A 144,179-nucleotide genomic window follows, 5' to 3' on the forward strand; every position below is an offset into this window, starting at 1 on the left:
ATTTGCAAAATTGAGCAGAGTTTTAAGATGTTTCTAGAATCCTGTGTAGTTCTTCCTTTGTTGTTTGTTTGTTTGTTTTACTGATTTTTTTTATTCAAATATTGACAAGATTGTTAAAGTCAAAAATTTACAAGGCTGAATTATACTAAATGGGGTTTATTGTATTTGTTAGGTACACTACTGATGCATTATTTTTCAAGTGAAGAAAAAATAATGGAAATTATCACAGAGACACAAATGAACGTCTTTATATTAAGCCTTCTGATCTTTTCCAATTTATCTCTAGATGAAATCTGAGTTTGTGTAAGAAACTTCAAAATAGTGTTAATGACACAAATAAGGTATCTTCAAACATTAAGTGCCTGAGCAGCAGCAAAAAACAAAAATTCAGATTGTTCTCCCTTTACTAATCTCTGGATACCAGAGTAGCCTAGGTGTGCTGTTCCTATATAAAATAATGCATATTTTAAAGCAAGGGACAAACCCCACGATATTCCCCACCTCTCAGGCAGTAAATGGTATGCAGGAATTTCTTTTCATTCACTAATGTTTTTAAAGTTCTTTTCAGAGTAGAGTAATTCTATGTAAGAGCTAAAGCAAGAATATTCAATGCTAATAAAAACCAGCATTTTCAATGCTAAAAAAAAAAAAAAAATCATAGGGGATTTTATGGCAATTTACTAAATATGGTACTTGACTCCTGTACCAAAAGTAATTTAGGTATAGTTATTGGCTGGATAGAAGTATTCAGCAATATGATTTTAGAGGGACTGAGTTGAAACCTCAGGAACAGAAGTATATGTGCACTGGGTAAGACATAAGGTCCTTTTATCCCAGTAATCTGATACTGAATTACCATAGAACCAAATGACAGTAGCATTAAAAAAAAAAGCCCATCCTCAGAAACTAAAATACAGAATCTTCCTGTGATCTGGCTTTTTTAGAGAGAAGTTATAACTTTCTGCTAAATGATAACATTGGACATACTGAAGAGGGGTCACAAAACAGTTTTACAGAGGTTTAGACCAAACTGTCTCACTTTTAAAGGAGTTTTGTAGACTGTGGGTTAGGCCTTCAGGTAGTATTAGTCAAGCACATTAGTTAACTAAATTTAATTATACAGGCTTTTCTGAAGGCAGAACTGGCCTGGTTTTCTCTCTACATGTTACCTGCTGAGTGTTTAATGGTTCAGCTTGTCAAACAACCAGCCTGGATTTGAATGGAAAAATTCAGTCTCATTTGGATTCACGTCCTAAGCTTTTGCAACATTATAACCTGATAAAAACCCCCAACCAAACATACAAAAAAACACAACAAAACCATAGAAAAGAGTAAGGCAGAACTGCCTTTTTCTTAGTGTTACTAATTTTTCCTGATGCTTGCTAAAAAGATCAGAAACTATTCCCCTGTTTTGAAAGAAAATAGATATTCAAGATTGTGAAAATGTGAAAGCTTTATCACTGTGTTAGTTTTGTACCTTTTTGCTGGGATAGCAATCCAAACTGCACAGGCTCTACAGCTCCTTTTTCTGAACCAGTAGCTAAAAATTGACAGGCCATAACTACTGAGGAAGCAAATGGCACACACTTGATTCTGAAGATTTCTGCTAGTAATAGTTCTTACCTCGGAGAAGGGGAGTTGTGAGTTTTCCCAGCACAGCTGCAGAGAATTGCAAATTCTCTGAAACAAATTTGAAGCTGGTGCAAGCAGAACAGACACTCTGTTTGAATGACTGGTGGAAAAGACATTTGGATATCCCCTGAAAGTGTTACTTCTTTGAAAATACCTAGAATGCTCACTCAAAGCAGCGTTAGGTAAATGTATGTATTGGTGCGTGTCATTGTGGAACTGACATTTTAAAGACAGGTCATAAGTTCTGAGAGACTGCTAGAAATCATGTAACTGATCCCAGGTAAATTGATTGTGTGAATTTTCAAGGAGATTTTTTCATAGAAAATACTGTTTCAAAAAAAAAAAAAAAAAATCAAATCAAACACATTGGAAAAGCATTAGTGTCCAAATTAATAACGAATGACAGTGATAATATAAAAATCAGTGAATACTGATTAGTAGAAAGATCACATATTTTCAATTATAATTATCTGAATTTAGGAGTGGAATATGAGAATTTTTTTCTTGTCAGTTTTGAAGATTCTGACTATCAGATTCTGACTGATTAGGTGCTTGGGTTTGTAATGTTATGGGCCAAGTTCAATGAGACCTGGACAGAATCAGCGTGTTCTCACACCATCGCTTGTAGAACAGTCAGTATCTCAAGGGACTACTTGGCACTCACACAATCCAGTCCTATGTTCATCAGTGAGTAATGGATCCTTCCTTTTTATGCTTCTGGCTTCTTTTTTGTAGTTTGTATCACGGCTTTTAACATTATTTGAATCTGGACAGTAGGGGAAGAAGTGGCAGAGATTCATTGTCTGTCAACAGATAATTCATCAATCTAAAATGAAAGCCTCAAATGTGTGAATGTTCACCTTTGCTTTACAGTGTATGACAGAAAAAAATAGTTTTTTAATTACAGTAGCTAGAGTGGGCTTTGAGATAGAGGTTCTATAAATCCACTGTAGGCCTGCAAGTTAAAGAATTGCATCTTTTACCTTTGTATTCTTGATACTGTACTCTTGATACTGCCCTTTTTCATGTTTGGGTTACTCATTTAATCAGCATTTTCTCTCTCTCAGGCTATTCTGATTGAGATGCCTTAGGAAAGAATCCAGCCAGTGTTTTCCTTGTGTGCTCCAGATGTTTGCAATAGCATACTACTGAAGTGAGTGCCAGCAGCAAAGGGATATTCCTCCACAGGAAATACTTTGCATCTGACACCAACAAATAGCTCCTTAGGGAAAAAAAAAAAAAAAAAAAAAGGACCAATTTGTTAGCTAGCAGCTAACCAGTAAACAAAAGAGTAATGTTGGTAAAATTAGATTAAGTATGCAACTTCCAGTAACTGAGTTTGGAAAACAAGCACAAGGAATTACTAATATAAACTATTGCTTTAGGTTTACTATAAAAATATTTAGCCACCAATCTCCTTTCAGCCTCACAATCATGCTTTTCAATTTTGAAGAGGAAATAAATAAACTTCTCTTTTTCAAGCACTTACGCAGAGTGTATTGGGCAGAGGAAATAAATGAATAAATTTGTCTCATATTATTTCTGTACTTTAAAAACATTTTGATGGATGTTTTCAAGAGAGATGCAAAAGGATGGTATAGTCATGTTTTTCCTTCCCTGACTCATTTCCTATTTATTTTTTATCATATACATTATTCTATTGATTTATACTTACAGCCATTTTGTTAATTCTTTCCATCAAAAAGTGGACATGGAATTTTTATTTTGAGAGCAAATACATTTCTAAATCTTTCAATGGTGTGTATGCATATTTTATTCTTTTCCATACATTAAAATAATAGATTATTTTCTTTTCATACATGAAAATATTTTTTTTTATTTTACTTGCCTATCCAGTGCATCATTACTAAGTCAAAGCATTGCACACACAATTATTTACACAATGTTAGATGCCATTGTATAATATAATTGGACAAACCTCACATAACTTGGACAAAGTTCATATTATCACATCATGTCTAGGCATTTGTATTTTGACTAATTTGGTTTTATCATCCTGTCTTACTAAATTCATAGGCTCTTGAAATTTACACTGAAAACTGACTCTGTTGAATATAAAGAAGTCACAGGTATAACTAATACTCATATATTTTAGTAAGATGCTCCATTTCTTTCTCTAGGTACTGAGGGGCTAGTTTGCAGAAAAGCTTCACCAATATGTAAATCCTTATGAGAAATATGTGTGGATTGTGTACTTGAATCAAAGCAATTACGAATTCATACTATACATGTATAGTATTTTGCTATATGATTTTAAATCAGTATCAAGAAGAAAAAGGTAGAGGAAGTAAGACAAGAACTGAGTGCATAAGGTCACCTTGCCTTAACCCTGACTTTCATTATGTTTGCTAATTACCATTTGGAAACAACCAACTTAATTCACAAGTATGTAGTTTATTTTGTGAGTTCCTGAGTTTTCTTTCTTTTCACTTTTTAAATAAGTGAAATAACACAATGTCTCTTAATATATGTATACCACACTTCACAAAGCACTTTTAATTTTTCTCTTTAACTGAAGAGTCTTTCAGTAGCTCTCCAAAGGAACTACAGCTCTACAGTTTGGAGTGTAAGCAGCCGGTGTGACTTCCTTAGCACAACTGTTAAAGAATTGTTTAGGAATTCAGAAAACAACACTGTATTCAGTTAAACATGGGAACATTTTGGAAAGAGATTAGTATAGAAAAGTTAAAATATGAAAACCTGTGTTTAATAAGTACCTGGAACAGAAGTTAGTGGCATTGTACTATAGCTTAACCCATTGTTTTAATTTAACTTATGATTAATTTTGAAGATTGAAATGAGTATTTAATTTAGTAAGTGTCCAATATGCAAACCTGCAGCAATTCAATTAAGCTTTCCTCCACAATTTCATTTGGGATGAAAAACACAGGTTCACCGGTTTAGTGCTTCCCTATCTTGTATGTGGTATATTTCCTTTAGGGATAAATTCAAAAAAGGGAGGGAAAATAAGGTTATATTTAACCATTCCCAGAATTAGTTAGTTCAGCTAGGTATTTTTAAAATCTTGATTTTGCTTGGAAAGTTTGAAAATCTTTAAAAACAATCAGAACATTCAGATTAAAAATGTTTTATTTGTCCCAGAAGACTTTGTTCTACTTTTACCTTTGATAAGTAGCCCAAATGCCAAACAAAATGCTTTCAACAGGCAACAGGAAATTAATTTTTGCGGAAAGTGGGACGTAGTTTTACACATACAATTTGTAAAAGTGCTCATTTGGTTTCTATTCTTATGCAAGAATATATATGAAAGTCTTATGGTAACGGTATCAGCCCCTCCCCAGTAGGTAAGCATTTGGGGCTTTTTAAAAAATATTATTTTATTTTTAATAAGGGAGAAGTGAGTAAATGTAAAAGTAATTACATTCCTGTATTTCTGACGTGACTGGTCTGGGTGATTCTCATGAAAAATTATTTCTGTGATTCATGTACATTTTACGATCATTCAATGACTTCCTGCACAGTTTCTAACTTTCTTCGTGACTCCACACATATAATAAATAGTATAAATAAAACAGCATGATAAAATCACTGTGATCTGTGTGTGTTTGTGTGTTCAGTTCATTCTGTTTGTAACACTGGGCTGAATAAAGGACATTTTTTCCAAAAGGAAAAGTGCCATCTACTGAATCACCAAAACAAAATTTTGCAGCATCTTTATAGAGATTTTCCTGAGACGTGTCCTTTCCAATTACTGATCAGGCCAAGCCTTAGTCAACTTACTTGTGATCTCTAATGAGATCACAGCTGGCAGTGGTATGGTTGAGCACCGCATTACTTCACTTAGTATTTATTTAGTGTGTGTTACATTTTTGTTTGGGTGCTTTTTTTCTGGATTACAAGGTGTTACTGGAAGATCAGTGAACTGCACTTTGAAGACATTTAAGCTTTTACTTCCAAAATAACTTTATCCCCCAGGATTTCTGGGGAGACTTCTTGTGCATCTTCTGCATCTTCTTAGTCTACAGAAGTCAGACTTCCAGTAACGAGTTACTCTTCTTTTCCCTGATTAGCCACTTTGGGTTTAGTGAAGGTACAGATGGAAAGGCTTCAAAAAGAATAAACCGACAAAACACTAATAAATAACATTTACTTGTAGATACAGAAGCAAAAGAAATAGAACAACTAGTAGATAACTTTGCTACATGCTGTGGGACACTACGTATTAGTTAACTGAGACATGGTATAGTAAGGTATAGCTCATTTTTTAAAGGCATAACATTGCATTAAAGACCAAGAAGACAATGAACTTTACTCAGGACTCAGAAGAGCTGTCATTTTTTTTCAGGGATAAGCAGTAGATACTTGGTTGAATACAAAATATCAGCCACTAAGTAATCCTGCACAGACCTTAGAAGAATGTCACTATAGAAGTGGAGGGATTGGTGAAGTGGACACTAATTTACATTTTCAAAAGTTTGGGAAGTCTCCAAATGTAGTTGCAGGATTAAGGAAATAGGATAACCACAGGATCATGTGCAATCTTCCTATGACTTCAAACTAACTGATGAGGTAAAACAGGAATCAGTTTTCCCATCTTAAAGTATGTAAGAGATGCCACGGCTTCATACAGTAAGAAAGTAAGCAATTGTGTTGGAAAATTTGTCTAATGATGACTGCTCAGTTAGGCTAGACAGTATTTATAGAGGGTCTGTAGCAAATCTGGTAGTAATTTTGTGACCATGTTGATGATTTCTACAGAAATGTTTTAGAAACCATCCCTTACCTATTTAAGCTATGTTATGTATAGGTATGTACAGTATACTGTTACACAGTATTCTTAAATGGTGTCAGAAAATAGACCTTTTTTTCTCTAGTTATAAACTGGATATGTACTGGCTGCTGCATAGACAATTTCACTGATAGTTCTTCATAAATTATTTCTTTTTTTTTTTTTGTGTGTTCATACAATGCCTTTGAGGAACACATTAATTAAAACTTACTCAACAACTTGTGGGTTGCTTTCTTCCTAATTTAGTGGTGACTGCAGTTTGGAAATTCAGACTGTATTACTTAGCTAGCTCCAAAAATCATATGATCTTGTTGCTCATACAGAAACAGTTAAGCAAAAATAACCAGCAGGAATGATTTAAAAGTCAGTGTTGGAAGAACTGTTGCTTTGGTGAGCTGAAAAAAGTCTACCATGAGACTTGAAGGAAGTCAAGAGGAAAGACATGGGCTCTTCTTGAACATGCCCTCCTTGAAACTGTTTATAAAAATATGAAATTGGGAGACACTTGGGGGGAAAAAATACAATATATGCCCACTAACAAATTATTTCAGCCAAATACCACACCATTGTTTGGTGTTTGGCTGACTATGCAAATGGTAATACGTTGGTAACATATTACCATTTTATAGTGGTAAAATGTGCAAAGATAATTACACTTAACCCAAGACAGTAAGAGGTGCTGTCAGCCCTTGTCTATTCATATCCCAGTTCCACACCTTTACCAGAGAGAAACTCTCTGTCACCAAGTGAGATATTTACCATGTGCAGACACACCACTCTGGGAAATGTTCTGCTTTTCTCCTCCTGTTTTAGCTAGGTTAAAGCATCTCAGGCTGCCAAAACTCTCGGAAGCATTTAAAGCGTCAAAAGCCAATTGCAACCATGCCGGGTGATCCTCGAGGCAAGGCTTGGCTGCATGCCCTCTTGCACTTCATAGCTACTGGGAGGTAGCTTGAAGAATTCCTGAACTTGCCACCTTTTTGCAGTAAGATGAAAAAACACCGAGGTGAATGATATCCAGCAATCTCTTCCTTTTGGCCCACAGACTGATCTGTGAATAATGCTAGGGCAAGCGTGTGTTCAAAATGCAGCACAGGCCTCTGCCTCAGGGAGCCAAGTAGCAAAATAGCTCGTAAAAGCTGTTCTGGATCACGTGCATTTTTATTCCTATCAGATCAAATGCACAACTTGAATAGGGTCTACTGATCACTAAGTGTTTACAGGGCAATCTGCAGGCGTGGGCAAAGACGTGCAAGTGCCTTTTCCCAATTCGGTGGTATTTACAAAACACCTTCCTATAGAGTCCTTTGAGCAGGAAAGTCCAGAGAGCAGGGCGCTCCCCAAGAGCAGCCAGAAGGGTTACTTCACAAGTGCAGAGGTTTGTTTGTTTGTTTGTTTTGGTGTGGGGTTTTTATTTATTTATTTATTTATTTATTACCAGAAACAGGCACTGTTGTCTCCTTTGGCAGGAATTTTGCAATGCGCCAGCCAGTGAAACCGATTCCCTTTTGGGGGACTGTTCTGACGGGAGAGCTGGTGCAATAGCCCGCCTTGCCCGGGGACTCCCAGGCGTGCTCCGGGACGAATGCGGCGCTGTGCCCCCGCCCTGCGGGCTGTCTTGAGGGACGAGGGGAGCAGAGCACCTCTTCAAGGAGGAGCCCCCGTGACTCCCGGTCCCCTGGCAGCGCGGCAGGGCGATGCTGCAGGCGGTGAGGTGCCCGTCGCTCCTCCCTCGGCCCCTCTTCCCAGCCAGAGCCGGAGCCGGGGCCCGGGCCCGAGCGGGCGGTGGCGCAGGCGGGGCGAGGCGCAGGCGCGGCGCACGGAGGGCTGCAGCCGGGCCCCCGCGCCGCTCCCGGGAGCTGATGGCAGCAGCACAGCGCGGCCGCCCGGCGGAGCGCGGCGCGGCTCAGCGCGCCCGGCGCGGGATGCGCGGGCGGGCAGGCGGCGGCGGCGGCGGCGGCGACAGCAGCAGCAGCAGCAGCAGCAGCAGCGGCTGCAGTAGCTCCAGGAGCCGGAGGGACGAGGCCGGGCGGCCGGCGGCCGCCGCGCTCGCCTGACCTTCGTGCCCCCCTGGCCGCACCGGACTGCCCCGAAGGATGTCCGCCCAGTCCAAGGGGACCGCATCCTCCTCCTCGTCGCCGTCCGAGGGGCCGCCGGCATCCTCCAAAACCAAGGTGAAGGAGCAGATCAAGATCATCGTGGAGGATTTGGAATTAGTCCTGGGGGACCTGAAAGACGTGGCCAAGGAACTTAAAGAGGTGAGAAGCGGAGGGCTGCTCGAGCGGACCCCGGTCTGCCCCATGCAGAGGGAAGCACCCGTCTGCTCGGGCTCCTGTGCTGCGGGGCTCCGCTGGCGCCCCAGGGCTCCTTTCATCACTTCTTCACCGCGGGTGGAGCAACTAGTGTCCAGGCTGGGTATGGAGCCGTGCCCCGGCGCGAGAGGCTGCGCCGTCGGTCCGTAACGGGACGGGGTGGTGGGGCTGGAGCCCCGTGTCCCGGGTGCGGTGCGCTGCGCCTCTGGGGCCGGTCGTGCTCCCGCCTCGGCTACGAGGCGTCTCTTTCCGGGGACTTTCCACCTCGGCGCACTCCTCGGAGTTGTTTTGTTTTTTTTTTTCATATTATCATTTATTTTATTTATTTTTCCCGGGAGGCAGCGGGTACTTCTCCCGCGGGGTCCCCGCTGGGCGAGGAGGGTGTCTGGGGTAGATGCGGGACCCGCAGCCCTGCCCGATCCCGGGCTGCGCCGGCTCAGCATCCCGGCTGTGGGAGAGACGTCAGGAGCGGCCCCATCTCTCTCCGTGGGTTTAACTTTTCGGGTGCGCGGTGCAGCCCTCTGTTCTCCCCCAGGCAGCAGCCCTGCTCGGTTCTGCCGGCCGCTGAGTGCTGGGGGGATCGGATCCCCCGCGCTCACCGTCCCTGCGCGGCACGGCAGTACCGGCTCGGAGAAGCCTCCCTCTGCCTCTTGCAGGCTGCTTCACCGTGAGCTGAGTATCCCGTTCATCTTCCCTATCTAACAAGGTTGTCTTTGCAATCTTCCTTTTCCCTGTGGCGAGTGTCGTCTCCCCGGGTTAATCTGCAGACAGAGTGCGATTACGGCGGGCATGTTCGTAAACAGGGAAACCCTGCAGCTGAAGGAAGGGATTTGGCTGACCTTTTAGAGATTTCCACGTTATGTTGCTTTTGCTACACAACTGGTCGACAGATGGTTGGGTTATGCACCGAAATTCAATTCCAGAATCCCTGTACATTGCTTTATAATCCCGTATTTGACATTTATAACAGGCTGTGGGTTTTTTTTGCTATCAAATATTAGTTTTTTATTTTAACAACATTGTCAACAAGTTTCATTCAACAGACTTTTGCCATCTGGGGCAGTCTGAAATTCACCCAGTGCTTCGTATAATGTCGAAAGATGTATAAACACACAGCTCACTAATCACAGCTGTTGGACTTCTTTCTCACCCACAATTCCACATTTCTCCTTTTTTTAACAACAGCAACAACAACACCAACAAAAAAAAACAAAAAACCAAAAACAAAAAAACCAAAAAACAAACCAAAAAAACCCCAAAAAACAAAAAACAAACAAACAAACAAACAAAAAAAAAAACAAAAAAACCAAAACCAAACCAAACAAAACCCAGAAATCTCTATAATTTTTCTTTTCCTTAACATGCTACTGTCTGTGCTCTGTAATATTTGAGGTATTTTGAAGTGGAAATAAACATTATTTGTAAGGCAGTTTTTTCAACATTTTAAAGACTGGTACAGCAAACTGGGTCCTGTGACTGCAGAAGCACATTTTCAGGACCTGGAGAGGATGTACTGTGATCTGTCCCATGAATGTAAATCATTCACTACAAAGAATCAGGCCTAGCTTTCCAATAGTGAGCAAACAAGATCACTAGGTAGAGGTCATATGCCATCATTTACTGTGTCATGTTTTATCTAAGCAAACTTCTGTGTTCTGATTGACTGCATCTGCAAGAGAGAACTGGATTTATCCCTGCTTGATGGGGAAGTGGCTTGTGTGAAACTGTTCTTCCCAAGTAAAGTGAAACGTAAAAGGGAAGTTGTAGAGAAATGATGCTGTAGCTCTATTAAAGAGGGTGGAAGGATTGCCAAGAGCACCTCTTTTAGAGAAAATGAAAATGTTTTTACAAAAAGAATAGTTAAGTCTTGCTTATAACAGCACACGAGCTTGAGTAATGCTTTTCTCTAAATCTGTCTCACAAAGATGATAGCTGCAATACTCAAACATGGGTTGTATATGCAATCATCTGCTTGCTTGCAATATCATCATTATGTGTTAAGTACACTTTATAAGACATTTATTCTGAAATGTCCAAAGAAGTTTGCCATCTGAGTACCTCCAGTTTTCTACCTTTTGTAGTATTGACTGAATCTGTACAAGACCTCTTAACATTGACATATGCAATGTATAACTTTTAATGTGAAAGTGTGTTAACTGAAGACACTAGAAGCCAGTAATCAGTGTCTTTTATAGGTTGTGTGTAGGTGTTAGAAAGCATTGGCAGATGTTTCATTAAAATGTTTGTGATGTTTCATTAAAAGAATTTGGTCTATAGTCAGTTCTGGTGTATTATAAACAGAAGTACACCTGTGGTTCGTTGTAGTTCCTTATTGTAAGACCAGGAAAAGCAATAAACAAGAGGATGTAAGTTTGCATTTTGTTTTCAGTACAAACTGTGTTCTGGAAATGTTGTGACTACCCTTTTATTTCGGTGTATGTTTGGTGGAGCTCAGCTGTTGTGCTACAAACTCTTCTGTTCCTTCCTTTCTTCTTTTTTTTTTTTTTTTTAATTATGAGTACAGTATTCTGAAAACAACCTTTCATTCTTTTTGTTACTATTAAAAAAGACTTCAATTCTGCTACAGTGGTAGGGCATGAAGGGTCTTTTTTTGTGCAGTTACAGTAATAGCTGTGATATTGAAAATATGGCATTTGTAGAATGCCTTTCTTTTTCTCCTTTTTATGCCTATGCATTTGTGACCCTTAAATGTAAAATATTTAATTAGATTATACTTAATATATTGGGGTGGACTGGATGTCCTCTCCTAGTGTCTTTCAGTCTTCTTTTGTAAAGTTTTATATTCAAAGTACTGTCAAATAGAAAAGTAGTTTCATTCCTTCAAAGTGAACTGTTCTGAGTGGCTGTACAAGACTTGTATATCTTTTTATATTTGGCTTGTTACAATTTACTTATATTAATGTAACCTTCCAATATCTGAAGGGAGGCTATAGGGATGCTGGGGAGGGACTCTTCATTAGGGACTGTAGTGATAGGACAAGGAGTAACAGGTTAAAACTTAACAGGGGAAGTTTAGATTGGATATAAGGAAAAAAATCTTTACTGTAAGGGTGGTGAGGCACTGGAATGGGTTGCCCAGGGAAGTTGTGAATGCTCCATCCTTGGCAGTGTTCAAGGCCAGGTTGGACAGAGCCTTGGGTGACATGGTTTAGTGTGAGGTGTCCCTGACCACGTCAGGGGGTTGGAACTAGACGATCTTAAGGTCCTTTGCAACCCTATTCTATGATTCTGTGATTCTGTTTGCATCTGCTCTTTGGTCCAAAGGTTTTCCTAATTGATGCTTTAATATTTTTTGTATTTAAAAGTGGGGAAGGAAGAAGTGGAGGCAGGAGAAGAGTGCAGTGAGGATGGAGTGTTAAATCCAGATGCAGAAACCATGAAGCTTACAAATTTTCTGTAAAAACACATGATTAAATCATGTGGATTAAAATAAGTACGTGTTAGGAGTTCCTGTGTCTCAGAAGTAGAACATCTGTTTTTTTGTTGGCTTTTTTTTTTGTTCCTTATTTATTGGTCTGGACTCCTTAGGGTAAGCAACCAAAAAAGACTAAGGATAGAGATGGGGGGGTTACCAGGGGACGTGTTATGATGGAATGGTGCCAACTCCAGTGTCTGAACTCCTGTGTGGCTAGTCTTCTCCAGGGTGCAGTTAACTTAGGAGAGACTTGGCCCTTTTTGTCTCATTGCTAAAAAGAAACACTGGGTGGGTGTATACCAACAGCAGGATGTGTTTTTGTGCTGGAAAAGATGGATTTTAAATGGATTAAGTGGCTGTTATTTGATGAGTACTTCAGAGAAAAATCAAAGGGGTGCTAGAAGATTGAGTAACACTGACTATTCCTTTAGTCCAGACTGTTTCAAAATTAAGTTGGTGAAGCTTTAAGCTTTTTTTTTTTTTTTTTTTTTTCTAGAGAATTGGATAAAAGGCTTTTTTTTCTGGCATCTTGTCTATAAAGATGGTTATTATTAAGTCTTGCTTTCAGATGATATTTATCGGTCCAGTACTTAAATAATGTGATGATGAACACTACTGGAAACCAGAAGATGTGTGCTAATTACACTGTTTTGTGTGATGCAAAATGTGTAATATAGCCCTAATTCTCTGATGACTTCAGAAAGGATTATAGTGGGTGTACATGGGCATCTGTGGACAGCAGGGCACAAAGATCGTTTTAAAACTGATACTATCATTTTTAAGACTTACCTGCTTTCACATTTTGTGATAATGTTGCACATTTCTGTAGCCTTGCACTTGTTTACATTAAGGAAATTCTTAACTAAATCATTTGATAAATACTTCTTATAGTAATAAAAATTCGTCATGCAGAACAAATTCCTGGAAGATATGTGTAAAACGTTTGCACAGCTTTTAATTGGCTAAATACACTTCACCATTTATCAAAAGGAAGCAGCTGTGTAGCTATTGACGGTGTTTAGAATGACCCAGAATGGAGGTGCAGGAGAAATAGAAGCCCTCATAGGCATTGCACATGCATCAGTAAATTTCCTTTCTTTCCTAGTCTACCTTCTCTGCTTTAAATACTCCAAAAATGTCTTGCAGACAGAATGACTGAATAATCCTCTCGCATATAACTGATGCATTTATTTTCCATGAAGATGTGATCTATAAAATTTGGGCATGACTTAACAAATTCTGAGTGATGATGGAGCTAGCAGATGCCAACCCCCTCCCCTTAAACACCACAGCAAAGTTTGTTATGGGGTAGATGGCCTGATTCCGTAACCAGGCCACTTATTATTTTAAGTGGAGGGTGGTCATGTATTCCATTGTCTTCCTCTCTATATCAGGCCTTCAGGAGCATATTACATTTTCAACTCCAATTTTTTCTATCTTGTTTTTGTTTTTATATTCAGCTAATGATCTGGATGGCAGAAAAGCACTTCAGGTTCTTCCCTGTTAATCCAGAAACTAGGAAGCTGTAGTTTGCATCCACCAAGACGATAAAAGCAGCAACAATCAACCTGATGTGCAGGCAGTAGTAGAAACACGAATACAAAAAAATGCTTTGAGTTCATATTGGTGCATGAAGACCAGGGGAGACGGTATTACAGTATAGGTATACAATGTACTATATAGAAACCTAAGGGTAGGTAAACCAATAGCGAAACATTTTAATCCATTCCTCATTCTCCTGCTGATCCCTGCCTCTTTTTCTGGGGCTCTCACCACATGTCAAGGGTCTTCTGCTCCTTTTGCTAGGTGGTGGCAATTGAAGAAAGACGTTTTTCAGCAGACATGTTCAAACTGTTAGAAATCCAGTAATTGCAGATGCCCTTCTTATGTATGGATTCTGGATACTGTTCCACATAGAGTCTTGCTTTGGTGGATACACTCTGTATATGCAATCTGGTCAGTGAGATGTGACAGGGACTGAAGCTTTCTTGTGATTTTTATTGCAGTAGATGGGGCTGTAGTCCAGGTCAGGCACCAGGACCAAGGTATTGTATGACTGACTTCATTGCCCATTCCAAAACGTGCTAATCTCTCCAGCAGCAGACTTTTTTCTGATTTCTTATTGCAGTCCTTAGTGACAAATGCAGTCATGAACTGTACCTGGATGTTTATTGTAAGCGCAGAGTATGATTCATTATGTAAGAGAAGCACTGCACAGCAACTTCATTGCGATCTGCCCAGGGGTCCAAACAAAGCCATAAATAGTCATTGCAGGTAACTGAATAATAATTTTCCTTTTATTTCTTGTGGTCTATGAGGCATTTATGCAGTTATACACAACAAAAAAGTGCAAATGTCTTAATATAAAATGTAATGTCAATAAAGCTAATAGAGCTAAAAGGTAACTGTGAACCTTAAAAACCCCTATGTGTTAAGGTTGTCAGGAACAGTTAAACGTTGGTATATGATGAGGTAAGGTTGCTCCACATCTGAGTTGTGACCAAAACTATTAAAAGTTAGTAATTGTATTGTATAACACAATAAAACGGATAACTGGTGTACGTAGACAGCATTGCTTGTTAATATCCAGAGGCTTGACAGAGGGATGCACTCTGTCAATTTATGCTATTTTGTTTTCATAAACACTCATGTCAGCTACTTCATTCCTTTTATGCAATACTAAGCTTCTGATAGTAATGTGTATTGTGCAACCATGAGCTAAATAGAGCATATATAAATTCAGTTTTCAAATATAAACAGAACCACAGTGAAAATACGCATCTTCATGCTACAGTTTGAACTTTACACAATCTGTGCACTACTGACCGTGATATAGAAAATGAAAGTAGTGAGGCATGAACTTCAGTCTGTTGCAGTCAGATTTTTCCATTGACTTCAGCAGGAGCAAAAGTTAAGTGTAAGGGTGACAGAAGTTAGTTTTGGGCTGCTTCATTTTTATTGAAGCTTCAGAATTCAGAAGAATCAGTTGCTGCCATGTGTATATATGAATGTGTCATACAAAACCAATGAGTTGGTTGAGCACCATCATTGAAATTTTGCAGATTTTTGCCAGTTTCCTCTGGAAATGAAACAATGGTTCTGTTCCCATTACTGACATTGGACAAAGTTCTGGAATAGCCTTCCTGCCTCCAGTCAAAAACTTCCGGTCAGATTACTTTTCACAGGCAATCTGTACACAACTCTGTGTACTTCCCCCTCCTCTTGGGGAAAGTGAAACAGAGGTGCAAATGTCTGTGTTTGAAGAGTACCTTCCCATAGTGCCTATTTCACAATACCTTTGGAAAGAGCATCAGTCATCTTCTAGTTTTCATTTCTTTTATAGCTGCAAAATACTGGTGGCTTATCATCTTCTCTTTGTAACTGTTCCATGAAAGGCAGGTGAACTGAATTGTTAGTGACCTCACAGGTAGCTCATTTATACCCTACTCATGTGTTCCTATTTTTTCTTTAGTAGAGGTTATTGCTGTGAGGCAAACAGAGTAAAGAGGCTTATTTTACATAGAGACTGCTGTCCTTGCCCATGTAACCTGTGACTGACACTTAGCCATGCAGGTTAACACTATACTACCCATACATTGATAAGATTGTGTTTTAATCTGCTAGTATTTGGGCTTTTTGTTTAGGTTTGGTGATTTGGTTGTGGTTTTTTTTTTTTTTTTTTTTTTTTTTTTTTTTTTGTGGTTTTTTTGTTTCTTTGTATTTTTATTTTTTTTAATAGATGAAGTGAATGGCAACTAATGTACATTTTTTTCTTGAGATAAAAGTATTCAAGTAGCATTTCACTCAAATTTCCATGTAGGATGCATTTTATCTGTTTTACTGAATCTTTAATATGTTAGCCATGAGTGTATGATAAAAGCTGCAGCGTATACATGTCTCCTGCTCTCACAGTTCATGTTCAGCCCTGGCATCATTGACTGTGGTCATTCTTACTGCAGCAACCTGCAGTGCTGCAAAATGCCCTTTCTTATTGTACGCGGGGGCAGAAGCAAAACAGGGTGTGCTTTCACTGTAGAAGGGCTGAGAAACTCTTCTAGCAGCTGTTTCACTACAGCTGCCCTGTGCCAGGTCGTGTGTGTTGTGTGACTGGGGTGGGAGGGCTTGGTGGTTGGGCCACTAGAATTCTGGTCTGGCTTAAAATTATTGTACTAAAGCTGATGGGAGTAATGAGGAGCAACTGACTCCAAATGAGTAGTGCTGTCAGTTGTTGCTTGTGCAAAAATTGTAGCATGTTCATATGTCTTTAAAGGTTAATGTACTCATGCATTGTCTCATACAGCGTGTGCCACATTGCATTATAAAGTCTGAGAACACTGACGTTGAATCATTTCCAGATTTCATTGTAGATTATTCCTCAGTAATCTGAAAAATACTGCAATTTTAAAACACCTTTTGTTGTGGTTTTTTTGTGTGTGTGGTTGTTTGTTTTGTTTTTTGTTTTTTTGTTTTTTTTTTTTTTTTTTTTTTGTTTTGTTTTGTTTTTGTTTTTTTTTTTTTTTTTAATAAATTTGCAGTAATTATTTTAGTCTTTTACCCATGAAGGTATTATGTTCTTCGTAGAATCACAGAATGGTATGGGTTGGAAGGAACTTTAAAAATCATCTAGTTCCAAACCCCCTGCTGTGGGCAGGGACACCTTCCACTAGACCTGGTTGCTTCTCTTTATTGTAGTGTGTTTACGGTTCTTTCAGTAAGCAGCTTCAAGGAGGAAGCAGAGTAAGACATTCCTTACGTGCATTACAATAATTTCTGTTGTAAGAGAAGAAGATAATTTAATACTTTTGAAAATATTGTGAGAAGTTTATTATTTGCTTAAAGTGACAGTGTCTGCATGGGGCTCCAGGACTTAGGGGAAAAAAAACCCAATCAACCAACCTTAGATTTGGGCTTCTCATTCAACAACAGAAAGTGAGATAAGTCTTAAGGTCCTTCCCAACCCTAACTATTCTATGATTCTGTAACTGCTTAAAGTATTCAAAATTTTGGTATCTAGTAAGATTTCATACTTCACTGGAAACGGCACTGTTCTAAAGCAGGCAGTTTATGTGGTCTGAAAGATGCAGATTTTAAAAACAAACAGAAAACATTAACATTGAACAGTTTGGGCTTGCTTCTTCATTATAATTTATTGGTTTATAACCATGTAATAGTTCCTTTCTGTATAAAATTAATGTGAAAATGTGAAAAAATCAAAGTCAGTATGTTTTTTCTTTACTGCAGCATAACAAACCTGTATAATTTTTTCTTTGCATGCTTTGTAATTGAAACTTTTTTTTTGTTTGTTTTTTTATGATATGCCTTCTGTTTTTTCTTGCCTTTTTGTTAAAAGAAAAACACTTTTTCAGTGTTAGTTCTCTGAATTCTTGTAAGGGCACATGCTAATAAGAGTGTAATTGTCCAGCCAAGTTAACTACTGAAAATTCAGGAGTTATTGGACAAATCATTAGAACAAATTTATTTATTTTTAAATACAGAATCAGACAGACTGAGATTGTAAAAAATGCTTGGAAATTGTCCAACCCATTCAGAAGTCAGATAAAATAGGTTGCGTAGGATATTGTTTTTTAATATCTTCATGGATGGTGACTCCACAACCTAGTCAGACTACCTATTCGAGTGTTGAGTCACCCTTACTATATATTTTATCTTGTGTTTAAGAAGAATTTCCTGTAATTCATTTTGTGCCTATTGTCTGTTGTCTTCTCATTTAGCACCACTAAGACCGCTTTATCTTCTTACCCCTTGCAATTAAGTATTTAGTCACATTATGGTAAGATTCTCGTGAGCCTTCTATTTTCCAGCCTAAACAATAGTGTTCTCTCAATTGCTCCCCATATAACGGATGCTCCAAACCCTTAGTCATCTTCCCAACCTTTTGCTGGACTAGTTCTCTTGTGTTTGTATCTGTCTTGTACTGGGGAGCCGAGAACTGTGCACCATAATCCAGACGTGGTGTCAAAAAATCAGATTTCACTAAACATGCTATGTTACAAACATTAGTTTCCCTCAATAAATATTTCCTAATAATAATATAAAATTTTGAATTATCTGAAATGCTATCTACTTTTTCTTTAAAATTGCAGTAATAAATGGTGTGGACTTCCCACTGCCTTTGATCTGAATTTAGATTTTACTTACTTTCAGATAGAAGAAGAAATAACAGATTTGCAGTAAACTGTCTATATAAATATAAGAGATGCGTACACCAAGCATGTTGAGCTGGTGTTTGTAAGTGAGTGCAGCCACTGAAGCATGCATGTGACATTAGCAGTGGTGGAATGGAAGGAAGGGCTACAGCTCCTTGTGCTTTCACAGGAACTCCTCTTTAACATTTCTCCATGAAACTATGATATATCCTTTTCCCCACCTCTAAATGAAATTGTCCAGGTAAATGAAAATTTGAGTAATGTAATTACTCAAATTAACTTTGTGAACCACTGAGATTAATTTGCCCCTCTGCTCCAACCTCTGCAGATGTCAATTTTCGCTTTGATTTCTCATCTTCTGTTGTATGATATTAGTCCCTCCAATTCTATGAGGCTTTTTATTTTCTTAATCCTTTTCCTCTTTTCCATCATAACAGTTTCTGGTGCTTCTGCATCTTTATCTACCTCACTGTTAGTGGCTGTCAAAACAACATCTGGGTTGTTAAACAGGAGAGTACTTGTCTCTCCATTCTTGAATGTTGAATCAGAAGAGTCAGCGTCATGATTTTAAGACTGGTTTTAAGAATTTTAGGTGGCATTCATCTTAGCAACACAATTGTTCTCTCATGCATCTTTTGCATGCTAATAGGAGATTCTCCTGTGTAGGATCTGGAAGCATTGTTAGTATTTTTTTCTAGCTCAATTTTCAATCTGGTAAGGCAACTGAAACCTGTGTTTTTTGGATTCCAAAGCTATCTGGGTTGTTATTACAAGTAAAAGCTTTTTTTGAAATCCATCATGTTAACATTGTTTTCCATCTTTCCAGTTCAGCATCCAGAATATTTAAGTTTCACTCCATCTTTTCTCAAGATACTACAGTGCTTCTCTCTTAAATAAATGATTTTCAATTCCCTACTAGAGTGTATTTTATTCTCCAGGTGTTTTTACTGATGATTGCACAGACCATTTGAATAAGTTTATGACAGCAGGTAATCACTGCTAGTGCTGCTAAGATTTATCTGTGATAATCAGAGTGGTAGAGACTAGGGTTTTTTGACGTTAATTCCATGTAGTTAATTTTATGGGGTGGTTTAAGGTTCTGTAAACCTGTGGCATTTGGATAAAGAAGTATCTGTGGTCGCAGTGTCTGGTAGTTTGCATCATTTATTTAGACTGGGAAACTATACAAGCATATGTAGCTCTCCTGAACTAATAACTTTTGTTTCTTGAAAGCAAAGATGGTACAGTGAACCTGTAAGACTTACAGAAAACTGGTGTTTGATGAAACTGGACAGTTTATGTTGAAGCAAGAGGATGAGGAGGTTTTGACTATTAGTTTTTGCTGTTTCCTGTTGACAGTTGATTTGCATGTGCTTGCTTTTCAGATGGTGGTTATTTGATCCTGTCTAGTAAAAAAAAAATAAATCATAGAATTTGAATGGTTGGATTGTAAACATTTTAAATCATATGCAAACACTTTGGTTAAATGTTATCATTAGCTGTCTTAAATCTTAGGAAGCAGAGCCTTTGCTGATGTGATACTATGTAACCATCAAGATATTTGGCTAAGCTGAGACTTTAACTAGAGCATATTGTGTACTACTATATTTTTATTGAACATAAAGATGCATGAGACAATATTGCTGGAGAAGAAAACCCCAACCTCAAGCCAATATGATTACACATAGTAATCTTTAAAGTAGGGAGGGATGGATGGATGGATGGATGGATGGATGGATGGATGGATGGATGAGTTACACAACAAAAAGTCATACTACTTCAGGTGCTGAGGATGCTGAACTAGGAAAAAAGTCTACTGCAGAGGAGTGAGAACTTTTTATTTACTACAAAGTTTACATATTCTGTTTCTTCAAATTAAAATGGGAAGAACAAGAAATGAAAAATGGCACATTAAAAATATTTGGATTTGTCTTTGAGGGAGGTTTGAAGGATATAGTGAAACTGAGGACACTATAATAAATAGAGTAGTGGCTTGGATGACTTTCCTTCCCCCCCCCCCAATTTCTCAGGTGATGTATGCTAAATAAACTTGATTGGGTTTTGAGAGAGCTGTGTTGTTTTGTATTAACTGGCTTGTTGTCCTCTTGATATTTGATATGTGTGTGTGAAGTTGGTATCTGATTCATGTGATCATGTTCTTCCTTTCAGGAGAAATTAGGACCCCACTACTTGTATAGACAGTAATATGTATGAATTGCAGTGATGAGATTCCAGCTCTTTTATCCAAGGCTTAGGTTCATTGCATACCAAAGAATTAGAGTCTAAGATTGATTAATGTTAGACATATGTAGGAATTTTGCATTTAATGTTAGGTGACTGATGGAAGTGTCTTTTAAAATATCTAAAAATGTTTTCTAAAATCTTAAAAGCCCTTAAAAGGACTTATAAAATCTTCTGTTCACCACTGAATCTTCTCTGAGTTTTTATTTCAAGATTTTAAGTATTACAGGGAGCATCCTAGTAGAAAATCTGACTGTATCATAATGAATGGCTGTATACTATTTATAAGAGATGAACACTTGGCTAGCCATCATGAATCTCTACTTCAAGATTCTAACAAATTTAAAAGAAGTTACCAAAATATAAGCTTATTAAGTGTATACAACCTTAGCAATAGGGGCTTCCTATATAATACTTCTAGCAGAATATTAATATACTTAGTTATATAACATATACTCAGTTATTTTCCCCATAATTTGGTGGTTGCTGCAAACTCATATTGTGTCGTAGAATATAAATTACTTCTGAGATTGAATGGCTAACACATATTTGTCAACCAAGGGTATGAAAAAAAAAAACCTAAAAGAGAAAGTTAATAAATAACCCATTGGATGAATTCTTTCTTTGGGAAAATGCAAACTACTTTGACTTGATTATTTGTATTATGGAATCAGGTGCATTTAATAATAATATAGTATGAAAATAAAGGATCTATATTTCTGTAGATCTTGTGGATCATTTGCTAAACAGAAGCATGCTTCACATTTAGTTTTCACCTCTTCTGGCAGTGACATGTTGTGGTTTAACAGTAATGTCCTGGTGTTATGTGACAGCTTTTCAAATGTTTTCTGTTTCTTTTATAGCTATCTTTTGGAAGAGTGGTAAGGCTTAGAGGGTATTTGGAATGTTATTGAGCCTTAATTTTCTGAAAATCAAGTCCTGGTTTTAATAACTGCCTGTTTTGTACAGGCAGAGTAGTTCTCCAATGTTCATCTATTATTTCTCAGGATAATTTATTAATCAAGAATGACACATCATTGTTATCACTATGAATTGAAGATATGATATGTCTTCCTTCTGTGTATAATTTCTTGTATATAATGAAACAAAGTTGTCTGTTATGTAAATGGTAATATACTGCAATTAAATCTTGATCAAATGGACTTTGTGATACTTAAATGTCTGTTTTGAACAGATTAAATTGCTTCTTTGGTTTTTGTACAGTAACTTTAGTGTTGCAACACTTCACTACAATCTTTCATTGAAGAGCTTTGTGTTAGACTTTGGGAGTTAGACAGGATGTCAGCATCTTTGTTTCTTCTAACACAGAGCAAGTATGTAGTTTTAAAGTTTTCTTCCAATGAAGGAGGTGTTTCCGGAGTCTTGACATGCTTCCTAGTGCTGACTGCCCTGTAATACAGACATAGGAAGCATAGTACAATATTTTCGTGAATAGAAACATTCACAAATCTAGACCAAAAAAAAAAAAAAAAAAAAAACCAAACAGAAAAACCCCAAAAAACCCACACCTCCACATCAGGCAAACAAATAAACAGTGACAATAAAATTTTGTTAAAATTTTAGTGGTAGTGCAGATTAGGAGGAGGTTTATCACAAGGTTTTTTTCCCTTAGCAATACCTTTACCTTTGATTTCCTTCTGCTTCTGGTTTCTGTATGCCATTTATATGAGACGCAAAATGTATATGATCTTAAGGTCTTTTCCAACCCTAACTATTCTATGATTCTGTGATAAATTAACATACACAGAGCACTGTATTGTTGTGGCTAGACTACTTGCAGATCTTGTCTCCTGTGACAAGACATGAGCTTTACATATTTTTCTCTGTTCATGCATATATGACCTTTAGGGGAACTGGTTACAGATAATACACAAGGCATCCTGCTTTATTTTTTTAAGAAGCGCATCTTGTTTCTAGCTCTGTAGAAGGATTACTCTGAAGGAATGATTTTCTTTAAGGACATCGAAGGGGAACAGATTACTTTCGTGTTTTCTGAACCACATCTGAGGAATAATGAAACTGTTAAAGCTTTGTAGAGACTCACCAGCTAAGTAGAAATATCTGCAGTGTGAGATAGTAGTGTTGTCCTCTGTCATTGCAGTGTGTATGTTATCAGGAAAGAAATCTTCAAAGTGAATGGTCTCTGAAGTGAGAAGACAGACATGTTGCATTACATTCAGCAAGAATTTAACAGTTTCATTTTTAGAAAGGTTCTGTGTTGTTATTCTCCAAAGAATACATTTTGTATGAATGTTGACATAGTGTTATCATCTTGATTTACAGACTGCTGTTGGACCTCGGCTGCTTATCTTTGCTTTATGTAACAAGATTGATAATTTTCACTACAGGTATGAAGGAAATCATAACTATAAAAAGTAGGAATAAGAATTGATTGTGATTCCTTTTTTTAATTCTAGCTAAAACCTCCGGCACTGGAACTGCTGACATAGAATTAAAAGCTTGGAAAAAATGCAAAAAAGAAAGAAAGAAAGAAAAAGGAAAGATGTTGATGGTGGAGGCAGGCAGATGGTGAAAAAATCCTGCTTTGACTGACAATTTTGCCAGTTAGCAAAGGAAGATGTAATTGGAGTAAAGGCATTCCAGCCATAAACTCAGCTTATGGTATCTAAAATGTCATGACTTTTCTGTGTGGTGGTCTATATTCGACTTAGAGTAGGCAACTGAAAAGAGTAAACTATGTCTCTGAATGCAGGACCCTTTTACTAGAGGCAGATCACACATTTCTTTCTGAGTTTAGCTCCATTTAAAATATACTAGTTTCTTCTGTTGTTATTTTCTTCCTACTCTTCCTGTTAGAATAGTATTTTTATCACACTTGATTTACCACCTTGGAATTTTTTAACTTTTTTTTTTTTTTTTTTTTTTTTAACCAACCACAGCGTTTTTGCTGGTGTTCCCATTGAGCTCAGGTAGCTCTTGAATATTTCTTCCTCTACCTGTATGTGTTGGTACGTTACTAAAGAAAATCTCACTCTTTTTATTAATTCTATAGACTCTCCATTTGATAAAACAAAGCTTTTCTATCTCTATTTTGATTGAGTTAATCATCATAGAAATGCGTACTGTACTGTAGGTGAGGTCTAACCATTGCTTTGCACAGTGATGCTTATCTTTTTTGCTACATCCTGAAGTTGCAATTCCATTTTGGTGTCAGATTGGCACCTGACACCTGTGATCACCTTGTACACAGAGTGTCTTTTCCACAGGTCTATGAATTAGTGAACATCCAGTCTGTAGCACAAACCTATTTAGTTTGTCTTCATGGTTATGATCTTGCACATTGCACAATAGGAATTTTATTCCACTTCTAAGTATTTGTGAGGTTTAATTCATCCCCTGAGTATTACTTCCTGTCTGTGTTGGATCAGCAGATTTCCTCAGAGCATTTACATTTCTGACAGGGTAATTAATAAAAATATTGACTGATGTCGGCCAAAGTCTGGTTAAGGAGTTTCATTGCTCTTTCCTCCTGGCCCAAGTCTACTGCTTTTTGCATATCTGGAAAATCAGTTAACTGTAAAGTATTCAGCGATCCACCTGGAGGTGGCTTTTCAAGCAGTATGTATTTAAGTTGTGGAATATCTTGCCACTCTATGATGGTGAACATGAGTTTTCATGTGTTGAAGATGACAGTAGACAAAATTAATGAGAGTGAGCTCTAAATGCATGGAAGAGCCTGGAAGCTAACCAAATGCATAGAGTGAAGCACATATCTCAGGAAAATCCTTGGCCTCAGGTGGTTGTTGCCTGGAAGAGTGCTTAAGGAAACTACTCATTGTGCTCTTCAGCATCTGTTTTTGATCACTGTTGGAGACAAGATGATAGGCTAAATAAAGGTTTGATTTCATCTAATATGACAATTTTTATGTAGCTTGATTAGCATAGTTTAGTCAATTCTTGTTATTGTCTTCATTTCTTTTTCAAAGACACTTCCACACTTAAGGAGTTTCATTTTAGGTTTATCAGCCTGTAGCTGCCATACTTACATTTAAATAGAGATGTAATATAATAATTTTTTTCCATCACCTGGGATCTCATTTAAGTGTCAAGATTAAAAAGTCTTGCTACTGTCCCTGGAGATAACTTTGTCAGCATTTTTAGAGCAGCACAGCTGAGCTTGTCCCATGCTGCTCACCTTGGTGCATTTAGTTTCTGGACTTTCATTTTTGTCTTTGTCCTGAGTTCAGCAGTAGTGGTCATTTTTCTCCTTCATAGTAGCTGGCACAGTGCTGTGTTTTTGACTTTCAGCCTGGGAACAGCGCTTATAACACCGATGTTGTTAGTTGTTGCTAAGTAAAGAACTGTCGTGGTTTAAGCCCAGCTGGTAACTCAGAACCACTCAGCCGCTCGCTCATTCCCCCCATTCTTCCTCACCCCGCTCCTGGAGGGATGTGGGGGAGAATGGAAAGAATGTAACTCCCATGGGTTGAGATAAGAACAGTTCAGTAACTAAGGTATAACACAAATCACTACTGCTACCACCAATAATAATAATAATGATAAGGGAAATAACAAGGGAAGAGAATACAACCACTCACCACCCACCGACACATGCCCAGCCTGACCTGAGCAGCGATCTGGGCCTTCCGGGTAACTGCCCGCAGCTTATATAGTGGGCATGACGTGCTGTGGTATGGAATACCCCTTTGGCTAGTTTGGATCAGGTGTCCTGTCTCTGCTTCCTCCCAGCTTCCCCTCGTCCCTGGCAGAGCATGAGAGACTGAGAAAGTCCTTGGTCACAGTAAACATTACTTAGCAACAACTAAAAACATAGGTGTCATCAGCGTTGTTCGCAGGCTGAAAGTCAAAACCATAGCACTGCACCAGCTACTAACGAGAAAAATGACTGCTACTGTTGAACCTAGGACAGCATCCACCCCTTATTCCATACTATTCACGTCATGCTTAGATCCCACATTTTTCAATATACCATTGCTTTTCTCTCATTCATGTATACATATGCATATATATACATATACATAGATATACATACATATACATATATATACACACATATATACATATACATATATATATGTATATATACACACACACCCACACCAAGAGAGAGATATCATTCCTTAGTCCATGGACCACTCTCTGTAAAGCTGCTGAATTCATCCGATCCATGATGTTGGGCTCCATCTCTTGGAATAGTCTTTCAGAGCAGGAGAGACAGTGTGCAGTGCTGGATTGATGATGCCTGGAGTTTAATTTCCATGGTCCATCTTGCTGGTAGGTAGGCATGACTGATATTCATTATAGGAAGAAAAGACAAGTAGTTCAACCAGCTCTCTTAAAAGCTAATGCAAATTAAAATTTGAGGGCCACCTGTCTTTAAATATACTGGTATCCATATTTCTTTTCTTCAGCAAATTTGAAAAATTTTTCACTACTTAATATCATTTGCAAAGTCTAATTCAGTTTTTTAATTAACTCTTTAATAATATATTCTTCTTTACTGTACAGTCTTATTTTCATGAAGTCTTGGTGGACTGTTTATTTCTGTGTGCTCGTTGAGGTAGTTTCTCACCAAATCACTTCTGGAAGTGGCTTTACCACTTCCTTGGGCAACCTGTTCCAAGGCTTGACTGCCCTTTCAGTAAAGAAATTTTTCTTAATATCCAATATAAGCCTTTCTATGATTGCTCTTTCTACAGGGCCTGAAAGGTCTGCAGTGATATAAGCACTTACTGAAGCAGTGACTAATTGAGGAGGAGGTGTCTGGTTTCATCCTTAGAATACTTGTGTATTACCATTAACGGTAGCATAGCTTTATGTGTTACTGGACACACTTGAGTTAGAAAGTGCAAATGCCAGTGCATACGTAGTTTACTGGACAATGAAGTAGACTCTGTGGGTTTAGTTGGCCCAGCAGGTTCAAAGACTAATAGTTACCCAACATTTTTATGAAACACTGTTTATACCACTCTAATGTTATTAAATTATTTTTTCAATAATCTAAATAAGTTGAGACTGCAAAGAGACGAGCTGAAAAAAGCAAAACAAAAAGTGAAGGAAACTCATGTTGGTCTTCAGAGTCTGAGTAATATCTGTGTGGTCTGTGAAGGAAATCTGAAATGTTAGGAATATTCAGTAGGGATTTTCTCTGAAATGTAATCTTGCTATTTTTTTATTCCCCCTCCCCCTGTAAAAGCTTTCTTTTAGCTCTTAATTTCATGAAGGAGTATGTCTGCTGTGACTGTTCCACAGGTATAGTCTCCTGTTGTTATGTATAGACTTGCAAATGTTTCTGTCTGTTTTGGGACTTTTTTGTTAATATTTTGTTCTTTAAATGCTAGGACATCATAGTATTTTTGTCTTGTGATTGATTAAGGAAGTTTATGTTACGGTTCTGGTTTTTCTCTGCCCATTTTCTCAGAACACTTATTTTCAAAAAGCATATTTCAAAATTTCTTTTCGTTTTCTTCTCTGATATTATATCTTGCAGGAAACGAAGTCTATTTACATCACTTACATCTGTCCTTGTTCTAAGATAAGGTGGTGCTTCTAATTAACTACCATTACGTGTTCTGTCCTGATCTGTCTAAATCATAGAATCATAGAATAGTTAGGGTTGGAAAGGACCTTAAGATTATCTAGTTCCAAATGTATGAAATCCTCTAGTAAAATTGCTCTCTCAGATCCTTCATATCATGACTGTCAATTCTGTTTCTTTGCGTACCAGTGGTATTGCAATGATCTACATGACTCAGCTATCAGTATAGTGCCAAATGGTGGGGATGATCTTTTCACCTTTTTGGTTTGCTTTTTTACTGCCTTAGAGTTCGGTAGAAAGGATGCTAAGGGAATACAAAGTTTGTATTTATTTAAGTGGTCTAGGAAAACTGAATCATATATACTGAAACTAATGTCTAAAGCCAAATCCCTGACTGAAATGAAGCCACTAAAAATGGTAAATTCTAAGGTAGCTTATGCAAAATGCATCAACTGCTAGCTGAAATTAAATAGCTGAATTATGAAGTGTAATAGTGTGTTTATCTGTTAACTGTTTTCAGCAGAAGTGCTATAAAATGTATTTCAAGATCTGTGAAATTTAATCAGTCTATGGAAATATTTTTATTTATGATCTGAATTGCATAATGTTGTTAAATCAACGTTTTGTACTACAGATATATTATTTTCTCTCTTACAATCTAAATTTATATAAACCTTGTATTTTAAATTTCAGTCCTATTCTGTTTCATTGCGGAAAGATAGTGTAAATTATTTTCATTTAAAAATTATTCATGCTTTTGAAGAAACGTTTACCTGTTTTTTTTTTTTTTACTCTGTTTACCATGTTAGTTTGAGTAATAATCACCTTTAAGGATACTGTGACACTCATAGAATATCTTTTATTCCCTAACTATAGATGATCATGGTAATTTTCAAAAGAAAGTGGTTGGTTTTTTTTTTTGTTGATTTTTTTTTAATAAAGAAAAATGGAAGTGGAATTTGCTGTCTCTTCATTATAATATGTACTGTGAAAAAACAGACTGGTTACATTTTTTTACATTGGAATTTTAATTAAGCAAAGCCATCAAGGAAACAGGGTAGATGCTTTTCTAAAATTGTAAATTGAAATCCATAAAAAACTAAGCATATTGCGAAAGGAAATTCTTCCCATACTTGAACTATGTAATACACGCTACTTCATTTCCATGGCACATTTAACTTTCTTGTAGTGTACTTTTTATGTAGTAAAAGGACACAGAAAATGAAGGTATGAATCTTTTAGAATACTCACTTTTTCTATCCCTGGGGCTCCGTATTTTTTTCGCTGTATATTCTGTGTTTTATTTCTTATTATAAAGGCAGAACAGCTTCTGGCATAGTACACCTTTAGGGAAGATGCTGTTTAGCTACTTCTCCAAAATGTTTTTAATTAATTTTAATGAATTGTGTTGCAGCATAAACCTAAAGTCGGTGATGTGTTTCATTTCACATATCTTGAAAGGCTCATCACCACTTGGAGAGACAAAAAAGGGGATTTCTTTTTTTTTTTTTTTTTAATGTTTTCATTATATTTAGAGGTGACAAATCACTAGGTTACATGCAGCTAAAATTATGCTTAAACCATCAGTTGAAACTGAAAAAAGTTGGTATTGGTCTTTTGTTGATTTTTATATAGGTTGTGTTTTTTTAGGTTACGGTTTTTAAGCAAAGCAGAGTTTAGCACAGTTTTGGTTTCAGTGTACTGCTGCTGTCTGTTCTTCACACACAGCCGTACACAGGCACAATCTCTGTCTTGTCTGTTGTTTTTAATGTAGTTTCTTTTGCATCTTCCCATCACCTATGTAGATGATACTGCAGCAGTGTGAAATCTAGTTTGTTCATGGTCAGCTTTCTTGCTCAGCTGCTGCTGTCCTTCTATTGAATATGCATCTGTTCAGATACTAGAAAGACCATCCTGGCTGTTTCAGTAGCTGAATTAGTTTTGAATTCAGGGAACTGGGGATTGTTGTTGCAGCAAACAACAAACGAAGCCCTGGTGCAGGCTTTAAACTTGGGCTGCAGTAAATTCTTTTTGCAAGGCATTTTAGTATCTGAAATGGATTTTATATTTTAAATGAAACCCATTTTATATTTTAAATGAAGCCCTGAAGTTTATTATTTTTTCTTGGTTGACCTAGTTGTAGGTTTTATTACATGTATAGTGCACCCGGAAATACTTCCTGACAAAGGATTTTGAAAATGAAATGCTGTGTAACAGTATAGCCTAAACTCAGCTCCACATCTGTGCACTTGTTTCTCCGCATTTTCCTGACCTCACCAGAGTGTTGTAAAAATAACTGCACTGAAGATTGTAAAATGCCTATATATTATGACAATAGAGGCCATGTAAGTACCTAAGATAGATGGAGAGACAGATAGCATTAGTGCTTTAGAGGGTTCCTTTAGATCACTAACCAGATTAAGTGCCAGTGTTCTCCTGTGCAGCAATGTTAATTGCCAATTTTTGGCAGCTGCACAAGTGCTAATTACTTTTTAATAGAACCAATGGAAGAAAATTTTCCACTAAGCTGTTGTGGATAAGTATTGCAATTTTTTTCTTTCAGGAGTTTGAAAGTTTGCTCTTACAGCATCCCTCAGATCAGTCTTCCAGATAAATGGTAGCATTACAGCATGTGCAAGATTGTAATCTGTAGCTTTATACAGTCCCTGTCTGCTTTTTAAATGATGCCATTTAGAACCTACTCCCTCACTGAACAGAGTTTATACAAATAACATTAACACGTTGCTTTGTCTTGTTCAAATGCATTGTGTTTCTACACAATGTATTACAAAGCAGCCACATCTGTAGGGACTGTCCACTGTACTTACAGCTTTTGAAATGAAGCTTTATGACTGCACTGAATAAATATACAGGAGTGCTGGGATTTACAGCACTAAATTTGCGAGTGTCTGTTTCTAAAGGTTTCCAGGATTTACTCTTTCTATGGCTCATTCTCTCATTATGCATTCATGTTGTGCTCAAAATAAAAAGAAGAAAGTGCTGTGCACAAGGAAAGACAAGATCCATTTAAGATGATAAACTGTAAATCATGTTAAAAGATGAGTGTGTGGCGTCATCTTACGTCACCTTTCTGCCAGAGGTTTATTAGAGTTCATTGGGTTTTAATGTAACTCTCATCTTTTGCAATACTTCATAAACCAACATGTCATGTCTTCTCTGTGGTAATAAGGTAGGCTGAACTCTGATGTTTTTTGGCTGTAAACTCCGCTGTGGTTTCAATATTCCCATTGTTTGTGTTGTAAAAATTCTGGTAGTTTATCAGAAGGTCTTTAAGTCCATAGCCCGTCAAAAAAGCTTTTTCATAGGGCTATGGGCAGGTAGGGACAATATGTCCCAAGCCACCCCCTCCATAGGAATGGATGCAAAGTTCACTCTGGTATGTCTTGATCCTACATGCATTTTGTCCTGCATTTGGCTCTAAAATACCCCTCTGAAAAAAGCTAGTCCTGTTTGAAAGGTGAGAAGGATTTGAAGAAAACTTTTTTGTAGTTCTTGAAGCATTTACTGAAGTAATTATTTAACCACTAATAAAAATACAGAGGGGATCAAATGTTTATATTTGAAGTATTAATCACGTAGAGACCTGGTTTAGTGTTGGATGTGGCAGTGCTGGTTTAATGGTGAGTCTCAACAAACTTAAAGGTCTTTTGCAGTCTAAACAGTTCTATGATTTTGTTCTTAAAGTTTTGTTACATGTAATGACTTCAACCTATACATCTAAAGTTACAAATTACATCATGACATAAAATGGTGATTACAGAGTAAAAAACCTGTTTTTTAATTTAAAAAATATTTCTAAAATTAGCAATTGCTAAACCTGTTTGAAGAAATATTTGCTTAGAGACCCATTAAAAAGATCTTTTCAGTGTTTGTGTGTTTATAAGGGTAATGTCATTATAATGTAGTATATGGTCATTTTCTTTTCTAGAGCTGTTCAGATGATTTGCATTAATTGCTCCCCACTGTTTCTTTCTCTGTTTTTTTATGCTTGTCATTAAAAAAAAAAAAAAAAAAAATCATTCTTCCCCTTTCCAAAATCACCTTTCCAAAATCACCTTTCCAGGCCATCTTTTCCCATTGCCCTTGTGCCTTGGTGATGGAAGTCAGTATTACAGACCTTGCTTACAAGCTTATAGGAAAATCAAAGCAGGTGTTTCAGTAACTGTCAGTTACCTAAATCGAAGTCCAAAAAAGCTGACTATACCTGCATGAGAAGGGCTGAATAGGTGGCACTAAGTCTAAGAAAAGACTAATGGTGGTGCTAGAATTGGCTGGATTTCTGCTAATAGAGAAGCTGCATTTTCCTGGTTTTTATTAGTATAAATTTCTTAGGTATCTGCTTTGTGTTTGGTTTTTGTTTGTTTGTTTGGGTTTTTTGTTTGTTTCTTTTTGTTTGCCTATTTGTTTGTTTCTTAATTATAATTTCAAATACTTGCAGGAGAAAATAATTAAAAAGGTAAAATTGTTTTACAGTCAGATGTCATATTTGATAGTTCAAAATCTGGGTTTCTCTGGTTTTGATGATAAGCAGAAGTTTTCTGAAGAGGTATTTACTTGTGTACTTTGCTTTAAAAGATACTTAATTAGATATAATTTTCCTAATTTTATTTCATTAGGAGCTGAATAAGTTTGTCTCTAGTGACCATTTAACTGCCTGGATGATTTAGATTGTATTCTTACTCTTCTTTTGGCTCTTGCCCAAGACACAGGAATTGTAGTGGCTTTAGAGGTTTCTGAATTTTTTAAATGCCAGTTCAGTTTTAAAGAAATGCTAAAACTACTTAAGTCTGTGCTGTATGGAATATCTTCCCTTTGAAAACAATAATTTGTTCTATAAACCTTAAAATGTTAAGAATGCTATTAATTTTTACTTTTTCCCTGTGGGATTTCTTTCAGACGTAATTGTTATGATAGCAGCAAACCTACTTGGTAGCAAAAGAAATGAGCTTTGGTGATTTGACCTTGCGTACCTCCCAGAACCCCCTGTCAGAGCTGTTCTATCACTCTCCCTCCTCAACAGGATAATTGCGATGAAAGAGCTTGTGGGCTAAATGAGAACAGGCAGATTACTCAGAAGTTAAGGTAATGGGCGAAACAGTCTTGACTTGGGGAAATTAATTTATTTCTAATTAAAAATAATGTAGAATGATGATAAACAAAGGCAAAAGGTGGACCACCTTCCTCTCACCTCTCCCTTCTTCCCAAGCTCATCTTAACTCTTGACTGTTCTGCCTGCTCCCTAAACGTGGTGCAGGGGGATGGGGAGTTGAGGGGTTGCAGACAATTCCTAATGCTTCATCTCTGTTGTTCCTTTCTCCTCATGTTCTTCCCCTGCACTGTTATAGGGTATCTCCCATGGGCTGCCATTCTTCAACAGCATGGGTCCCCATTAATCAAAGGTCTGGTCAGAAAACCTGCTACTGCATGGGCTCCTCTCCATAGGCTGCAGCTCTTTCCAGGACCCTGCTCTGGTGTGTGATCCTCCATGGGCTGCAGGGGATGTCTTCTCCACCATAGACCTCCATGATCTGCATCACAGGCTTCAGGGAAACCTCTGCTCCAAAGCCTGGAGCATCTCCTCCCTTCCTCCTGCACTGACTTTGGTGTCTGCAGGGCTGCTGCTCTTCCAGATTTCTTACTCTTCTCTCCCACAGCTGCTGCACAGGGGTGTTACCCTTTCTTCTCACAGGGGCCCTACCACTTTGGCTGTGGGGCTCAGCTGTGCCCTGTGGTGGATTGGCTGGACCCGGATGCCATGGCTGTGCCTGGTGCAGGGCAGCCTCTGCAGCCCCCGCAGCCCCTGCCAGTCCATGGGCACCTGCACCCAGCAGCAAAGCTTGTTCCAGAAGGTAAACCGAGTGTGCAACAGAAATGAAGTGCGTCTTTGATTAATAGGTGACTTCTTTCAAATAGGAAACCCAGATGCTGAAGGCAAGATGTTGTGCAAAGTCTTTGTCACAGCTCTGAAAATCTGTTTGCATGATTATAATGTATTTTGGGTTGGATTCAAAGCAGTATGGAGGCTGTAGGATTTTTCCTTTGCTTTTGTTTTCCAATGGAAAGCCTCCTAGCTGAGTAGCTAAATAGTGCAAGTTTGATGTGTGATCAGCCTACAAGGCTGATACCTGGCAGGTTCCTTTTTCATGTGATTCAAGACTTTTTCCTGCCACCTTCAATTGTGTTAGTGTTATAGCAAACTTGATCATTCTGCTGTAGTTTTTTTCTTGAAAATTTATATAATGATAAACAATTTGTTGATTAAAGTGCATTAGACATCATAAGTGTTGTCTCTGCTTTCAAGTCCAAGAGGGCATTTGAGTTGAGGTTGCCATAGGTAGGGGGCACATTTGAGTGAATGCTTTGTTGCAGCTTCAGAGGGACATTTCAGATTTCCTTGCAGAAGCAATTTGTGGTTCTGACACTCAGTAAGAGCATTGAATTGTCAGTACATTGTGATGGCATTTACCCTGGGAGCTAAGAGACTTTGTTAGGGTATGAAGCTTACTTTTTACTTCTCTGAAATGTAATCCAGTATCCAGAGATGGAAGATTGTGTTTATTAGTACAAAACTGCTATTTTAACATGTCTGTTAGTAACAAGCTGTTAAAGTGAACCTCCTGAACAATATCTTTGTAGGTTTTATAAAAGAGCTGACAGGTTACAATAAAGGAAAGGGAAGCAATATTAAATTATTCTTGTTGCACTTGTCTCCAAGAATGTGATTTTTAAATTATTTTTGTGACCCAAAGTGAGTTTGCTCGATAACTGACTGAGTCTAAAGACCTCTAGCATCAGCATTGTTAAGGGACAAGTATCTGGGTTAGCAGAGGTGGGGAGAACCTATGGCAAAGTCAGAAATGTACAATGCTGAAATTTTAGAAATAGATAAGAAACGGCAATTACAGAACTTTTGTGTGTGACTCCTGAAGTCCCTTCACGTGAAATATAGTCACAAAATATTTTTATCTTGAACAAATGCATGTTTTTCTGTTCGTTGAATGTGTTTATCTTGTGAGCTGGTAGATGCTACAGGATGTCCTTGGAGGAAGGACAGATCTGAAGTGTAGAAGGATTGTAGGGTGGGATGAGGAGAATAAAGTGGAATGGACTTGGCTTTTTTAAGTTCTGTATGCGAGATATTTTACTGGAGGAAAAAGCAAAACTGAAAACAGCAGCTTAGAGAGTCTGTACACAGCTTTCTAATTTTGCTTCAGGAACAGCCACAGCCTGCTGCCAGGCTTCCTAGGTTTTGTGCAAGTATTTACATTGCTGCTTAGAATAAAATACCTCAGGCTGGAAAAAGAAATAGACTCAGTCAATAGTTGGTAGGGGAAAGAAATCCACAGGTTGCTTCCACAAGTACTTTGTAATTCAGAAGGATTCATATTACTGTTATTTATTGGGACCATATTGTATCAGGTACTGTAGTGGTTTATAGTGTAAGGATAAGACAAAAATCAATGGGTGAGTATTAACTGAAAGCACAGGAAAACAGATTAATCAATATGATTAGTTCAACTATGGCTTTACACATATTCTGTAGGAGGAGATATGGGGAAGATATTAGTTTTATACAGAAATACTCACCCTACCTCTGTGGGGATACTATTGGAGAAGTCTCATTTTAAAATTTAACACTGTGGGTTAATCATGGATACTCTGCTATTGCTGTTTCTGCTGCAAGGCTGTAGAGGATGGGAAAGGTAAAACAAATTATATGATGCTTGGAAAAGTGCTCCAGTAGAAAGGAACCTCTTTCAAAAAAGCTTGTTAGGTTAGTCATTCTTGTAACAACATTCTGGATAGTTCTGGATGAGGCAAGTTTATTTGTCTCAAGGCCTTGGAAAAGGATGTTGCAATAATCTGTACACTTACTGGTGGCTATCCTCTGCCTCAGTAGTCACTGATGGTTTTCATAAGACTTCTACCATTAGAGCATAACAGTGTTTTTCGGCCTGCAATGATTATAAAAACTGTTCAGCTATATGAGTAAGAGGATTGGGCACAAAACATGGATGTTACAGATCATGGAATAACTGCCTTCTTCTACAGCTGCCCTTTCTCCGTCAGTAATCGCTCTGTCTTGAGGAATGGAAGCCTGTATTTGTCAGTGGCAGCTGAACTTGTCTCCAAGAACAAGTGATTACAACACAGCAAGAACTGGATGCTGGAAGTGGTATTGATGACTCACCTGCTCCCAATTAATTATGACCTTCTCTTGTGAAACCAGAAATCTTAGTTGACAGATGACATCACTGCCTCTTTCTTTTTCCCCACTATTTACCCACCACAAGACTATAAACCTCAGAAAGTTGTTGTAAATAGTTTCTCCTATCTCAAAGCCACCCCTGTTCTGTTTTTTGCAAAGCAATGCCGTCCCCTAACATGCCAGCTCACTTTCAGTATTGCTTTGATTTACAAGCCCCCACTGCAATACGTTTTGTGATTTCTGTTCATCTGGTTTTCTTAAAATCTCCAAACCCAGTGCCAAATGCTGGAATTCCTGGCACCCCTTTCATAGTGGTGAATGCCCAGTATTTCAATATTTCTAGCTGTTATAATTGCAATAGTGCATTTGCTGCAAAGGCCTAAAGGGTATAAGAAGCTGTGAGTAAATATATTCAAACGCATCACTGAGAAAAGCTATTTTTTTTTTAATCTATTATTGTGAATTTTGGGGGCCTGACTTCTAGATTGGTTTGGAGTGGTTTTCAGCCATTTATTGAGAGGTAAAGATATCCCATCTGTTAGGGCAACCAGTACATTTTTGCACTGATCTTATCAGTTCCTCTTCTAGTGTAGTGCTGCACTGCAGATTTTATGATCACTGATCTCGGAAGCACGTTTTTGTTTTCTTGTTTGTTTTTGTTTTTTGTGGTGTTTTTTTTTTTTTTTTTTTGTTTTTTTTTTTTTTTTTTTTTTTGTTTTTTGTGTTTTTTTTTTTTTTTTTTTTTTTTTGTTTTTTGTTTTTTTTGAGGAAGGGTAACTGGACAGCTTCTGTGAGGATATTTTTAAAAGTTTCAAAGCAGTGCCATTAGGATGAAGTTATCAGACTGGACCTGATCAGGTGAGGCAAGAGGAGAACATGCAGCTGTGATCATATCATGCATCATGGGAATGAGTATTGCATCACTTAAAGTTTCTGGAAGTGCAAGACCTCTTAATTCTCCTGCTTTCTTCGTTCCCAGGTGTGTGTTAGGTTATATTCAGTATCCATTCCAGGAGGACTGTATTTTACTGATCCTAATTTTATAAAACTCTTTTAACGTATCATTGCTGTCTTGCCTGTATGAAGGCTGTTATTGTTTCATCATAGTTCTCCATGTTTAAAAGTATCCTGTACATTAATTGCATGCTTGATTATTTTGTTGTTATTTTGAGGAGGCCTTCACTAGCAAAGCTGTGAAAGCTCTGTTTTGTGTCTGCGCTGGTTTATTACTTTAGTCAGCCAGTGGGAGAGATATTTTAAAGTTTGCCATGTACAGAACTGTACGTCTTTTGGGTTCACTTCTTTGGGTACACAGATCTGTTGCTCAAATCTATTGCTTTTGCCTTTTGTGTATTGGTTTTGAGGCATCTCCTCTTTATCTGAAGACTTTAAAAAAAAACAAACCAAAACAAAAAAAGCAGACTGAAATGTCCTTCATGAACAAGCATCAGAAATTATGCTCTGCTCCAGTGAATAACCAGAATTAATGTAGGGATTAAATTGGCCATTAATGCTGTAACATTTTTTTCTTCACTAGACCAGGCAGGCCTGATTTTATTCCTATGAAATGTCTTTAAAATTCCTTACTGCTGTAAGTATGGCTTTGAGGGGAAAAGTGTTTTTCAGCATTTCAGTGTATTTGCTGCATGACTGATGCAGCCTGATATGACTTATCACAACATGACTTGTCATCAGAAAACAGCTGAGAAAAGAAAAGCGACTTCCTGGAAGCTAATGCCAAGAAAATCAGTGTTAAGGGCAGAGCAAGAAAAATGCATGCTTTTAAGAATGGTTTCTCTCTCTCCTCTTATTCCCGTTCCACTTGAAGAAAAAAAAAAAAAGGTGGTTAATAGAAATGTGGCAAATACTAAATTTTTAAATAAGGTCCTGTATTTGGAGGTTGTTTTCTAGTGATCAGGTGAAGGGGAAAAAAAGTTTCTATTCTAATGGCTGTTCTTCTCCAACTAATAAACTTTGTGGAATTAAAAAATAAGCAGAAATCACAATTTGTTCTATATAGTCATAATGATAATTTTGTACATATTTAAGCATGTAACTGCATTGAGTTATATTAGTTTACTGAGGTTGTGCTGCTGAACTCTTGTGTGGTGAGATGAGAAGACTGTGATAAAAGCATAGAAAAGTGGTGTCCATAATGAGTTGAATTCTATATTTAACTTGGTAAGAGTGAGTTTATCTGAATGCTAATTTATACCAGAAAGAAATATGGAGCATTTTGAAATTTTTTCAAGGCCTCAGAATGTTCAAGGAGAGAAACTTTAATGCAGTCACAACCCGTAAAATCTATTTTCATGTTTCAAAGCATAGCCTTAGTATTCAATATATTTTTTATTGGCTTTCTGCTGTTAATGTCACAATCAAAAGTGGAGACTATGGTTAAGATTCTAGTACAAGGGACCACTAATGGTAGACTGATATGTAACAGTGTAACTTCAGAGTAAATGATACATTATTATTTTAGCAAGCTACTTTCAGTTCAGGGTGGAAGAGGGAGATGAGGAGGGCCAAAAAAGGAACTTCAAACCTACCGGCATGAAAAATGAAACTGCTGGGAAGAACGCCTAAGGAGATACAGCATCAATTCGGAAACCAACACTATTCTCTGTCTGGCACATGACCTTATTTTGCAGATCACACAGTGTAAATGTATAAAATTTCTCTTCCTTCCATGAGGCAGTGGGCACAGGGAACAAATGAGCAGTTGTTTTGGTCCAGATGACTTCTAGAGTTCCCTTCCAGCCTCAACCCTTCTGACTGTTAACATTTGTTATCATTTGATCTTGAGAGGAGAGAATACTTTAAATGAATTTTTTTTTTTTTTTTGTATTTTTAAAAATTCATGTGCTTAAACTTTACTAGCATTAATTTAAAAAGAAAAAATATTTTTATTACATATCACTCACCAGCATTTTCTAAGTGTATCTTTAACTGTAAAGTGTATAATCATATAATATTTCTTAATTGCCATTCAATTACAGAGGAAGAACAGCAGGAAACTTAAAGACATGGCTTAGCAAGAGATCCTATGTTAGAAATCTTTTTCAGTTCAATTTACTTTCTGTGCTGCATTTTAAATGTGTTATTTGCTAGTTAGGGGAATTAAAAGAAATTGGCTTAATATTATTTTATAATACTTTCTCAGATAATTTAAAGTGAGTAAATATGCTAACAGGCATGTGACTCATTGAAAAAATTAAGTCACCTCTTTCAATGGATGTGATTCTTGTTCTGTAAGCGTATCTTTTGTTAGTGAAAGCTGCCAGCTACCTACCAATTTTTAAGGAGTTCTAGTGTATTAGGCTAATAGTTGCCTTGAAGCTTTAAAATAGAATCAGAGTTATTAAGGAGAAATCTCAGACTTATACTGCAGACGGGTTCTTTGACTTAAATACTGCAAGTGCTGAATGTCAGCTCTAGAAATCTTATTGAATGGTATAAATAAAACGGGATGCACTTGGGCCAATGTTTAGCCAATCTTCTGTAAATGACACGCAAAAGGTACCTAACTCAAATTGAGGTATAAGGTACTATTGAAACTAATTACATACTGTTTTTCAGCTGGTTTTTTTGGCTGTATTACTGCTTGTTTGGTAGTTGGCAGCTCAGAAAGTTCAGGCAGTTACTCTTCACCCTTTATGAACATTCTCCTTTCTGAGCTCTCTATGACTTCTCAGCATGGTTATAGCCAGCTTAATTTCCTTCTGTGAAATAAGCATCAGAAACATGTCAAGCCAGTGACACCTGAAGAAAAATACCTTCAAAAACCCTATTAAAAAACCCCATAAACCTATAAAAATGTGTCACCTAGAAATATTTATTTTTTTTAGGTTTTTTAAGTGTGATTGCTCTTTTTCAAGATTTTATTTTGGCTCTGCAGAACATATGTGTGAAAAATGGATATTTTTCCCCCAAAGGTTTCATCTAGCTGGAGGCAGGGATAGAAAAAGATGGGGGAAATGGAGGAACATGACTAAAATACAAGCACAGCTTTGAAAACAACTTTAGTGGTTTTTCTGGTCCAAGTGTTTTTGCAGAGGTAAGCCTCCCTTTCCTTGTCTGGAATTAATACATGTTATCACATGGTTTCTCAGTTACCCTTCCTCCCATCTTCTGTGTAAGCAGAGAAGAAACATTTGTTCAGGAAGTACTTTTCAGCTTGCTGGTGTGGTTTGACAACTTTAATATTGTAATAAGTAGTGTTTGAAAGCTCAGTTTAGGTACCGTCTGCAAGTATGTAATTTATTTCCAGATAATGTAGATAAATACCCATAAAAATTACCTATCTTACTCATTTAAACTACCATCTTAGGCTTATCACCTCCTTATTTCTCTCCTTGTTTTCTTTCACATCTGCATATCAATTGGGCAATTTGAGAAAGGCAAAATCTCTTGGGAGGGCTTAAGCAATTTCCTGAATACAACTTTTTTTTGGTTTGGTGAATCCACCTCTGGTATGTTGTGGTGGTTGAATCCCATCTGTTGCAAGTTCCTGTAACAAGATAATGGGAACCTCTTGGTAATCACTGAGTTCCCTTTCTCTCCTGTTAAAATACAGTTATTTTTTCTATGCTAAATTTCGTGTAAATACTTTAAAAAGTAAAATTCTGAAAAATGTTCTACTTCCTCATTATTCAAAAAAAAGCTATGTTACTGTAATTGTTGAAAGCATTTATCCTGAGGCAGAGATCCTTATGCAAATGTCTTTAGCACTCCAGGAGCAAGATTTACAAACTAATAACGTACAGGGTGAGCAGAAACATAGAATCATAGAATCAACTAGGTTGGGAAAGACCTTTAAGCTCATCAAGTCCAACCATTACACAGGATTGCCAAGACCACCACTAAACCATGTCACTAAGGGGCTCATCTACACAGTTTTTGAACACTCATCAGGGATTATGACTCCACCAATGCGCTGGGCAGCCTGTTCCGATGTTCTCTCTGTGAAGAAATTTCTCACAGAATGGTTTAGGTTGGAAAGGACCTTCAAGATCATCTGGTTCCAACCCCCCTGCCATGGGCACCTTCCACTAGACCAGGTTGATCAAAGCCCCATCCAGTCTGGCCTTGAACACTTCCAGGGGTGGGGCAGCCACAACTTTTCTGGGTACTTTTTTTAACTTTTCTGGTTCAAGTTCCTCACCACCCTCATCAAAAAGAGCATCATAATATCTAAATCTACCCTCTTTCAGAGTAAAGCTATTCCCCTTTGTCCTATCACTACATGCCCTTGTAAGGAGTCCCTCTCCACATTTCCTGTAGCCTCCTTTAGGTATTGGAAAACTGTTGCGAGGTCTCCGCAGAGCCTTCTGGTTGTAGCCTCCAGGCTGAATAAGCGCAACGCTCTTAGCCTGTCTTCATAGAAGGGGTGCTCCAGCCCTCTAATAATTTCTGTGGCCCTCCTCTGGAGTTGCTCCTGCAGGTCCATGTCTTTTTTGTGCTGAGGACCCCAGAACTGAGCGCAGTACTGCAGGTGGGGTCTCACAAGAGTGGAGTAGAGGGGAATTGCTTCCCTCGGCCTGATGGCCACACTCCTTGATGCAGCCCAGGATATCATATGTTACAGAGTATGTGTGAGCAGGATTGTAGTGAAGAGAAAAATGCTTACATATACATTTCCTTTCAGAAGTATAACTATAGGCAGGTTAGCAGATAGAAACTGAAGGACATATGTTTGTGCTACCCATGTGTGCCTTACTATTTAATCTCTTTGCAGAGTATTGTAGATGTTCAGTGCTTGATTTAGAAGGTTAAAAAGGGGAAAAGGATAGCAGCCATAATTAAAAGGATTTATTTTCTGAACATTTTTTTTTTATTTCTTCGTTTCCTTCCCTTGACCTTGTATCAGGGATGCTGAATACCTTCAACTTCCTGTAAAGTAAAAAGGAGGCATCTCCCAGATATTCAGTATTTTTCAGTGCTAGATAATGTGATTTGCCTTACTTTTTAAAAAAAAAAAAAAATATCATATATGATGGCGGTAGTTTCTGAGATAGAAATGTTAATACTTGTTTTGGAGAAGAAATTATTTATTCTTAGGTTAATAAGCATTTTAGGGCTAGTGTCCTGGCCTATTTGACCAGAGGTATGGAGAAAGAAAAGGTATTTTAATGCCTGCATGCCTGGAGACTGGTTTTGATCTTGGGTGGGTTTTTTTTAAGGTTTGGGAGATTTGAGGTGTCTTTCAGTGAGTTACCATGACGTTGTTGTCATTCTCATGGTATTTTAGCTGAACCTATTTGTTCTTCAAAAATATAACCCCAAACACCACAAAATAAACTTGCTCATCTCACTTCAGAGAATGACTTTTACTTTAGTATAGATTTTAAAAGGTATAAAATTAGAGAACCTAGATAGAATTATAGAATGGTTTGGATTGGAAGGGACCTTCAAGATCATTTAGTTCCAACCCCTTTGCTATGGGCAGGGACACCTTCCACTAGAGCAGGTTATTCAAAGCCCCATCCAGACTGGCCTTGAACACTTCCAGGCATGGGGCAGCCACAGCTTTTCTGGGCAACCTGTTCCAGTATCTCACCACACTCATCAAAAAGAACATCTTAGTATCTAAATCTACCCTCTTGCAGTGTAAAGCCATTCCCCCTTGTGCTGTCACCATTTGTCCTTGTAAAAAGTCCCTCTCCAGATTTCTTATAGGCCCCTTTTAGGTACTTGAAACTGCTCTAAGGTCTTCCTGGAGCCTTCTCTTCTCCAGGCTGAACAAGCCCACCTCTCTCAGCCTGTCTTCACAGGAGAGGTGCTCCAGCCCTCTCATCATTTTCACAGCCCTGCTGTGGATTCACTTCAATAGTCCACATTCTTCTTGTGTTGGGGGCCCCAGAACTGAACATAGAACTGCAGGTGGGGTCTCAGGAGAGCAGAGTAGAGGGGCAGAATCACCTTCTTTGACCTGCTCGTTGTGCTTCTGTTGATGCAGCCCAGCATATGATTGGTTTCTGGTCTGCAGGCACACACTGAAGCCGGCTCATGTTGAGTTCTGAAGTCTGTATAGTCTGCAAGTACAACAGTCTCAATTTGGGGAAAATTAATTTAATTTGTTGCCAGTTAATAATAGAGTGTGATAGTGAGTAATAAAAACAATGCTAAAACCAGCTTGCCCCTGCCCCTTCTTCCCGGGCTCATCTTCAAGCCTGACTCTTCTACCTTCTGCCTGTGAGAGGTGCAGGAGTATGGGGCATAGGCACTGTGTCAGTTCATAACACTCTGCTGCTTCTTCCTCCTCACACTCTTCCCTTGCTCCAGTGTGGTGTCCCTCCCATGGGATACAGTTCTTCATAAACTGTTCAAATGTTGGGTCCTTCCCATGGGCTTCAGTTCTTCATTAACTGCTCCACTGTGGGTCCTTTCCATGGCATGCAGTCATTCTTGGGTGACGTGGTTTAGTGTCCACAGCAGGGGGGCTGGAACTTGATGATCTTAAGGTTCTTTCCAACCCTAACTATTCTATGATTCTGTGATTCAGGAACAGACAGAACAGACATTCCTGTCACAAAAACTGCTTCTGCATGGGCTCTTCGTAGGGTCCCATGTTCCTTCAGGGGACATCCAGCTGCTCTGGTGTGATGTCATTCAAGGGTAGCAGGATGGATATCTGCTTTGGTGTGGTCCTCCATGGGCTGCAGAGGGAAAACTTGTTTCATCCTAGTCATCTTCTTGAGCTGTAGTAGAATCTCTCTGTCACCTGGAGCATCTCCTCCCTTCCTTCATCATCAAACTTGGTGTCTGCAGGGCTGTTTCTCTCACATTTTCTTACCCGTCCCTCCCAGTTGCTGTTGTGCTGATATGTTTTTTACCCCTTCTTAAGTATTTTATCACAGAGGTACTACCAGCTTTGCTGACAGACTCAGCTTTGGCCAACGGCAGGTGTGTCTTGAAACTGGCTGGAACTGGCTGTGTCTAACATGGGAGCAATTTCTGATGTCTTCTCATAGAAGTCGCCCCTGCAGCCAGGTTTTGTTACCAAAACCTTGACATGTAAACCTGATACACTGACAAAATACCTCACAAAAGTAACAAAGCTTACTTTTGGGTAGCAATTCAGTTGTTGAGAGCATACTTCATGCTGTGACTCAGTGAGAAAATAGACATTTCAGTTCGTGGTATGGGACCAAAATTGTACTTTGGAAAATACCACTAACTATTCTATGATTCTGTGATTCTATGATTATACATGCCAGTTAGATTCTAAAACTTTCCTTTGTCATTCTTTGTCTTATTTTAAAAGTTTATTCTAAAAGACTCAGATTAAACAACCCACTCCCTCACCTCCCAATTTCAATTTTCTGTTTTACAAGTGAAATAAATGGAGTGAAATCTGGTTGATTTTAATCATTTGGCAAGGAGGACACTAAGGCTGTAAAAACTGGGAACTTACTAAATCGTTATTTGTAACAGTTTCAATGCTGAGTAATTAACATTTTAATGGAGAAAAACTCTCTTACTGTCAGCATACACGTTAATGCAAATTTAAAACCATGACAATACATGTGAATTCTAATACAGAATAGGCTGTGTGAGAGGCCGATACATTGTCCTTTCACAACTTGTTCATGGAGTGGATCCCCTGTACACTAGTGCATTGTTGTCTGGGTATGCACAAGAAAAGTCTGTGCACTCTTGTAAGTAAAACGGTTGTCTGGTCTATTAGCATAACCAATGATATTTTTCTGTGGCTAACCCCTTTTCATTTTGTACAGAAATGCTAACATGAATAATTTTGAGCCATTTTCAGATTTCAGCTGGATCTAGCAACAACAAGCTATCTTGATGTATAGCAAACCTACAGCTGTCTTAAACAATAAAAAGTTAGTGCAGGTGTAGGTGGGAAAGGTTATACTGAATTTTTAAGGGGAGAAGGTAGGATGTCCAGGGATAAAAGAGGAAACTATTTTGCTGTTTAGAGCACTGCACATTCTAGAGGATGCCATAAAGTTTCATGGAAAGCTTTTTCATGGGAAACCCTGGGACTTGTCTGTGCTGACAGTGTCATTCATTCTGCACCACCCATTTTAAGCAATGCAATATTTCCCCTTCAGTTTTTCTGTATTTCAGAATTGGAATGCAGGAGGAAGAAGGTTAGTATTCAAAATGCAGTTTATTAAAAGATATGTTTAGTAAGTGACAGGACTTCCTTTTAATTCTTTTGTAACCTACACATGCTTATTAGAAGATAAGCGTAAGTAGAATTCACTGTTGAAGCTTCCCTTCCTCAAGCTTTCCTTTGGTTCTTCAGCCAGCATTTGGCTCTAAAATGGATATAGACTTCATAACAGAGATTTAGTTTAATTTATTTATTTATTTATTTATCTGTCTACCTATCTATTTAGTTATTTTTTTTTAATGGGAGTTAAGACCTGTAAATAAGAAGTGCTGTTTCTGTCTTCCGGACAGATAGTGTAGTTTCAGTTTAGTGGTTTGGTAATATAAATAGGCAAACTGAAATGCCATTTGCAAAGTATTTTAAATTGTTTCTGTTCAGGGTTTGTTTGACACCCATAATAGAAGTCCAACTTTGCAGATAAATTCCAGTACTTGCTGCCTTTCTTACTCAGTAGATATATTCGTGAATTAATTTCATTACTGTTTTTTTTTTTTTTACGTTCTATGTCTTTTTTGGCATGCTGCATTCTTTAGAAAAATCTGTAAATAAAAATCTTTTGTTGGAGTATTTGTGTGAAATATGAAGTATTGAGCATTTTTAGTGAAGTATTCAGTCCCATTTGTTTTTTATAAGGCAAGACAGTGGGAAGCTTGGCAGACAAGCATAACATAATTTGCTTTCAAAGATGGGAATACCTCTTGAAGTGAAAAGACCCACTCTGTTGCAAATCTAAAATTGGATTACATATAATATATTCAAAGCTCACAAAATAAATTTTCCCCATGATGAGTGTCATTTTGCTAATATGAACTTTAATTTAAAATCCATTTTGCATGGGCTTTTTTGTTTAGGTTGAAGCTAGGGTTGAATACCTCAGATCTTGGAGTCCTGTTCTCTGTTGGAGTTTTCTGTCTATCTTTATACCTTAGAATAAAAGTGACGGAAGTGACCGAAAAACTTGAACATTCCAATATGTGCAAATTGCTGGATTCTTGACACAGCTTCCACAGCCTTAGCCCAGGAGTATCTTCAAAGCCAGCAGTGAATGAAAGAGCTTACAGAGAGAGAGCAGAGCTTCCTGCCTAAACCAAGCTTTTCTGCAATGAGTCTGCTTCATGTCAAACCTCACGGAAAACTTTTAGTGATACTTGTATTTTATTTTCACCTTGACTTTATTTCAGGTTGTCTCATGAGGGACTAGAGACTCAGAAAGCTGAGCCTCTTATGACATGTTAACTGCGATTCAAGTGCCACAGGAACAAGGTCAAACCAAGTCCAGGCCAAAGCGGGTAATTACGTGATACTGCATCACTTAATGTGTTTTGTGGGCTTGCTTCGGAGCCTTCTGGGAGTTTTCCAAAGCAGCTCTTTGGAATGGATCTTTTTGACACCACTGATTTAAGCAGAGTTTTGCAGTCTTTGGCACAAGATAACTGTGTCTTGCGTTCTCTGTACTACACTAAAGCATAGTTTGCTTAGACTGAAAGCACTCAGCCCACTGAGTTAGGTAGGAGTTGAGAAAATGATGTATCTGGTGGGAGTGCAGCCCAATTCAGGCATGGTTGTATTATGCTTGCTCTGGGCTCGATCTTTGTGGCAAAAGAAAATGAAATACAAACATGCCATGTGGTCAGTTTCACTCCTACCTGTACCACAGACATCTGGTTTTAGACATTTCTTCCACAATATATTTTCTTCTTGTTGATTCATCTTCCTGAGAGTAACTTTGCTGTTTTATAAAGATCTGCATTGCCAACATTATTCCACTTAGCAGTGGTAGAAGACAAATTAAAAAAAGAACAGATCTAGTATTTTGCAGCTTCCTCACTTATCCTTTGTCTTCATCAGATAGTGGTTTTGCTAATGACCTTCTTGTTTATAATCTAATTTCCTTTAACCCTTACATCACTTATCTTAGTTTAAATCTGCATTTAACCACCTGTCTTTCCTCAGATGGCTCACTTTATACCTTTTTGGTATGCTGAAGCAGATATCTGAATGGATTACCCGTGCCACAGCTTGAGCATGAGATTCATTTAGGTACAGAAAGTGGGTCATGTCAGGCTAGTCTAAAAAAATACAGTAATCATTTAGATGACCTGCTTTACCAGTGTTCTGTTTTGACTGTGATTTACTAAAATAATGCTTAAAATAGTTACTACTCAATTTCGCCTTTTCTCTAAATGATACCTTTGCCAAGACAAGTATCAGTTTAGATGAATATTAATATATATCACTCCAGTTTATTAAGGAAGTGAATCAGATATCTTTTCACATCTTAGAGTGATTCTCTTACTTTAATGGCTTGTGTTCAATATGTATATTAAAAGGTGTACGTTCAGCAGAAAGAAGTTCTTGTACACTTGCAGCTATATCTGTTTGTATCTTGGACAGCAGTGGTAGCACACCCAGTAGCATAGCAGTTACACAGCCTAACACAGCAGATAGAGCAATAGCTTGCAGAGCAGACATTCCTCATTTACCAGTAATAGTTCCTAAATTATAGCATTAATTACTTTTCCATATTTCTTCTAAATACAAGAAAGTTTGGATTGTACTTATTACCCCAAAATAATCATAAACCAAGCTTCAGTGAACAGAATTGCCCATGTATGGAATATATAGTTTGTATAATTACTCCTTATATGTAGACATGGTATTGTCTTATAAATCAATTAGTAAAGGTTTACAGGACTTTGTCTCAGAGATGTTATACAAACAAAACAGTGAGGTAAATGATCGGCCTGTGTTAGTAATTGATAAATTTTATATTTGTATAAAGTCATCTACCTGAAATTTATTCAGGTAAAATCTTTATATCATGTCACATGTTTATACGTGCTCACATATGCATAAGGCACTAAATTCTGCCTGAAGTAATTGTGTTTCCATAGCTTGCTAGTTTTCTTGTTTTTGTCAGAAAGAAACTTATGCAAATAATTATATTGAGGCATAAAACTAAGTTGATTGTGCACTACCTAAGCACCTAAAACTCACCAGCAAAAGGGGAGTGAGTATGTTTATGCACCTTATGAGCTGTATATGCAAGGTGTGAGATTCAGAATACTAACACAATAATTACAATGGACAAAAAGGTACTGATACATAACTGTATTAGATTGCATTGCGTGGTTGTAAACTTGGATATATAAAGCTGGATATAAAAGAAGGTATTTGAAACCCAAATATTTTGAGAATTAACAGCACACTAGTGCTAGTTCCCTTATTTTTCTGCTCCACAAAGTGTAATAGAAGTTTTATTTATATTTGATAACAGGGAGTTGTGACCTTTAGAACACTTGAGTTCAAGAAGGATGAAAGCTGGTATTAAAAGTGGAAGATATTTACATGCAGGAAGAAAGGCATACACTTTGAAAACTGATGTTTACATAAAAAAGTGCAAAATGTTACTCTGATGTTTATATGAGAATTAATTAACATCATGCCAGGGGTAATCATAATTAAAACGACTTGTATATTTCCTTTCTAACTGCTGTATTCTGTTCTTTTTAATACTTGATTGCTTTCATCTAGCCAACAGCCTTTCTGAAGATATTTTTGGTGCAATGCTTGGTTAAAATAGATCAGTCTTTTTTGTAGAATACCCTTTAGATTTTTTCTTTTTTTTTTTTTTTTTCCTTTTTTTTTTGTTTGTTTGTTTGTTTTGTTTGTTTTTGTTTGTTTGTTTGGGTTTTTTTTCTCTTTTCCACACCTCTACAAGCGCTTTCTATAAATTATCTCAAGATCAAGTCAATAACATTGTAAGACTTTTTTTTTTTTTTTGTTTTTTTTTTTATTTATTTATTTTTGAAGCATGTTGTCACATACTAGAGGTAACTTGAAGTGTATGGAAGTATATCTCATTTGAATACTAGAGGTAACTTGAAGTGTATGGAAGTATATCTCATTTGAAGAGAGCAGTGGCATACAGTAAGGTCTGTCTTAACTTTTTCACAGTGTTGTATTGCAAAATGGAGTACAGTGCAGAGCTTTCTGAGGCAGTGAAAACTCTAGTTATAAACCTTAGCTGAGTACAACAGGAGAAATCATCAGCCTAGACAAATCTCTTCAGGCTAGACAAATCTCTTCAATGCATAAAATGCATCTGATTTTTTTTTTTTTTTTTTTAATGTAAAATTCTGGGATCATGCTTTCACAGGTGACATACTGTTTTGTACACTGGAATGGTACTCCAGTGCCACAGTGATAAATTTTTATTGAATGGGTAAAATACAAACAGTCTGGGTGTCATGGTAAACAGTGGAGATTCATTATTTGTAATAGACGTTATGTTGTTCTTCCTACTACTCAAGGGATGAAAAGATATCAAGGAAGCTTTCCCTCTTGCCAGCACTGAAACAGGAATCACAAATACATGATAACTGGATTGAGGAAGAAGCTTGGGATGTCCTTTGTGAAAGTAGCTGCTCACAGCAGAGTCAGCTTGATGGTCAGACCTGGTTGCTCAGGGTTTCATCCTGTTGGGGCCTGAGACCCCTCCAGAGGGGGGGTCCAGGCTATTGTGCCCCAATTCCTGCTGGTTGTCTACGTGGGCTACATTGTAAATGCAAAACATAGTCTGGCAACAGTAATGAAAATCCAGTATTTATATTACCAAACCCAGACTATTATTAACTGGACCTAATGCATTAAATGTATTCAACAAAGGCATTTCTTTCTTCCCTGACATCCACTTCTGTGCATGCATCATTTTCTATGGTGGTACTGATGATATAATTACAATACTTACAGGGTCACTGTTTCCTGCAGTAAAAATATCACAGCTTGATCTGAGCATTAACTACGTCTAGCAACAGGAGTTGACAAACTAGGTAGGATTCTCAGATGTGTTAAGAGATGGTTTGAAACTAAAAACTGTGAAAGTAATATGTTAGAAGTTACTCATTCGGGACACCGTGTCCAGTATTAGACTGCTTTTTTAAAAGGAAAAAGGGAAATAACAGGCTTAATAGTAACAAGTAAGATAGCTTAGCATGGCTATTGCATGGTGGACCTTACCGCATATGGAAGTGCCTTTCTGAGCTTACTGTAGTGTGTTGATGTTTTCCTAATAGGGGGAGGCGCCACACTGGACACAGTTTCTGTACATGTTCTAATGAGGGCTGAGTAGAGGTGGGGAAATCCTATCCTTTGATTACTGGCCATCCTTCTCTTCATACATCCCAAGATGTGGTTGGCCTTCACTGTCCACTGGTTCAAACTTGAGGTCCAAGCCATTGCTGAAGAACAGTCTTTCCTAGAGGTGCACTGAAGGTTTACATTTCAGGTGCTCAAAGCACTGGATTTAAGCAATAGGTGACGTACATCCTTTACCAGCACAGCATTATCTCTAGCTGATAAGAAAATTTATCATGATGAAAATCATGTTTCCTAAATAAAACCCCCTTATTCAAGATCATTGTTTCCGTAAGAGTCGCTGAAGTCTGTTGGAGTTTTGAGAGGGTGTCACTAGAAAGTTTCCCCACAGCTTGAGTTATTGAAAGTATCAACAGAAAACAAAGACCTCAGATTTGGCAGTATTACAGCTTTCCAGCTGATAACCTGGGCAGCAGCAGCACCACCTGAGGTAACATTTGTGTGTACCTGACTCCTGACAAACCAGTGCTTCTCTAACAAGAGCTAACCTCCCATGTAGACTAAACTATCATTCACTAGTAATGAAAGGATAGAAGTTGTTGATGCCTTTTGTTGAGATCTCAGATGCTGAGAACTGCATAGCACCTTTTTTATCATGAGAGTATTTATAGCTTATATACCTTTATATAAAAAAAAAAATGCCTTTTCCCTGATGCTGTGAAAATATGAATGAATTGAAGTAGTTCTTGAATTTGGCTTCTCACAGAATTGGTTATCTAGTCAAAGAGCTAGACTTAGAAATAAAAGAACAACAACAAAAAAAACCAAACCTGAGAAGTGGATTGGGGGCATTTTTTGGCTGATGTTAAAAATTTCAGCATTAGTTTTCACTCTAGAAAATGGGAAATAAGTAGTGTGAAATCATTCATTTCTGCAGCCTCTCTTCAATTTTTCCTTTTTGTGATTATTCAAGCTCCTCTGCTTTCCGTAGCTGGGTTTTTTGCTCATTTGCTTGTTTGTTTTTAAAACAGAAACTTGCAATTTCTGCTTTGCATGCTCTGATTTACAGCTGATTAATCAGAAAGGTGTAGTACCAGGGTCAGAGAGCTTAGTGACAAAAAAAAAAAAAGGAGCTGCTTTAACAGGGATCTGTTAGGGAGCCAGGACTGCTGATGGGCCCAGGCCATAGTGTTTGTTTCTTTTTTTTAACTTTCTCTCTGTTGCCAGGTCTCTAAATAAAGTATCTCAGTAAACTATAAAACCTGTAAGCGCCAGTTAAGAAGTTACTATCTCTCTGCTTCAAAAGCTAGCAAGAAAAATATTAAGATAGCCTTTGCTGTCTTTTGTGTTCGTTTGAATCCTTACGATGTTTTGTTTGATGCAGTGCATCTTCTGAATGTTAAGATATGTAGTCAGAATATTAAATACTAATATATTTAAATTGTTGTGGTGTTTATTCTTATGGAAGCTGACTACCTGTTCTCTAGTTCCAGCAAGATAACAATGCTTATTACTTACATTAGATTTTTCTGTGTTCAAAGCTTTGTAGGGTCATTAGACAGATAACAGAACCCTAGTGGAGTTGGATTCAAAGGGTAAATTAAATGCAAGACTTAAAAATAAAAAATTGCAGTGTTGTATTCTAGTAATGACAAATTTTAGTAGTTTAATTTTTTCTCCTGTTAAATAGAGGCTTTACTACTATTTGATTTTGATTTAATTTCCAGAGGTAAAATTGAAATTTTGAATAATTTAACATGGAGAAGATATTTCTAAATTTAGGGCGTGAGAACCACTATCACAAACTACCTTTTGTTCTTTATTTTATTGATACTAAGATCAAAGTGGTGCACTCTTTTGAATTTTACTGCAATACACATTAAAGACACACAAATGCATATTTTGATATAATTTTATATGTAACACAGTCACCTATCTCATCTTGCACTGGCATTCCCAGATAGTGTAGTAAATGTGACATTATTTAAATGCACATTGGTGTGTCTGGTCTGCCAAACTCTGTTATGTGTTTATAAGCTAAGTTCAGCATTTCCATTTTCATATTCTCTTTCAATATTTCCATATTTTTAAACTTAATTATGATGTTTAAATGAAGAAATGTAGTAAAAAAATACCTAAATTTTTTAAACTTTTTTAAAATTCTGTAAGCTGAAGGCCCCTCTTGAGTAATTTTCAGGTAATTTTCATTTTTGTGACTGCTTTAAGTAAAAACAAACAAGCATATTGTATCTTAAAATTATTTAATATACATATTTATAGCAATAGTTTTTCATAGAGTATCTCAGGTTTGAAAGGACCCATAAATATAATTGAGTCCAACACCCTGCTTCTTGCAGGACTGCCTAAAGCTAAGCCACGTGACTAAGAGCATCATCCAGACACTCCTTGAACTCTTGACAGGTTTGGTGCCTTCCCTGATGAAGACCGCCCTGGGGAACCTGTTCCTGTGAAGAACTTTTACCATGTCGAATCTGAACTTCCCCTTATGCAGCTTCATTCCATTTCCTCATGTCCTGTTGCTGATCACCAGAGAGAGGAGATCAGCACTTCCCCCTCATTGATCCCTGTGAGGAAGCTGCTGTGATGGGGTCACCCACAGTACTTCAAGTGGGGCTGCACCAGTGCAGTGGAGAGTGGGACTGTCACCTCCCTTGACCGGCTGACTATGCTGTGCTTGATGCACCCGAGGACATGAGTGGCCCTTTTGGCTTCTGGGCCACGCTGTCGACTTATTTTCAACTTGCTGTCAACCCAGATCCCCAGATCTCTTTCCGTGGGACTGCTTTCCAGCCTCTCATTCCACCATTTGTATGTAAAATCAGGATTACACCATCCCAGGCAGAGAATTAGCACTTGCTAAATTTAATAAGGTTAGTGATTGCTCAGCTCCATAGTCTATCTGTCTCTGTAATGCCTTTCCACTCTCGAGGGAATCCACAGCTCTTACTAGTTTAGTATTGTCAGCGAAGTCATTTAATGCGTATTCAGTTCCTGTGTCCAGATCATTTATGAAAACATCATACATACTGCATATTGTACAAAGCATATTGTCATAAGCATTCAAAAGGCTTGTGCCAAAAGCATAAGCCTTTTGTCTCATACCTCTCCAATAGAAGAAAGCAGGAAATGACATTCAAAAGGTTTAAGAACCTCATTTGTATCTCTCCCTTAATAAAATCTTGAACTTGTCCATGCTTCCTGATAATTTTTTTAAAAAATCTCATTTTACTGGCTTAAAAACGCTTCAAGATGTAAGCTAAACTGTGGACAGAGCAAAATAATATGAATAATTTATACTGTTTGGAGAGTGACAGTGATTACTGTCACTTTTTTTGCAGTATTACCATTGCAGTATTACCATTTATGAGAATGTTTCTTTTACAAAATAGAACATAACAGATATTTTGAGGCCCTGATGCTTTTCCAGTGTTGGTAATCCTGATTAAAACAATATAAATAGGAATCAACACAAGCTGGTGTAGTACATTATACCATTAATCTGTGGTTCAAGGGTCCCTTATATCTTGTGCACATTGGTATGAAGGAACATAGTAGATGAACCATCATGTTAGTGGTCTGCAGATAGATTTTATTTTGTCACTTCCTGCTGAGCATGTATTTTGTGTCCATGGGAGAAAAAAAATTACAGGATGATTGAAAAATTGTTGTCTATACACAAAGCCTCTGTAAGTAACTGAAGAAAACCAAGAGATAAACAATGTTTGGTATTTTGCAACAATTAAATAAGTGTATATCATCTATTAAGAAATGTATTTTATTTTGCAAGAAGTATTTATGCTAAGAGACTAATAAAAATAATTGGCAAATAACTTACTAAGATTATTTCAAACTGTTTCAGTATCTAAGCACAAAAAAATGAGAGGAGGGCTAAGGGAAAGTTCAACTTATGTTAGCATTTGTAAGCCCTGTACTTTAGAGAAGCTAGGTGTTGAAGGCACATGGTTTAAATGTAAACCATACCATTTATTCCTGTAATTAGCAGATTGCACTTTTAAGTTAGGTAATATATAGGCATCTATGGAACATTATAGGAACTGTTTGGAAAAAAAGAATTGTAAGTGCTGCCATTTGTGCTCATCATCTCTTGCAAATACAAAACTCAGAAGATATTTAAAATACTGATTGCACTAAGTAATACTGTAGAAGGTAGTTTTTGTTTTATTTGAAAATGTCAGGCTTGCATTAGCAAGACAATGTTGTAACAATTTAAATCTTAAGATTTGAGTTCCTTGGGCAGTTTAAAATTAAAAAAAAAGCAAAAAAATAGAAAAATTAAAAAAAATTAAACAGATGGATTAATTAAATCTCTGTTTATGGGTGTGCTTTATCACGTGCTTTGGGCAAAGTTTTGTGATCCTTAATAAGGATAAACTTTTCAAAGGAAACTTCATGTCTGAAATCTAAAAAGCATCTGTCACAGACAGCAAAGCCTGAGAAATTTACTAGTATAGTACACACAAAGATTTAGAGAAAATGATAGTGGGAGGTTTTGACTAAACCTCTGTAATATATATTCACTTGTTCTGGGAAAGTAGGAAGCTATTTGATACAAATGATAAGTTGGAGGTAGGCATTTCATTGCTTTATATGCCACCATCTGAAGCCTTAAAATCCAAAACAGTGGTTCGCATGTTTTGTGGGCATCTGCTGATCCTGGGATTGTATGTGACTTTGTAGTACCTGGGCATCTCAGTAGCATCAGGGTCTGAAGAAAGCATCAGTGGATTTTCAGATGTGGTGTAGGCACTGTTATCTATGGCTGGCTGGTTCAGCATGGGTTTTGCTGTGGATCAGCACCTAGATAAGCATCTGATCAATATGTACATATATATCTAAACAGTGTGATTCAGGACTGCTTCTGGGTTTTGAGGTCATGGTGAGCATGTTGGCTGTATTTCAGTTCCATAGCAGAGAGGGAACAAGGTTGATGAGCTTTAAGCCCAGCCAGCAACTTGAGATGTCCTCGCTTAGCCTCCTCATCTGTTGAGATGAGGGAGAGAATCAGAAGTATAAAAGTGAGACAACTCATGGGTCAAGCTAAAGGCAGTTTTTGTAGGCAAATCAAAAGCCATGCACACAATCAAAGTAAAACAAGGAATTCATTCACCACTCCCCATGGGAAGGCAGGTGGTCAGCCATCTCCAGGACAGCATATCTCTATGACGTGCAATGATTACTTGGGAAGACAAAAGCTATCACTCCAAATGTATCCCAGCTTTCTTCTTCCTCAGCTGCTCGTGATACCATATGATGTGGGATATCCCTTGGATCAGTTGGGGTCAGCTGTCCTGGCTGTGTCCTTTCCAAGTTTCTTGTGCACCCCTAGCCCTTGATGATGGGGTGGGTAGAGGCAGAAAAGGCCTTGGCTCTGTGTCAGCACTGCTCAGCAGTAATGAAAACATCCCTGTACCATCAGCATTGTTTCCAGCACAAAGCAAAAACAGAGCCTGTACTTGTCTACAATGAAGAAATTTAATTCTACCCCAGCCTTTAAAAACAGCACAAGGATGCATGCTGGCTTTGAAGTCTGGGGAGCAGTTAACCCTGTGAAGAACACCTATATGCATGGGACAGGCTGCTCTGGCTGTTGAGCATATATGGTGGGGAAGGAAAAAGAATCAACATATTCCAATTCCTTTATGACTATCTGAACTGACAAAATATTGTTACAGTTCCAAAAATTTCTTACGAAAATGCCTATGAGGTGTTATGATGATTTGTGTTGCTGAATACAGTAATAAATTAATACTTAAACTGCTACTCACCTCACCTTCTATTCATAAGAATGTACTTAACAATTTTCTTCTTTTCACAAAAACTTCTGTTGTATGAAATAGGTACCCATATTTTGTTGTGAGAAATAAAGGTAAGGTGAGTGATCTGAAGTTCTCTGAAGCCATTAGGCTGTTCTTGGATTTTTGGAGACCTAGGCAAGACCTTTTTGGAGACCTATTGCAAGTACAGGGTTTACCAAAATTTCATGTCTCAGTTCTGCTTTTAGCTGTCTCCTTCCCATGAAGCAGACAAACTCCTCTGAATGTTGCAAATTCTTCTCTGAATGGCAAATTGGCTCATTGATTTTTTTTCCCCTTATGTGGGGCTCCTAGAAATGAATAGCATAGCAGCAACACATATTTGAGCACAAAAGCTGGGAAATGCATCCCTAGAAAAGAAAAAATCAAATATGCTGTTCAACTCAGAGTCTAGTGAAGTCATAAAAAAGTTGTGTCCTCATAATATACAAGGGATTGGGAAAACATTTCTAAAGGTCAGCAGTACTTTATCTCAACCATTTTTTCCCTGATCAAGAACTTCATTATTTCACCAGAGAGAATTTGTTTCAGATAGGAGAACTGACCCATTGCCTAAGAGAAGATGAAAAGCAGCATAAATTGCTTCAAAAACCTTTTCAGCTTCCATGTGCTTAGCTGATAAAGCCCTAGTATGAACAGATGCTCTAACAGATGTCATCTCAGAAACAAGAAAGTTGATGATTTAGAGGTTTCTTGACTGGTAAGTATCACTGACAGGAGATGTAGAGGGTGTAATGCAATACTATGTTAGCTGATTGCTGTTTCTAACCATGTAGATTGCTCTTTCGGATTGGGCATTGCCAGCAAATAGGCAATGGACATAATTAAAGGGAGGTTAGCAGAAATGAAATGCGTGAACACCAAACACAAACTCATTCATTTCCTGGTCTCAAGAGTCTTGATGTGTGCAGGCTATAAGGCATCTCCAAAACAAAAACAAAATTAGGCCCAGGGCATGGGCTCTGAAATTCATAGCTGCAGCCAGGCATAGAGGTATTGCATTTCTTCCAAAAGCTTGGCATTCTCAGTGTGTATAGGTTGCTGTAGATCCTAATCTTGGCTTGCATATGTGAAGTGGTGAATGCCCTTGTCCTACTAGGCTCTGTTAGTATTATTTGTGATGTAGAGACAACAGGAAAGATGGTCTGCTCTGTTTTGTCTAACAACAGGCCATGGGCTTATGGACACAAAGCACTGCTGTCAAGGAGGAAACGTAGTTTGCGGAAGGCAGGTTTTAAATAGTGGATTTTCCTGCACTTGAGTCTGCAGAGCTGGATTGAAAGCCAATAAGCAACTCTATCCTCATGAAACTTAAGAAGAGGGCGAAATTCATGAAAGTAGGGTTGCCGCTGAAGTTAGGGTTTCACTCCTTTCTACAAAATTGAAGCCTGTCTTAAATATGATCTTTTTCATATAAATATGCTCTTTTTTCTTTTCCTAAAATGAGAAAGTCTGTTTTCTGCTCCGTAAGTTGAATAGATTGCAAGACCTAAAGAGCTCATGTGGTGTAACTGTATCTGCCCTGATGACTCAAGATCCCACACAGCCCTGACCATGGGGTACAAGGCAGTCCTGCTCTATTTTAACTTGTTACTTTCCATTCTGTAAGCTGCTGGATGAGAGGATGGAAAAGGAGCTGTCAACACATAACATTGTAATGGGGTTTTATTTAATAGAGTTTCTGGGGAGTTTGCTGTGATGGGGTAAGGCTGTTGTTTCACTCCACAAACTTTCTGATAATGACAACCAGTTCATCTGCTCTAGGAGATGTGGACAAAGGACTGACAGGTCTTCCTAACTTCAGGGGGGCTGACTGAAAGTCCATGTAAGTGATATGTAAAACAATAATGCTTGAGGGGAAAAATTCTTGTTGAGAAACACCTAAAGGGAACGGAGGTGGTGATTTTTATTTTGGATCTATTAAGGACAAATACACCAGCGGAGTAAGCTGTCACTCTGGTTTACTGAAGAAAAGCCAATTTTCTTTTCAGAGATGGCTAACTTTTTTGGTAGCATTTAGGACTATTTATATCTGAAGGGTGCCTACAAAGATGCTGGAGAGGGACTCTTCATTAAGGAGTGCAGTGATAGGACAAGGAGTAACAGGCTCAAACTTTAACAGAGGAAGTTCAGGTTAGATATAAGTAAGATGTTCTTTACTGTGGAGGTGGTGAGGCACTGGAACAGGTTGCCTGGAGAAGTGGCAAATGCTCCACCCCTGGCAGTGTTCAAGGCCAGGTTGGACAGAGCCTTGTATGACATGGTCTGGTGTGAGGCATTCTTGCCCATGGCAGAGGGGTTGGAACTAGATGATCTTAAGGTCCTTTCCAGTCCTAACCATTCTATGATTCTTTGATTCTATGTAGATGTTCTAAAGCAAAAAAATAAAACCCCTTGATTTCTTTTTGCAAACTTAATTTCCTCATAAAATTTGTAAAATCGTTATTTTAAAATGGTTAAAGCATGAACTCTGGTTTATGAAAAGAACTAAGTGAGAGTTGAGAACCTTTTTTTGTTAGATAAATGAATATTTTTCAGTTGTCAGTGAACAAGTGTAATAGACATTTAAAGAAATGTCATCATGTTGTATGTTTGCACCTTTAACTGATTTCCATGAGTTTAATATAGATTTTTTTTAATTGCTGCTTTCTCAATGCAATTCTGGGGTTTTGTACAAGCACCAAGGGCATTAAAGTAAAACAAATCAATTTATTTAATTCTACCATCCTATTACTTCTGTTCCTAAAAGCCTGCAAAGCAAAGGGTTGTTTGTTTTTTTTTTTTAATACATGTTGTGCAATAAAAAAGTAACATTACACATTTTCTGGTTGAAAATAATTTGGAATTTTAAAAATGATACACCGTTATCACAACCAGACCATGTACTTGCTGTATTTTAAGAACTGTAATTCATTTGGGAGACAACTGGTAGAAATTCAGTTGTGGTAACAAGGGATTCATTGCTAAGGAATCCGAGATAATTTCTTCATGTTTTTCTTCTACAGGTATGGACATAGCTATGTAGAAGATTCAGCATTTTTCAAAAATTAGGGCATTGTATTTTACTAATGATTTATTACTGTTGAACTGAGTTTGGCAATCAGAATGTCTAGTCTGTTTTGTCAGATAGCTAGATACTCAAAGACAGATACAATTCTAAATGTAACTGAAAAGATACAGTAATTTGATCCATTTCAGATCATTTCAGATCTGCTTCAGATCATTCGTATGAAAAATTAATGTTTAAATCATAGTAAATTGCAAGACATTTGTAGAATGGTGATCAGATTTTTCTAAGCAACTTAACTAAATACTGATTGAGGATATGGTAACGTGAAAACTTTAATACGAAACTGGAAAAGCTAATGTGGGAGAAATCTGACAATGTGAGAAAGTTCTTATTCTTTCTGCAGGTATAAAAGACAGTTTTCTTTTAAAATTGTGAACTTCCCTTTCTATATAGCAGAACAGGAGTCCTATATAACAGCGTTGAAAAGATCTTACAAAATTATGGGAGCCCTCACTCATTCAGAATCTCTTCCCCACACAGAAGTCAAGTACAGATAAAACCAATATGTGAGTTGCTGGCTAAACCCAAGCCGATCCTGCATTCCTAACAGAGAATCGGCTGAACTGCAGCTCCATCAGGTGGTCACAGACAGCAAGCATGGGCTTGAGAAGAACTGGGGCAAAATACAGTTCTATGGAGGTGCCAAAACAGAACACCAACAAAGGGCAGTCAGAAATAATCATGACGTGGAGGAGGTGACACTAGTGTAAAACATAAATTGGATTACAAAATTAGAAATAATTTTTCTTAGGCTGCTTTTTTGTATTTTTGTTAGGGCATCCTTTTTAGTTCTGATTTCATCCTCAGAGACGTCACTTTTGCCAGTGAATGGCCGATATTTATTGGTAAATCAAGTCCGTGATGGAAATCCATCACAGATGGAAGGCCATCTGCTTCCTGTATGGAATTTTAACATTATGAAAAGTGAAACAAAGGTTTTGCTGTCATTTGTTTAACACTATTCACAAGGGTGTCTCATGTTTTCCTACCTATTTTCTCTAAGACTCTCCTTTTGGAAACCTTAATTTTCTTTTAAGGTCATTAAAATGGATATTTCTTCTTGCATTTGCTGAAAAGTCTGAATTTAATACAAAACCATATTTAATTCTCCACACCACCCCTTCTTGAAAGCAAGTTAGGAACTTTCACAGAGTGAACAAAAGGAGGAACTTTCTAACCTTTTGTCAACTGCTGGAGTCTGATGATGGACACAATTTGGGGGAAAATTATCTTATCCATGTTTCACAGTCATTTTCAAAAAACTGTGGGTCCTTTGACCGGCTTCCAGTTTGCGTGTTTGGGTGCAGAGTACTTAAGAATATAAACTGAGAGGAATAAATATTAAAGAGAAAGGACAGTATCAGTGTCAAGGTATTTGTGGGTGCTTCATTAAAGCCCTTCTAGTTCTAAAAGTGGAACATCTAGGAGAAAATGCGTATAAGCCTGTGGTGTGACTTTAGCTTTAACAACATAGATGCACATGTTAGCTATGCCAGAATAGTTATCTATACCAGAAGATATATTTACTCTTCCTGCTAGACTAGCTAAAGGAGATTGAAACAGCTGAAGGAAGCTTGGCTGAGAAGGGAAGAAAGCTGGGGAGAAGATCTTGCTTAAGCTTGGAGAGCAGGGATTTGGCTCTTTATTTTTAGCACAGGAGGGAAAACTGCTGTCTGTCACTGCCTCTCTTCAACCTGGTTGAGCAAATTGTCCCTGGTCAGTAAAACCTTAAACAGCTATGGGCATCCTAGTGGTCTATATTGAGTAAGATTTAAAAATAGGGAAATAAAAATATTTCATATTTTGCTCAAATTAACAGCAATAAATTTTATTACAATAAAACTTAGTGGGAAGATATTATTTACAATTTAGGCTTCTGTGTTCATATATAGAAAATGCTTAATATTTGGAAGATGGAAGATGCTTAATATTTGATTTCTACCTTTTAAAAGAAATAATTTCAGATTCTTGATTTGACAAAAGAGGTGGGAAGAGGTTTATGTGCACTAATCTGTGTTTCTCTCTGTATACTTGATGTTGTGATTCACTTTTATTGTTTTTTTTTGTGCTTTTGATTAACCTTTTGATTAACCTGGTTCTGTTCAAGAGCACTGGTATTATCAAAGAGCATTGTTCAAAGAGCATGGTATATCTGATTTTTTCCCTTCCACTTCTTATTTTTTCTGTAGCAAATTGATCGCTTTTCTGTTTGGTTATATGCCCATGTAAACACATTGCACTGTTTGTCATTCTTAAATGAAAATTTAAAGTTGGCATTTTTTTTTTTTTTTTTTACATTTTACTGTCTCTCAGACGTTCTGCCTGTGCATGTGAGCATTCATCTTTGCAGATGTGGTATAGATGCAACTTCAATGAGTAAGGATATAGCCACTAAAGATGTCACAGATGTGGAGACCCACACTAACCATGGATGCTATATGAAGTCTGGAAAAAATTTGTGTTCATCTGACTATTGCTGGTCAGATAAACCTCAGCTTCTATCACATTGTGTGAAGAAGTAGGCCTTGTGTGCGTGCAATGTTGGGATGTCAGTGCTCAGCACTGCTACATAGTATAGATAGGAAGCTGCTGCAGTACTGAAGAAATCACAAACATGAGTGCTTAAGCTCTCTGTGTAGCAATTCAGATTCAGGTACATTTAACTAGGGACTGCAGCGATCAACAGACAGGACAGAGCGGTTGAGCTGGTCAGGAGAAAATGCTTTTGAGCTGAGTGTGTTTTAATCTTGCCTCTGGTTACAGGTTGGATGGCCAACTCCTTCCTAGTGTGAGTGCTTCCTTTCATAAACAGCAGAGGCATCACTTTGTTATAGAAAACATCAGGAAGTGTAGGGAGGTAGTATCTAAAAATAACAGTGATAATTGCTTTCTGCTAGTGGGAGGTTTTATTTCAGAACATAGAGAAAGAAGGAAAGAATGGAAAGTCTGCAGCCAAGGGAAACAGCAGCAGGGTTCAGCCACCGTTTTGTGTTACCTCTCAGTTACTGCAGATATTTTCAGTGCTGACTGCTTATGTTCATACTTGATATAAAATTTCTTAGCACACATATGTGACCAGCCTCTGCCAAGATGTTTGTGCCACTCTTTGTTTTAATCACCAATCTCCCTTTTCATTGAGCTGGAGGCCAGATAGTGGTGGTTGGTAGGGAAGAAACTTGCAGTCCATCAGTTCAAAACCCCCAAATGGTACTGTGGAATAAGGGTAGGTTTATTGAAAATGTTGGGGTGGAGAGTAGGTAGAAAACCAGTAGATCGGGAGGTATATGTTCTGATCTAGTCTGCAGGATTGCAGCACAAATGGTTGAGACTAATCTGCACTAATCCAGTGCTAAGAATAGACAAGACTACAGCTACCTACCTGTCCGTCTACCTAGCCTGTTGCATCTTTTATGCCTGAAAGCATAAAACTGGAGAAAGCTTGAGAATTTTGGCTAAAGTGGTGATATGTGATAGTAATACAAAAGACTCCAGTGAGCAGTGAGTTGCAGGTCTTTGATTTTTAAGGATTATTGAAACAGCAAAGCATTTCTTTTTGTGTTGTTAAAGGGAAGTATCTGTTACTGTGCTGATTGATTATTCTTATACCTTTAAGATGTTGCAGGTTTGCATATTTATCAATATCAATATGTATTTACTGAAAATAGATGTGCTCAAGTTTGTGAGATACGCTTGTTCCAACATTTGTAGCATACACACACATACACACAAAACGTTAAAATGCACAAGTAGCAAGCTGCAAAATCATACTTTTTCATTAAGAAAAAAGGAACTTTTCATTACCCTGATTTTACCAGATTGATTCTTCGCAAGTAATTAAATAATTTATCTTTCCAATCCTGAAATCAGAAGGGAAATTAAGAGATAATCCTTTCCCCTTTCTGTGCTCTAAGGTTGGATCAAAATCATGTCTTTTATGAATTTCTCAAATGATGTACATTACAGAAAATTCCCAGCTGCTGTGGTCTGTTGTTCCACTGCCGTTACCGTTACAAAAGTTTTCTTAATGGAGTCTTTGCTGCTTTTTTTGGCTGATAACTTTTCTCTATTTTTTTGGTGTATAGAGCTCTTGTCCACTCCAGTTTTCTTTGCAGGGACATCTTGCAGCAACTTTTGAAAGCTGTTCTTGAATGTTCTGATGCATTTTTCTATTTTTCAATGTACTTCATAGGCATATGAAAGAGTGGTAGTAAAGAGAGCTCTAGAAAAGAAGAAAGAGAAGTGTGCAGCAGAAAAGTGAAAAGAAGATGGTGAGAGATTACAATTTTATTGGGCTTAGTGACTGAGCATTCAACATAAAGGAATTGGTAGTTTGGGTGACATCTGGATTACTACTGATTGGAAATTGTTATCTGATGCTTTAGTGAAACAGCTTCATGATTTTTGTTTGATCTATTGTGGCTGCATCTGAGAATTGGTTCTATTTTGGTACACATTTGTTCCCCTTTTGGCAATTCTAATGGAGATCACAAAGAATTGCAGATTAAAGGCTGAATTGGCCTCTCTGTAGGTAAGGATTGAAGTACATTGGCAGTGAAATTTCTAGGGCACATCTCTCTGTGTCAAACTTGTATCGGGCAGAAAGAGGATATTGTTTCTGAATCTGTCAGTCATGCTCTTTTCAGAGGTAATGAAATGCAAGAGGCATTCTTCTGAATTGGGTCCTATTCTGACACTCATCCCACTTTTGAAATTTTACTACTGGGCAGAAATGCCATATTTCTTTTCTAAGAAGGAATAACAATTCTTTCCTTCCTCATTGTTATGTTAAAGTACTCTTAGATTTGATGTTCTTAAATCTTTTAACATAACATAGTATGCAGACAGTACACCAGGACGAACCTCCAGTAGATGCTTCATTTTGACACTTCCTAACCCATGCTTGTTTTATTTTTCACTAATTAAAAAAACCCCAACACCTTCTTTAGCAGATTTATATAGCAAAATAATGTGAGCTGGCTCCAGTCTATGAAAAGACTGCAGTCAGCTCACATCAGGACAACCTAATTTTATCATTAAATTTCCATGTGTTTTGCCCATCTTGTTTATGAAAAAAGGTCACAAATGAAGAAAAAACACAAATAAAAAATAGCGTTCCACTTTAAACACAAGTGTTTGAGACAGCATGTAGTTATTGGTTGCATGGGAGTTAGAAAAAATAATCACATAGAAATTTAAAAAACTGTTTTAAATAAGCATGATTTTAGTTTCTAAGTTTAATAGCTTTGACTCTGTTCTGGGAATAATTCTTATTCACTGTAACAATCTCAGAAGTTATATGGGTTTGTTTTTTTATGGATGTCAGTCTTTCCTGGCTTTGAGAATGTAATATGCTGCTAATGTCATTGTGGAGGTTATGTACACAGACAGGCAAGGAAACTGTTCTGTTTTGGAGATGCTGATATGGAATGTGCTTTTCCATCCATTCACTTCTTTTGTTTAAGCAAAATTACAGATGATGCAAGTGCGCAAGTAAAATTAGTTTCTTATCTACAAAATCTTGGATTATCTACTTTCCTTTTCTGAATTTGGGACAGGCATGGAGAGACGTAGCAGCACCTAAAGAATTATTCCCTGTTTCCTGCAGAATTAGCAAGCACCACGTCAGCACTAAGAACAGAAAGATGAGTTTCAGGTGTGGTCTCTGAAGACCACAATTTGAAGAGATTCAGGTGTGAATCTCTGATTTCTGGAAGAAGGATCCCACGATACAGGCTTGCTGTATAGATTAAGCAATTCTGGCATCAGACCCCTTGCTTCTCTATGTGTACAGGAGTGTTGGGCAAAGCACAGGGATTGCATTCTGTGTGAGGCTACTTAGTGGCAGCAATTTGTCTGCTAAACTGTTGTCTGAACTGAGAGTAGTATGACTGGGGCAATGGGTTTTGACACTGTGGGAGCATGCCCACTACACAGCAGCTCATGGCACACCCATACTCGGGGGGATGATCCTGTCCCTTCTGTTTCAAATCAGAGCAAGGCCAAATGAAAAATAGGCTGTGCTTTACAGTTTCAGGCTGTGCAGCACACTTTTCACTGCAAACTCTTTCAACTGTCCTGCTGTGATCCTGTGTATCCTGTGGCCCTCTAAGTAAGCTCTTTCTGCCCATCTGCCCTGCTACACAGCTGGTGCTCTGCCTCATACTGTTTCTGAATGTAGCCAAATGTCTCCTGGAGTGTTTTGGTTTTTGGTTGGGTGTTTGTTTGGTTTTTTTTTCAGTGAAACTTCTAAAGCCCTCTGCAAATACACAACGTAAATCTGCACTTAACTAGTTCAGATAAGGCAAAATGTGAATATTTCCCTGCCTTGAAATTTGCAGCAAGATTCAAAGCGTCTGTGAGGTGTTTTCAGGAAACAATAATTTTTGAGATTAACACAGAAATTGTCTTACCTCTTTAATGTGTATGTCAGGATAAGGTAATCTCAACAAATGGCAGTTTATCACAGTATTGTAGGGAACTATTTTAGTTAGTTTGACTTATGTGTCAGAAATAGTGAATATACAGCAGAGAAGAATCTTTCTCTGATACAGATGGTTTGGAGAATGCAAATACTTGCCGTCAATCTTCTCTTTGGCAGCATGCTTTCAGAGCAATAGTGGGGTGCAAGGGTTATTTTCCCAGCTCTCTCTGGCTTATATTGAGGCTTACCCTATACTTCAGTTTGTAGGGCAGCAGGAGTGAATGGGAAGGATTTTGTAAGGCATTAGGATTGTGTCTGTGTTTCTGACATGGAGAAGCCTTCATCTCTTACTCCTCTTTGGGCTTAAGCCTCTGAAATGAGAGGCTTGCCATGAAGACCAAGAAGAATGAGGAGGCATAACTCAGGGGCTTACAAGGTCAGTGTTAAGTGGGTATTCATGACCTTGATGCATTGTGTGGGAAAAAGTCATGCACAAATTCTGTACAACTGGGTGCATTTGCAGCACCTGTGGCAGTGACATGCTATTTGCATTACCCGGATTTTTCTTTTGGAGAATTTTTCTTTTGGAGACTGGAGGTATCCCAGTCTCCCTCTTCCTTAGCAAATAAAATGTTTATTTTTATGTTCCTTTATTAGTCAAATCCCAAAATGGCATGAGGGGGGAGTGATGAAACTTAGCTGTATTTGTTGCAGTGTTTTCCTAACTAGCTTAGGAGAATGACACATGAGGAAGACACCATGAGTTATTGTATGCTTGTGTCTTTCCTATCCGTTTTACCTGGTACCCTGTCACAGAAGCAAATTAGACTGTTTTGACATGGTTTGTTTTTGACAAGACAGCATTGGGTATTGCTCATCTCCTTGTTGTTTTGTCTGTGTTTACACGTAGTTGATTTGACTGTTTCTTTCAGTAGTTTTTCAGGAATTGAGGGGTTTTCAGTAATTCCTTGGATCATTGTGCTGTACATTCTTACAGATAGATACTATTTTTGTCCCCTCCTAGTCATCTTGGATCAGTTTTGCAAAACAGTTAGTAAAGGGCTATGGCTTTAGGTGCAGGCAGTTCCTTAAATGTTCTTGAATGACTTTTCATCATATAACTGAAAAACCTGTAGTTTAGCTAAGTATACTTCAGACTCTTTAGCTAGACTAAATTGGATTCTTATTAAATTGGATTCTTACTTCTTGGGGTTTTGTTTGTTTGTTTAATTACCTTTATTAAGAATGAAGCATTTTAGCCTTCTCAGGGTCACATATTCCTTTTTTTTTTTTTTTTTTTTTTGCTATTGACTGATAGGTCTTATATATTTTAGTGTTCTCCAGGAGTTATTTTTTCATCATATTTACTGTACACTACATGGCAGTTGTGCATTTTATTTTTTTTTTTATTTTTAACATTTGGCCTGTGTGATCTTACCCATACACTTCTATTCGTATCTTTTCCGTATTTATCTATAATAAATTGATCTGTTGTTCTCATTTTAGCAGGTTTTTTTTGACTTCAGCTGAAGTTGATTTCCTTTGTAGGTAGATTCCTTGTATTGGAATTGTTTAAGACATTAAGAATATTTTTTTCCTTAATCTGTTCTTACCATGGGATGTTGCTTATCAATTATTTGAATTTATAGAATTGTATTTGCTGGAGATTATTGTCTTTATGGTTAACTCCCCCCGAAAAAAGAAAAAAAGAAAAAGAAAAAAAAACAAACACAAAACACCAAATCCCCAACAAACAAACAAAAAAATCTGGGGGAGAAAAACCCAAACAACCAAACAAGCCAAATAAACAACAACAACAAAGAATAAACCAAACCAAACCAACAAAAAAAACCCAAATAAACAAACGAAAAGATCTGGAAGGCCTGTGGAGCTAATTCAGTGTTCAGTCTAACCTACTGCTCTAAGCAGATCTAGTTTCAAAGTTCTGTCAGGTTTCTCAGATGAGGTTATTTCTATTCCTAAGAAGAACATACTCCCGGTTGTGTAAGCTACCATTTGCATTTTGTCCAGCTCCTCCCTTTTATTCAGAGTTAAATCTAACAAAGCAATTCTAGCTTTTATTTTCAGTCTTTTGTATCAAAATGCTCCAGGAAGATGCTGGATATACATTGTGTACTGGCATTTTTTTTTTTCGGAAGATGTTGTTAAGTACTTAGAACCAAGTCATGCAGCCTAGAAGTCTAGATGGGTTTTTTGTAGCTCAAGAGAAGTGTTTTCTGTGATGGCTCTCCTCTTGCTGGGCTGAGTGCAAGTCATTGCTGGACAGCACTCGTTTTCTTTTCTCTCAAGATTTGGGTAGTGTAAGATGATGTCATGTTGCTTTTCTTTCTTGTTTCCTCCTTTCCATTCTTGACCCTTCTGTATCCTTCTGTATCAGTTTCCAAACATGCAAATAATCTCATCTGTTATTGTCTCTCTGCCTAGATTACCCAGGTAAACAAGTTTCTAGCGTGCTATAAAACACTGCCCTGACCATACTGAGAGCTTCAGCCAACTCAGCAGATCAAATATAAATCAACTGCAGTGATCTGGGATTCACTTACTCCTGCTAGGAAGTACAGTTCTTCATTCTTCCCTGTTCCTCAGCTTTTTATTTGCTGCTTCTTGTTTGCTACTAACAGCATGTTCCCAGTTGCAGCCTTACAGAAGGGGAACAAAAATAAAATACATCAGAGTGCAGTGGACAGCTGTATGTTGCTGTATTATTTATTTCCAGTCAAGAAAGATTAAGTTATAATTCCTGAGAGGTGAGACACTGGGGTCAGACTTTTCTCAGCAGAAATAAATTGTGCATTATATATGATTGTCCACCACTTTGGGCAATAGCTACTACTTACTAAGCCGGCTGTTATATCCTTTATTTTGTCACTTCTGTTTATGCTGAATTTTTTTTGGATAAAAAATATCCAAAATATCCGAATGTTTGGATGCTGGTATATTGTGTTAAGGATGAAAACGAAGCAAAACCCAAACCAGAATAAGAAATTACAGGACCTGAAAGTTCCTGCGCCTATAGAGAAAGTTGTGAATGCAACTGCATAATTACATGTATATTCAGCTACACAGATCTGGTGCGTCTTGGCTAATTGAGCTTTTAAAGTAAGGATCCAGTTTGTCGTTAAAATACTCAGTTTATATGTGACTTAAAATGCTTAGTTTATATTCCACCCTTGAGATAAAAATATAAGCATAGAATTAGACTGTAAGTTTTCCAGATGGAAAATAGTTTTCTGTACAGCCAGTATCCTTGTATCCAAATTGATATGTAATGCTTCAGAAGTTATTTTAATAGAAAGTAGAAGCTGGCACCAGCACATTTAGCAGCTTGATGTCGGTGGTGGTACTTGAGTAAGAGCTGTATGATAACCTCTGCTGCAGCAGTTTGCATTCTTAGCCCGTGAACTGTTAGGATCAGACCAAAAAGGCTTACAATTAAACTGAAGAGTTTCTAGGTGCACAGCTAGCTGGTTAAGAGGTCTGGCTTCAGTTTTTCAGCTGCGTGCCTTTACTCTGTCTCTTGTTTGAACCACTAAACTAAAATGGGTTGATGATCTTACAAAAATACATAAATTAGTTTCCAATAAATTAGCTGAAACTGTTGTTTTTCTGAGATGGACTGAAACTTTTTTTTTTTTCTAATTTCAGGAAAAGGGAAAATTCCAAATTTCATTCTGCTCTGAAACCAAGCACTATTATTGAGAAAAAAATTTGCCGATTAATTAATGAGTACTGTTTATCATACAATAAACATGCCTACCTACCTGAAAAATGTTAATGTAATTTCAGATTAATTACTTTCTAAAGACCAGCTAACTAACAAGCTGTGGCTGTACTGATTGCTTTCAGTTCTCAGTTCTTTTAGTGTCATAATTCTATTCATATTCATTTTACTGTCGTAATTCAATTCAGGGTAGTATGACAGAATCTGAAAAGAACTGACCAGAATTGAAAGAAGGCATAATGCTTAATGTAAATTCCCTTAAGAAATTGTGCAAGGCTGAATTAATCTCATGGGCATTTGAAGCAAATTGTACTGGTTTTGTTAGAAATCAAAGCAAGAAGTGTTTCTCCTCAGTGTAAAAAACCAAATTACACAAGTAGTTTCTCCTTAGAATGTTACATATGCTTTCTGTGACCCTCTCAGTCATTCAGGTATTACTGTCTTTAAAGTGGGGGATGTTTCTGTGCATCTGCAGCACACACACTCTTCTGAGTGTTTTTTCAAGTAATATTTCCAGTATAACTGTTAAAATTCTTTTTTGGAAAATACTGTGTCCTAAGTTGATTTTGGAATTATGATTAAGCTGCTTGTTGCATACAAATTAAATAGGTCTTTTTTACAAGATAGTCTGTATCTGTATGAATTAACATAAAACATTATTGTTTATTAGTAATACATTTAAGTTCTCACCCAAGATACATCACTCACGCTTTCTCCAGCCGGCAGAGGAGACTGATAATGTTGACTTGTGTCAGAAGCATGTGTTAGGCAGATGACACAAGGAGAGAGTGACTGCAGTTTCATCGTGTCTGTATCTGGAAAAATACATCTTTTGTTCTCTCTGTGTGTGGCAATGCTTCCAGTGCAGTGAAACATTATAGTTTCTTGCTTTTTCTGTGACCTTATTCTCCAGATGAAGCTGAAGCTCACTGCTGGGGCCAGGCAATGGTTTCTGTTCTGTGAGGCCTCAGAACATAAGACGAAGGTTAGGTGAGCTTGCAAATGCAGGAGGTGCAGCAGGGCACTGGATGGTACTAACCATGTGAGGCTGCCAGAAGCAGTGTCACCATATCAGCACAGAGAGCAGTGCAGGAACAAAACCCACCCAAGTTTTATGTAACTGATTTATTAACCATGGAGATGGTTCACAAAGGGTGAGCTATGTGTTGCCATGGAAACCTTGTTAGCAACTTTAAGCTGAATTGGGTACATCCCTGTGAGCTTCATTTTGAAGCAGTAACTGCAGAGAAGAATACCCTGAAGGGCAGATGATTGGATTTTTCATTTTCCTTAATCTTAAGTGCAGTTTTGTCCAGCTCTTTAATGAACAGTGATAAAAATGTTTAGCTTTAGGTCTCCCTGATGCTGGGGAGCAGCATATTTTGTAACAGTGTTTGTGTCCCCATAAATTCTGGAATTATCCACCATATTTGAGAAGTTGTGGCAGTCCAGTGAAGCTCCTGCTGACCGGAAAAGGGAAAGTATAACCCCCATTTTTAAAAAGGGAAAAAGGGAATACCTGAGGAACTACACACCAGTCAGTCTCAGTCTTGGTGCCTGCCATGATCATGGAGTAGATCCTCCTGGAAACTATGCTAAGGCACGTGTGGTGATTGCTGAGAGCCAACATGGCTTTGCTAATTGCAGATCATGCCTGACAAATTTGGAGGCCTTCTATGATGAGGCCACAGCATTGGTGGATACAGGAAGAGCAGCTGACATTGTCTACATGGGTTTGTGCAAAGCATTTGACGCTGTCCCATCCAACATCCTTGTCTCTAAATTGGAGAGGAATGGATTTGATGTATGAACCGCTCGGTGTATAATGAATTGGATGGATGGCCTCACTCAGATGTCCCAAGTAGAGACCTGAGTGACAAGGGATGTCTGTCACGGGGTGGTATTGGGGCTGGTGCTGTTCAACATCTTTGTCGGTGACATGGATAGTGGGATTGGTGCACCATCAGCAAGTCTGATGATGACACCAAGCTTTCTGGTGTGGAGGAAAGCAATGGCATCTGGAGGAACCTTGAAAGTCTTGAGAGGTGGGCCTGTGCCAACCTCATGAAGTTCAGCTAGGCCAAGTGCAAGCTCCTGCGCATGGGTTGGGGCAATCCCAAGCACAGCTACAGGCGGGATAAAGACTGGATTGAGAGCAGCCCTGAAGAGAAGGACTTGGGGTATTGGGCAGTGAGGATCTCAACATGAGCTGGTAGTGTGCACTTGCAGCCCAGAAACCAACTGTATGCTGGTCTGCATCAAAAGGTCTCTTGAGGCCCCACCTGCAGTTCTGCATTCAGCTCTGGGGCCCCCAACATGAGAAGGATGTGGACCTGCTTGAGCAATTCCAGAGGAGGCTACGAGGATGATCAGAGAGCTGGAGCACCTTTCCTAAGAAGACAGGCTGAGGGAGTTGGGCTTGTTCAGCCTGGAGAAGGCTCCAAAGGAGACCTTATTGCAGCTTTTCAATAATTAAGGGGCCTACAAGAAATCTGGAGAGGGACTTTTTACAGGGGCATGTAGTGACAGGATGAAGGGGAATAGCTTTAATGTGGCAGAGGGTAAATTTAGATTAGGTATGAGTAAGAAATTCTTTACTGTGAGGGTGGTGAAACATTAGAATAGATTGCCTAAAGAAGTTGTGGCTGCCCCATCCCTGGGAGTGTTCAAGGCCAGTCTGGATGGGGCTTTGAGTAACCTGGTCTAGTGGAAGATGCCTCTGCTCACAGCAGAGGGTTTGGAACTAGATGATCTTTAAGGTCTCTTCCAATCCAAATCATTCTATGATTCTGTGAATTTCACATGGACAGGTTGTTTTGCTCTTGGTAACAAGCTGCTGTTGCCTCCTTACCTTTGCATCTCTGTATTGTGATGTGCTTTCCTGTTTGTGTGTGCTCTTCTGCAGCTCTCCTGATGAAGAATAAAGCTTATTGCACTATATTTTAGCCCCTGCCCGGTTTCATATGCCTGATTTCAAGACTGGCAGTGTTCGTCCTGGCTCATGTTCACAGACATGCAGCTGTTCCTAGCTGTAGAAGCCTGCCCAAGAACCTCTTGATTATAGCCTAAGTTGTGCATATGGAAGAAAGTGACCTATTTTGACTCTCCCAGCCTTTGCTTTTTAAAGAGAAAGTTGGTTTAGATTGCCTGTAGCAATATACTTAGTGAAGGTAGGTTTGCTTGCTTTGTATGTAGGTAGGTATTATCTGCGAACTGCTGATTACCTGTTACAGACGTTTTAAATGCATGGATGGAAAACAGTGTTCAAAAGTTACAGCTGCTGCCAGGTTTACATGGTGGGGGAGTGAGGCTCTACTTCAACTGTTAACTGTTTTTCTGTTTCCAAACAGCTTTGGATAGAGCAGTTGCTGGGTGTATGTCCTCAGATAGTCCCTTCATATTATTATTATTTCCATTATCTAGTCTATCAATGGGACTGAATTGTTGGTTGTTCATGAGAATACTCATTTTGTACGGCTGTATAGACTGGCTTGATAGTAGCCATTCTGGATGAGTTCCTTGTTTGTTAGTGACTATGTTTTATACTGTAATAAAATGATAAGTTTGCTACCTTTGCCAGCAAGGATTTGCTCTGTCGTCTTCTAGGTACGTTTTGAATAGGAAAATTTCTCGGTCCCAGTATTGCATAATCTTTTCCTTTTTGAAAGATTACATTTATATTTAGATTGTAACTGCAGGGTCGTTCTTAGCTCGCATAGGGCTTCCTCCCTACTTGTGCAGCTGTCAGATGATTAGTGAAAACCTTTTTGCAAAATACAGTCTGAAACTTGGCATTGACAAGCTAGCATTTAGTATTGTGACTGGCAGCCTCAAAATTAATTTTCAGGCAGGTCCTCTTTTCTTCCCCACACAATGCAACAATTTGGGGAGAGTTTTAGCAAGATTCGCCAAGAGCAGTAGTGTCTTTGCTCAAGTCTTTGCAACTGAGAACCTGAACTGTGATTAAATTTCATGTGGTAACTTACCAGGCTAGCTTTCAGTTTTATTTAAACCCCAACAAATTTACATCTGTCAGAAATGATACAGAGTTCTTCCCAAGTTTGAAGATTTTGGAACCAGATACCAAGAGAATGACTTCACACAAAACTTTTTAAAGTTGTCTTTGCAATTACCCCATTCAAAATCACCAAGACTGAGTCTGCAGGACAATGGGGAAAGTAAACTTTGAGGTCTGCAGCGCACAGCACAATCAACATACATTCTTCTTCACAATACTGTTGAAGTTCTTACAGACACCCTTCTCCTATCTCCCCTTTCTCTTGGTCTTCTGCTGAACTTCTGTCATCAGAAGGTGGGTGGTCCCTATGATGGTTGGCTTCAGTTCTGGATGTGTGGTGATAGTATAAGCAGTCAGCATGCTTGTTGTGCCAGGATGGTGCACATTTCTTTCTCCTCTTTACCAAGGTAAGTATGATGTTATTAGTACATTCTTTCTACCTCAGGAGTCTTCCGCACTTTATATCAGGCTCATATTCATCAGTCTCTAACTTGCTTACAGCCATAGGATCTCCACTATCATCCCATACCCAGTCTTCTATAGTGCCCGTACTCCTCTGCATTTCATCATGTGTCCCCACTTTTGAGGCTGCTCTTGTCGTACTGTTTTTTTTTTTCTGCATATGACATCATTATGACAGAGTTGTAAGTATTTAATTCTATGCTGTCTAACTGCTTGTTACTACTAGCTATGAAAAATTCTGGTTATACCATGTGATTATACAAATGTGATTTAAACTAAAACAAGATATTATGTGTGTAGGCTTTTACACCTAAACCAGCTAAAACAAATCTCTGCACAAATCTAGACATACTCAGACAAAGCCTGACAAGTCCTAAAGCCTTTCAGAATCAGTATGAAATCTACTGCTAGGAATGGTGATACCATAGTCACAAAGCTACAGAGCAACAATACAAACCATACACAATTCATATTTCATATGATGAGTAATTTGCTGTGTAACAGTATTAAAGAGTTCTCAGCAGTCAGAAGATCTTTTAAATTAGTATGAAAACCAACTGTGAAGCAATTGAAAGAGATGATGGAGGTGAGTAATGAGTGAAGGGGTCAAAAATTCTGTCATTTTGCAGTTTGTTACGAAACTTCAAAGACAATAGACAGAGGAGATACACAGCAGCAAAGTTGTGTTTTTATTAAACAGGAAACAACATCCCCCACATATGATATGAAAAGAAGTAGATATAAAAAGATTTAAAAAGCCTTACTCATAACTGGCTTAAGAGCAGGGCACCAAGACAAAAGCAGGGTAAAGAATAGAAAACTAAACACAGAGAGGTTAGAAACACTTGAAGTCAGGACAGCAGAGCATGGGGAGTATATCACTAGCTTTTAAGCTAGCTCTAAGACAATAATCAGAAAAAGCTAGTAGTTATGCAGACAAAATCTTGTAACTGATGACCAGTCCATGTCTGCTAGACCTTAGATATGAGAAAGCTGGGAGTCTTCATGCTACAAAAGCATAGGTGAAGGTTGCATTTACATATTGTTTTGTAACTTCACTTGCATTCTTATAATTCAAGTTTAATATTAGAACTTTGTGGAATTTCTTTGTTTCTACTGCTTCGTCTGAAACCGCAAATGATCCAACTGTGATCATAGCAGGTGTTTTTCTTCAGAGAAAATGGACCCAGGGCAGAAGAGTTTCCTGCTGTGTTGAAAAGTTTAGTGTGATCAGTGTTTCTAGGAGTTTGAAAAGGGTTATGTCCTGCAATAAGTCTCTTATACTGTGTGCAGATTGCACAGAGAAAGCCTTGCAGTTGTAAGCAAACCCTCAAGTATCATACTCATATTAGCCCTACGTTTTCTAATCCTAAGTAGCTCTGTCTTTTTAATACCCTAGAGGGGTTAAAAGTGTTGATGATGGGTTTATGTGTATGTCTTCATTCGTGGTGATTTGCAGCATCTTAATCTTCCTTACAGATTTTATTTGTAATTTTCAACCACAGTCTTTCCACAACTGTGTTAAACCAAAATTAAATTACTAGGTCTCTAGTGGAAGTAATCTTAAGTGTGTCTTGTGCAATTGTAGGCTTAATTTTTTTTTATGTACTGAAATATGTAGATGCTGCTATGACTTTGTGGGAAAGGTGAACCAGAGGCCTGGGAAAGATTAGTGGTAGCGTAGGAATGAGCAGGAAATTCCTGTTGAGTAACTAGAAAATCTTCGATATTTCTTATGGTAAGTTCATTTGGTACAAAATAGCAAAACCACGTTTGTTCCAAGGATCCCTGAGCTTCAGAGTAGATAATGGTTTCACAGGAACAAAAGCAATGTTTCTTAATATACTGTTTACCATTTTGTATATGCATATGTACTCTTGAAATTGTAATGTTCTCAAGCAATAGATTTCATTTGTTTTCTTGATGCTGATTAGAAACTCTCAGGATGTTGCTGTTTTGTTTTGTTTTGTTTTGTTTTTTTGCCTATCCTTCATAATCAGGGTTTCTACATGTGATGAAACCTGAACCTTATTTCACCATTTGCATTATGCAGAATTTGTGATGTTTCCTCCTACTGTATCTCTAGCCCTGAGTTTGGTTTCCTCATTTTTTTTTTCACTGAGAAGACCAGAACTTTCTTTCTCAAACGAATACAGCCACTTAAACATAGCGTCCTCGAGCATATAAGGCTTAGTGTTAAAATTGCCATTCTCCTAAAGCCTTCCAGTGAAACCATGCTTTCAGCGAAAAAGGACATTTCTTGGCTGGGAGGAGCTTTGTTATTGTAGGACAACTTTGTGTTCAATAGTACATTAAGCCTGTATTTACAGTGTATCAGTGGATCAACTAAGAGATGTTATGGGAAAGAGCTTATCACTGTGGCCTGGGGGACTAAGGGAGAGTGACCCATGTGTTTCTTCTTTACCTACAGATAAGAATCAGCTAACCAGACTGCTCTAAAGGAGTCACATTTTAGCCCAAGTATAAACAGGGCAGACATACAAAACAGTTGGTACCACTTAAATATAAAACTCACACCTTTCATATATCTGAAAGAGACTAACCCAGAACCTTCAGTTTTGATGTCTGTATTCCTTAGGTTAGCTGGTGTCTTGTGAATTGACTCTTAGTTTGTCTCCCCATCAGGTTAGACAATTATACTAGAAGACAATTATGAAATACAAATACATGGAATCTTTTATGGGGACACAGAATGTTGAGTATAGGTTTGAAGAATCTATTTCATGAACCAAATTACATTAGTGAAAGGCAGTAATACTGTTCTCCATATTGGTTCTGCTAGTGGAGGGAAGTCTAAAGTCTCTTGACTCCTTCAAGTACCAATGGGATGAATTGTTAAAGTCTTGCAGGTGATTCATTATGAGTTTCTACATTCTGAACTCCATTGTTTTGGCTTTTCAGTGCTTTTGAGACACCAGTATTATGGAGTTTTGCTGTTTAGACTCACGATTTTTTTCAGTAAAAAACCAGAAAACAGACTCAGAACCCAACATATTTGCTTTAAAAGGGTTTATTTTATTTATAAACGCTTTCTGAAAGTATTACTATGAATGCAGTGTTGGAGAACATTTTTTAAAAGAGCAGAATAATACTGAAGCTAACATTTTCTGCATGATTAGATAGATAATGTTGTGGTTTCTGAGATGCTGGCTATAAATATGCAATTTATTTCAATGAAAGCAGACAGTAATTGCATGTAATAGTTCCTTGACTAAGTTCAGGTAATAAAAAACCTTGCTAACCATGCTGTAAGAACAAATACTGCCTCTGAAGGTAAAGACTGATAGCTCTTAGCCTTCCTCAGGAATTCCTATGTGTTCTCTTACCACTTTCTGTCATTGTTAATTATCTAAAGTTTAATATAAATGAGACAACTTGGTTATAAGCTTTGGGAACCATATATTAAATAAAAATTAGCTATTTAAATGCTGTGAGATCTGAGAACATGGGTAACAGTTTTCCTAAAGATGTTTAAATGTAAATGTATTTGTGTACAGGCTGTTTTAAGTGGTAGGATTAACTATAACAGTTTTCCAAATTAGGGATTGCTGGGTTAGAGGCTTAAGAGAATTCAGTGAAAACACCAGATCTGTCAATATTACTGAAATAAATTTTAAGTCTATCCTGTATTGATGATATAAATCTTTTTTCTTGAGTGTCTCAATATCAGTATTTGGAATGACAGAAAATGGTAAATCAGAAGAACCAGAACACGAAGATGCCAAGGCAATCATAAACTTTGTGCCCTGAGATCAGCACCTACTAAGGGAGGCTATGAAAAGCTAAAGTGGGATAATATTCTAGTTTCCATGAAAAGTCAAAATATTTTTGGAAGGGTAATTACTTTGAAAACTCTGTATTTCAGATTTTGACTTATATCAGCTGAAAATGAAGTATGTGCTTTTCAGGACAGAATCAGAGAATGACATTGACATGGGAGAACCTGACCTTTCATGAGGGCCTCTGATTCATAGAGTGTATTTCTAGTGGAAAGCATAAGGGAAGAAGTATATCTCAGCTGAAAACTCAAAATTATGTATGATACCTCACTCACAATCATTTTATATTGCAGTATTTGCTTGAGTTCCACAAGTAAAGGTTCTTATTTTGAATACAGGAATTTGTGTTGCTGACCTGCTGCATCCTGCTTCTTGCTGAAATTACCTAATTTTGTGCTGCATACCATAATCCTATGAGGTTGCATTAATAAAATCTGTCTGAAAACCATATGCTGTTTTTCAAATGAACTTTTTTTTTCTTGGGAACATAAATGGCTAAAGACCTTACAAAATGTGTCTGACAATCAGGAAAAAGAAATTCAGACTAACTTTCAGGGCTTGTATTGAAGCTGATACAGCCAAAGCTATGCATTATTTGAGCAATGAATGCTAATACTTTTTTTTAACCGTAAATACAAAATGTATTAAAGCAAAAGACAGTGAAATGAGAAGTATGCCTTTTATATTTTTTGAAAAATCACAACACTCACAAAATGAAGGAGCTGTCAGTGACTTGCATGATTTCATAGTTGAAATGTACAGAAAATACTTTTCAACTGCCTTTTTTTTTTTTACAATGTTTATTGTTTAAGATTGTAACTAATGAACACTAACTGTTAAAAAATTTTCAACATTCACCACACCTAGCAAACTCTGGTTTCCTGAAATAAAAGATTTATTTTTGTTCTCAAGAACGCTTTTAAGTGTAAAAAGAACAGATGGATATTGTCATGCTGTTAGAAGTGCTTTGTCTATGACAGTACAAAATTGTACTTTGATAATCCAGTAGTAAGTATGAACTTCTCAGACAAAGAATTTTTACTGTAAATTTTAGAACATGAACCAGTGTATCAGCAAGATTTTTTTTTACTCAATACATTATTGATGTGAATTGTTATTCGTTTAGTTTCTGAAAATCTCCAGAATGTACTGAACCTGGATAATCATACTGTTGTAAACACAAACAAACAAAAAACAACCAACATTTTTGAAAAATTAAACATAATCAAATAATAGTACTAAAAATCATGAGCAGAGTACCAGTGTACTGATGTGTCGTTGCTATCCAGGAATTTCTCTTCAAAATCCTTTTGTGGCTCTGCTGCCCTTACAGTAATGCATTGGGTTGTTGTAGCTATGCAGAGAAAGTTCATTCCTTGATTTTGAGTTCTTTGTATAGGGGAACCTCACTGTGCATCTTTGCAAGCCGCAGTATTTCTTAAAACATCACCTTAACTCCATTTGTTGTTACAGCATTGTGATGTGCTCAAAAGTACTGAGCACGTGACAATTAAAGGATTGTTGCATAGTTATATAGCATTTGAATCATATATCCCAAATGCTGGCCAAACATGTTACAAACAATATCTAGTAAAACCATGAGAGCTGCTTGGCATTTGAAATGGTTTTGGATTTTATAATGCATCTAAAGGTCTTCTTTCTGGTTAGCAGCATTCTCAGAAGTCTCTGCTTCCAAAAGCAATTGGAAGCTGTACGAATTCTGCTTTTGCAATCACGTCTGTTGTACTTGAGGAAGGCTAAAGCTGACTACCTCTCTAAATCCCATTGGTTCTCCTGCATTTGGTGTTAACTGTTGTTCTTTGGCGTTTTTTCTTTAACAAATGCTACTTTGATAAATTCTGTTAGGCAGGAGTGCTTGAGGAAGAGTCTTTGTATTTATCACTTCTTTATATACATGATTTATTTTTCTCACAGTCAACCACTGGCATCATTCCCAGTCTCCTCTCTACTCTTATCAAATTATTCCTGGTAATATACATCAGTTGTAACTGTTTTCTCAACTTCATGCTGGGTTCCTATCATAGGCAGCTATCTGAAGGGAAGCTGATTTTTCAACAGCTGCTGAAGCTAGATGTGGTTAGTAGGAGTGCTGCAGTGTGTATCAGACCACACCTGAGCTTCCTCTGTCCGTTTTGGTGTCCAAATACAAGAAAGACTTCAACAAATTCTACAAAGCCCAGAAAACTTTCCAATTTCAGAGTATTGCATGGTGTGTGGAGTGGAAATGTGCTCCTCTGTCCTGCATAGGAGAAGGCTAAGGGCAAATGGGGAGTGCGTTAGTGTCTTCTGCTACCTATTGGGTGGTTTTGACGGAAGAGGAGCCATGGTGTTCTTCAAGATACTTAACTGACGGATCAGGGACAACAGGGAAATTGCAAAAGGAGAAATTCTGATTAAGCGTTAGGGAAAGAAATTTTGCAGCAAAGGTGGAGCGGGGGCCCAGAGAGCAGGGAATACCTAGGTTTTTAAAACCTCATTTATTACAATGGAAAACATCTAAGGAATGTTGTAATCAACCTCAAACAAATGGAAACTTTAAATTAAAATTTAGTTTATTTAGAATTTATTTTTAGTTGGTAAGGATCTTTAACAAAGGAAGTTGGACAAATTCTAGTAAAATTTTGCAGTTCCTATAATAGTAAGGACTAAAACTGCTTATAGGTTCCATGATTCATAGGTCTTTGTCATTTTTTCAGGAGAGGAAGTAGCCTTGGTGAGGCTTTTTATTATAGCCTATTCCTTTTCTCTCTCTCAAAAACAAACAAACAAACAAACAAACAAAAAAAACAAACAAACAAACAAAAAAACCCCAAACAACCAAAAGAACAAAAAACCATTTTTTTTATTAAAGTGGTCTGGTAGCTGAAACAGAATGCAGTTTTTTCTATGGCTGTTGATTTTAAGTTAGGGCTATTAAGATAATAGTCTTTCAGAAAAACATATAATATGAAACCGGTTGAATACTCTCTGATAAGGTCAAAATTAAACCATTGTCCAAGAAAGAGAGTACATCTGAAATATGTTTTTATATTGTCTGCTGATAAGGATATTGGTCATGTGTTAAAAGCTTGCAAATATAGTCCAGGCATGCAGGAGTCCTTATGGTATGAAAATAATATAATTCCAATATTGAAAAAATGTAATCATTTTGAGGAATATGAGTGCAAGCACACAGTTGCAGAAGACACTTTGATCATCTTAAAACGTGAGTCTACAATATACTCTTAGGCTCCTTGAGATTTTTTCTTCTTTAATTCTGAACACATACATGAACTTCCAGTGCACAGGGCTGAGAGATAATTTATGGCCTTCATATTAATGCTTAATTATACTTAAAGGCTACATTACGTTTCTGTGCCAGACCACAGAAGACAAATAAGTAAAATTAAAAAAAGAAACAGGAAGCCTCATGTGTAGTTGCTCTGTCTTGTCATTAAGCTAAATGAAATAGCAGTAATGTTAGAGAAAATCTGGGGGGTTGTTGGGTTCTTTTTTGGTTTGTTTGGGGTTTTTTTGTTTATTTGTTTTGTTTTGTTATTCTTTTATTTTTTTCCTTTGTTCATCAGATGGAAAGGAATGTCAGATTTGTGTCTGTGAGAGAATTTAGACCCCTTCCAGCATTTCTGGAATTGGGTTGATTGTCTCTTGTGTTTTGCATAATCTTGTGGTTTTAAATTTATTTTGTTTAAAACATTTATTTAGACATGGTCTTAAATAAAACAATAAAACTAGGTTTTTTTATAATGAAAATGAATCTAGCAATCGTTTAGGGAAAAAAAAAATAAATTTAGAAATTGGGTTATGTCCAAGAAATGTATAGTTCGATACCTTTCTAGGCAATCGAAAAGAAAAGCTTCTTCCTGTCCATCAGAATGAGACTTGTCAGTTTCAGTTGATTAAAGTAGGATTAGGTTTATGATTAACTTTAGATGCTGAGTACTTCAGCAGTCTAAAGATGAGTTTCAGATTAGCTTTAAACATCACTGGAATATAGAGGGTGTGATATGTAATGGAAGGAGGTTAGTTCTTGTTACAAGATCTGGCAATGAGTGCCTTTTTTATCCAAAATTGTAATCCAAATTTTATCCAAATTTGATGGATTCAAAATGTCCTGGGTTCAGCAGTAGCAGTCATTTTTGATCTGTCTTAGTAGCTGGTGCAGCGCTGTGTTTTTGACTTTCGGCCTGGGAACAGAGCTGATAACACTGATGTTTGTTCTGACCAAGGACTTTGTGAGTTTCATGCTCTGCCAGGGAGGAGGGGAAGCTGAGAGGAAGCAGAGACAGAACACCTGATCCAAACTAACCAAAGAGGTATTCCATACCACAGCACGTCATGCCGACGATGTACCTGAGAGTTACCCGGAAGGGCTAACTCACTGGTGGGTGGGGGCGAGGTATCAGTCGGTGAGGTGTTGTATTCTCTTCCCTTGTTATTTCCTTTATCATTATTATTGGTGGTAGCAGTAGTGACTTGTGTTATACCTTAGTTACTGGACTGTTCTTATCTCAACCCGTGGGAGTTGCATTCTTTCGATTCTTCTTCCCATCCCTCCAGAAGCAGGGGGAGGAAAGGGTGAGGGGAGGTAGACTGCGTGGTTCTAATTTACGGCCTGGGCTTAAACCATGACACTAAATTAATACATAACAGCTGTACCGAGTAAGGCTATATGCAGCTCCAGAACCTGCCTCCAATGGCAGCCAACAGTGTGCATCTAGAAAGTGGCATTTTGATAAAATTAGGTTCGTCCACCTTTGTTATGAGATTAAAGACCTTTTGGATATTGTCTATTTGTACAAAATGCTGTCAGTGTTTTCCTTTCAGTTGCTCAGAGAGGAAGCCACTGCCATAACATCATATTTTTCTGGTTTGTTTCTGCAGCAAGACTCAGCCAGCCATGCCTTAACATCTCCAGCCTTTCTTCTGGTGACTCCATCTCTTCTCACTATTGTATAAATGAAACTTTTGGTTTTGGTAGGCTTGTCCCCTGCTATTTTTACTAGCTTTCCTCTTCTGAGTATCACAGCTGGTTAGGATCATGTGTGAAATGGCACACTGGATCTAGGTCACTTCCATCCTACTACAGTGTATATAAAGGAAGGATATACGTTTAATACCACAAGACATGTTGCTTTCAGCAGTGTTGCAGCAACGTATCTTCAATCAAAACATATGGGAATCCTTACATTTACTATCATCGTTCTCAAACATTCACTATTAATAATAATATTAAAACTTGATTTAGAAGAAGAAAGCATTTATAACAGAATTACCATACCCTGGGCTGCATCAAAAGGAGCATGACCAGCAGGTTGAAGGAGGTGATCCTGCCCCTCTACTCTGCTCTCATGAGACCTCACTTGGAGTTTTGTGTACGTTTCTGGTGTCCTCAACATAAAAAGAACGTGGAGCTGTTGGAACAAGTCCAGAGGAGGGCTACAAGGATGATCAGGGGACTGGAGCACCTCCCGTATGGAGACAGGCTGAGAAAGTTGGGGCTGTTCAGCCTGGAGAAGAGAAGGCTGCGTGGAGACCTCATAGCATCCTTTCAGTATCTGAAAGGAGGCTATAAGGATGCTGGGGAGAGACTCTTCATTAGGGACTGTAGTGATAGGACAAGGGGTAACAGGTTAAAACTTAAACAGCAGAAATTTAGATTGGATATAAGGGAGTTCTTTACTGTGAGGGTGGTGAGGCACTGGAATGGGCTGCTCAGGGAACTTGTGAATGCTCCATCCCTGGTGGTGTTCAAGGCCAAGTTGGCCATAGCCTTGGGTGACATGGTTTAGTGTGGGGTGTCTCTGCCCATGGCAGGGGGGTTGGAATTAGATGATCTTAAGGTCTTTTCCAACCCTAACTATTCTATGATTCTATGATTCTAATTATTTTTTTATAACCACATTCTGTTCTTACAGTTGAAACACTTAGAATTTCATCGTTTGCCAAGTCACTATTCAACTATGCAGCATCTCCTTCCATGTTGAAGAGAATCTTTTTCAGTAACAGTTAAGCAAAATAAAGCAAAATCCCACAGTAATACCCAGTGTCTTTGTACTGGGAGCCCATGACTGGGCCCTAAACTCTAGATGTATTATCACCAAAATAGAGTGGAAAGATCTCCTCCCAGGAGGCTGCTGGCTTTCTCAGCTGTAAGAGCACACTGCTTGGCCATGGTTGTAGTCTGCTTGGTGTCGACCAGAACCCCCAACTACTTTTCTGCAAAGCTGCTTTCTAGCTGCTTAGCCACCTGGTGCTGTCATGAGGTTCCAGCGCCCTTCCTCATGGAGCTCCCACTTGGATAATCCTTGGCTTTGCTTGCTCGTCTTTGGTAGATTGGCAGAATTCAAGCCTGCAAAACCACAAGGCTAGGAGGAGGTACAGTCCAGCTCTGATGCTGTCCAGGATGCTGACTTCTCTGGTGGAGGTGGTCCACCAGTGCACACCTCCTGCAGGCACTCTGAAGATAAAACTTCCCAGTTGTCTTTGCCCCCTAGGAGGCTAGGACTGGTACTGGTATTTCATTTCACCTTGAAAAAAAGTGTTTAAGTCCCTGTACCTAGAATTTCAAGATCTCTCCCATACTCTTAACACTTGCATGTGTCACTCTGTGTTTTATCACAAGCAGTAATTATGAAGGCATCTTTGCAAAATTTGACAACTGTATTTTTGGAACTTTCAGTATTTGTCAGTCTGTGAACTTGATTAGATGCACTGGGTTTTCCTTTTCTGACTTGGAAATTTCTCAAATTTCACCAAAAGCTGTCAAATGCTATGAATTTTCTGTATATCTAGAAGAATATTCATTCTGTTGGTCACAATGTTGACTATTGTGCAGGCTGAGAAGGTTTTAGAATTTAAAGACTCCTTTCTCAGAAGGTCAGCTAAGTAACAGTTTGCTGGATGATAGGAAATGTCAGTTATTCTACCCCAGTACAGATGCCCAGTGGCTATGAGCTGAGGGAAGAGCTATGTCTTACAAATAAGCTTCCCCATTCAGGTAAAATAAAACATTAGCAAACAGTAAATAATCTGAATTTACATTGCAGCCTGTTTTCCTGTGGCATCTGGCTGAAGTTAGGTTCTACTCTTCTAAATCCATTTGTTGGGGTAGCCTACAGGTGAGGAGAAATTAAAGTTCTTTAGTGTTATTGAATGAGAAGTTCATGCCTTTAATTCCAGAAACTGGAATAGCTGACTTCTCTGTAGAGGTTAAATAATACATAATGCCAAATAATAAATCATAGGTAATTGCTGTCAGCTCCCATTTACAAATATATGTGCTTACTAATATCACTAGAAATTTTTAAACTAGAAATGCCTTCTCAGTTAAGAGATTCATAGAGCATTTTATTTTCATGCATGAGAAATTAATTGGGTAATTTTGCAATGTCATATAGAGATTGTTGATTGTGATGTAAGCTAAAAATTTGTGGCTTTTGTACCACAGTTGTAGTGTTTAATATGCTCAAAATACCAACTACTCAGTTTTGCACTCCTGTTTAGTCTGATAATCCTTTACATAGCCACATATCCATAAATGTGGATATCCACATTTCTGAATGCACAGCCAGCTTCTGAGAAGAGGCTGCACTCCTGAGAGGCTCTTTAGCCTACATTCCAATCAGTATTTTCAAAACCTGAGTTCAAGCACATTCTTTTCAAAAGATTAAAAAAGAACCACCAAAAAACTTGCCATTTTATGAAAGGAAAGCAATGCTTCAGGCAAACTAGGACAACAGGGAAAGACCAGCTTTTTCTTGGGAGATTTCAGCCATGCAGACATCTTACAGTCAACAGGATGTGAATAAGGACTAAGATGCTCATAAATTCAGTCGGTCCATCTGAACAAAGTTTGTACTGTTTGAACTTATCTGTTCTATTTGTTTGAATACTTGGTGCCCTTCATATTACTAAACATCATGTTTTTCCTACTAAACACTATGATGGTCAAAATACCAGCTTCAAGTTTATTAAGTTCAGTGTTTCTTTTCATCAGGCTTTGTGATATTTGCTTTCAGGTATAGTTTGGGTATCAGTGATACTCAGTGTACGTTTCCCAAATGTGAAGTACTTGTTAAAGAAATATCAAAATGAGTCAGAGGACTTCACAGTTAAAAAATATGAATTTTTTTATCTGATTGCCTTGTAATCTCAATAATCTTTAAGGATAATTCCCATACATTGGTTCTAAGGCACCTTGTTCTTCCTTTTATGGAGAAGTTTCCCAGAAGATAGCATTACTCAATTATGGCAGTTAAAAGAGATGTATATTTTTTTTCTTAAAAGCTGTTTTGGAAGTGTTTACTAATTCAGAATACTTTAGGCAAGAAAATGCATAAACCAGAATGGTAAAAGGAATGTTAATGCTTAGCAGATGTGAATTCAGGGTAAAAGGAAATTGCAATCAAGTTTACTATTTTTCTTCTTTTCCTCTTGCCAAAGGCACACAGATAAAGTTTCAGAAGGAACACTTTTTACCCTCTGCTGCATAAACGGGAAGTGTAAGAAGTACAGGAATTGTATTTATAGAAATACTGTTGACGGAAATGGTACCTTGAAACTCACCAGCTGTAAGATGAAGTCTAGGAAATAATTGCCCTTTCAGGAAAAGTGTGGAAGACACCTGGGATGCTTACATTGTCTTTATCTTTCATGTCACCAAGTTCTGTTTCCTCAAGTTTTATAAAATAGCAGTTTTCTAGCAGTGTTTCAGAAGTCGTACACAATCCCAGGCCACATTGTAGTCTCTACAAATTGTTAGTCCTTGCATCCTCAACCTGTAGATTCCCAGCATTTAAAAATGTCCCCAGTGAAAAATATAGAGGAGTAAACTGGGCTGAATGCTTTCTTGATCTTCCCTGAGCACTTCATCATTACATATCTTTGCTATTTTTACTTTTTCATTTAGATGCATTAGGAAATAGGCAATTAGAGCACTGACATTCTTTCCTGGACAAAATATAGCAAGGAAAGAGTCATTTACTGTTCTCTAAAACTGTTCTGTAAGTTTCCAGTGTGGCAGGTGTGGTAGTAAATCCAGTGTGGTTTATAAGTTTGAGATGGCAGAAGATGCTGCTGAATTGCCAGCTTTCCTTTGCACAGCTGAAACTGGCTCTGGTTTGTAGTTGCTGTTGGTTAAATAGGAAACCACATGGATTTCCAAAAATATCTTATGCAATATGTATGCAAGAATGTATTTTCAGTAACACTTTTGGAGCCTCATCTGTATCGCTTTTGCATGTGAATCAAAATCCCAAGATTTTTACCCAGGGTTATATTCATACTGTATTACAGTGTATATCTTTAGATACAGGAAATACATGATCACAAAGGGTAAGCACAATATTGCATATGATGCTTTCCTGTGTTTTCTTTTTAAAATTATCCCTACTATAATGTTGCCTTTCAGTATTTCTAAGTAAATCTTTTTATCTCATGTCAACTGTTCTGCCCTAACATTTGTTTCAGTCAAAGCTAAAATATTTAAAGCCTTCTTGCTTTACATGCATGAGCTCCATCGAAAATACTATTATTACTAATGGAATAGTGTCAGTTGATTGTTTATTGGAATCAAATCTGCAAGGGAACTAGCACACTGCTTTTCCCACCCTCACAAAGGAAGTGGTTGTTAATACACTTGCAGATGTTATTTTAGTTTCTTTGTGTAAGAGTAGTTATTTGGTATTGCTTTGAAAGAAATGGGTAAATAGGTGATGCTTTAAGAATAATATGGGGTGGATTTATCTAATTATGAGATAGCAACAGAGATTAGAGTGTTAAGTAAAAGGTTTTGTGTTTGCATTGCCTTGGAGTAGATGTGAACACTGAGTAAAATAATCTCTAGATAGTTATTGTCTGAACTCAGTTAAATTTCTTCATTCAACCAGAACATTTTATTTTTTAATATTTGCTTTCATTAGGAAAGAGTCATCTGAGTGCAATGAGCACAGTGCTTTGGATTTAGATTTCCACTGTTCAGTTGTTCTGAGGCCCATTTTAGTGTTTAAAGAATTCCCCAAGAGACATGAAAAATTAGAAATCTAAAAGGAAAGTGCATAGGGATTAAAGTAAATTAGGAAATACCTTCTGAAAGCAGCATGTACAGAAGTATGTATATCTTAAATTTTGGTATTCAGTATGTAACAGCTTGCTTGATTTTCAAGTAAAACACTTGTTTTACTATTGTATTCCTTTCATGTCCTCATTTCCACTAGAGAAGAAAAACAAACAAAACTAAAGCAAAAAAACAGAAAAAACAAACAAACAAACAAACCCAAACCACAAACCAACCAAACAGCAAAATATCCCAAGAATGAGAATATTAGTATTTCATGTTAGGAAATCACTTATTCTGAATGCAGCCAATCAAAAGTGCACGAAAAATAAAAGTGTATGTTCACTTCCTGTGTTAACCCAGAAAAATTGTATTCCCTTAAGATGTGACTAAATTTACATGAGTGAATGTTACAATAGATAAAGCAAATCTATTATAAGTAGTGCTCTTCTTGCATCTAAAGAACTTTTTTTTTTTTAATTTACATAATAAGATGTTTTTCTGAATGTGTTGGTATTGCTGTCGTGGTTTAAGCCAGTCAGCAAGTGAGCCATGTAGTTTCTACTCCCCCCCCCCTCCACCCCCGAGGGATGGGGAGAAGAATCAAAAGAATGTAACTCCCACGGGTTGAGATAAAAACAGTCCAGTAACTAAGGTATAACACAAATCACTACTGCTGCCACCAATAATAATGGTAAAGGAAATAACAAGGGAAGAGAATACAACCGCTCATCGACTGGTACCTGGCCCCCACCCCGCCGTGATCTAGCCCTTCTGGGAACTCTCAGTCCTACATCCTCGGCATGACGTGCTGTGGTATGGAATACCTCTTTGGCTAGTTTGGGTCAGGTGTCCTATCTCTGCTTCCTCCTGGCTTCCCCTCCTCCCTAGCAGAGCATGAGACTCACAAAGTCCTTGGTCAGAGTAAACATTCTGACCAGCAACTGAAAACATCGGTTTTATCAGTATTATCCCCAGGCCGAAAATCAAAACACAGCACTGCACCAGCTACTAAGAAGTAGAAAAAATGACTGCTACTGCTAAACCAGGACAATTGCGAATGAACTGAAATGGCCTGTAAGTTCATCCTTTTGAGCTGTTTGTTTCTCATCAAGTCTGAACAAAAGTAGAGTTAACACTTGGTAGATTTTATTTTCATGCAGATATATTTGATTCTTTAATTATAATGTCTGAAAGGCATAACCAAGCCTGTTCTTCCATTTATTCTGATGGACAACCGTCTAGGTGCATGTTCTCAAGGGGAGTTGCTGTCAGAGGCTGCTGGACATATCAGTTAAGTCAGTAAGGGTCCTAACATTGTCTTATCTCTTGGCAATGCTGTTTATATTTTCTGTCATGCCAAAGGATGCCAAAGTATGTAATCTGGAAAAGATTCATCCTAGTTATCTGCAACTATGTTTCCTCTCAGGTTTCATTAATGCCTCTGATTGCGTGTTTTTACATTTATTCAGGTGAGAGGATGGTGTGACTCTACCACTCTTAGATCAAGCTTTGGCTTTTATGTGGGGGCAGGGGATGGTCCGTGGTTAGAAGTAAAAAGCAAAACCTAACAGTTTCCTTAAATCATAATGCTGTATGTGTCCTTTTTTTTTTTTTTTTTTTTTTCTCCTAAAACCTGTTTGCTGGAGGATAACATGTAGTCTATTGAAAACATTCAAGTTGTAATTTGGGTTTCTTAAAGGATTTTCTGAGCTGAAGAAGAATGCAGGAAATGTGAAAGAATGACTGATTTTAGCTAAGACAAGACTTCCAGTTATACTGTCATGAAATTACATCTTGATAGTTTCATTTAATGCTTCTTATGTCCTGCACTGTGAGTGAGTGACTTATTTTTAACTTGCTAGTGGTGAATAGGAAAAAGATTAGTCTGTCATACTATGGGGTTGGTGAATAGCAGTTTATGATTTGATTAATATCTTCCTTCAGCCGTTGCTTTCCCAGTCTTAGTCTGTTTAAATTGGGTGTGGTTTTTTTTTATTTGTGGAGTTTGGGTTTCTGTTGTGGGTTTGGTGTGGTTTTTTTTTTTGTGTGTTTTTGGTTTTTTTTTCCTTTTTTTTTTTTTGGTGGTTTTTTTGTGTTTTTGGGGGTTTTTTCCCTTTTTTTTGTTTGTTTGGTTTTTGGGTTTTTTTGTATGTTTGTTTTTTGTAGGAGTTTTTTTTTTGTTGGGTTTTTTTGTTGGTTTTGTTTTCTGTGTAAAAGCCATTTCGTTGCCTTTGTTGCCCTTCTAGCTACCTTTTCTAGTTCCACTGTGTCAATGTTGGGATGGGAGGCCAGAAATGAACACATCAGCCCAAGTACAGTACATTTTAGATTTATTCACTGGCTTCCTGCTGCCATAACTAAATTCTTGTTGCAGCTGAACTTCTTTATCTTGTTAGCTCACTCAGTTTGGGGATTTGGTTGTCCTATGCTGGAGCCTCCCTGCTGTATTTCTAACATGTCTTCTTTGGTGACAGAGGAGGCAGAAGAAAATAAAGGAGAAAAGGGATGAAAGTGTGCATTCCAGCTGGTGCACTCATAAGGAAGCATTCAGGGATTTAATGTTCTCTGTAAAACATAGAGTTAGAGGGTTTTTTTGAAAATAGCTACTGCAATAGTGAGCATATTAATTTCAAAACAAAAAGTTGGGGGGAGTGTTCCTCTGATTCAATTTTTTAAATCTTACTGAAGAAAATAATAGAAGCAATGTGGTGCCTTTTACAACATCACCACTGTTGAAGTTTTAGTTGTCTTTTTCTTAGCCTGTTCTGGGAAGATTCCAGGCATTGTTTAATGTTCCTAGGGGTGAAAAAGAAGAGGAAAAAAAAAAGAAGTGATAAGGGAAGTTTCCACCCTCAGCGAGTTTCTGCCAGGAAGACCTGCCACACCACGCTAATCAGTTTTGTGTGGAGGTGTGTCTAAGTGTAAACCTTAGCTATTTTCTAACAAATTGATGTTGCCGCCTGTCATTCTAGCTGGAAGTAGCAATAAGGAACACCAACAGTAAGTGAAAGATTAGTCTGAGTTGTCTTTTTCATAGTGTGCAGTAATCTATCATTGATTCTGAGGAATGAAGAAATTTTATTCTGGGCTTACAAGATGAATGTTTATAGGAAAATTTATGTGCTGATATTCTTAGTATTTCTAGAGCTGAACTTGGATTTTCTTTTCATAAACTTTCATAAATAAATAGGTCATCTATAATCACAAGTATTTATGAATGAATAACTGTTTCTTTGTGAATTAGTGTGCTGAGCTAAATATAGAATTGCAGTAATTTATGCTGTTACCGTAACAGTAGTCATACAATAATCAGCACTGAACTCTGACCTCATCCTATGGAAATCACGCTTATTAAGTAATTTGTGATGTTCTTACATAAAATTTTATTGCATAAGATCTTGTTAATGCTTGTCAAGCTTATTTTTTAAATGCCCCAATCTGCTGTGCTTTTTACAAGCATTTCCCTCAGCTAACCTTGCTGCATACACTTTTCGTCTTATCTGTATCATAAGGTGCACATAGAGAAAAGCAGAAAACTGTCTAATTTTGTTAGCTGTTCTCAAGAGCAGGAGTCTTCTGTTCCTGTTTTTCTGTTTCCTAATCTGGGATTGTCCACATTCCTCTTACCTCTTTGCAGTACCTAATTCCTCCCACCTCAGTCCCTCTGTTTCTGCTAAGATTTGAAAGGCACATTGGGATCTTTTCTGTTTTCTGGTTATTATTTAGGTTTGTGGTGGTGTCTGCCTCGGTGTATGCTTAGAGAACCTGTGCAGGTGGTACAGGTAGCATGTGTAAAAGACTGGGTGTCCTTACCAGAGCAGCCACTTCAATGTCTCTCACCACATTGTTCTCTGGAAATCTGCTGATTCTTTCCTTGGGCTTCTCCAGCTGCCTGGGTACTTACAGGCGAGATCTGGGAGTCAGACCTGAGGGGCCTTATATAAGGTGATTTTAGATCTATTTGGTGATTTAATAATTAAAAGACTTTTCAGAAGCTATTAATTTCTAACCACAATTTAGGTGATCTCAGATGATTTAATGTGCTGTCTCATTGTGCACATTATACATGTAGTATACTCTGGAAACTGTGTACGTCTTCAAAAGAGGGGGTTTTATTTTAGTTTTCATTAATAAAATAAAATCATTTCTGGGAGACCATGCATTCCCCACCATTGCCACCAACTAAATTTTCCTTATGTTTCAGTCTTTGTTAATTGGCATAGTTATATGCATTTTATGTTCCTGTAGACTTATTTTGCAAGTATTTGCATGAGATTAACAGAATACTTAATGTGTTTATATATATGTATGTCTGTGAATGTTCATAATAAAATGTATCTATATATAATATGCATATAAATTGAAAAATAATCCTATTTTAAAACAAAGTGCATTTGTCATACACAGGAGAAATATGGCACAGTTTTTGAGATGAGGCAATGCATTCAGTAAAGATTAAATAGCCTAAATGGCTTATTCCCACTTTTGTTGAATTTGAGAGCATTTAAATTTCCAGGATTTGACCATGTTCCTGGACATGCACAGTCAGTCAACACTTTCTCACCAATGAGACCTGTTTGGTGAAATGGCTTTTGAGCCTTGTGCTAGCACTCTGATGTTCCTGTGAAATGCCTTTCATTTTCAGTCACTTCACAAATGCCGTTTGACCAGTGAAATATTTAAAAAAGTTAGCTTGTGTTTGGTTATATCTCCTTCTCAAAGGAAATGGTAATGACTGTTCTGAGTACTCTTTAGTCTTGTTTATGTAAATCTTCTCTGATGCATAAGAAACTTTGCAGAGAAATAAACCCAGATCATAATATTTTTAAATATAGTAGTACTAGGCCATTATTTCTATGAGTAGAAGTACAATATTGCGTTGATCATTTTTTTTCTCATTGTCTAATAAATGTACCTAGCCAAACACATATATTGACAAAAGAAATATTTTCATTGGTGTGTGAATGTGCATAATTCTGTGACTTTTTTATGGGCAGGTACTCACGCTTTGAAGGTAAATAAAAGCAATCCAAGTAATGTATTATATAAAACCTTTTAAATAAGCCAGCCAACTTTATAAAGCCATCTCTTTTAACTACAGAAAATCTCCCTAAAATGCATTTACTAGCTTGCTTTCTGTAACATAGTATCACTCCCAGCACCTATATTCTCAGTAAACTGGCTATAAACTTAAAACCCCACAAAGTTACACAACAGTAGGACGAACTACAAGGAGTTACAAGAAAGAAGAGACATTTTTTGGTATGGTTTTTTTTTGGGTTTTGGTTTTTTTGAGGGGAGTTGTTTGGTTTTTTTTTTTTGTGAGGTTCATGTGGTCAATCAAAAATTAACATCTTATCAGAAACAGTATTTAGTGCAAATGTAGCTGATGAAATCAGAAAGGATACTGAATTTGAACCCACTAAACCAGGATAATGGAAATACATCTGTACTTCAAGAAAGTACGGAGTTATTTTACAAATCAATATAAATTGTAATTTCTCAAATTCTTTGACTATTCAAGCCTATACACCTATATTTTGGTAAAATCTAATTTTGGAGGCTTTCAAAAAAATCAAATTAGAAGACATTATTTTTCAGTACTGACCATTTTTTTAGAGTTTTTCTTACCCTTTAAATAAATAGTTCTGTCATTCAAGGCAGCCAGATTCTTTTCTACAGGTTAGGATTCAGAAGTTAGTAAAAAACATGTTTATAGAATCCTCCCTTAGAACAAATCCTCAGCTCACACTATGGGGTTTTAAAGGACAAAGTAACATCTTATTCACTCTTCTGCCTCCATACCTGGCAGATCAGTGATGCAAGAGAAGCTGCAGTGTTGTTCCTCAGTTGGGTATCAGTTGGTATGGGTTGATGGGAGCATCAGTATCTCCCAGGTATCTCAGAACTAATGTAAACACAGGATGGTCGCCAGAGCTGGAGCTTCCAGTGCGCAAAAAATGTAAGTCTGCAAGTCTCCATGGCAGCAGAGACTTTTCGAGTGCAGTCACAGCACAGGCCAATGGAGGAGGCTTTGCCAAAGGCATGGCTGCACACGCTGCACAGAAGAGATCACAAGGCAACAAGAGCTCCCTTTCACTGGCACAGTGTTGCTTGATATATGGTTTTGCTGGGAGAAGAAGTGAGAGAAGGAGAGACTTTTCTTGAGGTCTGGCTAATGTTTGTTAGGCCAGCAAAACTTCATAGTGTGCAGCTGGTCTGAAATGTGATGTCCCATGTTGCGCTGTTGACTGCAGGGTGGGCACGGGGAAAGTGCTCAGGTGCAGCTCTTGCTCTGCTCATGGTGCTACCTGGCAGATGAAAGTAGTGCTGGTACAGGAGCAGTGAATAAGGTAAAGTGGAGGCTTTGGTCTGTGAGGGCTGCTCAGTATGTTTCATCACTCCTTTGCATTCAGGTTGTGAACAGATTTTTCTATTTCTGACTATAGTTGCTTCCCAATATCCTCAGGAGAGTTTTTATTAAGTTATATTTAAAAATTAACATATTTTGGTGAAGGTTTGCTCTTCTAAGTCTTCCTTCTTTCACCTTGTTGGTAATGTACTGACAAAAGTGAAATAGAGATTATATGGATATATTGTTAACTGACTAATCTGCATAGCGTCATTACTTTCATGTGGCTGTAATCACTGTGTGAGAGTTTTGTCCCTTCAATGATTCTGTTTCAGTGTTTCTAGCTGTAAGAAATACAAGAAAAGCAAGTATGTTATGCACTTTCTGACTGTCTGTTAATTAGAGAACAATGATATTATCTGCCATTCAGTGATACGCTAACTACTTGGAAGGCCATTACTTGTGTAGTTTTGAGCATAAAGTGGTTATCAGGACAGTCAGTATGTTTCTTCTAAGAGTTGGGTACTACTAACGATTACAAAGCTTTGAGAAATATGAATTGTTCTTACACTTTTACTTGGTGTGTGGATATTGCACGGGCATGGTACTTACTATTGAATATGAAAATTTTAATGCCTTGTTTAATATTACCAGGGCAGTTACTTTGGCACCTCTCAATGGTGCAATTTGGAGTACCAGTGTCTTGGCAACCATAGCAATTAGCAAATCTCCATGTTCAGATTTCATGAACTTGAACATAGGAGCTTGTGCCAGTGACCAGAACAGAAGCTCAATGGAAAATGAATTAATTTTCTTTTATTACTGCATACTAATGAAGTGATTTTTATTCAGTTTAGATACAGCTGCTTTAAAAGTTGACCAATGTAAATGTCAGTTATTCTTTGAACTAGCATGGTTTTACTTTTGCTTTGGCTCAGATGTTAAGTATCTTGTACTGAACCCATGTCTGCAGGAAAGTTTTTTGGCAAAGGGTAATAGTAAAAGATATGAAGAGCAAATAGGTGTCTGAAATGTCAGGTACTGAGATAATGAAAACTGTGTTTAATTTTGTGCACGTTTAATCAAAGCAAGGTGGAAGATTACAAGTAGTGTGATAAAAGTGATCAGTGTAATGGACAGTTTCAAATAACAGATTGCAAAAAGTTTGGCAAAGCAAAGTGAGTCAACAAAAAATAGAATTTAATTTGATTTTCATTGAATGTTGCTACTTTGATGAAGATATTTCATAGCTCATGGGTTGAAGATAGCTATGTCTTAATTTTTCATAATGAAAATAAATGGTTTCTCCCCTGACTCCTGAGATCACATGAATTAATTTTCACCTCCTTTTCTTGGTGTATAATGCACAAAATGAGAAGTTGGATAATTTTGTCTGGTTTTAGTGAAGAATTTGGATGAGCCAATAAGGTTTTTTTCCTGTTTGTTTTTCAAAGCTTTCATTTTTTGGAAACAAAGAGGTAGCTGTCTTGAACTGGGCAGAAGGCTGTAAAGAAGTAAAACCTAAAATTCTTTTTTTTCTTTTTTTTCTTACTTAGTAAGAATCCTTTATGTTTGAAAGCCAGAGGGCTTTGTTCCAGCCATCAGGTGGTCTTATAAAGGTATTACTGCTTGCTTCTTTTTATAAGTAAACACATTAGTCTGAGAGTGATATTTGAGCATTTGGGTGTCTAGCTAAGCTGAGGGGTTTTTTTTAAAAAAAGTCTGTTGTATAGCTTTCAGTCAGCTCTCCTGGTTTATTATGAATACAACAAATAATTGCAGCCTGCCTTAAATCTGTATTCTTTAGAAGATTAATTTAAACAACCTGGATTTATTTATTCATATGTTCATGATTTGTCTAAAGTCTGTCCTTAGAAAGGAGGATTAAAAAACTCTGCTCTTAGTAGCAATGGAAAGAACTGTAGTATTGGGTTGTTTTCCCAATTAGAGTTTACCCTTTGCTAGAGCCTGGTGAGGAAAAAAATATGGACTCTTATGCTCTGCAATTCTCTCTTCCACTCCATCAATAAAAACTGTTAGCATGAGTGAGCATGTTATGTACGTCCACAGTGCCTTAGCTCATGAACTTCCCTCCTTTATTGCCTCCTTTGTATCATCATGATGTTTTCTTTATTCTTTCTCCTTTTTTTTTTTTTTTTTTTTTTTTTTAGATGGCAGGGCTACCATTTCAGATTATACTTACTGATTGTGAGAAACCAGGTTTTATCTGTAGAATCAGAATCTGATGTCTGTGAATAGGAAACATATTGATTTAATCAAGAAGGGAAGTAAGTCCTTATTATCTGTAATGCAGGTGTACACTTTGTTGTACAGTTGCAATGCTTAAAATATTCAGTCTTTTAACTGTCAGGACTCTATTCTGCCTATTAACTTCATTTAGCTGCATAATTCTAAGAAGGCCTATAAACTGTAACTACATACTTGAGCATACCTGTACTTTGTCCTTGCTAAGCTTCTGGAAGTCCTGAATTATTCACAGTCTCACTAGAGAAGGAATGTCCTTAACCACTTACCTGCTTATTTGATGCCTTTCAAGGTCTACCTAAAGGTTCAAGTGAAAAAACCTGTAGCTGATGCTTCTTGGCACCAAGTTTTCAATTGTTTTTTTATATTTATTTTTAATACCAACAGAAAATGTTTTTCTCATTTTGGAAGTAGTTGATATGCAGATAGACTCCACAACTCGTTAAAGTTGTAAAGTGGGTATGCTTTATTCAAACCCCTCGCGTCATAGTACTTCAGCATTTTTCTTTTATGGTACTTTAAACTACCTTGGTTCTGGGGTTTATGTTTTTTTTTGATTTAGAGGTGCTAGAAATTTTTAATTCCTACATTCCTGCGCGTAAGGCAGCCCGCACAATACAAGCTTATGAATATGCTGAGCAATTCTTATACTTCATTTACTTCCTTACCTTTCTGCTGTGACTGTATATATAGATGCAGCATATGTATATTTTTTTATAATATTCAGTGTAATATCCACTTTGAGATGAATGCATGTTTGTGCAGCATATCATTATTTATGCTAGCCTTTGAGATACCATAGTGGTGTCTTTGAGACACCACACTGGTGTTTATTTTTTGTGCTCACTACAAATTCTGATAGTCTTTTATAGGAAGATCTAGTGTTTTCTATTATGACTTCAAGCCAAATGATTAAGTTAGAGCTGCATTGTCTGTGTGCTGTGTAACCAGTGGGTCTCAGTGTGTCTTGAAACTCAGTACGGGAAGCTCAGTTATGTCTGAAAAGGGCAGTGCATGCTCAGATGAGTGAGGTTGTGTTGTTTAAGATGTAAGAAAAAACATACTCAGTGGTGAGTTTGTGGACAATTTTATGTAAAAAGTTATGTTTTTCTTATTCCTAGTTTTGTTATGGGTGACAGGGAGTGTTTCCAGTTTTATGAGATCTAGGAACAAGCAGGGCCAGAGAATTCATAGTGTACAATTTAGATAACCTTGCATATGAACAATGAAGTGGGTATAGAGACATGATAGATTCAGGAAGTCTGAGTGTTTTTAATAGAAATCACTGTGTATCCATATCTTAACTTGCTGTATAACTTGTTTGTACTGCATGGAAAGTTGGAGCACCAATCCAGACAGTAATGAAGCTGTAGCTAGCCTGGGAGATCAACAGAAAATATGAAAAGTGTGGTGATATTTTCATACTGAAGACTTTTTTTGCAGTCTGATATTTTGCTGTCCTCTTCCCTCAAAGCATGGCGATTTTGAGATGGGTAATCCTAAGAAAGCTGAAGCCTGAAATTCTTCTGAAACTCAACTGGAAAGTTTTGTTTTTCAGTACCAAAGATAACATTGTTTAACTGGTAGGGCAGTTTACTCTGCTGTTTCACTGGTACTCCATGTAGCTTCTTCTTACCCCATATTCTCTTTTGTAACAGGTTTTATAGGCCCTGTCTCTGTTTGTATTTCAACTCTTATCTCACATATGGGTGTATTTAATCTCTCATTTAATGAGTATATTTATTTAGATTCCTTAAAAAAAAAAAAAAAAAAAATAAAAAGGGGGGGGTGGGAAGAAAGTGGTATTGTTTTCTCCTTGAAATTTGGGGTCTGGGACAAGTGTTTTAAAACTTCTTATTGAAAAATTGGGCATATATGAGCAGCTTTTGAATGGATCAAGGTTTTGTTGTTTTTACTTCTCGATCTGGAGAAGGGGGAAAATTTTGACCTTAAAAATACTTAACAATGTAAAATCAAGAGCAACAAAACTACCTGCTGTAATCACAGGTGGAGGAATTATCAGATGGCTCTTTTTTTAGAAATGGCTTTATCAATGAAAGTAGGCTACTGTCATAACTGTTAGGCTGAAAACGTAATTCAGCCCTTGTTACTAACCTAGTGAAAAAAGAACAAGCAAAATACACTGATCACCAGCTTAACTAGATAAATTATAAATATTTGATAGCAGGTGTAAAATATGCATATAATACTTGTATAATAATGCATCTAAGAGAGAAGGTTGAGGAAAACTTAAACACTTAACGTTTGTCATATTTTACAGAGGTGCTTTTGTCTTGACTGTTCAGACGTTAAGAAAAGTAGAAATAACCATGATCCTTGTCTGTATGTGCAAGTGGTGGTTTTTTTATCTCCTGACATTCTCTCTAGTACTTTCTGTCAAGAAGTAGTTGAGGTGTTTCAGAGTCAAAATGCACAGGAATATACAATGAAGTCAGACACTGATGTTAAATTTAGTACGCAGTTAGTACGTAGTAGTAATGTTGTACCAATAAAGTATTAGCTAGTAGTAATTTAAATGTACAAAGTTATAGTCTCTAAAAGATAATTTAAAATAAATTTCAATGTAATTTAATGTTAATTTTTCCTTTTCCCCAAATTCTTGTCTTTAATATGTTACATCTAGTCCAAAAGAAACATCTTACCTCCTACTAGGAAGATACAATCTACCTGTGAATAAAGAGTTCTGTCTTTTCGAGCTGCCTTATGTGTCAGATCTTACAATTTTAACTTGAATAAGCCTAATTATTTTAACAAAACCTAATAACCTTTCTTATGCATTTTCAAAACCTAATTACAAGACCATAGGGTTTTCAGTAATTTTCATTGGTAACTTTAGTTTGCACTACTTTTTCTTTAGGTATTTCAGGATTGCATTATTTTTCAAGTATAACTGATACCTTCCACAGTGTTTGCAGCACTTTGTTGTATTAGACATATCCTCTTTAGTATACAGACCTGTTTTGTCAGTCTGAATCCCAGGTATCTACATTTACAGCTTATATTTGCTTTGCTAGAAGGGCAAATCCTTGCTTTAAAATCCTGGGTCTCAGTATTAAAAGATGAATTATAGCTATAAAGCTTACCTATAGAATTTTATTTTTACTGATATCCCAGACAACAAAATGATTATTTGTTTAGCGCTGTATTGCTATGTTGTATAGAGCACCAGCAGGTAAAATTTATGGTAAAATGTCAAGGCATATGCCAGATATCTGCTGTACGTAACACTTCTCACTGGCTGTGTTCTGTTGAATAGTAGGGCAGCATTTTTATTTGAAATAAAGCAAACCAAGATGACCTCCATAGATGAGCAGCAGAAGCAGGCACTTTGATCTGTCTTCCCAGTGCTTCTCCGTGCATCCTGCCAGGAGCACTGCAAAAATTTCACTCTTTACACCTAAGGACCACTTCAACGTAATAGGTGCAAAGTATTTCATTCCTGCTGCCACAAGTAGTGCAATTATCAGAAAGGAACTGGGAATTACAAGGACTGGATGTGAGGACTCTTCAGAGTGGATTAGTAGTGTGGGTGACAATCAAAGAAATGATTTAGCACCTCAGGGATTGTGTAATTACTGTTAGCATAAATTGTGCTGCTTGCATATGATGTATATACATATATATAAAAAATTAAATAAAAAGAGAGAGAGTAAAAATTATTAATGTTTTATGAATTCCAGAAGACAACATGAAAGAAAGGGCCAGCAAACCTAGAAAACTTGGGGTTTTTTGTCTTCTTTCCATGAGATTTGGATATGATTTTCCTCATCTTGTCATAGTCGATATAAAAGTAATTATTAATATACATAACTTTAAAGTAAATTTTCCATGGCTTTTTTTATCAGCATGCTAACTAAACGACATGCTTTGTAGGGAAGCCAAAAACTAGAATAAAGCTTCAAAGGCTAAATATCAACAGTTTGTTTCAAGGAGTGAATCATTTTGACTTTATCTTTGGCTGGAAATTTGCAGTAGCTGTGCTGAATCTTGACTGCAGTTCTCTACCCTGAGTGACCGAGGCAGGGAGTTTCCCCAACACTGCAAACCGCTTGGTTTTGCAAATCTATTTGGAAATCATTTTCCACTCTTTGCATCAATGTAGTCTAGTCTGCTACTCCAGTTTCTTGCTGTAATGCAACTATTCATTTACTTTTACTCTCAAACAGTTACCCCCTTCAAAACTGCTGCAAGTATCTGAGGTACAGATTTCCTGATTCTTTTCTGTTGCGGTGATTAATAGTAGAAATACTAGATTTGAAAACAGGAGACTTCCTAAATCTTAAAGACATCTTGAAGTTGTTAGATAAGCATTTTTAAGGCTCAGCAGACTGTGTATTTCAGTGCAAACATCTGCAAACTCTGCTTCTTCACCTTTGCTCCCCATGCATCCTTAATTTATGGTATTTGGTTTTGGTTGCTTTTTTTCTTTTACTTGAAGGCAGGAAGCTTTATTCAAGCTCTGAAATAAGTGATTTTTATTAAATTCAGCTGTAACTATAAAATAATCAACCATCTATGTAAACATGTAACATTACATTGAATTTTTTTAAACAGCTGTCTTGGCAATGTGCGTATTATGATAATGTGAATACCATAATTATTGCTAAATCATTTAATTATATTATTTATAAATAAAGAAACCAAAAAAAGCACCCACTTTTTTTGCTTTTCTTTCTTTTTTTTTTTTTTTTTTTTTTTTTTTTTTTTTTTTTTTTTTTTAAGGGATTAGATTTAGGTATCTAACTAAGGGAACAAAAGTTTTGACTTCATTATGTTAGTAGCATATTGAATCAGGCCAAAGCCATGGAGAGCTGAGATTCAATAAACTCTTATAGCTTTTGACATGTATAATGTATCTAGAACCAAGGATGAGATAAAACTCCTTATTTTTATATTTCCCTTGTGCACATGAAGCATTTTGTTTAAAGAAAATTGAAAAAAAAGTGTTATCCATAAATATTAAGATAGAATATTCCGTGGCTTTTAATTAAATTCCTTAAATATGTTGAGATGCAGTGTGAGCAGAAGTAATTTAACTTGGAGCAACTAATAATTAAAAGGCAACCAAGTATTCATTTCAAACCTGCATGGTCCATAGCAATTACTTTACCTTAGCAAAGTTTGGCTGATTCATTGCTATTATTTATTAGTTGTGTAAGCTCACCATGGGCTATCTCCTGTTATGTATTCTGCTTGGTACATCCAGATGGGAAAAAGTCAAATTGAGTCTTAAGAGGCATTCACTATGATCAGTATTACATCTTTTTTGTTCTCATTCTTGGAGCAGTGTCTACAGCACACTTACTTCCAGATATTGCCAGCAGTTCACTAGGTGAGCAAGGAGGAGAAGGCAGCTTACCCATTTTAAGAACTGTCAACTGAAGGACTTATATAGCCTTTTAATAACAATCATCATTGTCAATATCACTGTTTCTAACCAGGCAAATAGTTCAACCTAATGCCTAAATAAAAGCTCTTTCTTTCCATGAAACTGTATCAACAGAAGGGGTATTGCAAGCATATCTGAAGAAAAATAGCCTACTGCCTTAGTGTTTTTTACTTTAAAAAGCAGATAATGCTATCAATTCATCTAAAATTTGCTTTGAACTTTATATTTAGTCAAACTTTTAATTAGAATGAAACTTAATGGATTGTGCAGTTTTGGGCCACGTTTTGAAGCCAAAAGGACTGGTTAGAAATGTGTCTACTTAGCTAAATCCTCCAGTTCTGTTCAGCTCTGTTGAAACTTATTTTTAAAAAAGTGTCCAGCAGGCTTGGAATTAGTATTTCCAGATTAATGTAAATACATTGCACATTTCATTTGGGTTTAAATGTGGCTTTGGAGCTGTAACAGAAATGGTCCTTGTGAAATACAAGCTCACTCCTATAATAGAGATAACAGGGTTTTATTGAGGGACAAAGTCAATAAAGCAAAAGCAGCAGCACTGGGCATGTGACCATAGCCAGACCACATACCAACACCTATGATTTGCAAAAGCCGATACATTTATGTGTTTATCACAGTCCTGCAATATTAAAATATGGAGGCCATCTAGACTCAAGAGTATTATTTCACTAATAAAATCCTTTCAATCAAAAAAACCATCAGCCCAACATCTGGTCTCCAAAAATATATATTGGCTGTTGTTGAGGAATGTCTTTCTGGTTTCAGAACAAAAAGATGTTAAACATTCGTTTCTGGAGTCTCTTTTGTACTGTTAGGGGAAAAGGAAGGATGATGATTAGTACTCTCTATAGTGGGGTGGTTTATTTAAAATCAGAGAAGTATATCCAGTGTTTAAGACTGGAGTTAACACAAATTACAGTACAGTTCTTTACCAGCTTCTCAGACAATTCTTTTGGACGTGCTAAATATTTTAAGTTCTTTTTCAGGCCTATAATGCTATGAGGGCTTTTTATTTCTTAATAGCTATTTTTAATGTATCTGAAGACTGTACCTAACAAGCTATTTATGTGATTAGCGTGACATTTTTTTGTAATTGTACGGGTAACTTTCAGTCTCCATGGTGAGCTTTGTAGTTTGGGGATACTTTAAGGTAAACTTCTTCATGCTGTTGACATTAATAGTTAAGAGCTTAGACAAATATTTAGCATTCATTTAAATTAGTATGATGCCTGATTAGGCAAATAACTGTATTTTTAGTAATTATGAACCAATGTTTGTAGCAAAGGTTGTTATGTAGTGACTAAAATCTCTAATATTTTATGATACTGCATTTTCAGCTGTTTCACAGCACATTTATTCAGAAAACACTAGAAATTAATGAGAATGCACATGCATGTCAGCATGCAGCTGTTTTCAATTTTGTCACCTGTTTGAGAGAGAAGAGCAACAGTAAGCAGCAGCTTCTGAAATGTTGATTTAGAAAGATTTATTTGATTCAGAAGACGTACCAAAGTCTCACAGCTCTAGTATTCTCTGGCCTCTTTATATTAAAAAAGTCCACTGCTAAGGAGTGTTACTTAAACATGTACACAAAGGTTCCACATTAAATGTCTTGATTTTTTTTTTTTTTACTGAGAAGCCTTTTTACTTGTGTTTATGTATGCATTTAAGCATTGAATACTGATTAACAATTTGCCTTTTAAATTTCCTGATTTATGTCAATTAATTAAAAAATTACATGCAAATATAGTTGACCAAATGCATATTTACCATGTCCAGATTCATCCTTTTCAATTTTTTTTCTTTTCTTATCTAATAGCATAAAAATAGAGTATGAAGTCTTTGTGTTTCTATAAATGTAATTTACAATTCCACAAATTTAGGAAAAAATGTACAAACCCCAAATAATAAAGTAGTTGTACCATCTCCTTATTATAGTGAGATAAGATCAACAGTAGATTTCAATGTCCCCAGAAAAGAAACTTAGCGTGATTTCTATTACTTTCATGAGCTTAAATAGTCTCACAGACTATATCTCACTGCCAAACCTGAACTTGAAGAGTACCAAAAAAAAACCCAAACCAAAACCCCGAAACCCCAAAAAAGTATAATTGACATCAGTATAACAATAAAAGAAAAGCTGCTGATTTCCCATTAAGTTGCCTTTTCTTTGTGAGTCATATGAAATTAAGCTTTCTTTATATTTTATTATGTAGTCCTCATTCATTTCTCCAGTACTTAAAAGCCCTTCTTTCTAGCTTTGAGTCTTTTGTTGATGTTCAGGACAAGAGTGCCAGATTCACTTGCTGCTCTTGGGCTCTGCTCTTGAACAGCTGTCAGTTAACACTGCTGTCCATAGAAATATACATTGTACTTGTTATTTCAAATACACGGGTTGATTTGCTGCTTCTACAGTTTTGGTGGCTGCATCATTATGGACAAGAGAGGGGAGCAAAGGAAAGGCATGTCTGATAACTCAAGGTGAGACTTATTTTTTAGTGTGGAGTCTGAGTTGCAGTTTGTCTTTCAGCCTGAGTTATGACCTACTTGTAAAATCATTGCACTCCCTTACCAGAGTAAGTGACATAAAACCAGAGTAAATGCCCTTTACTTTTGTGGTATTAATTACTCTCCTGTATTGCTAAGTATGTGATGCTGTGAGTATTTCAGTGGAAGTGTAAATAAATTCTGTTACCATTCATAAGGACTGCTGTCTTATTTCAGTTAATATTTTTAGAGCAGCTATTTTGTTGTTAACAAATATACTTTGAACTTGCTTTTCTAGAAAGGGATTTGTTCGTTTGGGGTTTTTACTTTAATTTCTCAAAGTTTCTGTTTATTTATCATAATTTTATCAGGGTTCTTGTGTGTGTGACAGGAACTATAATTGTACAATTCTTCATGGTGTGAATACCTGCCATATACCTGCTTTCATCTCTCTCTGTGATCTAAGCAGTGTCTTCAGCAGACTTCATGCACAGGATACACAGAGGAATTACCATGGTTGTTATGTTCTTAAAGGAGAACACAGCAGCTTACTGTCTTTTCTGTTTACTTTTATACTTTTTCTTGGAAAAGAAGCCTTTTTTTTTTTCATATTTTGAATGTGAGCTTCCCGGTTTGCTTTCACTGAAATGCTAAGTCAAAATGATGAGCTTTCCTGGCCTTGTTAGATTCCCAAGAGTACGTCATATTACTAAATTTCCATTTATATGTTTACATCCAGCCTAGCTTGATGTTCAGTATACTTGCAAATGTCAGAGTAGAGTTTAGTTAAGTCTGTCACTGAAAATAATGTATTTCTAAATTCATTTATTTTACTGAAGGTAAGGTTGAATCAGCAACTGTATAATATACTCCAGAAGGTGATGCTGCTTTGCTGAGGTTCCTAAAGTGTTCTTTAATAAAAACTTTCTTTGGCAACAACAACTGCATGAGGGTTATTTATTTATTTATTTATTTTTATTATTTATTTATTGACTTAGGATGTGTGTAAGTTTGCTTAGGGTGGTGCTGATCTTTTAGATACCTTAACACTGACAGGCTGCACACTAACCTTGCCCTTTTCTGGTGCTTCAGGATGGGTGACTGAGCTGTCTGAGATGCTGTTGTAAAAGTCATCTCCTGAAAGCTGAACTTTGAAGCTGCCTGGAAGTGTATATTAACTCAAATATTGCATTCATCCCCAATGCTGTGCTAGAATATCTTAGCATAAATAGACATGATTATTTATTGATAAAGCTTCAGCAATGAAGATGCTGCTGGATACACTGTAAAACTTTTATTATAAGTTCCTAGTTGTGGCAGAAGAACTCCTGAATCTAGTCAGCTATTTGAGTCTTCATTTCCTAATGTAAGGTTATTCTTTGTTCTATAGACATATATCATGTATTTGAGTAAAAAGCAAGCAAACAAACAAATTTGAAGACTGAAACGGCTTGCATAGCTGTGGCTTTACAAGTCCGTGAAGCAATTTGTCTTTAAAAGCTTCTGGGTTTTTTCCAAGGTGAAAGAGGAGTAGGTGGTATATCATATAATGAAGGTGGGAAACTGCAGAATATTCTGGATGCTAAAAGCTTATATGGGTTCAAGCAAAAATAGGCATGTTCATGGTAGATTAATATGTCAAGATCTACTTAATGCAAAGTCTGATGAGTCCTTGAGTTAGAAATCATTTGAGGCTGGGATAAGATTCTACAGTAATATTTCTGCATGACTTTTTTATTCTTGTATTTTTGCCTGGGCACCTGCTTTTGTAATTTTTCACAATACTGTTCTAAGTAGACCATTTGTGTCTCCTAGTATAGCCCTTCTTTTGTTTTCTTTTTGCAATTTTTTGGCTCACACAACTTTGTAAACGTATTCCTAGTCTAAATTAGGTTCCATTTCTCCTTGATCTGGAAGGGACAAAGGAGAGGAGGGGAGTGTAGTGAATTTAGCTGTGACATATGCAAAACATATAACCCTCCTGTGGGGAGAGACTTTATTTCATTTGTGTCCTCTCTGGAGTGTGGAGTTTTGACTTCCACATGTACTCTTTGCTGAGCTTTTAACCATTTATATTTATTTGTTTGTTTTCATTTTTACTTCTTTGGTGGATACTATTTGTAGCATTTATTTAGCAGAAAATTAACATGAAAATTATCTAATAAAATTAAGCACAAATATCAGATTTAACCACAGATATATAATTTTCCTTTTGGCATAATTTTATTCTCATTCTTTAGTTTTCTGTGTCCAATCCAAACGTGGAATCTTTTGAAGTAGAGAAAAATGTGTTATTTTGCTTGTCTGTAAAACATCTGAAATATCTATAGCATTCTCTAAAGGTCTGGATTTTGCTGGTAAGAGGGAAGGACCCCTGATCACCTAGCAAATAATAAACAAACAAATGTGAAAGCTTCACACATATTCCTAAAACTAAAGTGATGCTATAAGAAGAGATTTGATTTGTTGAGTTATTTAGATTCCAAGAGAAAATATTTTGGGTCTGTACATGTGTTAACAGACTTTGAATAATTACTTGGTTCAGCTAGAGAAATCCAACTGTATTGCCACTGCGCACCTAATATTATTGTCCTGTAATGACCCAGAAAGGAGGCAGGAATGTGCTGATACCCTGATTCATGCAGGAGTGTCACACCGGATCCTACAGAGTTTGAAGCCTCAGAATATTGCTGGCAGGAGAGAAGTAGGCATCTGCGCAATGCTCAAATCTGGTTAATGGCTAAATAACTCCTCAGGCTATAAAAGGATGTCTCCCCCATGCCTGTGCATGTGAATCAAGTCCTGTTATATTCCAGAACTGAAAAATGGACAGATTCTGTACAACTGGAGCAGTGTTTTTTGTTTCTTAATATTCTCTGTCTTACATAGCATTTCTGTATTGTGAAATTGAAGCTATTTTTTAAACCCACATTTTATTTATTTTTTTTTTTAACTACATCAGTTTCCCTGTGTTAGTCACCAGTTCTCTGTTATAACAGTAAACAAAATCACAGCTGGTGGTGGGAATGAATTTGGACAAATAAACTTAATATGTCAGAGCCATTTCATGCTTGTTTTATGTTTTACAAATGAGTAAGTGACAAAAAATTCTGATGTGTACTACACATTTCCCAAAGGGCAAGAGATAAACTCTGTAATCGTTTAAATTCAAGGACAGTTAATAAAAGACTTTCCTGTTACTCTTAGAACATTTTTGCACTCTCTGAAGGACAGTTTGAATGGATGCTAATTTTCTCACCACCAAGGTCTGCTGCCATTTTATGACACGCGTGCTGCTTAATTACAGCTGCATCTTCTCAGAACCACTGAAATATCACCTTCAGTCTATCCCTTTCAAAATAAAGTGTTGTTTCCCTAGAATTACATTGTATGGAGTACATCTGTTTTGTGCAGTGTGGAACAAGGATGATTTTTGTTCTACATGAGGCCTAAAGCAAAGAAGCCATCATTCGTGAGTGGTTCTGCAAAAAAAAAAAAAAAAAAAAAAAAAAGACAGAAAGTGATGAGAATTCTGTCCATGGCTTAAAATAACATTAAAATGCATTTTTGTTATTTTATTTTCTTCTTTATTGGAATTTGGTATTGGAAAATGTGAGTGAATTTTATTAATGTAAGGAGGATTTAGTATATTATTTGGATGATCTCCGTTAGATTTATCCATAGCAAATTGCAGGATAACCATATCAGTGGGCCATGGCTGTCTTTTTTCTCACTTGTGCTATGTTAATATCTAAGGCCTTGTATGAGGGGGCATTCATGGTAAAAAATGAAGAAAAGTTAAAAATAGGTTTTGTGGCAATAAACCAATTGCAAAAGAAACTATTTTTTATTCTTGGCATTTTAATATAGCTTTTATTAAACAGTGTGAATCAACCAAATACTGTCACCTAGTATTATCTAATACTGTAACATAGACCAGTGTACTGACATTTGTACAAGCTATCCAGTTGTCCTGGTTTAGCAGTAGCAGTCATTTTTTCTACTTCTTGATAGCTGGTGTGGCGCTGTGGTTTTGACTTTCGGCCTGGGAATAATACTGATAAAGCCGATGCTTTCAGTTGCTGGTCAGAATGTTTACTCTGACCAAGGACTTTGTGAGTCTCATGCTCTGCCAGGGAGGAGGGGAAGCTGGGAGGAAGCAGGGACAGGACACCTGATCCAAACTAGCCAAAGAGGTATTCCATACCACAGCATGTCATGCCCGGGGATGTAGAACTGAGAGTTCCCGGGAGGGCTAGAATGCTGCAGGGTGGGGTGGAGGTATTGGTCGGTGAGATGTTGTATTCTCTTCCCTTGTTATTTCCTTTATCATTATTATTATTGGTGGTAGCAGTAGTGATTTGTGTTATACCTTAGTTATTAAACTGTTCTTACCTCAACACGTGGGAGTTGCATTCTTTTGATTCTCCTCCCCGTCCCTCCAGAAGCGGAGGGAAGAAAGGTGGGGGGGGGAGTAGACTGAGTGGTTCTAATTTACTGCCTGGGCTTAAACCACGACACCAGTGCTCCTATGTGGAGTGTCCTTACAGATATGTTTCCTTTCTCTCTTGCCTGCAGCTATTTAACTTCACTTTTTTTGTTTCCTTACATGCTAAGGAATTCCTTTGGGTTATGATGCATCAATACGTTCTATACTTATTATAGTTCATTAAAATATTATATATTGGATTCCAGGAAAGGCATCAATAGTATATTTAGGCCATACGTAGGCAGACCCTAATATTTATACAAATCCACATAAAACTTGCAGAGGGGTGCTTGAATTTCAGGCTTATTGCCCAGAACATGAGTGTCTTTTATTTGTTCCTTTAGATTCACTGTTTCATGTTGAGAAGTTCTTGCTACCTTGGTTTGCCATAACAACCTTACTTTACTTGATAAAGTAAGGTGATATTGTGCATTCTTTCTCCTGTAAACTCTTTTTCTTGCTATGAATTTTGCATTGTCTTAGTAAAGATGTGATTTATCTCCCAAGAATGTTTGCAGGATTACTTGTACTCTACCCTGGAGGAGGTGTTTGGCATCTGATAGTTACCAGAGTTCAACTGTACCTTTCAACTTCTAGACTAATAATTAAAATGGTGATTATTTGGAGGAATTAATATTTGTCATTTAAAGGTATAATTTTTCTTTATCAGAGAAAAATCAAAATGCTAAAATAGAAACTGAAATGCAACATAATATTGGGCTTTGAATAGTGAATAAATAAGTATTTATTTTGGTATTGGATATAAAAAGTATTGTAGATTTTTTTCACAGATGTTTGAAAGCTTTCTTTCTGAATCATGGTTACCTGCAACATTTGCTGGTTTTGGGAAAAGGAAGGCACTAAACTGGATTTTTGAATATGAGTTTTTGCGAATTTTAGGTTACACAACTCTTACTATAGTATGAGTAGTGGAAGCTAAAGTGCTTTTAAATTCTGTGGTGATTTTGCTTATGTTTTACCACATAAGTGAGCTACTAGTTTGACTGAATAGAGTTGCTTCAGTAACTAATTTCACTTTTTTTTTCAGTTAACATATGGCTTATACTCCTCAAAAAACAGCTTTCTTAGAAATCAGTAATATTAGGATCAAATTATTGAAAGCAGGAAGTAGAAATGAAAGTCTTGGAAGGGTAACGATTAACTCAGTTACACAGCTGGAGGCATCTAGTTTCTTTTCAGATCTACTCAGGTAACCAGCCCCTCCAGTTCTCCCTCCAGAATGTCACTGATCTCCCATAAGAACCCTAAGCAATGGCACAAGGTTTTTATTCGTGCACCAAAGTTAGCTAGTAACTTTTCAGCTACTGATTACTTTATATATATCCCTGTGAGGACATAAAGGATAAAGATCGGTTTTTAAATGTGTGCTTACTTCCTGTGGCGTGTACAGTGTTCAATAGGTACTGAGTGAAATGCAGTTTTCAGGAAGGGCTTGTAATTGTTGCACTACAAATTTTTGCTACCCAGTAAAGCCACCATCGGTTGCATATCCTATGAAAAACTGAGTAGAAAAAAGGAATCTGAAAGACTAGAAGAGATCTAACATTGTAGAAACTACAAATGGGAATATGGGAGGTAGAGGAAATCTTGATATAAAGTGCATGAGTTAATAAATGCTTGTAACTTTGGAAACCAAGCTACTTTTTCTCTTTTCTTGCAGCAAGTGCTATTTCAGGATTTCGTAAAGGGAGGTAATGCAGTCTAATGCAAGAAAGAAGTTGCTTCTCAGTACCATATTTACGATAAAAATTTGTAAAGAAAGAGTGTACCAAACAAAATTGTAGGTGTATAAGATCACCTATACAGAGATGTATATTTAAATACAGACTGTGTGAAAGGTGAGAGCTGAAAGGTACTCTGCAGAAGATTTGAGTTTAGAAGCTGTCATGTAGAAGCTAAAGTTAAATAATTCAGTCTTCTCCTAGACTGGAAGGCAAAGCATAATACTGAAGGATTACAGTTCACTTACAGTGATATTGCCAAGTAAACCCTAGAGGGAAAGAAATGGAATTTCGTTCCAAAGTTTTTAACATTATCTTTCTTTTGTATTCAGGTGATGAGCTAGCGAATTATCCAGCCCCATTCTTATTTTTGGTTTTGTTGTTATTTTATTATATTGGCAAGAAAAAAGAAAGAATGGTCAAAAAAAATGTGGCTGCTTCTGTTCTGAGAAGGACAAAACTGATAGTGGAGTGTGCTTTTGTTTTCCTGTGCCTTTCCTGGGCAGGTTTTTCTCACCATTTTTGCTCTGGCTGTTGTGCAGGTGGTTGACCAGATTGACACGCTGACGTCTGACCTGCAGCTAGAGGATGAGATGACAGACAGTTCCAAAACGGACACGCTCAACAGTAGCTCCAGCAGCACAACAGCTTCTAGCTTGGAGAAAGTCAAGTTGCGGGGCAGCACACCGCTCATCAAGCCGCCTGCACACCCCTCTGCTATCCTTACCGTACTGAGGAAGCCGAATCCGCCTCCTCCTCCACCACGACTGACACCCGTTAAGTGTGACAAGCCTCCCAGGCTGCCTCCTTCGGCCAACCCTCTCAAGACTAATGGCACCCTGCTGCGAAACGGGGGCTTGCCAGTTGGGCCCAACCCCATCCCAAATGGAGATATATGCTGTACACCAGCCAATAATATGGAGAAAGTTGCAATGCAGCCTCTGATGCACAGACCTGAGAAAGAGCGATGTCCTCAGCCTGGAGCAAGGGAACGGGTACGATTTAGTGAAAAAGTGCAGTACCACGGCTATTGCCCTGATTGTGATGTTCGGTATAACATTAAAAACAGGGAGGTGCACTTGCACAGTGACCCTGCTCGTGCTATGGGAAAGCTGCCGCACCAGTGCCCTCCTCTGCCACCTCCACCACCTCCACTGCCTCTGGAAAATGGAGGGTTGGGGTTAAGTCCCAGTAATAGCTTCCCTCCTCCAAGACCTGCAACTGTGCCTCCACAAACTGCACCAAAACCCCAGAAAACCATCCTGAGGAAATCAACTACAACAACAGTGTGATGTATGCCACTTGAAACAACTCTCTCTTTTCCTATATATAAACATCAATAGGTAATGAGCACTTTCTACTTGAGCAATAAAACGACCCAAGTGAAGTGGCATAAAAATCACATGGTAAGTACAGAGGAATACTTGTTGATCTTGTGCTCACAAAAAAATGTCATTATGGCAAAGGATGCTTAAAAAAATATTTATGCTTTAAATTATAGGTTGCGAACATGTATTTCAGTTTCATTTGTGTAGTGTAGTTTAAAAGACAGTGAAAAGAAAGTTCAGTTTGAAAATACTGAGTGATGGTTCACAATAGATTTCGATCTGACATAAGGAAATAACCATTGCTCCTGGGTTTTGGGAAACTTCCTGTTTCTAACAAGTACCTCTTCAAATGTGATTTGATGAAGCAAAGTGTATTACCAGATAACAAGTTTTGACTGAATTCTAGCAAATGCATTTTTTTTCTGCCTGACTGCTTGATCTAACCCATTGTGTGTGGAGCAGTGCAATAAGGAGGTAATCATCGGACTTTCAGGCAGCTTGATCTTTGATGGGGAAGTAAATAAATTGAAAGGCATGTTGACATGGCTTTGAAAAACTGAATTATCTTGCATTTTGTTTCTCACCTGCTCAGTTGTGCTACAGCCAAGGTGAAATACAGAGTGTTCATATGAACAGGGATAGTCCCATTAGGTTCCCCCCTCTCCCATTTCCATTGTTCCATCTGCAAAAATGGTAGTAATATTTTATCTCACATTCAGTGGTGATAGATTAAATCAACAAAGCTCAGTCCTAAATTTTTCACAAGGCTTTCGTCTGGTGCCTATATATTTTTTGAAGGCAAAGAAAATTTTGCTGAAGGCCTTTCGGGACATCCACTTAATTTATCTAAGGAGCTTTGAAGCTGAAAAGCTCTGTGAAATTATGAAGTATTAACATGCAAAACAAGATATTTTACATGTTATCACATTTTGATGGTGAACCCAATTAATATTCTTACTACTTGAAAAAAGTCCTCAGTGTTTTTAATTATTTTATGAAAGAACATTCTTTTATTCTCACAAAGAGAATTGTTGGCACCTGAAGTTAAAAACCATCCGATCAGTGATGAAAATCTGATAATAAATCTGTTATTTTCAAAAGTTGTGCCAAATTAATCTCAAATGACCAACAGCAGATGCTATGTAAAGGATGTTTTTTTCCGCTAAAATATAAAATGTACTGTATGGCAAAGCGAACAAAGCAGATTTTTAATGTAAATTTCAGTTTATGTGCCATAATACATATTAAACTGGAAACCAATCTTCCAGCCATTTCACTGTATACACATTACAGTACATTTATAGTATTTAATCTAACTGAAGCAGCAGCATCAGCAGCATTGATTTTTACTCGCTCAGCATGCTGCAGCGCAGGGCATGCAAACAACAGTTCAGACCCATCTTTGGTAGCAGTTACATGGTGATAGTTTTAAATTGGAAAAACTAGTAGGGAATTTATCTCACTGGCATGTTTTGTGGTGGAGAAAAGCCTAAGAGAGTAAGTTTCTCAGTCATAATTTTGACAAAGTATCTGTAGTAGTCTTGGGATGGATCTGGAGAGCACATGCAAGTTAGCTTTCATGCCGCATCTCAAATGATTTGACATATGGCTAGCTCATGTTGGTCAAAGACCTCTCTTCATACCTAAGACTGGAGCTGCTGGGATAAATGGACTTGATCAGGTATCCTGCTGCAGGAGAGTTGTCACCAGTCCATTGCACAGTATATCTCAACCTGTGCAAGTCTCCTACTGTTCTCTGTTTTTTCACATTTATTCATTTATGACAAAGCCCCCATGTTCCTACATACTTGGAGGGTTTTGTCAAGAAGTTGCACCTTGCACTGTATCCATCAGCTGGGCTGCAATATTTCATCAGCGTAAGCAGGTGGGACAGTGTTTAGGTTGCCCAGTGTTTTGTGGTGCTGAATCTGATCCTGAAATATTTGATGTATATACTATGACTATTTAAGGAACTGAGCCCAGTCTGGCTCACTGTTGGTCGTAAATTATGTTCATAAAAAATTATATCTTTTATATGAGTTTTTTCAACTCAGATCTGTCCCTTGATGTTGGTTGCCTGATCTTTTGGCTGACTTCTGTGCAATTTTGCAAGCAGTAACAGAAGAAATAGTTTACTTGAGGCAGGAAGTGTAATAGGTAAATTAAAAAAAAAAAAAAAACAACTAAAAACTTTGAACAAATTTGTTTAACTATATTCTTCAGCAGTGCTTGCATGATGATGACTACATTAAACTCAGAGCTTGTTTTTCTTTATGCAGGATTATTATTATTACTTCTAACCTAATTTTCAATGCTTTAAGCATAAGAGAGCAAGAAGACAGCCAGTCAGTGGCAGAATTTTTCGTAGAAGTGTGTATTTCCTTTCCAGTTCAATGTTGGTTTTGCTAAGTAAAAGTTATTAGTGCATGTCAGTCTCTTTCCTGGATAAATTAGTATGTGAAAAACCAATCATGATGATAAAATCTTTCAGTATATATGTCTAATGGCTACAGAATGTTTTGGGTTTTATTTTTTGCAAATACAGTTGTGATTGTGTATGGGAACTACAAATTATATAATCTTCTGTCACCAAGGAGTAGCTAACATACTGGAATTTTAATGGATGACTGTTTTCCTGTAGTTTCACAGTTTCAATGTGATTACGTGATCCAACCTTACAATTTTAATTTTTTTGCTTCAGATCTGTGTGAGACAAAACATTTGTGTTTAGCAGTCATTAAGATGAACTACAGCCAACATCAGTAAAAGCTGACCTTTGAAACAAAGCCAGTGTACTTTCCTTACACCCACTGCAAAAGGATTGGTTACAGAATCTTTCTGATACTACATAAATAGTTCTTTGTATGTCTGTATGTTCCAGTTATGTCCTTGTTTATAAAAAAATATTCCACAGTGACAGCCACTCTGATAAGTGTTAGACTTGCAAATATTTGATATAAGGAAATAATGATTGATTGAAGGCAATACAAAGCAAAACAAACAAAAAAAAAAGACAAAACAACCAACCTTGCTGATTCTCACAATATCATGTATTTACTCTTATGAGAAAACTATATATCAGCTATTTCTCAACGGTATATAACAAGACAAGTGAAGAAAGGCGCTTATGCTACTATGTAGCAATTGTTACAGAGGAATATGTTCAATATATTCCTCAGTTCAAGAAGGACAGGGACCTGCTGGAGAGAGTCCAGCGCAGGGCACCTAAGATGATTAAGGGAGTGGAGCATCTCCCTTATGAGGAAAGGCTGAGGGAGCTGGGTCTCTATAGTTTGGAGAAGAGGAGACTGCGGGGGGACCTTATTAGTGTATATAAATATATAAAGGGGGAGTGTCACGAGGATGGAGCCAGGCTCTTCTCAGTGGCAAACAATGATAGGACAAGGGGTAATGGGTACAAACTGGAACACAAGAGGTTCCACTTAAACTTGAGAAGGAACTTCTTCTCAGTGAGGGTGACGGAACATTGGAACAGGCTGCCCAGGGAGGTTGTGGAGTCTCCTTCTCTGGAGACATTCAAAACCCGCCTGGACACATTCCTGTGTAACCTTATCTAGGTGTTTCTGCTCTGGCAGGAGGATTGGACTAGATGATCTTTTGAGGTCCCTTCCAATCTCTAACATACTGTGATACTGTGATACTGTGATATGCACTTCTGTTGCATTGGACAGTATTACATCTCTGTACTGATGAAATGTTTGAAGGACATGACTGAAGACAACTTCAAAGTTTATCTATATCAGTGTGGACTAGCTTCCTCGTACTGTTACACCAGTTCAGTGGAATCAGTACCAAAAAATGAACAGATAAGTGAGTTTTGTTTTGCTTGCTTTCCTTCTTTTATTTTGGGTTATAAGAGAGTATGGGCCTTTCTGTATCTGTAAGAAACAGGAGCTTTTTTTTTTATTATTTTTTTTATTTTTTTTATTTATTTAAATCATGGAACATGCACATGCTTGTAAAATGACTCTAGCACAGTGGAAACAGTGGGTATAGCAGAGGCAGAATCAGAAAAAGTAGAATCAGGCCATTCTGTCCATGCTGAAAGCACCAAAATTCATCTGTATTTGAAAGCTGCCTCCATTTACAACAGAAGTTTTAAAGTACAGAGGTATTGAAGAATGTTCATAAATAAATTTGCTGAAACCTTAATTTTTACTACATTACCTAGTCAGGAAAGTGTTTGGAATGCATCTCTCACTGACTAAATAAAAAAATAAAAGTCACTTCTGTTGTTTAGGATGTAACTGAAGAAAATGAGTGATACATTCATTAAAAGTAAGTTCTAGTGCTTAGAATTGAAGGTAGAGAAATACAGAAAGCTATATGCCATTCAGTAGGACTTTCAGAATTAGCAGAGGGGAGTTTTATTATTAGCTGTCATATGAATGTAGAACCTATTATTGAGTGCATAGAAAATGTAAAATTTAGTAGCATATAGTAAATAAAGAAACTGTGGTTAAGTGCTTTACATCCTGTCCTGTGGACCTGGAAAATGATAAATTTAAAAGGAGATTCTAATGACTTAGTAGGACTTTAATATTTCTGACACTTTTCCTTTAGATACAGCATGGAAGAAGATATGATGCATAATCTCACTGCCGAGGAGGAGCACTGGGAGGCAATGACAGACTTCTTCCTAGAGGGACTGTATTCCTAGCACAGCAGAATTTCTAGACCTGATACTAGATCAGATATAAGGGACATTATATCCCTTGCATAGCCAGTCATGTCTGGAGGTCAGTGTAGTAAGAGGACAGTGCCTCAGTGCATTACAGAAAACACAGGCCCCACAATTTCCTCAGCATAAGTTTTAATTCTACCAGAATTACTTGGTATTTGGGTAGTTTGAAAGTTTGACTTTTTGTACCCTTCATTATCTTCTCCTTTCCGACTCCTCCCTTTTTTTCTCCACAAATACACAGCAGTGTTAGAATGGAATAAAGTTTGCTTCTCTGTTTAGCTTTACTTAATTTGGATCAATATCACTAAAATTTATTAGATATGACAACAAAAATGCTTATAAAGGATATCCAGATACTCTCAGTTCACTTTTCTCTGGAAACATACTTATCATCAACAATGAGTGCCAAGAACTGGACAAGAGAGGAAACCATTTACGTTCCATGTGTTGGCATGCACTGAGTGATAGTGGACAGCCAGATTCCCTATGCTATCACTGAGTTCACTTTTAAGCGGGTGATTGAAACTGAACTGTCTATGGTTGTCACAAACTAAAGGTGTTGTATTTCACACATTGAAGGGCTCTTTGATGTGTCTGACGCAGATGAAATTATTTGTAGTATTATGGTCAGTGCTTTTCCTTCTAAATATTCAGAATAAAGATTCTGACATTGTTCTTCATGCTTGAATATTGGAGGAGAGAAAAGAGTGGGCATTTTTTATCATCTCTTCAAACAACATCGAAAGCTTTCCATCAGAAATATATGTAGTTTCTTGTCAAATGGGGCTGGCCTTCTAGACTGATCTTTGCCTGAAGACTAAAAGGCTAAGGTTACCTTGGGCTCTCAACTTCCCTCCAAAGGTATTTTTTCCTCAATATAGTGAGCTATTGGTAGCTCAGGTGGTCTGTTTTGTAGATCATAGTAGTAAATCTATCAAAAGACTGAAATAAAACACTTCTTTCCTGAAACAATTTTAATGGTATATTCACTAATAAGGCTTTACATGCTTAGAAATTCCCTTGAATGGAAACTAGGAATCAAGTATTTAAAATAACATAACTCTGCTATTTTAAAATGCAAGGATAAAAATACTAAGTTTCTTTCATTCAGTAAGGTTGCTGCTTGCCCAGGTTTTAACCTCTAAGTGTGCAATACTTGTGATAGAAATGGGTAATGACATTCTGTGCCTCTAGAGAATTTGCTAAGCTCGGTTCAGGAAATATCTGATGCCATCAAGTTAATTTTATATTAGCTGACTTAGGAACAAGAAAGTATTAAAACTAAAGAGACTGTATAGGGTGCAATATCCCCACAAAATAAATTTTCAGTTTAAAGGGACCTAAAGAAATAAAAGAATGCCGAAGAGAAAACTAAAATTTTCTCACATCTAGCTATATATAGAATGATTTTAAAGCTTTTTTCATTGGTATTGGGGCAAAATCAAATGATTTGGAGGACAAACAGATTAATCAGTGCTGCTGAATAGGTGTCAAAAGTGGGAAGAAAACATAAAAACAACATAAAAATACATTGTGAACTGTCCAGAATACAAATTTTATTCTAGCTTCGCAACAGTAATGTGTCAAAAATACAAAGGTTTGTGTTTTACTGCAAGGTAGATGGTAGAGTTAGACATGCATGTGGGTGTCAACTCTGTACATGGAGGAGCTGGAAGTGAATGCTGCAACTTGACTTCCCTGGTGGGATAGGTGGTGTTCATTTGATTGGTGTTTCTTGATCATTTGTAGTTGATGTGCATCTACCAGGCAGCTTCCCATCTGTACAGCCTTGGTCTGGTGCAGGGGTGCAAGCCTGGTGACATTTCAGTTGAATTAGTCTGTGTTTCTGGGTATCTGTCAGGCTACCATTGCCGGGTGCTCCAGGTGCTACCAACTGCTTGTTCTTTCCCAGCTGAAGTGGCAAGTCTTGGAAAAGCATTCCAGGCATTGACAGATTCTATCTGCTTTTTTCATGTTTCACCTTGGACACAACCAAGCTTCTCATAAAAGGTACAAGACTTCTTAGGAGTCCATTATTAACCCTCATCTTTCTGTAGGCCTACTTGAGAGTTTTTACTCTATCCTTCTAGTTGCAGGCGGTGATATTGGAAGAAATGGACAGACCCAGTCCATTAATATGTGGCTCCACGGCTGATGTCACCATCTGATTGAGGGTTTTTTTTTTGATAATGGGATGACCTACACGGCACCAGGCCTGCTGGTGTTGGACAGGATCTATCTTTCTCAAAGGGGTAAGAGGGTCTTTGTTCCTGACTTAGTGGCGCTGATTGGCAGAGCTTTAAACTGGACTTGAAGGGAAGGAGAATAATATTAAGCTTGCCCCAGACAAGCTGTGGAATGGCACACCAAAGTAAGAAGGATGGGGTGGGTCCTAGTGAGGGCACTGAGGCTGTTGCTCTGAGACTTGCTTTTATGGAGGTGAGACAGTGACTCCTGAGGTAATAGGAACCAGCAAAGAATACTGGTGAAATACCTCAGAGAAATTAAAGGAGACAGCCCAGCTGAGGTGCTTGGTGGGACGAATACCATGACTGGAGTGTGGCTATTGATCTGTTTTGGAATGTGTAATGTTCAATATCTTTGATAATGACATAGACAGTGGGATAAAGTGCACCCCCAGCAAGTCTGCAAACTACACCAAGCAGAGTGGTGCAGTTGACAAGCCTGAGGGATGGGGTGCCATCCAGAGAGGCCTGGACAAACTTGAGATGTGGGCCCATATGAACCTCATGAAGTTCAACAAGGCCAAGTGCAAGGTCTTGTACTTCGGTCAGGGTAATCTGCAGAACCAATACAGACTGGGAGATGAAAGAATTGAGAGGACCCCTGTGGAGAAGGACTTGGGGATACTGGTGGATGAAAAGCCAGACATGAGCCAGCGGTGTGCACTTACAGCCCAGAAAGCCAGCCGTATCCTGAACTGCATCAAAAGAAGCAGGCCAAGGGAGGTGATCCTGCCACCCTACTCTGCATTGGTGACAGCCCACTTGGAGTACTACGTCTGACTCTGGAGTTTAAGAAAGATATAGACCTGTTGGAGCAGGTCCAAAGGAAGGCCACAAAAACGATCCAGGCTGGAGCCCCTCTCCTGTGAAGACAGGCTGAGAGTTGGAGTTGTTCAGCCTGGAGAAGAGATGACTATGACTTTATTGCAGCCTTTCAATACTTAAAGGGGGCTTTTAGGAAAAATGGGGACAGACGTTTAGCCAGCGTGTAGCAGTAGGACAAAGGGTAATGGTTTTAAACTAAAGGAGGACAGATTCAGATAAGATATGAGGAAGGAATTTTTTACAATTTTACAATGAAGGGGGTGAAACACTGGAAGAGGTTGCCTGGAGAGGTAGTAGATGCCCCATTGCTATAACTTTTCAAGGTCATGTTGAAAGAGGCTCTGAGCAGTTGAAGATGTCCCTGCTCATTGCAGAAGGGTTGGACTGAATAACCTTTAAAGGTCCCTTCCAACCCAAGCCATTCTGTGATTTTGTGATCTTGTCCCTGGCCTATGCATGTCCTTAAGGATGGAATGCAAATTCTCATGCTTCAGAAAGCAGGGACTTGATTAAATGCTGCTAAAAGTATTCAGTCACGTCAGCACTCTTATTTGATGTGTGATGACAGGAGAGGCAGTTATATTGTGATTAACAAGTTTGAAAGATAGAGTGCCAGAAGGGTCAGCTTGTTGCAGGGATATGAAGAAATGAACTTCTGATGGCATAGTATAAATGTCACCCAGGCTCATGTCCCTAAACAGGTGTGAATGGTTCCTCTTTGGGATCATTTATGTGATCATGCAAAGATATGTTGGTAAGAAGGACAGGGACCTGCTGGAGAGAGTCCAGCGCAGGGCACCTAAGATGATTAAGGGAGTGGAGCATCTCCCTTATGAGGAAAGGCTGAGGGAGCTGGGCCTCTATAGTTTGGAGGAGACTGAGGGGTGACCTTATTAGTGTATATAAATATATAAAGGGGGAGTGTCACGAGGATGGAGCCAGGCTCTTCTCAGTGGCAAACAATGATAGGACAAGGGGTAATGGGTACAAACTGGAACACAAGAGGTTCCACTTAAACTTGAGAAGAAACTTCTTCTCAGTGAGGGTGACGGAACACTGGAACAGGCTGCCCAGGGAGGTTGTGGAGTCTCCTTCTCTGGAGACATTCAAAACCCGCCTGGACACATTTCTGTGTAACCTTATCTAGGTGTTCCTGCTCTGGCAGGGGGATTGGACTAGATGATCTTTTGAGGTCCCTTCCAATCTCTAACATACTGTGATATGTGATACTGTGATACTATCTTACATGTGTATGGTGTATCTACAGTGATGCCTTTTTGTAATGATAGTATTTTAGCTGATAGTGTAACTCTTCGGTTAGATAACAAATGCTTCTTCCAGTGAGTGTGTATCTCCAGTATTTTACTATCATTGCTAGTTCAGAATACATCTTTCTAGGAGAGTTATTAATAAATTACAGCCATCACAACACCAAAGTTAATAGATTAATATAAGGACAAGAGTGTTTTAGCTGTTATGCAAAGAAGTCTGTAGGCTTTGGAGCAAAGATATGTTGTGCTAGGGAAATTAAGAGAAGGTTCTTCACTGAGAGAGTGGTCGCTGACTGGAACAGGTTCCTTATGGAAGTCACAGCCCCAGGCCTGTCAGAGTTTGTGGAGGGCTGGGTGATGCTTTTAGTCATATGGTTTAGTTTTAGGCAGTTCTGCAAGGAACGGGGAGTTGGACTTGATGATCCTTATGATTCCCTTCCAACTTCAGATATTCTATAAAAAATACATGCTGAGTGGCTACTACAGCAGGTGGTTACTAAACATTTACAAATGGCAAGCATTCTCTGTAACAGCCTTTCAAAGGAAGTATTTAGTACAGAGGTTTGCTATTTGATTCACTTAGGTTTTAGCATGGTAAAGTACAGGCCAGGCCACATGCCTGGCCACCTGGGTTAGATTTGCTCGTTTTAGTGGCTATATATCGAAGCAGTGATTCATAAAGACTCACTGTCCTTACTAGTTCCCATGTCAGATACAGCTAATGCCAGCAGCAAAGAATGGGCCTCTGGCTGGCCAAGGCCTTGCCCATCAGTGATGATGGTAGCATTGCCAGGATAACATATTTAAAAAAGTAGGGGAACCAAAATTCTGCAATTGCAGCTGGAGGGGTGAGAATTTGTGAGAGAAACAAGTTTGCAGACACTGAGGTAAGTGATGGAGGAGGGGAAGGAAGTGCTTCTGAATCCAGAGAAGAGATTCCCCTGCAGCCCATGGTGCAGCCCATGGTGAGACAGGCTGTTCCTCTGCACCCCATGGAGGTCCATGGTGGAGTGGATTCCACCTGCAGCCCATGGAGGACCCTGTGACAGAGCAGGGGGATGCCCAAAGGAGGCTGTGATCCCATGAGCAGCCTGCGCTGGAGCAGGATCCTGGTAGGAGCTGTGGCCTGTGAAGAGAGGAGCCCGCACTGGTGCAAGTTTGCTGCAGGACTTGTGACCTCACAGGGACCCACGATGGAGCAGTCTGCTCCTGAAGGACTGCAGCCTGTGGAAGGGACCCACACTGGAGCAGTTCATGAAGAACTGCAGCCTGTGGAAACGACTCATCTCTCCCTGTCCCTACTTCTACTCATGAGCCTTTCATTCCGTTTGTTCTTCACTGTCCAGTTAGGAGGGAGAGAGGGAGAGAGGGAGAGTGGTTTTAGTGTCTAAGAGTGCTGAGATATACTGAGACTGTTAGTGGAAAACATCCTTTCCTTGTAATTGATATTCAGAAAAAAATATGCCAATTAAAAATTCAGGGACAAAACCCCCTTTATTTCATACTCTTTAAAGGTTTCCTGGAAGTTAAGTTTTTCTGAGTTGCTTTAACTTAACAAATAAAATATTTAGGAGGAAGCTTATTCATGAATACATGGAAGTAAGTTTTCCAACAGCAGACCTAATGAACTTTTAAAATAAAAATAGATATCTAAGCCTGTCTGCTTCTATTTGATATTATCATTAAATGAAGGAAAAGAATCAACCTTGCCACATGGATGCTGGTTTTAGTCTTGGCTTGACTAGTATTTAAAAAAAATGTAAGGATGCAGAAGAAATGTTTTTGTATGTACATACCGTTATACATTTCAGAGAGGTGGTTGGGCTTCACCAGTGTAACTGAGAAGAAAAATATAACTGAGATAGGAACTTGCGTTGTGTTTTCATGTGATTTCAGCAATCCTTCTAATAAAATACATCTTTTCATCAGCCTTAAGGTAAGCAAACATAACATGCTAATTCTGAGAAATTTATAACATTTCTGCACCAAGTTGTCATAAAACTGGTAAAGTAATGAATACATAATGAAGAGCTTCTCATGGATGTTTGTTTTCTGAAACATAATGCCTGTAGATATGCATGAAAAACAAATGGATTTTTAGCAACAGAAATAGCACCACTCATGCTTGATTAATAAGATAGTAGTCAAGCTTTTTTCTGTTAGAGACTTACTGGGTTGTTTTGTTTTCTTTTTGTATAAGGAGGAAATTGTTTGGGGTTTTTTGGGGTTTTGTTTTTTGGTTTTGTTTTGGTGGTTGTATTTTTTTTTAATCTTTCCTTTGAAGCTTTTTCCAACTGAAACCAACCAGGGAAGGAAAAAAAAAAAAAAAAAGAAGCGAAAAAAGAGAGAAAAAAAAGTCTGCAATGGTTTTGGTTTCTTTATGATATGCAACATATCATGTTAAGGCATTTTTACATACATCAGTGATTCTCACATTGTCTCCTGCTGAGAAACTGTCAATTGAAATTCTAGTGGAAAATTGGACTAGAAAAAGAGTAACGATCAACAGACCAATAAATCCAAAAATGAAGTTTTTATAACCATGTATAATACCAATAATTACTGAACAGATTGGGCAGGTGACTCATAAAGATTCAGTGCTCCCATGTAGTTTGACGAAAAAGGTCATAGTTCACAAAAACGAATTGTGAGACTCCTTCCAACAATTTACTATGCTTTTACCTGCATTGAGATAGTACCTGGTTGATAACATTGGTTACGAGTCTGAACTGGAAAGCTTGTGTAGGCCAATAAGCCAATTTTTTATTAGGAATTTATTTTTATAATTCATAATATTTTTATAATGAATTAATTGTAATGATAAATCTATTAATGATAATTCTGCAACCTCAGTCACAATATGTTGCTGAGAAATTGAAGTGCATCACTGTGACAGATTTAAAAGCTTTTCAGTAATCACAGCTCCTGAATGAGGTTCAGCTATGATGATTCCTGATTTGTAATTTATACATTTGAAAGCTGTGTAAACAACTGAACATGATCCTGAATACTTCTCTGTTTTCCTGTGGTGACTTGTTTTTAAAAACAAAGAGTAGTATTTCAAGAGTATGTCTAACTTGCAGACTGCTTGGAGACAAGCTTGGGTTTTGCCAAAACTTGGAAACCAGTCATAAATACTGAAACAATCATTTTCCTATGATATTATAAAGCATTGTTCTAGTTTGGAAAATCTTTCATTACAATATGTTGAGTAAATTATTATGTATGTGCATGAAAAGGATATTGTGTGTAAGTGGCAGGAAGAGTTGAGAAACTCACGTCAGAGTTTCTGAAGTGCAGGAGCCTTCCACACGCTAAAGGCACTGGCTGCACTCTCCTGCAGGAGCCTGGGTCATGGCCATTGCTCAGGAAGAGGCATGAGGCAGGACAGGGTGTTTCCCCTGAAAACTGGTCCAGCCACTACACCTTTTGAATAGGACAAACAGAGCAGCACATGGCTGCAAGGACTCCATAACACAGCAAGGCTTTGACTGATGTCCTCTGCCCCCAAGAGTCCTTGGGAAGGGAGCATGGCTTGTGGGAGTGCCTGAGCCCTGGCTGAGGGACCTCCCTCGGCCGTAGGGGGAAAGGGCTCCGCTGGACTCCTCCAGGCTGAGAGCACACAGGTAGCGCTGCCCTCAGCTGACCAGCCCCTGGCTGCTCATGGTGCAGAAGGAGAAGGCCCTGCCAGGGCCAGGCTGCGACCGGACTCTTGCTCCTGCTGAGGTGCCACCGGCAGCCTGTTGCACAGCATCACAGGACGGAGCCCCGCAGGCTCTTCCAGCTCCAATTTGCTTTAAATTTTTTTTCGGCTTAGAGCTGACTGACAATCACCAGGTCATTCATGAGGTTAGCAAGTAGTTTGGATTGTTTTACATCTATAAAAGAACCTCACAAATTGCACTGAATATAAGCAAGCAAACCTTGTAAGTTTTGGTTGCATTAAATATAGTTGCTATTTGATGGAGCAGATACTACAGGATGAACTAAGTTTATAAGCAGCATTATGTTGTTGCTGTAGCTAACCATTGTAGACTTAATATGTGGGCGGAAAGATTAATAATGAATATAGTCTTTCTCATGCCTTTTTTTGTTTTTGAAGACTGGTAGTAGATGGCAACATGACCCAAGGAGAATTCATTCCTGGGTAAATTGGATTCACTTAAAAGCAATCAACAACGAGATACAAAGGGATGATGAGAAAAGTGTAGGGAAGGGGTGATGAGAAACACATTTCTCCCGTTTCCCAAGGAGGAATGGAAAAGGAGAGAAACTCAGCTGTTGGTGAGCTGAGCAGCTCATGTGCCACAAGCACATGAGATTTAATGATTCACTTTTTAGTTTCTTGGTTTGGATCCAATTTACTGTGGTAACTTGTTTTCATCACTTACCATCTGTTTTGTGTGATATACAACAGTGAAAAGTTTGGCCTCTTTTCTTTGGACAACTTTTTGGTCATTGCTCATTATTTATTCATGCCTTTCTGAACCAAAGATCTTAAAGTGACTTATCAAAAAATAAGATTTTTTGCCTACTCAATTTTCATCGCTTTTGCTTGCTGACGGAGGGTTTTCTGGCTGCGCAATCTCTACAGGTACCACATTCATTTTACATTAGAAGTTCTTTCAGCATGTTCAGTAGCAAGTATTTTGGCAGAGTGTTGAAGTTTTTCGCTCAGCAATTATGTCGTGCCCATGTTTATGTGAAAGCAAATATTTAAATGTAGCTAACAAGATACTAGTTTTTCCTAGAAAAAGTAGGGGAAAAAATGCTTCTTTGGTCAAGGTTTCAAAATACAAGGCTTCTTTCCTGGCATATAATTTTCAAATGGTTCTTTAATAATTTATTTATAAAAGCCAAATCTCCAACTCCAATGGAAGTGCTTACTACTGTTTCAAACATGAAAAATTTAAAAACATTTATAAGCATTTTTTGAATGCGCTTATCTCTACATAACAATGTGGTAGCAAATAACTACAAGTTTATGCTGTTACTTCTTGCCCTTATTAAGACATAACATTTTATTGATCAGTTATGATTTGGGTCTCTTTAATACTTGACAACGGATCAAGCACCAGTTGTCTGGACCTGGGGCATTGCTGAGGATTACATTTATTGAGGGGCTGCTGATTGCAACAAGTACTGCAAAGAACAGGAAGTTATTTCCTCCTTCCTAAGGCCCTAACCTTAATTTTCAGCACAGAAACAGTGTGGAAGAAACAGACATTATGGTGGCCAAATGACTGTTGTCAAAATTATGCCATGATGTTGCAGGGCTGAAAAGGAGAGGATGAACAGGCAACAGCAGGAGTCAGTGAAAGGAAGGACCCCACTGAATTGGAAAGTGGAGGATAAAGTAGAGGTGAAGAAGAAAGGATGAAAGAAGGATGCAAGAACAGCAAGCCCACATAGAAAATACTGTGGCTGTATCACCACTGTCTGACATCCCATCTTAGATAAGTTTTACGGGTAATGTCTAAGTGGCTTCTTCACAACATATCTTTGTCTGAAGGCCACATGGAATGAATTGATACAATAAATTAAATACATAGGATTTAGTATTTGTTGGGTTTATATTGAATGTGTAAGAAATGAGCAGAGAACATTTAGTTTAGTTCCACATCATCGTGTGTTTGCTACTATTGGGTTTTTTTTAATTCATATAATGCCTGGAAGTCTTTGTGGCTGAACAGGAAGTTTTTCTCATAAACCTTTCTGACTAACCTAACCACAGGAAACCTAAGAACATTCCTGGGATTTCAAATAAAAAAAGTGCAACATGAAATAGGTAACATTTTATAAAAGCCATAGAGGTAGTCCTGTGAGTAAATGAAAATTAAACAAGTAGAGATGCGTCTTATAGAACATGACAGTTAAGAGGAAATTGAATTGAAATGTCATTTGAAATAGCTTAGACAAAAATTAACCCTCTGAACAGACAAGACCAAAACCACCCCTAGAGCTAGTGGCTACATTAGTTATATCAGGGGTGAATTGGCCCACTGTATTCATGATAGGATATGGAGCTAGAAAAGGGCGTGAAAAAAGATGAATTGGAAACAGATGTCAAAAAGAATTTTTAGAATCATGCATTTGTGGAGTAGCCACTGGGCAAAGCAGTTGATGAAAAACACAAGGGGACAAGAAGAGGGGAACAGTGAGAGAGAGGAGTGGGGAAGGGGAGACTGATATCTCTCAGTAGCTGCTTCAAATAAAAAAGATCTGTGTGGGTGAAGGCTGATATCCTTAAGAGTTCTTTTTATTCGCTGCCACAATGAGGTGTAAATTAGCAATATTGAAACCTGTTCAGTATATTCTCTAGATTTTTGTATCAGTCAAATTACAGAATCATAGAATGGTTTAAGCTAGAAGAGACCATTAAAGTTCATCTAGTCCAAACCCTCTGCAATGAGCGAGGATATCTTTAATTCGACCAGGTTGCTGAAAGCCTCATCCAATCTGGCCTGGAAAACTTCCAAGGATGGGGCATCCACAACTTCTCTGGGTAACCTATTCCAGTGTCTCACTACCCTCACAGTAAAGAATTTCTTCCTAATATCTAATCTAAACCTAATCCATTTCAGTTTAAAACTGTTGCTCCTTGTCTTATTACTACTTGCTCTTAATAAAAAGTCCCTCTCCAGATTTTTTGTAGGCCTTCCTCAGGGGCTGGAAGGCTTCTATAAGGTCTCCTCAGACTCTTTTTTTCTCTCTCAGCCTGTGTCCATAGGAGAGGTGCTCCAGCCTTCTCATAACCTTTTTGGCCCTCCTGTAAACCTACACCAACAGGTCCACATCCTTCTTATGTTGAGAGCCCCAGAGCTAGATGCCATACTCCAGTTGGTGTCTCACAAGAGCGGAGTTGAGGGGCAGAATCACCTCCTTTAACCTGCTGGTCATGCTCCTTTTGATGGATAGGTTGGCTTTCTGGGCTGCAAGTGCATGTTGCCTGCACATGTTCATTTTTTCATTCATCCATCCAGTACTCCAAGTCCTTCTCAGAGCTACTCTCAATGCCTTCATTACCCCACCCTGTATTGTTACTGGTGGTTGCCCGAACCCAGGTGCAGGACCTTGCACTTGGCCTTGTTGAACTTCATCATTAGATGTATGCTCACCAAAAAAAAAAAAAAAAAAAGAAAAAAAAACCTGATAGTGTCTTTAAAAAGGTTAGTTCACGGGAGAACGTAAATAATCAGTTTATTCTACTCTGTGATAAATTTTAGCTTTGTGCACGGTTATAGAAACATTGCTTCTTAAGAACTATTGTTATATGACATTATCTTTTGAAAATGGAGGCATTCATGTTGCAGGCTCTGTAAAACAGCTTGTGTAAAAATTAGAAAAAGGGGGCTAAATTGTCCAGTTGGGGAATGGTGTGGTAAGGTTTCAAATTACGTAAGTGATTAGTATTAGTTGAAAGTAGTTACATTCAAATGCCTCATATTTCAACATATTTGAGACAACACGTTGTGTCCTGGGTTCAGCAGTAGCAGTCATTTTTCTCCTTCTTAGTAGCTGCTGCAGCGCTGTGTTTTTGACTTTCGGCCTGGGAACAGCACTGATTACACCGATGTTTTTAGTTGCTGCTCAAATGTTTAGTCTGACCAAGGACTTTGTGAGTCTCATGCTTTGCCAGGGAGGAGGGGAAGCAGGGAGGAAGCAGAGACAGGACACCTGACCCAAACTCACCAAAGAGGCATTCCATACCACAGCACGTCATGACCAGGAGGTAACTGAGAGTTACCCAGAAGGGCTGGCTCACTGCTCGGTCAGTCGGTCAGGCTTCGCATCAATGGATGGTATTGTATTCTCTTCCCTTGTTATTTTCCTTATCATTATTATTATTGATGGTAGCAGTAGTGCTTTGTGTTATACCTTAGTTACTGGGCTGTTCTTATCTCAACCTGTGGGAGTTACATTCTTTCCGTTCTCCTCCCTGTCCCTCCAAAAGCAGGGGTGGGGGAAGAAAGGGCAGGAGTAAACTGTGTGGTTCTGATTTACAGCCTGGGCTGTTCTTCAGTTCTTTTTTTTTTTTTTTTTCGAATTGACAAAGCATACCACTTGTCTGCCTTTGACTCCAGTTCATACTGAAGTTCTAACATGTCCAGTATGGCAGCACTCAATGCTGGTGTGACTTCATTCATGCCGTGATAGTCTACCATTAGTCTCCACTCTCCGTTAGACTTTGGCACTGGCCATATGGGGCTCTTAAAGGGCGAGCGAGTCCTACTAATCACTTCTTGACCCTCCAGTCTACGGATCAGCCTATGGATGGGAATCAGGGAGTCTCGGTTGGTGCGATATTGCCGCCGGTGCACTGTTGTGGTCACGATTGGCACTTGTTGTTCTTCGACCTTCAGCAACCCACAACAGAAGGATCCTCTGAGAGACCAGGCAAGGTGGACAGCTGCTCAATTTCCTCAGTCTCCAAAGCAGCAATACCAAAAGCCCATTGGTACCCTTTTGGGTCTTTGAAGTACCGTCTCCTGAGGTAGTCTATGCCAAGGATGCATGGAGCCTCTGGACCAGTCACAATGGGTGCTTTTGCCATTTCTTCCCAGTCTGGCTGATTTCAGCCTCCAGTACAGTCAACTCTTGGGATTCTCCTGTCACTCCAGAAATATAGATGGGTTCCACCCCTTGACAGCTTGATGGCATTAGGGTACACTGTGCATCGGTATCTACTAGAGCCTTACACTTCTGTGAGACTGATGTACTAGGCCATCTGATCCACAAAGTCCAGTAAATCCAATTGTCCCCTACCTCCACCTGGCTGGAGGCAGGGCCCTTCTAATAGTCATCACAACGTTGGACACATAAGTCTTGTAGAAAGGGATTATTCTTCTTTATCACAGGAGCTGGAGTAACTGCGCTGCCTGTTGCAGTCAAAGTTTGAGTAGTGGCTGTACTTGTCACTGGGGCTGGTGTAGCTGCTGTGCTTGGAGCTGGAGTAGCTGTGCTGTCTGTTGCTTTGCCCTCAGATCCAGGGACTTTTTTTCCCTTTGAAGGTGCTGGATAGTGTTGAACAAGGCCCTGTAAGCATAGGCCAAGCCCCAGCACGTTGCCATGATTTGTCCCTCTCTGGTATGACCAGGATGACAACACACCTCATTTAAGTGTTTTACTAATTTTTCTGGATTTTGCACTTGTTCAGCGGTGAAATTCCAAAGCACTGGAGGAGCCCACTGGCCTAGATACATGCCCATACTATCCCACACACCCTGCCACTCATGGCTGTCCAGCCTCGGGGAAAATCTCTTGGTCCTCCCATATCATCATCTAGCCCTAGACCCAAACTTGACTCTGCTTAACTTTCCAGATCAGTTGACATGGTTGTGGGTAAAACACATTCTGTATGCGTGCCAACATGGTGATCCCCATCACAATCAGCAAGCAGGTCTCAAGGGTATCCAAAGGCCATTCAAAATCTTCAGAACTCTCAAATGATGCTGTAAATAGTCTGGTGGGAGAGCTGGGGGTGTAAGAGAATGTCTCCTTCATAGGTTGACCACTCAAGGAGGATAAAAAAGATATGTAATTGCTAAACACTTCCATTATATACCTCCCAAAATATAAAGGTGGTGACCACACTGGGAACATAAGCCAGACCAGTTTCATGATCAATGATATTACCATAAAGTATAATGAGACAATAACCTTAGCCCAAGCCCCCCACTTGATAAACACTAACACAGCAAATACCAGCTGTAAGTCAGGTACGATATGCTGAAACACCGAGATCAAGAGCAACAACTTTGAGAGCCAATAAATCAGCATTGTGACGAGTGACTATTAATCCAAAACAATGAATGCTTATCACAAATCTGATTAGACACACTCCCGTCAGATCTGTCATTATCTCAACCCCTCATGCTCCACGTTGGGCACCAAAAAGAACTGTCATGATTTAAACCCTGTTGTCAAGTCAGCCATGCAGTCCACTCCCCACCCCTGCCCTTTCTTCCCGCCCTCACCCGCTCCTGGATGGGCGGGGAGGAGAATGGAAAGAATGTAACTCCCACAGGTTGAGATAAGAACAGCCCAGTAACTAAGGTATAACACAAAGCACTACTGCTACCCCCAATAAAAATAATGATAAGGAAAATAACAAGGGAAGAGAATACAATACCACCCATTGATACGAAGCCTGACCGAGCAGTGAGCCAGCCCTTCTGGGTAACTCTCAGTTACCTCCTGGTCATGACGTGCTGTGGTATGGAATACCTCTTTGGTGAGTTTGGGTCAGGTGTCCTGTCTCTGCTTCCTCCCTGCTTCCCCTCCTCCCTGGCAAAGCATGAGACTCACAAAGTCCTTGGTCAGGGTAAACATTTGAGCAGTAACTAAAACCATCAGTGTTATCAGTGCTGTTCCCAGGCCGAAAGTCAAAAACACAGTGCTGCAGCAGCTACTAAGGCAGCAAAAAATGACTGCTACTGCTGAACCCAGGACATGTTGAAATCTGCATAATAAAATTTTGACAACGTTGTCTATTTAAACAGAAAGAATTCCTAAACAAGCTGTCAAAGTAAATCAGCTTTTCCTGTTTAAAGAAAACTCTTTAAGCCTGCAACATAGTTCTTAACTTTGAAACATGGTACTTCCAAGTGTCTTGTAGAATCCTAGAAAGGTACTGCACACCTCTATTCCATCACAGAGTGACAGAATGTATAAAATTGCACCAAGAAATTTCTAAGATTAATACCAAGCATAGATTAATAAAATGTAGTATCTGTTCCAGCCTGCCTGGGAAGGTTAAGACATTTTTGATAAGTTCATGACTTGATTATACTGCTTCATCAAAATGCTCTTTCTCACAATGATTCGTGCATGCCTTTCTGGACCATACTGATTTTTGTTGGATATGAAGTTCTCCAGGTTTGAAAGCAATGTGTTGCTGATCTAAACCTTGTGCAGATGTGTAAGTTACCAAGGCTTATACTATTTTGCATAAAAACAGTTCATGTACATTCAGAGGAATTCATTCTCTGCATATTTTATTTTTGTTTTGGTGTCCGTTCTTGGTTTTGTTTTTTAATATTTACCTACCATAGAAAATTAAATAATAAAGTAGATACCATATAACTGGTATTGGTTTTTACTGCAGACTGCTAGATGGTTTTTAGGTGTTTTTATTTATGGATGAAATTCCTATATCTTCTGAAAAATTGCAGGGATACAGATGTATTTTGAAAAATACACTAAGGTGTCTGCTCTCAGAACACAGATATGTTTACAAATGCTCACAGCAAAAATAAAATATATGTTGGAAATTAACAAAACTACATATATATCAGGAACGTAACTCCACTTGATAACTTTATTTTGCACAGACAGCCTGATATTGGACTGGGTGCAGCATCTAGAATCCTTTCTGTGCCAGATACCTGTTTAAAAGACCCAGGAATAATTTTGCATTTCACAGAGCAAATTTTTCTTTTTATAATTTACTAACATCTCCAAAGGAAGGAATGTTGCTATAAAAATTTTTTCTTCTTGTATTCTCATGTGAATTCTGCAGAGATCTGTTTCTACTGAAATTATATTCAATTTGCTAGAAAAATAATATTGTAAAGAAAATATATTTGTACCTTGCTAGATGTTTATGCTTGTAAAGATTAGTTCTGCTCAAGCTTTTTTTTTTTTTTTTTTTCCTTAGATATAAATTATGTTGAAATTCATAATCTAAGGAAGAAAAAGATTTAAGTAAAAGGTATGGAACAGCAAAACGGCATAGTGAGCTGTGGTTAGAGAAACTCTGGAGCATGGGTAGAAAACTGGCAATGATTGAAAGGCTAAATTTTTGTCTCTTTGAGCTATTTGTACTCGCAGGTACAGCATAAGTTCTACTTACTATCATAGACAATTTTTGAAGAGTAGAAGAATGAGCTTGTCGTAAGAGCCTTTAGCATTTTTCATAGCAACAAATTAAAAATTCTGTTGTGAATAATAATGATACCCCATTCTGAAAAGGCTTCCTTTTATTGCAGATCCTTCAACAGCAAATAACACTGAAATCATATTTTTATAAAAAAATATTTTTTAAAGAAAAATATCAGGTTCACATATGGAGAAACTCTTGACCACTTGGTTGGCTGTAGGCATGTGTGGAAACCTTCAAGGAAACAGTAAATAGAGAGTCTTCATTACGCTGCTCAAAATCCCTTTTCAGAAGATAGTGGACATACAAAATCTTAGTTTCAGATTCCTTTTTAGATTAATTATTTTATTGTATAGCTACTATCTTAGTGATATCCAAATATAATAGAATCATAGAATGGTTTAGGACCTTAAAGATCATCTATTTCCAAACTTCCTACCATGGGCAGGGACATCTTCTAGTAGAGCAGGTTGTTCAAAGACCATCCAACCTGAACACTTCTAGAATTTGAGAATTTTATACATTCATGCATTCAGGCATCAAAAAACAGAGGTATTCATGAATGTTTCTTATGCTGAGAGTGGGTAAGCACTGGAAGCAGATGCTCAAAGTGCCATGTCATATCCATCCCTGAAAACATTCAAATTTCTTTGGGACAAGTTCCAGAACAACCTGGTCTAACTGTAAAGTCAGCTCTGCTTTGAGCTGGACTCCAACTACTCCTTCCAGCTTCAGTTTTTCTCTAATTTTTTTAATGAACTGGTTGGAGGTAGCTAAAACTATCTGAAGAAATTGGCTCACAAAGTTGCTGCCTATTTCAGCATCCATCAACATGTGGAGTTTCACTAATGGAAAGATACTACTAATAATGCCTAGTTTAATTATGAAATTCTTCCCAGAAGGTATGTTTGAGATTGTTAATATATGTTTTCTAAGCCATGTATTAAGCCTGGTTTTGCTCAGAAAGTAATGTACCATTAAAGATAGGTATTGATGATGCATGTGTATGCCATGGGCTATTTCAGATTTAGCAATCTGCAGAAAGCTGTGTTAGAATTCTGTCATGTATGCAGTGGTTCTGGGTGATTTGGTTTTAATTTCCTTGAATTAGTTGAAAAATAGCAAGAACACAAAGTGTATGTTTCTCTGTGTCTGAATTTCCCTCATAAATTTCTCTTTCAGTTTCTTAACACTGTGTATTGTCTGAAGTCATGTTTAGTACCATTCGTTTTCCTGCTCTGTGGATATCTGCACTAAATATATGAGTCTGTGGCTTCAGGCTGTTCACTGAATGCTTTCCATGGTTGATTCAGTCTTGCCACCACCACATTTTTAATTTTGTTGCTTTGTGAATTGAAATGAAAACACTGTTTTGCTGTATCTTTTGTACCATATATCACTGTTGTTTATAGTTGGAGCAGAGAGTATAATCATCAGAACTTTCATTAGATTTAGTTAATGACACTATTAGTGGCATTATAATTTAACATTGACTTGCTTCCTTGAGTTATCACATGTTAATGTCTTTGAGCATAATCATGCCTTTCTTTCCATTCCTTAACACACAAGCATAAGAATGTGCCTTCTGTCACTCCTATTCATTGATATTGTCAGTGTACTGGCTGTAGAATCCATTCAGTAGTGTGCTGAGATAGTAACTGGATGTGATTTTTCAGAGATATGTGCTACATAAGGAGTAATTGGGTTACTTGGCTTAATTTTTCCTTATAATGCTTCCTTTTTGAGTTTACTAATAAATTTTCATATCAGTAGCAACCCTGTATGTAGGGTTGAGCAAAATATTGTGTCCATTTAGGAAAAAAACAACCCAAAACCAAACAAGAAAAAAAAAACAAAAAGAGCTGTGCTTCTGCCTATGTTAGCAGCTGGTGGAACACATAAAGTACAAAGTTATTTTTCAGTTATCTGAAAGTCCATTTGTTTCAATAGCAACTTAATGTTTTTCAGAAGCGCTGGACAATTAGAAGAGAATTAGAAGAAGAGAAGGCTGCGTGGAGACCTCATAGCAGCCTTCCAGTATCTGAAGGGGGCCTACAAGGATGCTGGGGATGGACTATTCATCAGGGACTGTAGTGACAGGACAAGGGGTAATGGGTTCAAACTTAAACAGGGGAAGTTTAGATTGGATATAAGGAAGAAATTCTTTACTGTTAGGATGGTGAGGCACAGGAATGGGTTGCCCAGGGAGGTTGTGAATGCTCTATCCTTGGTGGTGTTCAAGGCCAGGTTGGACAGAGCCTTGGATGTCATGGTTAGTGTGAGGTGTCCCTGCTGATGGCAGGGGGGTTGGAACTAGATGATCTTAAGGTCCTTTCCAACCCTATCTATTCTATGATTCTATGATTCTATGACTTTGCCAGTATTGCTACTGAATTCCAGTAGGACCGTCAGGCACTGTTGATTTGAATGTCACAGACGATGAAGCAACCCAGTGATGCAGTGTGTCCTTTTTACAGATCAAAATTAGTGTAATTTCTAAAGTAACAGCAGATCCTGTAGGAAAATTTTTCATGACAGTATTCATTTACCTTATACTCTCATTTGCCTTACAGAGAGAGAAAATCATAAGTGCATAAAATAATCCCAAAGCCAGCTCATAAAATGTTCAGACTAGATGAAAGGTTGTGAATTGGGGTGATTAAATTACTATAGACAGCAGCTCAGGCTCTTTACATGTACAGATGAATGCAAATAGGTGGAAATTATGTGAAATCTCAGCACTCGATTGCTTCCCAGTTCTCTTAACTGCAGTAACTTGATTGACATGGAACTTAGTTTCTGATTGCTTCTCTAATCTGGACTCTTTCCAGGGTTTCAGTTACCCGAAAAAGTTAACCAGAGAAACTTGTGAAGGAAATATTATGCGGCATTCTCTGTTACTCCCATATATAGGAATATGTTTCTTTTATCTATCTCACTATTTATGAGTGTATGTATGTATGTGTCTATTATCTATCTGTCTATCTATCTATCTATCTATCTAGTTATTTATTTGTGGTCAGTAGATCCTGGGAGAGTAATTGGACAATATTGCTGTCTTATATTGCTGTATACCACAAAGTCAGGTATCTAAAAGAAAAACTTAATCTTCCCTATGTCTTGCAATTACTAAAGAAATTACCAATAGAAGCAGTCAAGAATATAAAACTGGAGGCAATGATACTGGTGATTTGGGCTTGACACCATAAAGAAGCTGCTGTTTCGTCCTGTTTAGTTTCATGGAATAAATTACAGTGACTGTGTTAGGACATCTTATGTGTCTGCGTGATAGCTGGTATAACTGTTGCACCTGTACTTCCTTTCATTTAAGTTTTTGGGCACTGTGTAGGTACTACAGGTACAGAAGGTAGTGAGGGTAGACCATGGCTCCTGGGAGAAGAGCAGGGAGTGCTGCAGAGTAATATAATTGGGCATGTGGGATGAAAATTTTGGAATGGGCAGAGAACATTTAGCACTGTTGCACTGGCAGTAAGGAAGATGTATAAAAAAACAAAAAAAGTGGTTTTTTTGAATATTATTGACGTAGAAAGCCATTAAAAATATGCTGAGTGTAAAACAAGCGTGGAGGGACTTCCTGAACAAGGGAACATTTGTTCAAAACCATTTTCATTTTGATCTGTTCTCACACAACTGATCCAAGTTGCCTTTTCCTATTGTTACCTTATATCAGGGGGCTCTACAGAAACCTAACACTGAAAACTGAATGACCTTCTGGTCTTCGAAACATTCAGTTTAAGAAGGATCCTGGCAGAACTGCCTGAAAACTGCATGCCATTTCAGGTCCCAAGACAGAACTTTTGTGTATATTTTCTCTGCTTAATGCCTTAGGGTAGCAGTCAAAATTCTTTTAGGTAGCAGAGTATTAGGATATAAATGAGGAGAGAGCAAGTCTGGTTTTCATATAAAATGTGTTTCTTTGTTTATAATTCTTTTTCATCAGAATCCTCCCATCATCTGTAGTGAGTCATTAGCTGCAGTCATACTGTCTTGCTCAATGACTCATGTATTATTTTCTTCAAAAATTGCATAGTTGTATCAAAAGCAGTGGGAGAAGATCTCAGAGTAATTTGTAATTGAGAATCATGGTTGTCTCTGAACAGAAGACTGGGGTTAAAATCCAGTCAGAGGAGGGAAATGATCATTGCTTTTCTCACTACTAGAAGGATATTTTAACATTTAAAATGTGGTTTCGTCTCTTCCTTCTCTCTTGTCTCTCTTCCCTCTGTCTTCTATGTGCCTTCTCTGGATGCATTTCAAAGATAAAAAAAAAAAAGGACAGTTAATTCACTTGGAGCAGACCCAATCTGGACACTTTTTAGTATAAAAATCTATGTTAACAGGGAAATTAGGTACAAGGATGATTTTTTCTGGATCACAGTCAACTGTGAAGGCCAGCCAGGCAAAGTGGCTCAGCCCTGCAAATCACCTTTGCATATCTACAAACCCCAAAATATATAAGGTTGCAAGGCTGCAGCTTTTATGAATTAAAGGCGTCTCCAGGATTCAGTAGTCACTAACTCCAGGCATTTCAAATTTGAATTTTTGTAGTTATGTTATTTTCTAGCCATCTGTGCCGTGCAGTTAGATAGAACTGGATTCACTTCAAATGACCCTTCCAAGATAAACTAGTGGATTTGTATCACTTCACTGCTTGAAATCCTAATAACTTTTGTGAAATTTCAGATAAGTCTAGGAAAAAAGTTCAAGTTAAATATTTCTTTTCTTACTTTCTTTTTTCTCATTCTTCCATTTGACAAAGCAATGTTCCATCATTGCTCAGTTTTACCAGAAGTGGTTGTTTTTTGTTGAATATTTGGCATAGTCTAGTTAAAATTACTTTGAATGGAAAATGACTTTCAGAGATTGAAATTTCAGTTGATTGAAATTTCAATACCTTATACCTTCCTATAAATGCAAAACTGAAGTAATAATATGATATTTTAGTAAATTATTTTGTGTATTGGGAATATGTGAACAGTTTACTTTCTTTAGAAGTATTCAGCAATAACAATTCTTGTTCTGGATATTAACTTTAGATTCCCTAAAAATTTTTTTGATTGGTTTCCATCTGTATTTTGGTATGTATCATCAATATAAATTCTGTCCTAAATACTTATCATGCAAATCAAAATACAACTTGGCCCACGCAGACTTTTTCTCCTGTCTTCCAATATATTTTAGTTTCCCAAGTTACAAATCTCCCTTCAGCGTAAAGCAGCTTTGCTCTAGGCTTTTGAATGTGCAACGGTTTCACTTTGCTGTGGACAGCTTTCTTTCTTTGTACCTTGGGAGTAATATTACAGACGATTCTGATATCATGTATGTAATTTAATGGTAATAGCTCTATTACGATCACCTCATTGCATCTCTTGCCTGTTCTAGCTCAGTGGAACTGAAGGCTGGGATTTGGGTAATATGGTGCTCAGATGAGCATCACTACCTTCAATCTCTTATGTGGCGCCACCACACGAGATGGAATAAATGGGTGCCACTGGGGCCAGTTCTGCAGCTCATACTCGCAGGTGAACAAACACTCCTGAGGTCTCAAAGGTACCTAAGATTTCTCTCCACAAGCTGTGTTGTCAAGTTCAAAAGAGAATTTTGTGTTGAAATACTTCGTATTAGAAATTGCTGTAAAAGTACAATGCATCATTTATATGGCTGCTGCATTCACTTCTGTGGGGCCCAGAAAACTCTTAGGATGTATGCTTGGATCCTGAACAAGAGGCTTATTGTGCATTTTCCTTCAGAATATGTTTTAGGGTGACTTTTCAGCCGTTAGCATGTAAATGATTCAAGAGGTTTGCACACTGCAGGATCACCAATAGAGATGGGAAATGCACATAGGCTTTCTTTCCCTTGGGAACCAGTCAAGTCAGGTAGGAAACAATATAAGCAGTGATTTGGAGAGGAAATTTAAGAGCTAGTCACAGGAGTGAGTTAACTGTGTAGCAGAGATGAACTTCAGATAATCCATGTTTCTAAGTTCTTATTGATAAAACAGAGGGAGGAAAACTTCCAGAAAATTAATGACTAAGAAAATAGTTTAAAGTATTTATTTTCAGCTAAGAGCTAGTTACATGTGACACATTACCTGCCCTCCATGTGTCTCTAATGCAGAGCAATGTGTGGTTTATAGCCCAGATTGTCTTTAAAACAGCGGTGTGGTGTAATATGTAATGGGACACCATCTGTATAAAATGTAGACATTTGGGGTAAGTACAAACTAATTTCATCCCTGTGGCCATGATCAAAATTGCATAATTTAAAAAAAAATCTGAACACACCCCCTTCCAAAAAAAACCAGACAAAACCACAAAAAACCAAACCAAAACAAAACAAAAAAACAAAAACAAAACCCCAACAAAATCAAAATTTTTAAGAATTTGTTAAGAAAATGCCTGTTATGAAAATGTGAATTATTTTGCTGTTCCTATACTGATGGTCACAAATGATAAGATTTACAAAGGACTATAGACATGTTGGCATGCCCATGTATTCCTTCTGATAGTAAAAATCTTGTGTTATCTACTAATTCTCATCATCAGATATGCTGCTGGCATTCAACTAGCTGAAAATTGTTTTTTACAGAAATTTTGTCAGTCAAAAGCATAGTGTCTAAATAGAAATACACTTACTAGAAAGTTTCAAGGTAACTAGTGGCACTTTTGATACTCCATGCAGGTAGAGGCCTTAAGGAAATGTAATCATATTACTGTTTAGTTTGAAAAGTCTTACATTATCTTCATATTATCTTTAAAATGTATCAATATAATTTTTAGTTATACATTCAACAGGTTTGTTTAAATGCATAGAGGATAAAGAAAATATACCTCTTAAAAGTACTGTGAAACTTGTTATAATTAATCTCAATAGTTTAGTTGAACTCTAGAAATTAAGCTTAAAATGCTGAAATTTAAGGTAGCCTAGGCATTTCTTATCTAAACTGTGGGTTAAATGGCAGAGCATCTATTTCACACCTTTGCAGTTATTTGCATATAGATATTCTATAAATAGATTATTAAACAAATTATTTAGCAGGTTCTGTCCCTCTATGTGATTTTGTGCAGTGGGTACAAAACATGATGGCTGAATTCAAAATACACCTTGAAGTGCTTAATGCTGCGTACTAATTAAATAGTATCACTGGTTTATGTGGTTTCTGTAATAATGCTGTGCCATAAATGCAGAATTTCATTGTTGCAGCTGATGAACTTTGCATTTTAGAAAACAAATGGATTTATTTTCATGCATGCGCCAGAATAAAAGAGGGGGAAATAAAAAAAAAAAAAAAAAAAACAAACACAAAACCAAACAAACAACTAAATCTGGAAATAATATTTTTAAATAGTATTAGACATGTGAAATACATATTGAACGTGATAACAGCAGGAATACAGGAATTATACTTGGACATAACAGTATCTCTTTTTGTTTAAATTTCAGCTGAGCATGTATTTTGTAAAAGAAGAGAGCAGAATATTCTACTAATTTTCTTCTGAAAATCCATTATTTCTTTAAAATAGAACTTATACATGAGAAATGTTGTAAGTTCATAATATTGTAATAATTGTGCTATAGAAAACTGTAGTTTTTTCAGCAACTGTAACAGATCTTACGTGCTTAAGTAAAACAAGTTTCTCAGTGCAAATCAGCTGCTGACACTGCACAGGGTTGTAGCTGCAGGAGGATGCTAGAGGAGAGTCTAAATGGCATTTCCAGAGATCCTTGAGTGTCCATAAGCAAGAGAAAGGATATGACAGAAAATAGAAAAAGTGAGTTATTTCATGTATATTATATACAGCTTTGTAACTGGTGAACATATTAATTTTGTAAGTGAGTAGAAACATAGGAAGGAAGTACATGTATGTAATAGATAGGGAGCATACTCTTTCCTCTGAAGCTTCACTGGAACAGTCAGTGGGCAGTGAACAGTGTGAGAGCAGATAACTGACCAGGCATGTAAAACACACAGTATGATTAAGAAATTGAAGAAGGGACAGTTGAGTAACTATTGTAAGTGCTAGGAAGCTGGATAACTAGCAAAATAAAAAGTAAAATGTCCATTTGCTGAAAGAAATTTAGTATCTTTTTAGCATTACCTAAATTTATGGTTTGCATAACTGGAACAGTATGTTCTGAGGTTGTCACTTTTGAGGTTATCTGTGTAGCAAGTTCACAATAGTATATGTCAATGAAGACATAAATATTTAGGTTTAGAGTAAGCCATTCCAATATGAGGATCATAAATTCATATGGAAATATTAAAGTACACAGCGATGGTAAAAAAAGTCTTATAAGTCCATCTGTACATGAGTAACAGTATCTGAATCACTTTAGGAAAAGATCAGAAATACTGGAGTGCCTACTGATCACTTGAAGTAGTTAGGGAACAATAGTGGAAGAAATCAGCAGGTTTGCAGGGGTTGAAGAGTACTGATCTACATTTTTCCAGTAAGTGAAAATTTGCATTTTTCACAAAGCAGAATAGGAAGCATCATGTGGCAACAATATATTTCACCTCTGTTAAACGATGCCTTGATGGAAGTGAGGACCACAAGAAATAAAATGACAAATCACTACTCATTGTTATATGCTGGGATTTTTCAGATTATAATTTTCTTGAGTAAAAGCATGTAATACACCTTGACCATAAGTCTGGCTGCCCTCACAGGAGCTGAGACTCACACAGGCAGGCGTGATATAGCATGCTCGGGGGTTAGGAATGCTGCACTCCAACCGGCCATTGTGTGCCTACCCAGGACTGGTGGGTGTAGACACACTCTTGGGTGTCTACAAGACTGTAAAGTCACCACTGTCTTGGCCATGGGGTTATGTGCACAGTTTACATATAGTTTAGCTTTCTTGCTGGTGTAGATAATCTGCTTGTCGTCCTGGCTATATTGCCAGCCAAGTTGCAGGGCTTATGTAGGTGAGTAGATGTCCACATAATGAGAGACATCAGCGTAAGTAATAGAGTGGAACAAACAAAAGATAAGTTCAGTGGCCTTTCGCATAGTTGCTGTATTATGGTCTTGTTTGAAAGATGCAAGTGAACCTGAAATAAGCCACATCAAAACCCATCAATTTAGCACTATCAAGTATCACAAAAGAAATGAAATTAAAAGTCTACTGTAAGAGCCTTAAATCAAGCAGTGATTATTTCAACTGATTTCTTTTTGGAAGTTTTTGGAAATACCAGGGTATTTCTGTAGGCACTGAAAAGTAGCCAATATTTATATGAATACATGTGATTTCTGAATATACGCTAGATTTTAAATTTATTAAAAATTTGTCACCTCAGGAGATTTTTAAACATAGTTTTCTTAATGCTAAAAAAATAAGAAATTTAAATATCATTAATAATGATTAGTATACTATGTCTTACAGGCTCCAACATTAAGATTTAAACTTTAATTAACACAGATAATATAAATAACTTCCTTGGATTTTCCTTCTGATTCCATCTCAGTTAACAGGCCATTATTTCAAAATCCTATTAAACAGAGGTGTTTATCTTTTTAATCTTGTAATTTTCTGAGGGAGAACTTTGTGTTATTGTCTTGAACAAGGTCGAGAGCATATTGATACTCCTCTCACAGCTTTTATGTTACTTTATTCTGATTGCCTATTTTTTAAAGGGGGAAAAAAGAAAAACTCCAAGACACCATCATCCCACTTAGCTTTTGTACTGTTACTATTTGACAGCTGCAATAAAAACCAGTTATTACTAATTGCTTCTACACATAGATTTATTAAATTACTGTCTGAACAGCAGAAGACTTGTACTTCAATTAAAACCTCTAAAGCACAAACCACAATTTGGTTACTGCTGATGCATTCTTATCAGTTACTAGAATGTTCAGCTAACTCTTAATCAGTTCACACTATTTGAACTTTCCTTTTTATGGAAGCTATTCATGGTGGGGGGGAGGATGATACATGGAAAGAATTATTCTTCTCTAATCTCTATTGTAGAATATCCTTGCATACAAGATAATTCCCTTTTTTAACTAGTGTATAGTTTGACCTAGCCTACAGGCAAGATAAAAAGCTCGCTTTTTTGGTTGCTATGTGCAGATGTAGTGCTATATTCCTATTAACATTAGAAACATGAGAAATACAGCTAACACAGTACTGGTCTTAGAGCCCAAGTCATCAATAAGAAAAGGAAAGGTGACAATTTTGCTTTCCACTATTATTACCATCTGAGGTGACCACTAGGCTGCGTTATTTCAAACAATGCAAGCCAGCAGGGCAGAAATTGTTCATTTGTATCCATCCTGTTTAACTCTGGAAGGAAAGCCAGTGTATTTTGACTTGCATTGAAAGAAATGGCCAAAATGAAAAACTGAAATCTGTCATTCTTTTCAGCATTTAGATATTGTAGCTGACACAAATCCAATTGTTTTTCATTCACTCATAAATAAATCATGGAACAGATGTGCTAGATTTAAAAAATTGCTGGAGAAGGAGATGATGATTTTAAACTGCTTTTCTTTTCACCTCTGTAGCTAGAGATGAGAGCAATCCAAATTGAATTGCTCCCTGTGCCTGAGGCACTTTGAGCTCACAGCATGCTCTCTGTTTCTGTATGGAGCAGTGTGGCTTCAGCTGCTCACAGCTGCAGATCCAGCTTCTTGGGGACTTTGGTAGAAGAAGGTACTCTGAGAGAGAAGGGAGAGCTGGAATAATTGTTGTGTTTTAGAAAAGCAGTAAGCACCACACTGAGAAGACAGAGTATCCCTTTTTCATCTACTGTAATCTACACCTGAAGGAGAGATTGAACTACCAAATAAGTCATGCTGTGCAGCTTCCCCTTTCTCAACAACCACAAATACCAAAAAATGTGAGCAAAACCCTTCATTTGTTCTGTCCTCCTGTCCTTCCATCTCAGGTCCCATACCAGCAGCTGACTTTTCCCAAGTCACAAAGAGGAGATGAAGTCTTCTGATTCTTTTTAACTTTCTCCCCCTCTTATCTCTCCAACCTTTTAAGGAAAACCATATTCTCTTGATGTCAGCTACCTGATGCTCTTTGCAGCAGCAAAGGCAGCTGAGTGTCTTTCAGCTGGAATATGTTTAGGCATTCCCTAAAATAGCCTAGAATTTGGTTCTTGAAGTAAAATAAGTTCACAGTTACACTGAGATTTTTAATAGAAGATTGCAGGAGGATGCAGCTAGCAATTTACCATTCAGCACATGCTCTGTGTTGGTGGGAGGAGTGGTAAGACTTCACTCAAAAATGGAGGCTAGTGTTGTAGAAAAAGGCTTTTCAGAAGTGAACTGTCAGCTTGTCATTTGTCCATAATATACTTTGTAGGTTTGACTTGGTATACTGTGAAGATTTTGTTACACCATCAATGAGCTTTCAACTGACTGCTGACTTACAGTTGTGATGAGTGCAGTGTGTTATATACCCACATGCTAAAAGCCTTTTATATTTTTTCCTGGTTTTCTGTTTTCTTATTTTGTTATTGGAAAATCATTATGACAGAGGTAAAGCAATTTACAAAGATAAATTTAATATCTTTGCATTTAGTGATGCATTTAGTGATGCTTACACATTGATGCCTTTTTTTTTTTTACCTAAGGAATGTATTTTGAAAGTTCAGTATTTATCTGTAAGCAGTAAAAAGGTGCTTCTAATTATTAATATGGCTTATTTGGTTTATTATCCCAGTTTATTGTTCCAGGACACATTTGTGGCTATGAAATTGTAGGTATTGGAAATAAAAACAACATGTTCCTGTTTTGTTAAACATTTTTGTACTGCTGTTGATTAGAGGCTCTTTTAGAATTTAAGAGTTAAGAGGCTCTTAAATAACTTTTAAAAGGAGAACTGACGTTAAGAATTAATACATTTTTCAATGTTGATTGTAAAAGGAAGTTTCATCAGGCCAAACTTCCAGCTGTTGGGTTTGTTAATGGAAATACAAAGCCGTTTTATTTTTCATTGTTATTTTAATCAGCTAAGAATTTCCAATAAGTACTTCACCTCTTCATTGTGCTGTGAAAAGTACAATTCACTGCACAAAACAGACCTCAACAAACTCCAAATCCATTAAAATAAATCAGGGTTCGTTATGACTGGAACAAAGTTGATTTTCAACTATTTACAAAGA

The 144,179-nt window shown here is 37.6% G+C and overlaps 1 protein-coding gene across 1 annotated transcript; it reads left to right on the forward strand.

Moving 5' to 3' along the window:
• Nucleotides 1–8,499: 8,499 nt before the first annotated feature.
• PRR16 (proline rich 16) lies at nucleotides 8,500–111,070 on the forward strand (the record flags this gene model as incomplete). Its single annotated transcript, XM_080637864.1, has 2 exons — nucleotides 8,500–8,661; nucleotides 110,321–111,070. 2 exons carry the CDS (start codon nucleotides 8,500–8,502, stop codon nucleotides 111,068–111,070), a joined length of 912 nt encoding a protein of 303 aa, XP_080493990.1.
• Between the last annotated feature and the right edge of the window lie 33,109 nt (nucleotides 111,071–144,179).

Source organism: Psittacula echo, assembly GCF_963264785.1.
Source record: "Psittacula echo genome assembly, chromosome: Z".
Classification (NCBI taxonomy): domain Eukaryota; kingdom Metazoa; phylum Chordata; class Aves; order Psittaciformes; family Psittacidae; genus Psittacula; species Psittacula echo.